Genomic DNA, 144179 nt, shown 5'->3' on the forward strand with positions numbered 1-144179 from the left:
CGACATATATGTTAAATGCCATTGCAAATAAAAAATAATCTATGAAAATAAATAAATAGTCTGGAATACGACAATATGACAGCAATCCCACGTCACAACTAAACAACAATATTTAGGACCACAACTTAAACGGTAGTTAGATCGTTCAAAATAATCAACGACCAAAAAAACAAAATGAGTTTCCCCCAAAATATTCTACTATTAATTCTTATTACAAGGACTTTTAACAGGCTATAAGGAAGTACACTGTAGCGGAATCGGTTTTTATATATCTAAAATTATATGTGAGATTGCTTATTTCAATTTACAATTCATTTTCATTGTTATTATTTTGCTTACAGGTTCGTATCTAGGGTAAACTAAAAAGTGTAGTTGATTTCCATTGGTTAATCACTAAGGGTTCTCGGTGTTTTACATAAGATAAATGATAAAAAGCTTTTCTTTCCTTCTCGGTAGTAATCAATAGTTGTTTGGATTAAAATATATTCGAGTGCACCTTTATATACAAGTTTGTATCGAAGTACGCGGTTGGTTAAAGTTGTTATTTCTTCACCTGTAATTAGTATATAAAGTAGATATTTTATTAATTCGGCCGCTTGATCGTATAAAGCCAAGGTCTGTATAAGACATAATCGACATTTGGTTTGAATAAAACCGCCGTTGTTTATCTTTATTATTAAGGGCTTACGGGTGTTTTATACCCCGATGTCTGAATAAGACACTGCAACTTGGTTTGAATAAAACCGATATGCTTTATTGCTTAGGGTGATTGTTCGTTGCTTTATTTGGTCCGCTTTTAATCCATAGCGTGTTCTAGTAAGAATTGAGTAAAGAAGCTTTTATATTTTGGGGGTTTGAATTTAAGATTTAATGAGATTACGATAGAGTTTAACAGTTTAGGATATTTACGGTAAAATGCCATTTGTTTAGAAGCCGAAACTTAATATTCATTTTACATTTTTGATAGAAGCTTTTACATTATTTTACAATGTAATATTTTATGTGACTTTGATACTTTGTATTGTTATTGCAATATTATTTACATCTGTTGATATTTTGAGAGACCTTATTAAATTATATAAACTTACTTATCTCGATCTCTTCAGCCAAGGAGACTCAGGGCCCAGTGGTTCGAACCTTTACATAAGGTTAACAGACGGTTTTATACAATTTATAGTCGGAAATAGCAAGTAGACTTGTGTTTCGGGAATTAATCATTTCCGAGCCATAAGATCAATTACGCTTGATTTAATATAATTGTCCGATTACAGGTGTTTCAATTTGTAGTTAACTTAGGTATATTGAGGTCAATGTCAAGTATTGATTTGTCTGTGTACTTATAGGTAAAGATGTGTTCGAAGAGTAGACACACGTATTTACAGTATTGTTGATTTGGACACACGATAAAAAGGAACTCGTCATTACAATGTAGAAATACCTGTAGCTTTAGAGGCTGAGTTAACATTATAGCTGACTTTAACAAATAAAACACACAGATACTAAAAGAAAGATATTTTATACATAGAAAAATACTGAGGTTAAACCGTCTCCTGTTACATTTTGGCGCCCAACGTGGGGCCCTGTTGTAAAACATCCAAGGCTGAGAGATAAGGATATTGTATTTTTTTTTTATTACGGAAACTGAAAGCTCGAACATAGAGTTTATTTAAGAATATTTATAATTTCAAAATGGCAGAAGGGGGCAAAAATATTAGTTCTGAAGATTACATACCCGTTGAAATGGCAAATAATAGAGTCATGAGTTTTATTAGCGATATTGAAAGGGATTTAGAGGATATGAGACTCAAGACATTTAAAGATTATGAGGATCATAGGGGTCTGTCTAATCCTGGTCATGGTGCAAGTCGATTTTTGATAGGTTCTAGTGAGAAGGTTGATTCTGTTGATAGGTCTGATTGTAATAAGTTAGGTTCATTTGAATTATATTCACGGGAGGGGGATAAGCATAAAAGTAGTACTCCGAATGAAAACTTGCGATCCGGCTTTAGCGTTAAAAGGGATAGCAGTCGCGATTCGAATGTTAAATTTAACTTAGAGCATGGTTACTCAACGGATTGTTCTGACTCGAATAATCCCCGTCCGCGAATAAGACAAGGGAGAAAATCCGAATAATTCTTCAAAATAGGCGTGAAGGGTTGCATGCTTACAACCTGCCAAGTCGCGAGGAGGCGTCCCGAGATTCGGTTGGAATGTACAACCGATTATATAATCCTCCAACAACTGCTATCTCTAATATTAGGAACCACTACACGTAGAACACGCTATGGACGTCTTGTTACATGTAATAGTCAATAAAAGTGTCAACCCTTTTAAATGTATATACATGTATGTTTTATTTTAAAGGTCTCTCATTATTTTATCGTTTTTATTATAGAAGTATTAATATGTAAAACAAACAACAAAACATACACAGAAATTCTCTATCACATTCCTAAGGCATATATCTCTCGCACATTATTGCTGCGAACTGATTTCAACAACACATCATATATATTTTGTTTGTTTGTTTGCGTTATTATTATTATATTTTAGTTTATACTTATATCAAAACTAGTAAAATTTCATACACTGATATATATATATACGGCATGGATCTTAGGAGCCAGTTTATAGAAATGACAGAATTTTCCATGAAACTGTATTTATGATATTTCGAAGCAGTGTATCGTGTGTCATGTCTATAAACGCGTGCATAATATTGATTGATACTCGCTCTGACACTGGGTCAAAGAACTCTGCTCGTCAAAGCTTTATGTTTCGATAAGGCCGAAGTGACTAAAAATCGTATTATTGCACTACACACTTTAGGTATATATTGCAAGTAGGATTGCCTTAACTAAGGTTTAAAACTATATAGATTTGATGGATTTAGGTTTAGAGAACCTCCCAAGTTTTTATAGACCTTAGGAGTTTATTAGAGGAAAGTTTTGCTTGTACACGCCTAGAATCCTGGTGTTTGGTTATAGTATTGTGGGTACAGGATTTAAATCACGCGCATGATGTAGTATAGTCGCGCCACGTCTGTTTTAATTATCATCTTTATGATTTAAATGAACTATATTTTCAAAATCTATATTCAGAATTATTTTACCGCGTATCTATATATGTAGATAAGTATACATCCATACAAATAAAAAAAAAAATAACAGCACACAGATAGTTTCATTTTTTTTTTTTTTTGGTTTATTTCATAATTGTGTTCTTTTCTTTTGTTTTTATTTTTACTGATAATTGTTGTTCGATTTTAGCAATGGATTACACGGTATCGTCAAGAGAAATGGCTAGCTTGGACATGGACACACGAGTATTAAGACCTGGTTGTCCAATTGGTGGAATGCCTTGTCCAGTGGCATCCTGCAGTACAGGAAAACTCAATTTCAGACAGCTTGTCCGCCACTGGAAGAAATACCATGAACTGGAAAGACATGCCCATAAGTGTCCGTTATGTGGAATTACAGACACCAGACGGAATGACCTAAAGCGGCATATCAGAGTAATGCATTGGGTCACGGGTGGTAATATGGAACATCTGATGAAGTCAGTTGTCGCCGTGACTGTCGTTAACCCTCAATACAAGGAACCTGGAACTGTGGTCCTGCCTAAGTATGTCCGTCCAAGTCAGGATAGTACGGAAGACTCATTAGTAGAAGACCGCATTACTGGTGTAATCCCCGCCGATGATGAAGAAGTAGTTGAAGTAGTTGAAGAAATAGTGGAAGTCGATGAGGTATATTATGAGGCCCTCACACCTAGGGAAATGGCACAGCGACAACGGGAGGAATATGTAAGACAACACGCCATTCATTTGAATGAATTAGAAACTCCAGATGATCTTGTCGCTCGTGATCAGGTGGCAACATTTGCTGATGTCGACGGGAAAACTCGTATGGTGGTTAAACCCAACTGGAACTTTAAAATGTGACTTTAATTTTTATATAAATATATGTTCAAATGTAAACATTTGCTTTTTAAGTTGGGGGGAATGTAGCGGAATCGGTTTTTATATATCTAAAATTATATGTGAGATTGCTTATTTCAATTTACAATTCATTTTCATTGTTATTATTTTGCTTACAGGTTCGTATCTAGGGTAAACTAAAAAGTGTAGTTGATTTCCATTGGTTAATCACTAAGGGTTCTCGGTGTTTTACATAAGATAAATGATAAAAAGCTTTTCTTTCCTTCTCGGTAGTAATCAATAGTTGTTTGGATTAAAATATATTCGAGTGCACCTTTATATACAAGTTTGTATCGAAGTACGCGGTTGGTTAAAGTTGTTATTTCTTCACCTGTAATTAGTATATAAAGTAGATATTTTATTAATTCGGCCGCTTGATCGTATAAAGCCAAGGTCTGTATAAGACATAATCGACATTTGGTTTGAATAAAACCGCCGTTGTTTATCTTTATTATTAAGGGCTTACGGGTGTTTTATACCCCGATGTCTGAATAAGACACTGCAACTTGGTTTGAATAAAACCGATATGCTTTATTGCTTAGGGTGATTGTTCGTTGCTTTATTTGGTCCGCTTTTAATCCATAGCGTGTTCTAGTAAGAATTGAGTAAAGAAGCTTTTATATTTTGGGGGTTTGAATTTAAGATTTAATGAGATTACGATAGAGTTTAACAGTTTAGGATATTTACGGTAAAATGCCATTTGTTTAGAAGCCGAAACTTAATATTCATTTTACATTTTTGATAGAAGCTTTTACATTATTTTACAATGTAATATTTTATGTGACTTTGATACTTTGTATTGTTATTGCAATATTATTTACATCTGTTGATATTTTGAGAGACCTTATTAAATTATATAAACTTACTTATCTCGATCTCTTCAGCCAAGGAGACTCAGGGCCCAGTGGTTCGAACCTTTACATAAGGTTAACAGACGGTTTTATACAATTTATAGTCGGAAATAGCAAGTAGACTTGTGTTTCGGGAATTAATCATTTCCGAGCCATAAGATCAATTACGCTTGATTTAATATAATTGTCCGATTACAGGTGTTTCAATTTGTAGTTAACTTAGGTATATTGAGGTCAATGTCAAGTATTGATTTGTCTGTGTACTTATAGGTAAAGATGTGTTCGAAGAGTAGACACACGTATTTACAGTATTGTTGATTTGGACACACGATAAAAAGGAACTCGTCATTACAATGTAGAAATACCTGTAGCTTTAGAGGCTGAGTTAACATTATAGCTGACTTTAACAAATAAAACACACAGATACTAAAAGAAAGATATTTTATACATAGAAAAATACTGAGGTTAAACCGTCTCCTGTTACAACACCACTAATTCATGGTACCATTGCTTTCTATGTTAAATTCCTCCGTTTCAAACAGGCACACCTCTTTTATTTTAAGTTCAAATAAAGTGGCAATCATTGCATATCAAAGCAACACTTTATGGTGTCTTGTACTGAAAAAATCAACATACCTTGCATGGCATATAAGAAAGAACTGGTACTTCAGATCTGACAAACAGACAAAATGTACCCTCTTTTTAAAATTTGGTGCAGTTTTTTTAATATTCAAAACTAAAAGTCCAAAAGTGTTCTACAATGATCACCAGTCCTTCAGCTTTCATTTGATACCAAAAATACCTAAATATTCTACATATTTTGAAAGTTACACTGGTGCGAAGGAACTATTTTGTGTTAAATATGTACTACACCATAAACTTTACTAGTTAACCTGATATATATAATGAGCCTGAAATAAACATCAACATTTAACGTTTAAAGTCTTAGAATTAAATGCATTATAGTCCAGTGTTTAAACAACGTTAAAATTACCATTATGCAAAAAAGCAATAAAAAGTAACACATTGCACCATGTCTATAGAGCACGTTTGGTAGGATATTCTAATTAATTAATATCGTTATCATTCTATAGGTTCCGAAGTATAAGTTGTATACGGAGTAGCTGATGGGACAATTCTATATTTAGGTTTGGGATATAATCTATTAACAATATCCTCCACATTCTTTGTCCGAGAAAGTCCACTCACTAACGGTAACTGTGCTCGTATTTTCACTTCGTCAATTTGCACGGGAGTTTTCGGACATTTTCGTTCATCGCCACATCTCCGTTTGTCGACAGAAGAATATGTTGGCGTGCGTACACGTCTCACGAGTTCATTTACATCGTCATGTTTTAGAATTCGACCATTATTCCCATATTCATAATCAAATGCATTGGGAGGCGAATTTTCTGTTTTGTTTTCATGTTCATAACAAAGATGACAGTCGTTTATTTTTTTGGCGCGAGAAGCGGTTGTTGGACGTTGCACCCTTCGAAGTATCTTCTCTTCGGCTTCACTCGGAGTTTTTGATCGACAAATTCGTCCCTCCTTTAATTCTTGTTCCTCCTCCTTCTTTGCAGTTATCTGAGCGTTATACATACTCTCAGTCGGTTTAAGTAGTCTTCGGAGCATTCGGATCATATCCCGTTCTGACAGGCGTTTCGAGTCGTATCGTTTAGTATTTGAAGGCGTCGGCGTACGTGTACACGATGAAGGAGGACGCCGTCTGTTTCCGTTTTCTATTAAATACTGGTAGTTCGACACTTGCTTGGATTCTTCAGACCATATTTTGCGTTCATAAGTGGATCTGATGAGTCTGTTAGTGATGTCATGTTCCTCTTGCCTTGAAGCAATTTTCCGGTATCCATATGTAACTGGAGGTGGTGGCATCACCTCACGTTTGTAATACATCCCACTCATTGTTAAACTGAAAAAAAATTGGCAGATTAATTACAATGAAACATATAATGGGATTTAATATCACCAAACGAAAGAAGTAAGTAGGCTTAATATATATCAGACAAAATTGCACATTTTCATTTGCACTACTTTCCTGTGGTCATCGGTTAGTTTACTTTAATACCAAGGTCAGGCAAGCTTTTGTGAAAGGTAATACTTGTATGTAAATGTTTCTGTACTCCTGTACAAACGGAAATATTTGGTCATTATAAATGTCAATAAATGTTACGAAGCGTGTTTATTTTGTTTTTCAAAGAGATGTTCCCTTATAAATAACGGTAATAAACGACTTCATGATGTCACTATGTTCTTATGTTCTTTAATTGAAAGCTAATATTATGAAATCAAATGTAAGATTATAATATATTATTGCTGTTAATGCTTAAGTCCAGTATTTAAAGTAATATATAAATATTGATCAAAAGATTGTCCGTAAGACGTCATGGTGTTAGTTTTATAATTAAACATTGAAACCTGGCGGCCCGTCGTCATTAAAGGGTAAAAATTTTAATTAAAGCCAAACAAGAGTTGATCTGTACCGGTACGGACAAAGATCAATAATCACACTGTCTAACACTGATATAATGTTGTCTGTGTTTTAGCGATATCTTTATTGTTTTAAGATCAATGAGTTTAATGTAGCAGTCAATTAAAGTGTATGTACTTGCATTTTAAACTTCTGTCCCTAGGTGTGACGTCATTTAGTTTTGTAGTTCAACTCGTAGTTAGTGAAAGAAAGAGATAGAAAATCAAATAGGTAGACTCTATATATATATATGGTATTGGATCTGCTGTATTTTCAGTTGTTATATATAAGTGTTTTGATACGTTTCCCTCAGTTTTAGTTTGTAACCCAGATTTGTTTTTTCTCTATCGATTTATGAAATTTGAACAGCGGTATACTACTGTTGCCTTTATTTCTGAACCTTAGGTGTCAGTTTTACTATGATTTCTTTTGTTTTTCGCTTGCTGTCTCATTTTATCACATATCGTCACTTATCCATTGCCTCTCGGTGTTAACGCACCTTTGAGGTTTGCTTTTCCCCGTATTCAAATTTATATCAATTTTATAATTTTAATTTAAAAACCGTTGAATAAATTGTCGATTGTTTGATTCTAAATTGGAATTTTTATGTGAAGAACTATCGCCATTATTTATTTTTTCCAATATAATTATTGATTTGAAATGATTCACCTTTAATTTCGTTATAGTTACCCATTTAAACAATTGAGTGTGTTACTTCATAAGACATTGATTGCCCTTATATTATCAGATATCAATACCACATTAGGTCAAAATAACTACATTGTTTGGATAGGTATCTATAACAAATAGAAAGTGAAGGACATTGTATAGATCTGTCTTACTATCAAGTAATTAAAAGCTTTTAATTAGTCTACATGTACATACAAGTAGACTGTACGAGCCAAGGCTCCGTGTTGAAGGTTGTACCTTGACATATAAGGGTTTACTTTTATAAATTGTTACTTGGATGGAGAGTTGTCACATTGGCACTCTTTGCACATCTTCCTTTATGTATTTTGACAGTAAACTTCACTGTTCTTCAAATACACCATGTAGTAATTAATTTTTGGAAGAGCCATCTTATTAACGATTACACATATTTTACATATAGAACAAAACATGGATTAACCTTTTAAATCTTTTAAATCGTGTTCCTGACGGTTCTGTCTGTGGATTTAGAGCCTAACATTAACAATTTGTCCATCAAAAATAACCTAGACGACTAGACAAATGGCATTCGTTTGCTGATGGGCTCCTGTCTGCATTGACGATCACCTTTTTTCATGCCTAAACGTTATAAATTGTCGCTTGAAAGTCTTATTTATTTCGCTTCTAAACTTTTCAAAGACGTGTGGAATAGATTCTAGTTGGTTTTTTTCTCGATTTTAATGTCGTTGGGTTGCTGACCTGGCCCATTGACATTACAATCGTGTACGGTAATTTGTGTTGTAACTTTTTACAATGAAATTATAATAGATGTAGACATTTTATGTTCCTTCGTAACCATAAGAACAGTGGATGTTTATTTTGTCATTCAGTGTTTATGGTGATTTTATTACTAGTTTTATTCTCGAGATCAATATAGAAATGGGAAATTGCAAATAAAAACGCACCCAAGAAATCAACAGTCCCTGTTTAATAGATACAATTTACTTTAGAATGTGTATCCAGTTCATGTTCGAATGAATTTAGAAATGTTGACAGCATTGCAATATTAAAATAAAAATATGTGGTATGACAACTCTCTACACGACAAAAAACATTGCCATGTAATTTCAATACCTATAAGAAGCCATACGGCCTTCAACAATGAGGAAAACCTGAAAAAAAAAAACGGAAAAAATATAAAACAATTCAAACGAGAAAATTAATATCCTGCATGCTGTATGTCCTAAATAACGGCTATAGGCAAACGAAAGGACAAAAATAACGATAAAGAACCTTAAGAACAACATTAATGTTCGAGGGTGGTCACATACTTTTAAATTTTAAATAAATCGGTAGATCATTAATTTAGGAATGACATACATGACACGTAACAGACTTACTACAAAGAGAGTAGAGACCTTGTTGAGATCGATCTTACAGAGGATCTTATAGCTTACTACAAAGAGAGTACAGACCTTGTTGAGATCGATCTTACAGAGGATCTTATAGAGGGTGAGAACACGACCGCATTTAAAATATGTTAAATCTTTTTGTCGCTGTTGTAAAGATTAATGTTTAAATCTTATATTAAGAAAAATTACACACCTGGGGGTAGACTAAAGGTAATGAAATGAAATAGTGCATTTAAAATGTCATTTTCCTACAATTTACGTGTACATGTATGTATTTAACACTGTAATAAATCCGTTTTATATGCAATATTTTGCAGATGCGTTAACGTTGGTATGTATTTAATATTCATTTAATTGTAAAGTAAACATTTGTTAGATCTAATGTTATACAATTATAACAAGTAGGAAACATTTCTGGAAACATTAAGAATACGAATAATGTAAAATGAATAGTTCCTTCATTTTTTGTCATTTGATTTCATTGCTTATGCAAATATGAAGAGATGTAGTATGATTGCCAAAGAGACAACTGTCCACCAAAGTTCAAATAATGTTGACGTAAGCAATTATAGGCAACCGTACTTTAACAATGAGACAAACCAATAACGTAGTTGACTTCATAAGACACCATTACCGATTTTTACGTTATTTCTGGTTCGTCTTTTTTTCAATTAATAGGCTCGTAAAGTATTGTGTTTTTTAATTATTGCATGCTGATATTAATATTGTATTGTAATTTATTGTTATTCTGGATGGACTTCATAATATACATAAAAAAAAAAAAAAAGGAAAAAAAAAAAAAGAAAAGAAGAAGATGTGGTATGATTGCCACTGAGACAACTGTCCACAAGAGACCAAATTGACACAGACATTAACAACTATAGGTCACCTTACGGCGTTCAACAATGAACAAAGCCCATACCGCACAGTCAGCTATTAAAGGCCTCGATAAGACAATGTAAAACAATTCAAACGAGAAAACTAACGGCATTGTTTATATAAGTATGTCTTACTTGTGTCAAATCCATTTTACTTTGAGTAAATAAAATATGTTTAAACTAAATAAGACACCGACGTGGAAAATATGCAATAATCAAAACGAGACGCTCACGACTTAGTTTGTTACACAAAAAAAATCAGTATCATATATTACTCTATATTCTGATGTTTAGAATTGTCTGACTGCACACTGATAATCATGAATCATATATTACTCTATATTCTGATGTTACGATGTATCTTTCGGCATACTGAGGGGGAAGGAGGTTGTATTCTGATGTTTAGAATTGTCTGACGGCACACTGAGGGGGGGAGGAGGTTGTATTCTGATGTTTAGAATTGTCTGACGACACACTGAGGGGGGAAGGAGGTTGTATTCTGATGTTTAGAATTGTCTGACGGCACACTGAGGGGGGAAGGAGGTTGTTATGTATGCTCAACAAATCCATGGCATTTGTTGATTGTGATCATTTGTATCTGGCAGAAAAATCAGAAGCACTGGACACGATTTTTGAAGATACAGCTTATAATCGTAGACTCCTTATCCTGTCACCTTAAAATCTTAAATTAATAAATGCAATCCATTCTTCAATGCATCATGTAAATGTAGCGGAATTTGATGAGACTGTTATTAAAGTGAGAGGGTTAGCGCTTTAGAACCAGGTTTAAGCCACCATTTTCTATATTTCAAAATGCCTGTACCAAGTCAGGAATATGACAGTTCTTGTCCATTCGTTTTTGATGCGTTTAGTTTTTTGATTTTGCCATGTGATTATGGACTTTCCAAATTGATTTTCCTCGGAGTTCAGTATTTTTGTGATTTTACTTTTTTTTTATCCGTAAATGTAAGATGAAGCAATTGAAATTACTTAATTTAGTAGAAGATTTTTTCTGAAAGTTTGAAGAAAGTTGCCACTGAGCTACTTCAGTTGATATCTGAGAATTATGACCTATAAATATCACGGTATCAACCCGTTCAAACTGTAAATGTGCTATAAAAAGTTAGGTCTACGCACAGAAAAGAGGACAAATACTTAGCGATTAGTGAGTTCTTAGATGGAAGTTTAAGATTAAAAAGAACATTATTATTAAACAAATCACCACAATAAACGCTTTCCATTGCAGATCAAATTATTTTTAGTGTATATATTAAACCTGTTCCGAGGAAGAGTTGACTTGAAAGTGTACGTTAGGAGGGGGACTTAACTTGTTTAGATAGACAATGACTAAAACACATATCTTTAAATTAGTTTAATACTTAAATATATATAGATAGTTAGATAGTTTCCTTCTTCGGTTTCATTTTTGTATTACGAATACTTTAGTATTTCAATAATTTTTCAAGAGAGGTGGGGAGGTAAAACATAATTTGATTTTATCACTTTTAAACTACCCCGGCCTCCCCTTCCCCTTCCCTAAAGTCTCCGTTATAAAGAAAGGTTTCCCCAAAATTCGTAAAATGATATTATTTTTAAGACTTACCTGTTTTCCACCTATTTCACCTGTTCTGATTTATCCTTTAATGACACTTTATCAGAACATCAATCGAATCAATAAGATTGTGTCACGATTTTAGGTTTGACAATAATTTCCCATCTCAAAATTCCTCTGACGTTAAAATGATCTTAAGATTTAAAATCTAGCAGCCGAAATCACGTGATCTAATCCGTTGAAAGCTGTACTAATACCGTTCAATTTCATATTAAATACTAACTTTTTAAATCAGTTAAAATTTGTTTTGCTAAGCATGTTGCTACTAGCGATCTCATTACGTGTGTCAGAAGGGAAGACTTATAAAGTGTATATTTAAATCTAATTTTTACTTTCCGTGTATTCAATATTTAAAGTCCTAAATCCATTGAAGCAGTGAATTGTTTGTTCATGGGAGATTGATTTTAAAGTGCCCGTATTGATTGGGTTAATTGAATGACCAAAAAGAGTTTCAAGATCGTCTCAGTGTTAATGTAATTAAAGTATTTGTAATATATAGTTAAAGTTTTGTCATTTTTTATAATTAAGAAAGTTGATCTTATTTTGGTACAAAGAGACTTTTAAAAATAAATGGAAAATTAAGGACATTATAAATTGTCATGATTGAAGATTCAAAATGTTATTTTTTTTAAGAATTATGGTTCGGGATTTTAAATTAGAGTTACGTATACAATTAATTGGCAAATGGTTCATTTCACCTTCAATAAAACTGATATGGGACCTAAACTAAATGGAATAGCACGTCCTAACAGAGGCGGATTTTTGGGGGGCTCAGGAGGCCCTGGTCCACCTTTTTGGAAAAAAAATTGGTTGCCTATATAGGGAATCACTGAAGCGAGACTGGAGCAGGCCCCCTCTTAGACAGTCAATGGACCCCCACTTAGGAAAATTTCTGGATCCGCCACTGCCTAATGCTACGTTCTTCCACTTCACGAATTCAAAAAATAAAAAGGACATATAAATCTATAGAATAGAAAGTTTTTTCAGTTTTTTCTTTTATATATCCCATATAATATGTCTTCAAACTGTATGTTTATGTTGTGTCGGTCAGTTCTAATTTTGATTAAGAGGGAAAGCCGCAATGACCGACAAGAACTAGCGACATTCCTATCAATCGTAAATTAAGATTGCGGGGATCGAACTCACCAAAAGACATGAAACAATAGATTAGGGTAATGAACAATATAATGGCAATTTGCCTTACAGATGAAAAATACTTTTATTATCCTAAAATAATGAAAATGTACAAATCCAATTTACAATTATTGTATCTAACGGAACAAATCAATTGAGAATTTCCAATACTTTCATTCTTCTAATGTATGCATACAGTTTATAATGTGTTCAATAAATATACCTTTTCCGCAACTCATCACCAAATATAATACTGAAAGGAAACGTTTACCACAATTAAAGAAATATATTGATGTGCTCCATACAGTTAATATTTACTTATAACGTGGTATTTACATAAAGTTTTATAAATACAATAAATCATCATATTACACTGAATTGGCGTGTTTTCACAAATACAAAATACTATTCTATAAATCACATTGAAGTGCAGTGTAAAGTCTATGTTAAATTACAATCCTTTTAAAAGTCCTGTGATAATAGTGGGTTACATATTGTTTAAAAAGTGCAAAATGTAAACGTTATTTATGTATGTGCCTGTCCCAAGTCAGGAGCCTGTTATTCAGTGGTTGTCGTTTGTTTAATATGTGTTACATATTTGTTTTTCGTTCATTTTTTTTTTATTTTAATGAGTCCGTTATTTTTTTCTTTTGAATTGTTTTACATTGTCTTATCGGGTCCTTTTACAGCCGACTATGTGGTATGAGCTTTGCTCATTGTTGAAAGCCGTACGGTGACCTATAGTTGTTTTAAAATGTCTGTGTCATTTTGGTCTTTTGTGGACAGTTGTCTCATTGACAATCATACCACATCTTCTTTTTTTTTATATTGAATACTAGTAAAGGAAAATGTGGGGTATACATGATGGTTTGAATGAGGTTTATTCATTTGAGTATTTCTTTAATTTGGATAGTTGTTTTTCTCTTTTCTTCAATGACCTAGGAATGATGAGTCGACTGCTGCACCCCTATTTTGACAGTTTTACCTATTATGTCCTTTTTGTTCGTTTATCGTTGTAAATATAAAGGAGTTCGATGCGACAGTTATACAAGTGAGAGGTTTAACGCTACAAAACAAGGCTCAACTTAATATTTTCTACATATGAAAATGCCTGTACCAAGTCAGGAATATGACAGTTGTCCATTTGTTTGATGTGATTTCCTTTTTGAATTTTCATCGGGGTTCAGTATTTTTGTGATTTTCTTTTATATATCTTTTGTCATTATTCTCAATTCTTTATATTTTAGAACCCAATTATTCTCTTATCATTTCTATTTTGAATTATTTATGTCTACTCTATATATCCCTTTTTTATTCTGCAAATGAGAAAACTATCGGTCTATTTTTTCTCAAGCAATGTCATCCATTTTTTTTTAAAAGAAAGAGGTTTCTTGGTCATATTATAACTGCCAATTTATTTATAAGTTAACTTTTTGTGGATTTCAAATGCGATGTTTCCGTGATTTTTTTTTCTCCGGATAATTCGTCTGGATATATTTATTATGACTTCTTTTGCCCTCAAATGAGTATGACAATCACAAGCATTGTAAAAACATTCATTTCTACAACGAAGAAATAAAATTCTAAGTGGAAGAATTCGTATTTTGTCTCAAGTGCTTTTTTGTTAAGATAAATTTTAGACAAGCGTGTCATCTTAAAGATTACACTGTGCACTTGATTATCACTTTACAGATATCAGAATACACGTTTATATGAGGGCCTTGGTGAGAGATCTTCATTTCTGTTTCTCTAATTTAAGGTTATATTTCTTTATTCTTGGTATTTTTTTCTATTTTCTTTCTCTATTTAAAAGGAGGCTCGCGGGTATAAGATTTTCCGAAAAAAAAAATAAAAAAAATTTCATAGCAAATTTTATTTACTACCTTAAGTAGTTGTTTCTTTATCATATGATCCAAAAATCATTCCAAAAAATCAATTCGTGTTGGCCCCAGGTGACTTTTAAAATGTTGATATCACTGAACAAGCTCCAAATTATCTCCCTTTGGTGCAAAAATGCCATTTTTCGGCTTTAATTGAAATATCTTTTTTAACTCATTGGTGACCTATATTTTTTATTGTTGTTTTCGAATAGCTGTACATAAACTTAATAATTGTAAAATTTAAGCGATTTCTGTAATTTAGTTCTTTTTTTTATTTCGATATTACCGATATTTCTCCTATTAATTCAACAGAAAAAAAGGACATTAACTAAAATGTATGCTTCTTTCGAAGGCAGATTGTGAGCGTAAATGAACGGTGACCCCATTTTTTTTATTTCATTTTTCTATTGAAAATAAGATACAGTTCGTTAATAGAAAAATATAGAGAAATCCTATATTTAATTTTAAAAAATGATTTAGACCCGCGAGCCCCCTTAAGCACCACATTATTCTGTCATTTATTATTTTTGTATGTTGGCGTTTATTTTTGTAGTAGTTCAGTGTTTCTGTTGTTCCTGTTTTTTCTCCCTCTTTTCTGTTGTTTCCCTCTGTTTTGGTTTTTGACTTGGATTAAATCGATTAGTGACTATTAAACAGCGGAATACTACTATGATCCTACTATTACCTATCTTTCTTTTTCATATTTTTGTTTATTGTTTATTTTTAATTCCACCATTCTCTATATGATCCTATATGTAAATCCCTATCAGGGCGGTATACTACTATTACATTTCTTTGTCTTACCTATTTTTGTTTATTCTTTATTTCTAATCCCATCATACAAGTTAATCTCTATCGAATCCACAAACATTTTGTAATACAAATTATGTAAATCTCTATCAGATCCTCAATATTGTGTAATACACATTATGTTTACACTTATTTTAGTAACAGAAGTATAACAACAACTAAATAAGCTGAGAAAACATTAAGTTATCTCAACCTTGATAATTTGTTTAATATCAATGTCATTATCTTAATTTGTTCAATTTTCGGAATGACCTAACAAGGACTCATGCATATATTGTCATTGACAGACTTCTTAAGATGAAATATTTGTTTAGACGTGAATGCGTACATGTTCATCCCACCCAGCCTAACAGACACCCACACTTTTTCAGAAGTGTTAGTGTCGGTCGAAAGAAGACATTGAGTAACCATATTTCTATTGCCAACTCACCAATGGTTTTGGATAACAGCTTCATGGTTAGACTACCATTATAACACTTTTCACCTGGTATTTGTCGTGCGACTAAATGGAAGGACGCTAAATATAAGAAAAAGAAGATGTGGCATGATTGCCCATTAGACAACTCTCTACAAGAGACCAAATGACACAGAAATTAACAACTAAAGGTCACTGTATGGCCTTCAATAATGAGCAAACCCATACCACATAGTCAGCTATAAAAGACCCCAATATGACAATATAAAACAAGAAAAATAACGTCATAATTTATGTATAAAAAATGAACTAAAAGTATTTATAACACATCACTAATGTCTACCTTTCAAATTGGCCATACGACTAAATGAACTGATACACAAGTCTAGATAACATGATGCTCTCATTATCGTTGAAAAAGTTTTGATAATTTTACATATTATGTCTGTTTGTTTTGTTTACGCATCGTTGTCCATTTAATGGGATTTGATGCGACTGTCATACAGAGGTTAAGCGCTATATAACCAGGTTCATGCCACCATTTTCTACATAACAAAATGTCTGTACCAAGTCAGGAATATGACAGTTGTTATCCATTCGTTTAATGTGTTTGAGCTATTGATTTTGCCATTTGATTAGGGACTTTCCATTTTGCATTTTCCTCGGAGTTGGGTATTTTTGTGATTTTACTTTTTACCGATGTTCAGATCTCGGAAATCTATAATGATTTCTTGACCCAATGGTTTCTTTAATACTTTTGGTAAGCCGAGGCCTCTCAATCTATGTTTATACATCAACAGACCATGAATGAAATCACCAAAGTGAAAATGAAAGGTAGCCCGTGACCTCATCAATGCTGGCTTTACAAACAACGGAGATTTTTTTTAACAAAACATAGATACTATATATCTGTGAGTTATTTGGATTTGGATGTTCATGTGTCCAAATTGAGACGATACCAATGATTTGTTTGGAGCGTTACTGATGAATCGCACTTTTGGCATCCACATTACAGGCCTAGTATTACCAATGTTATTTCAACTGATCGGGCGGAGCTAGGTTTTAATTTGCATAAGGACAGTCTATTTGAAGATGTGTGTGATAAGGATGATTGCCGTTATAATTATTACTGATTTCTAATCACCTATCAGTGTCATCAAAGGAATTTACAAAAGAATTACTGAACACTTCATTGATGAGTTTATCCTAATACACCTATCTATAGATGGACTGGTTTATTATGAGCGAACCGGTTAAACTCCTCCCAGTCAAGTGAAATAAATTGAGTAATATCTATGATGAGTTTTCAAGTAGATATAACGGGCGTCTATGTAACAATAATTAGTATGCTGGCATATCTATTACTTTTCAAGAAGATACAACTGGCGCCTATGAACCAATAATTAGTATGCTGGAGAAATTTATCCTGTTGAACTTACTTTAAACAAAGCTAATACTAACAATGACCACTGCCCTTTACTCGATCTTGATATCTATATCACTAACGGAAAGCCTAACACTAAAATTAATGATAAAAGAGATGATTTTTCGTTTCCTATCGTTAATTATCCATTTTTAGATGGTGACGTTCCATTGTCGCCATCTTACGGTGTTTATATATCTCAACTTGTACGATTCGCTCGTGTATGTAACAATATTTATTATTTTAACGAGAGAAATTTAATTTATCGTATTACTGAAAAAATATTAAACCAGGCTTTTCGATATCACAAACTAGTCAAAACATTTACTAAATTTTATCATCGGTATAAGGACATCATTCGTAAATATAGCTCAACATGCAGACTTCTTATACGTTCAGGTATTTCACATCCAATTTTTTATGGAAATATTCTTTGTATAGCGCAAAAATGTCAGTATTCACCTCAAAAACTAACAAAACTTTTAAATAGACTGATCAAGAAGGTAGATATGATACTGTTGTCAGGTCATTAAAGATTGCTTATTCTGGCATTAATATTGATTCACTTAAAGGGTCTTTGCATCGGAACTAAACACATTTATTAAAAAAAACAGTTGTTGGCATGACACGGGTCATGTTCTTCTCCTATATGTTATGATGGTATGATACAAAATCCCTAACGGGAAGGATTGTGCCTGATATTCATATGATGAAATCATAATCTTTCATTCAGTTCAATCGAAGTCTGGAGCTGGAATGTCATTTAACTGCTAGTAGTCTGTTGTTATTTAGGTATTATTGTCATTTTGTTTATTTTCTTTGGTAACAACTTCTGACATCAGACTCGGACTTCTCTTGAATTGAATTTTAAATGTGCGTATTGTTATGCATTTACTTTTCTACATTGGCTAGAGGTATAGCGGGAGGGTTGAGATCTCATAAACATGTTTAACCTTCTGCAGTTGTTTTTTCTATGGTCGGGTTGTTGTCTTTTTGACACATTCCCATTTCCATTCTCAATTTTAGAGAATATATATTAGTTTTCAAGAAGATACAACTGGCGTCTATGTACCAATAATTAGTATGCTGGAATATTTATTAGTTTTCCCAACATCCGTTAGGACGATTATTTAGGATCATTTATGTATGTATAGTATTTATTACTGAAATGACAAAAACTTTTAAAATAAGTAAACCATCAGCTAGATCGATTATTTAGGATCATTTGTGTATGTATAGTATTTATTACTAAAATGATAAAAACTTTTAAAATAAGTAAAGATAGATAATGTATAATTGGCCTAAATATCAAGGAAGTTTTAAAAAAACCGTCCATAGATCACATGATTATTCCAATTCAAATAACATCATGATTGGTCTGATCTCACCAACTGTTTGAACGACTTTTTGTATCCGTTGCGTATTCAAGGTCAGTGTTCGTACAATCAATGTCAAAATCAACAGATTTCTTCCAGTAGGGTTTTGTTCGAGTGTATGAGTGGAGATGTACATCACCCCGGTTATCTTTTCTAGTATTGTCCCCATACACATGTGAATCCTTCTGCCAGTTGTCCTTCAGTGTCGTGTACGGATTTAAATAGTCCACATCCACTATTTCCCGCGCTGGCTTCCCATGTGACGAACAGCTGGTTCTACTAGCACAGTGATTGTTTTGCAAGTTAATGACTATGTTAACATCATACCTGCAGTCCCTGCTGCTGTTATTCAGTAGCCCTTTGTTTATATTTGAATCAATATTTACATGTAATTTTTCATTTATGGGAAGCATAACACTTTCGTCGATTGTATGATAAACCCCAAATTCAGTTCCTTCTTTGGTCTTTTCTAGGTTAACAACTGTTGATATTTCCCTAGTCGCAGAGTTGCACATTCGTACTACATTTATTAATAGAATGAAAACAGCAATTACTACAATTAAGCATGGTACAGTGAACAGGAATCCATAAATAGTAGCTGTGTTTGATCCTAGAAATAGGAAGTGAAAAATAACTTTTAAATTTCATTAAGAATCTAGTCTATAGTGTATTATACCTTTTCGAGAAACGACAGTGCATGTTATTCAAATACAAGACAAGCATAACATAAAAAAAAAAAACTCTAGACAAAAATCACAAAAAAAACCCCAAAAAAACTCGAAGACAGCAAATAACAGAAAGAACAAACAACAACAAGCACGAATACCAAAACCAAAAACAATCACTATCACATAATATCGTTGAGTAGAATTGATGACTGCCCCTTATTTAAATAAAATATAAACGAAAACCAAAGAATGCTTAATTATCTTGACGCAATGTAAGATATTGTCCATTCATAACTCGAGTTAGACATGATTATTTTAAACTGGTGCTATTCTAGATGATCCTACATGTTATTAGTACAGTCCAAGTCCAGAGTTACAATAAATGTAACCAATGTCATCTTGTCAGTCACAACGCAACAAGTTTTAGAATAAAAGAAATATAAATCACCTTTGCCCGTATTATCACAATCAATTGGTGACGAAAAGTTTTTGATATATTTTTCCAGCTCATCTTCACCTGCAATTATAAAGCTTTCATACACGAACGTAAAAAGTATTGCCTTAGTAAGAAGACAATCATATTCCAAGGTATACTTTATAAATTAAACCTGCTGATACAACAAATCCACCAGTATTCTGAGTTTTTTTATAATCTTAAATGTTTTTTTAATTTTAGCTCATTTATATGTTTTAGAGTTTGTTGTGACATCCATTGTCTCTGAACTAGTACATAACTTGTTAAGGGGCCAGCTGAATCCCGCCTCCGTGTTCAGGATTTTCACCGCTGTGATAAACCCATTGGTAGCCTTTGACCGATTTTTGCTCTCTGATCGGATTTTTGTCTTTTGACGCATTCCCCATTTCCATTCTCACTGTTATTACAAATTTTTTTTTTATTTGATTTCCTGAAAGGTTACGAAATGTATTCTGACAGACAATATTGCTATTTGAATCGCGTGCGAGTTCCTGTTTGATTCCGAAATTATCTTGTAATTAGATATTCTTGAATTGGCATCGAAACCAATAGATAATATGAAATCGTTGAAGATTTACATTTGCGGTTAATCAATTTTCACAAAAATCCATGAAAATTGATACCACGCAAATAACAATTTATTCAATGTATGTCATATAGAAACACATTTCGTGGAGCAACTTTCCAGTACCTACTAGCCTTCAAAAATATATATGGAGTTTATATAGATCTACAAGTAACGACGTTTTTATAGTGTTGTACCGTAGATAATAATGAGACTGTTGTGCAGTATACAGTTTATATCAGATTTAGGAGAGAAAAGTATGCTGTCCGGCCGGAAAAGAGATTACAGCTGATCATAACAGTCTAGGGGGAGGATTGGAATTCCGCTAACAAGTTTAACCCGGCCACATTATTTATGTATGTGCCTGTCCCAAGTCAGGAGCCTGTAATTCAGTAATTGTCGTTTGTTCATGTGTTACATATTTGTTTTTCGTTAATTTTTTATACATAAATAAGGCCGTTTGTTTTCTCGTTTGAATTGTTTTACATTGTCTTATCAGGACCTTTTATAGCTGACTATGCGGTATGGGCTTTGCTCATTGATGAAGGCCGTACGGTGACCTATAGTTGTTAATGTTTGTGTCATTTCGGTATTTTGTGGATAGGTGTCTCATTCGCAATCATACCACATCTTCTTTTATATATATTAAAATATTTCTGTTGTAATGTTGATTTCGAGTGTGATGGCTTTCTATATGTTATAAATGGAGAAGTAACACACATATCTAGCCTGATTCGGGCTAGCTCCACCACATGGGGTGGGTGGGGGGGGAGGGTAACATTTTGTTTTGGTTATTTACCATACCAATGATCAAATATTATTATGTTCATAAGTTTACACAACCTACATATTGTCTTAGATCTGATATCGTTGTCCCTTGGAACACATCCTCTTACATGATGACATCTGAAACCCAATACATAAATGTTTATCAATAAAAGGCAATTAAAAAATCACAAAAATACTGAACTTAGAGGAAAAACAATTCGGAAAGTCCATAACCACATGGCAAAATCTAATAACAAAACGCATCAAAAACGAATGGACAAGAACTGTCATATTCCTGACGTGGTACAGGCATTTTCAAATGTTAAAAATGGTGGATTAAACCTGGTTCTATAGCGCTAACCCTCTCACTTTAATGACAGTTTCATCAAATTCAGTTATATTTACATTGATGCGTTAAATATACAGACACAATAAATAAAATAGTCAAAATATGGGTACATCAGTCATCATCGTATAACAATTTTAAAAGGAACAATTTAACAGAACACATAAACATCTACTATCTACGAACACATTGATTGATTTGAGTGTCTGACGTCAGAATTTTTTTATACGTCACATAAATGTTTATCAATAAAAGGCAATTATATAATAACATATTTAAAAGCAGACGTTGTTTTCTTATTTCGGAGTACCAATCACCATGTTTGCAATTTCTTCCGATTTGTAGCTGTGGTTGTTTTTTAATTTGCTCATTCCCCTTTTACCCCGAAAGTGATTGTTTTTTGGTTGAATTTGTTTTACATCGCACCAAACTTGCCATTTGAGCGTCACTGATGAGTCTTATGTAGACGAAACGCGCGTCTGGCGTACTAAATTACAATCCTGGTACCTTTGATAACTATTTGACACTGGGTCAGGTTATATATACACTAGAGTCTGAGGAGAAAGTTGATTTATCAGGGGTATGTCAAAGATTGTATAGTCGGTTTTTTTTTCTGAACAAAAAAGGTTCAGTGGAAGGTACGTAGACCTTGTTTGATGATATTCCGTATCAACTTTACAAATAATGCACGATAGTCTTGAAAAACAGAGAAATACAGAACAATAGCTTTGTTTGACCTTTTAACACTAATTCCTCGGAGCTATTTAAATTGGTACGTTGTTCGACCTTTTAATACTAATTCCTCGGAGCTATTTAAATTAGTACGTTATTTGACCTTTAGGCTTAATCGGCTGTCAGAAATACTAGTCATAGAAAAATGTCAGCTACAATTATCTACATTCTGATCCTATCTTGGATCTACCGTTTTAAACAATTTCGAAATGTTCAAGAATCTAATCGAGAAATAATTAATGACAATACAACCATACAAACCTCTCAATATTTGAACATACACACCTTCCTGTGCATTTTTCTCCGTACAAGCCATATGTGCATATTTTACAATTTTCATCATTGTCATCATCAAGTCTAAAACTTCCAGTTGGGCATTCTAAAGCAAAAGTAGTTGACTATCGAAACAAAAATTTCACTATGGTATGTATTATTGTACTGAGTAGGGTGTTTTCCTTAATTTTTTAAAAACTTCAAAGTTTTGTAAACAGGAAATTTATAAAAATGACCAAAATTATTTTATTAACCTGTGTATAATATGACAGTTTGTTTCAAAAGTGATTTTCTAAAAACTGTTTAACATTTCTCAGTGGTATCATACTTTAACTTTATTTTATAAACCTGTATATTTACCATTGACCTTAGTTATGTATCCCTTATATTTTTTTTATTAACTATGTACTTGCAGTCAGTGCTTATTTGTTCATTGTGTGTTAATTAGCGTTTTTTGATTGAGTAAAGCCTTCATATTGATATTTTAAAGTGTGTCTTTCTATGTTGCAATGTTATACTATTGTTTCAGAAAAAGGGGGAAGGTTTGGTACCATTGAAACGTTTAATCCCGCTGCAAATATTTGAACATGTCCTATGTCAGGAATCTGATGTACAGTATCTGTCGTTTGTTTATGTAATTTATACGTGTTTCTCGTTTCTCGTTTTTTTATATAGGTTAGACCATTGGTTTTCCCGTTTTAATGATTTTACACTAGTATTTTTTGGGCCCTTTATAGCTTGTTGTTCGGTTTGAGCAAAGGCTCCGTGTTGAAGACCGTACTTTGACCTATAATGGTTTACTTTTATAAATAATTTTTTGGATAGAGAGTTGTCTCATTGGCACACATACCACATCTTCCAATATCTAAGCATGATTATTAAGAATTATTAAGGTTTCACCTCTACATTTCCCATCTTCTTTGTATGAATATGCACAGCATTTCTCGCTACAAAATAAAATAATCATGCAATATAACTCAAAAGGGGTACATGGTCAGCTATTACCTTTCTAGAAAAACTACACACAAAGCTCCTTCAAACAAATATAAAAAAGATGCGACTATTTGTAACACATAATAAAAAGGGGAGACATCTGTGAAAAAAATATTCCTTAGTGATTAAACAAATCGCTATGGCGTTCGTACAAAAATAAAAGCAAGAAAAAGTGTCGACGTACAAACAAAAAATGTAATTTTGTTAAACCCGAGAACAATTGAAACTGCAGATTTTTTTTTACTTCTGATCTGTGAAACTATTAAAAAAACAGTAAAGCAATAAATGTTGATTACATGTATACTGTTATGTATGTCATTCAAAAGCACAGGATATTTATACATAATATCTAATAATAAGAATACTTTACCCACAAAATCGACCATCAGCCGAAAGGACAGACAATGATACGAAACATAAAACAATATTCATTTCCAAAGCATTTAATTAGGAACCAAATAACATAATATCACTATTGCATTTTCCATGGCGTACCAGATAAAGCGTAAAATAACAGAAAAACCAAAATTTCGAGGAAAATTCAAAACGGAAAGACCGTACGAACAAATACGAGAATAGTTTATATAAATTGGACTCAAAACTTTGATTTTTATAGTTTATCATTGTTTATTGACAAATTCTTCCTTTTCGGTTTATATATGTTGTTTGGTTTAAAAATCTAAAAATAGAATGTCATCACTACGTCAATATAAGGATGCATTCACAAATATTCAAGAGGCCTAGAGGGAATAATGAGAAATCAAAAAAATGTTTAACCGCACCACATGTTTTCACCTCTCTGAAGTCACGAACCTCTGTCTTTTATTGGTATTGACTTCTAGATTTCTACTTACTGCTGTCTGTTACATTTATCCCTTTCATAACGTGCTAGATCACTTGTTTAGAATATGGACACATTATTATGACTCTTATCTGAATATTCATTGCTCGTACTCATTTATTCCAATTTTGTTTGACTTGACCAGGCCGCAGTATGAACCTACTACCTGTCGCACTCGAGGCATACACTGAGACGGTTCGTTCTTTCGAATTTAACATCCAAAATGCAAAATACTTGTCTCTATTTAAAGGGAAAATTGGCAAAAAAATTAAAATTTGATATTATGTTCATCCTAAATAAATAAGCATATTCCCAAAATATTAAAGGTTTATTCGTATAGATACGTGAGTTATTAGATTTTTAAAATCGACTCTCAATTCTCGGCAAGACGCCATCTTGAAAACCAATGACCACGGATATCTAATTACCACAAAGTCCTAGTACCCATCATGACATGTCCGGTAATCAGTGTTAAAATGACTTCTCAAGCTGATAGATTATATTCATATATAGTACTTCCATGTTGTAACCGACCAAGTAATGGAAGAAGCCTACATAGTTTCAAAGATCATCAAATCAAGTAATGCTTCACTAAGATTGATAAGAATATTTCAAAAAATACTTTACAAGACATTTTAATTTTTTTAGAGGGTTAAATATTCAGCGTACAATGCTGAGGTTAGGTTAAAAAGCTGTAAATGACATAAGATCGTACATTGGTTTTAGCTCGTCATTAAATTTACAATTTTGGCACCGAGATACAGTATCAAGTTTTATATTGGAATTATGCTATAATAATGTTAAAGAAGTTTAATAAAGTGGAAAAAAAAGTCCGGAGATATTTATTGTGGAGGAATTTTAAACTGAGATTTATCTCTTTTGAAAAAGTTTTTTAAATGCTTTTTTCTAACGTATATTTTTAGCTTATTTTGGGTTTTAACCTAACTTGACCAACGTTCAAAAACTTGTCTTCTTGTAATCAGCATGGCTTAATACCGGTAATTACCGGGGTATTGTAAAAGTGACATATTCGGGTATTCTAACAGTCGAATTCCTGGCAGGCTTTTTTTTAAATAAATACACAATGAACAAGGTCAATGAATCACGTGCGTGATCGCGAGTGAACCAGGTGTGCACAGGTAAAATTTATAAAATATACCATACCAATATAAAACTGTCCGTGATATACAGCCTGTGTACAAAATTAAACAAAATTTAAGAGTGGTTATAATAATGGGTATAGACCAAATCCCCATGTTATCATATTTAATTTCAGCACCTATTCCTCCGTTTTATATATATTTTTTGGTCCTGTCATTTCTTATCAGTTCGTCCCGTTTATACCCTGACATATATGACTTCATTTTTACTCTAGAAAACAGTGGTATATTTCAAAATGAATGCCGTTTTTTTTTATATAATTGTTCATTCATTTTACATGTGAAATAAGAATATCAATTATTAAACTTCGGACTATACAAATGCAGAAAATACTGTGCAGGTTTGCTTTCTTCTAACTTGATAAGAGAACTGAAAAGAAACTGTCATATAAAAACATGCACGCTCAAATCAAAAGAGAAAACAATATGTCAGTAAAAGTTAACTGGATCAGCAAAATTAACAACCTTTGATCTCGAGTGTATTGATAATAAATTTATGTGTTTTTATAGTATGGCTCTTCCCATTATCAATATGATATCAGATAATCTATATTGTTTCATAAGATTAACCCTTCCGACCTCACTAAAATCTGAGACTATATGTTATACTAGTCTCAGCTAAAATCTAATGCCAAACGGTAGAGTAAAAATGTAATACAGGTACACCTTTCATTTGGTTATGGCTTTCAAATGTCTAAATTTAAGTGTTCCCGTACATTTTTTGCCTATTTAGAATAATTAAAATGCTTTTGTAAAACTAATTCTATTTTCATGATTTTCCCTTTTTAAAAACATAAATAAATGATAAGAAGTAAAAACACAAAAATACTGAACTCCGAGGAAAATTCAAAAAGGAAAATCAAAAATCAAAAGGCAAAATCAAAAGTCCAAACACATCAAATGAATGGATAACAACTGTCATATTCCTGACTTGGTACAGGCATTTTCTAATGTAAAATAGTTATCATCTTAATATCACTATAAAACAACAAATGTAACGAAGAATCACAAAAAGGCATACATCAAATTTTACATACTCATTTTGCTTTTCTTGTACCACTTAATTTATGTATATAAAGTCAACCCGTAAAGGAAAGAAGGTTTTCATTGCTGGTGTAAAAAATGCGCGTTTGAAATTCGTACAGGTAGACATAAAAGTAATTTTGTCGTTCAAAGTATGAAGGCATACATATATGCATCACTATAAAAACAACAAATGTAACGAAGAAGCACAAAAAGGCATACATCAAATTTAACATACTCATTTTGCTTTTCTTAAACATCTTAATTTATCTATAAAAAGTCAACCTGAAAAGGAAAGAAGGTTTTCATTGCTGGTGAAAAATTGCGCGTTTGAAATTCGCACAGGTAGACATAAAAATAATTTTGTCGTTCAAAGTATGAAGGCATACATACATGCAGTCACGTAAAGTTGATATAACAAACAACAGACTCAACAGTAAATGTAATAATAATAAATAAAATAATGTGTGGTTCAAAGTATGACGGGATACATACGTACAGTTTCACGTCAAATGTATAACATAAAAAACAGACTTAACAGAAAAAGTATTGTTATTGAATAAAATAATTTAGTCATTCATATTTTGTCAAGATCTATAAGTAAGTAATTTAAGTAAATGAAATAATTTTTTCGTTCAAAGTATGATGTTTTTATATATAACCACAGAGTCAATTCAAAAGAATATCTCAAGAATTGACTTAACAGTACAAGTAATATTAATAAAGACTAATAAAAGAAAACTATAACACGTTATTAAGATGATAACCAACGTCAGCACGCAAAATCTATACATCAAGACCATGTTGTATTATTTGTAAAGTTGATACGGAATATTTATCAACGAGTTCTGGGTATCTTCCGATGAACTTTTTTTAGAAAAAGGACGAGACGTTCTTTGACATACCCCTGGTTCATCAACTTTCTGCTCAGACACTGGTGACGTTTTACAAAGTCTGAATAGGAGCTGCAAGCTCTTGAATACCTAATAAGTTGGGAAATGTATATTCCATATGCAGGTGAAGTTGGTATATTACTACTAAGGTGGGGGAAATTGATAATTTCAAAATTAAAGAGTGTATATCATTTCATTCCGACAACTGAATTTAATTTCCAGACTTTAACCGGTTCATTTCTTATAGTTTAGTAACTTATTTGAATTCAAATAAAATAATAGCACCAAATCTATTTAAATAATTCCACGGCGATTCACTTGTATTTGTCAACACCTTGAAAATGTATTTTAAATTTGTGGATTAAACGCGACCTCCTGTCTTATAATCCACTGATCCGAATAGACAGTCACACCTGGCACGGTGTGCCCTAGAGGCCAAGCTAATTACCGATTTGCAAATAACATTTTTCTTTTTTACAGGCCTTTCACGATAGTCATAGCGTAGATAGTAAAAGGTCAATAAGCGTAAACCTATATATTGTCTTAACAATTTAAGTTATATACTTTAATTTATTCATTTTATCAGTCTGAAAAAGCATATATTAAAGCAAAAAAGTAATGATAATAATTTCTTGTGCTGTCTACAAAAATAAATCGAAATATTTACGGTAAATATAGAAAATTTATCTCATGAATGTGTACAACTTCACGTCTGTGCGTTTTATTTTCTTATTATCGGATGGTTATTAGATATAGCATTAGTTATCGGCGCGCTTACGATAATGTTAAAATACGATTAAAAACCAAGACTTTAAATGATTGGATTTTAAATCCCGGCATGCAATACCAGGAGAAAACGTCACGACCTACAGGAAGTAGTTAATATATTTTTCTTTAATTATTGAATTTCTCCTTCATTACTGCACATAAAGCGATAAAACTTTGTGAATATAAATTTTATGTCATAATGAACATATTTAAACCATAAGTAAAAAATCGCGAATTTTCCCTTTAAACCTCATTTTGTAAGATTTTACGATAAATGAAAAAGTTTAACACAAGTTGATTGCAAAACTGAAAAGAAAAGCGTCAACAAGACTTCATCTTCTAAATAGAATATACAATCAGACCTGTTATTACATAATGACGCTTTGTATTTGTAAGTTTAGATTTTATCTATATGACCTAACCTATAATTTAAACAGATAACAATCACAGACTGTATAAACATGGCTTATAAGGCAAGTTTTTAATTTTTATGTTTCACACTATGTCTTTTTTAAACCAGACAGGCGTTTTCAACTAAGTAACGTTAGCATTTTCCTATGATGTAAGTGTTATTGAACTAGTAAATATTTTTGTTTAAGGGCAAGCTGGATGACTTCTGCTGTCTTCAGCTCTTTGGTGTGGTAGTTGTGTGGTTGACACATTACTCATTTACATTCTAAATTTTATACGTACAGTCAAACCTGCTTAAGGGGGTAGACCTTGGTTCAGGGAGATAACTCTTTAAATCAGTTAAGCGTTTGTAAAAGTCAAGTTCATCCATGTATTTTAAGCATTTACCTGAAACAGATTGATAATAATCTATGTAACCTAGAAGCTTAGAATACATTTTTGAAAATGGTTGACACAAACGTACTGATAATTTTAAGAGTTATTTCCTTTAACCTAGGTCTACCTCCTTAAGAGACCACATGTACTAAGTAAAAACCAAGACCATCATTTTTAGATCCATCTGAAGTTCATTTCATATAAATTGAAACTGTATAAAAAGATCATCTATCGTAAGAGACCACTTTGTTGTTCTCCCTTAAGCGGTCGGTCTCGTCAATCTGGTTTGACTGTATATGAAAAATTTAAAACAAGCAATTTTCAAAGTATTATTCATAAAACGACATTTGAATTGGAAGGTACCCAATTGACACAAGAATAACATATGAAGAGTAACTCAAATACAACCATCTCAGCTAACACTCTTATCCTTTATATACATCACATTGCAAACAGAGGAGACAACATCTCTAATAAATCAGTTATTCTGTGTTGAGATATCGTAAATACACAAGGAAGAGACTACCAAGCAAACAACAAAACTGAAGGATCGGAGCAAAACTGGATGCGGCAAAAAGGTAAAAAGTGAAATAACAAAAACAACAAACTCCGAGGCAAATTCTAAACGGAAAGTCATTTAGTAAATTGCAAAATCAAAACCTTAAACACATCGAATGGATAACAACTGGTAAGGATCATTTGTCTTTCATGCATCGCCCGCCGTTATGTACAGGAATGTATGCATATTTGTCGGATAATCCTGTTGTAAAACCTAACTACATGTAGTCAACGAATCAACAGACACACGATGGTATGCAATCCTGTGAGAATAGCATGATATTTATGGATTGACATTTATGTGATAAGTTGTGATGTTTGTTTGCATGTTGTTTTGTTTCTTTTGTATTTTATGTACTGGAATTACATTATAATATTCAGAATTTCACCCTTTTTTTAAATTGTGTAATTCTCATTATATTTGAACGGTAAGCTATATTCATTCCAGATGTTCGGTATGACATATATGATGTTGGTCACTTTTCTTGGTTGGACCGTTGGTCATTCATCAAATATATGTGTGTGTCCAGTGAACAACGAGGCTGACGTGTACGATAAACTGGGGTCAAACCGTACAATAGTTATAACACTGATCAATGACTGTGCACAACTTGTTGGAAGACCACATTCGTACAATAATCATATACAGGTCAACATTTCCGGATTGGTAAATATTTTTACTATTATTTGCATACAGTTTCAGGGGTTTTAATTTTATAGCACATGTCATATATATCGTAATTACGGTCAAAATTCAGGAACATTTCAAATCTCAAATAACAGTACCGTCCGCACACTAAGTATCATTCGGAGTTAATCAATTAAAACTCTTAACTACGTAGCATTTGCATGTTTCTAAAGTAATGTTTCATAGAATATCTTTGATATTGAATATTTTCACTTATTTTAACTATAATTATATCAGTATAAGAAAGAATGAGGGCACCAGAGGTACATTAAAATACACTAGTTGAAAATAAACTTAAAATGCCATGGAATAAAAATGACATACAGACAAACAACAGCACCAACAAAACATAGACAATTTAAGACTGAGCAACAAATACGTTAAACTAGAAGGTCAAATTTGGAGGGGGAGGGGGGGGGGACGGAATTGAAGTTTCGACAATTGGAACATATCCGTCGTGATCTGAGAAACAGATATTCTGTAACGGCCAAACTTACCACTTAAAACTCTTCTGAACTGAATTTAGTATGTCCCTCTGGTATTTTAGATATTTAATTCACACAAGAATTTACACGGTCACGGTCAACAGAAAGAACGTGCATAACCTAATTATATAGATTAAGGTCAACTTCTACAAGTGCAAATAGAACCAAAAGTCTGCTATGTTGAGATTTAGACAAAATTGAACCCTCTGTCGTCGTACGTTTAGAACAGGTATATAATATAGGTGGAACCAGACAAATCTTTAAAATGTAGGTAAGGTATTTCCAACTGATTCATGATAAAGGATATTACTTGAGATAATGACATTGAGACCTTTTTGATGACTATTATTCCTTGTTTATAGATTGGCTATGTTGACCCCAAAGCTGTCACAATGAGCACTTGTGGATCTATTGTAATGACACTGAATTCAACAGCTAAAAGTAAGTTAAGTCATTCTAATTGATATTTTATAGAGTGCCTTCCTATGATAACTATACCCATAATTCGCTATCTTAATCTTATTGTGTATACCTTAAATTGTCAGTAAAAGCATCTAATAAGAACATTTAAAAATATTGCAGAAAGTAGTTCAGGTTGTGGTCGAATTCTTAGACACCGAACAAAAGCAAATATAAAGACTACTATTTTCTTTCAGCTGATTGAAATATTATACAGGAGTAGCATACTCAAACAGATACCCTTCCTCGGTTCTAAATTTTGTATTCTTCTCCAGTTTGACTGTTTCAATTTTACAAATTGGGTTTTGAATACCATCCCGATATCTTCTACTTCTTTACAATAATTGTTTTAATTAATTTTAGCCAGTCGATGTGTGTGCCGAAAAGACCTAGTGCTAGACGGTCCTGAACATTGGGAAATTCACTTAAAATCAACCGAAATAGCTTGCTTAAAGGTGGCTTATATAGATGTGTGTACAGACAGCGAATGTAGACTATGGGTTTACTTTGATGACAAGGTTTGTACAGATAGTGAATGTAGACTATGGGTTTACTTTGATGACAAGGTTTGTACAGATAGTGAATGTAGACTATGGGTTTACTTTGATGACAAGGTTTGTACAGATAGTGAATGTAGACTATGGGTTTACTTTGATGACAAGGTTTGTACAGATAGTGAATGTAGACTATGGGTTTACTTTGATGACAAGGTTTGTACAGATAGTGAATGTAGACTATGGATTTACTTTGATGACAAGGTGTGTACAGACCGCGAATATATAAATTAAGCGAAAGATGCAAGCGAGACATTCAAACTCATAAGTGGGAAATAAGCTGACGTTGAAATAAGCGTATTAGGTTGGAATCAATATTGGATTCCGTGTTGATTATTGAAATATATATTGAATATGCAACGACATTATCATAGTAGTTAATAAAACACCCGAAAGATAAAGTACACGATATAGCTTCCAACTCTTGAAAAAAGAATTGCCAACGGAGGACGAGAATGGTAGTTTTTGTAATAAAAATATTTGTTTGTTTTCGTCCTAATTAAGACTGTAACACAGTGATGACTGCGGTACCTAATATTTTGACATTTTACTAATTATGTCTGTTTCGTTCACGCATCGTTGTAAATATATTGTAATTTGATGCAACTGGCATACAAGTGAGAGGTTTAGTGCTATAAAACCAGGTTCAATCCACCATTTTCTACAATTTGAAAATAAATGTACCAAGTTAGGAATATGACAGTTGTTTGTTGTGTTTTATCATTTTATTTTGCCATTTATTAGAGACTTTCCTCGGAGTTCATTATTTTTGTGAATTTACTTTTTATTGATATTGTATCATACTATGTAGGAAGCCTATAATAAAACTGCAGCCTTTTCTTATTTAAACAACTGATAATTCTAAACGTGATGGTTATATTTTCAATACACAGATATATTCGACAACAACATACAAGCCCGTACAGATGTGTTCAGCAAAGAATCTGTCAGGATTTTCATATTCATACTTTTACCAACGACAGCTTTCGATTACTAAACCAACGACGTCTGTATCACAAACTACATCAGCCATATATCGCATGACTACAACATCTAAACCACAACTCACTATTTTCTTGACAACAATATCTGAAACATCCGCTGTCAACACGGAGAATTATATCAATCAAGTGCCAACATCGACGTTTAAAATATCATCAAACTCAAACAACATTTACACAACTCTTGCAGCTGATGGCCATTTAAAAAATTCAGCCAGGCATGACTTTTTTACAACTAGGCCCAATGTTATACAAAATACCACTTGATACACTCAAAATTGGAACACATGACAGGTATGTGCATATTTGGCTACAATCAGGAAATCAAAATACATGAAACAGAATTGAGGATGGAAAGTTCTAATGTTTATTTCAAACTTGATTTCATAATGGTCATATTTAACAAATATTTTATACTGCTTGATACAGGTAAAAACTTTAAAAGATCAGGAAACATCATACTATCTTCTTAGCGATGTGAACGTTGGTACGGTATTTGATAACACATATGCGATACGGTAATTTTGGCTGATGGGGGGGGGGGGGGGTTAATTAATTTTTTCCTGATTTTTTATGCATTTTTCTTATACACCCTTAGACCCTTCTTCATTGAACATGTAAACCAATGATAGAAAAATATCAGATTTCTTCTGGTATCACTTGTATGTGTTACATTTGATAAAAACATCATGATCGAAACTACATGCATTCTTTTTCGACTAAATATACTTTCTTTGAAACAAACATAAGCAATAAGTGTTTATTATTTCCTGTATGATCAGGTGTGTGAATTTTTCATTATAGCTTGAAAAATAGTGATAAAATGTTAAGATTGCATCAACCGTTCATACTTATCATTATAATTTATTCAAATTGTATTCATAAAACTTTGTTTTTTTTCCCTTTAATTTAAGATCTTTTTTTTAATATAAAGATAGATCACATCAAAGATAATTGGTAATCTTATGAAATAAACATTCATTTATCATTAAGACAAAGCTTTTCCAAATCAGGTAGGTTTTATATTTTTATTAAGAATTTATCAAACTAATCAAAATATGTATTTGTTTAGTGGCGTATAATAGATATGGATTGTCGATCAATAAAATACAGGATTCCGTGCATGTTGGCGATACACCTTCATACAGCTGTAGCGTCCAAGAAAACGCCAATTTTCTGATAGATAATCCATTGAAATGGGAAAAGGTTGATCGTTATGGGTCAACTTTGATTATATCCGCACTCGCCAATGTTGAAGCAGGACTAGCGAGCGAATATAATTTGCAATTAGAAATCACTGACAGTTCCATGAAGTTTACATTGCAGTTTCTTCAAGGTATGTATTGATTCATTATTAAACGGTTTTATACTTAATATTATGTAACTTGCGGAGCATAGAAAAAGGGCAGTCACGACATAATTAATCGATTACTATTTTGATTAAGATCTATTTATCTACACAACTTGCAAATACTGACACCGAAATTTACGATTTTTCAATAGAATGGCATAGACATGTAATATCTCGGTTTTTTTCCTTTAAACAGACAACTAGTATGTGATAACAGTTTTCAGTAAACTACAAGATATCTTTTCTATCCCAAATTCATATATTTGGTTTTCATGTTATATTTGTTCTTCTCATCGGATTTTGTCTAATGCTTAGTCTGTTTCTGTGTGAGTTACATTTTTATGTTGTGTCGTTGTTCTCTTCTTATATTTTGAGTGTTTCCCTCAGTTGTAGTTAGTTTCCCCGATGTTTGTTTTTTGTCCATGAATTTACGAAATTTTAAAAATCATTGACCATTGCTTGATAATTAAATAGTTTTCCGTGTAGTGTTGTATGTTTTTTGTCCTTTTTTCTTTTGTTTTGTCAGACTTTCGATTCATATCTTTGATTAGTGATCGGTAAAGTGTTATCTTTTTAATGCTTTCAACTACCGGATAACTTGGCTTAATCCTTCAGTTATGTTGCTCTATAAAGTTGAGTCTGTATTCGTTGTTTTTCTACATGTGTTATCGATTTGATAACTTATGACCTCGTCCCTTGTAAATATTTCAATCGTACCATGTTTACAGGGATAAAGACAGAATATGATGGATTTTTTGTCTGTGCTGTATATAACAAAACTGGTGTAGTACTTGCCAAAGCGCAAGTGGAAGTAAATGTAATCGGTAAGATAAAATAAGTAGCATGCAGTAGCAAGTGGACAGGAAAAAAGTAAAAACAAAAAAAATACTGAACTCCGAGGAAAATTCAAAACGGAAGGTCCCTTATTAAGTGGCAAACACAAAAAATAAAAAACATCAAACGAATGGACAACACCTGTCGTATTCCTGACTTGGTACAGGCTTTCCTAAATGTAAAAAATGGTGGATTGAACCTAATGTATAACGCCAATCCTCTCACTTGTATGACAGTTGCATTAAATTTCATTATATTTACAACGATGCGCGAACCCAATAGAGAAGAGGGGACTTGATTTTGATTCAAGACATTGACAATCAATTTAAATGAATTTAAAGCGCATAGATAATCTAGATTTGCATGTCTCAATTTACAGTTTCTTAACATAATCGCAGCCAAAATATTAAAATGTAAAGACGATTGGCATACTGAAGACAACTAAAAATCGGTTTTCAAAAAAATAAACATAACTATTTAACAGAATTGAAAAAATCATTATTTTATTGGCTTGGAAAATAATTTTTACTTTGCACGTTTTATTAAGCAAACAGGCATGGAACGAAAAATTGATTAGAAATTGAAGTCAAAATTCAATTCTCTTTATTTTGTTTAGGAAAACACATTCATAAATGTGTTTTCTTCAAAGTCTGCTAAGTAAAAAAAAATCAATGCCGTATGTTGTAATGGGCATTACATAACGCAAGGTAGATATGACGTCATATATCAACAGTTGTGATACTTTTGATATATGCCAAAAATATCAATACAACACGCTTGCTACATGCACCTATTAAATGCGTACCACCAATGGTTTTTGCATAACGCGTTCAAAGAAGGTTTTGAAGCAATATCTACAAACACTGTAAGGTAAAAAAACAAACCTTTATAGAACAACAAAAGTTTTGTGAAGAGAATTTTTTTAGAGACCTGTAGTTTTTTTATGTATTCATAGCGTCAATGAGGAAAAGTAGGAATAAATGTTAGAAGTGTTTTCTAATAGGTGTTCTTTTCAACAGAGTTTTAAAGAATTATGTAGTCCCGATTTCTAGAAACCTGAAAATATTTTTTAGCAAAAACAACCACGGCAGTACCTACAACTGTATCTAGTAATATAAACAACACTTGCCGTGATGGACATGTTATATGTTCTCAATTACTTCCGAGTGAATGTGAAGCAGCCATACATCTGATGATTCTTTGTCCAAGAAGTTGTGGTATTTGTAGTAAGTGCATTTTAATGATAAATATATCATGTATATGATTAAAAGAGAAAACAGTAGAATTGGTACCGTTCATGTTCGTTCTTATTTATAGCTTCATGATTGTAAGATTCTGAAAGTTCAATAACATTAACGGTACCAATTTTCCTGCACCAGATGCGCATTTCGACAATACATGTCTCTTCAGTGATGCTCGTAGCCAAACTATTTGAAATCCAAAGCTAATATAAAAGATGAAGAGCTACAATCCAAAAGATCCGAAAAGTATAGCCAAATCCGTGAAAGGAATCAGAGCTTTGCATGAGGGAGATACAATAGTTGTAGTTAAATATGAATATGTACTTAATGTTTCTAAAATATAAGAATAAGGCAATATCCACATCTCATACCAACATTATAACTACCAAAAGTATAAAATAACTAGAATACCAAACTCGAAGGAAAAATCAAAACGCAAAGTCCTTAATCAATAAGCAAAACCAAAAGCTCAAACATGTCAAACGCAACAAACGAATGGATAACAACTGTCATATTCCTTAACTTGTACAGGCATTTTCTTATATAGACAAATGGTGACTTAAATCTAGTTTTATAGGCTACTTACTGAATTTGAACGAATAAAACAATTCCAGTTTAATAAACAATACAACGATGTATATAAATGTCATGGACGAAATAGTTTTGATTTTTTGTTATTTTTCTTGTTTCAATATTTAATAGTATAACTGATTTCCTGTTATTTAAGATAATACAGCAAGGTACTGCGACGACCGTTTAAAGGATTGTTCAAAGGTGTCAAATCAATGCAATGACTCAACAGTTAAACAAATCTGTCCTTCATCATGTAATATATGTGGTCAGTATAATTGTTAGTAGCCACCTTTTATAGATTATCTGTGAATGAAGCGATTTTCTAGATTTATCTCTATCAGGAGAGCTGAAACCAAAACATTTAATGTGTTTATAAATTGTGATAAAGGCGAAAATATCTCTATAGCGTCGACACTTGCTATGAGCCGAAAAGTTATATTTGTTTATGCTTATATGAAATACTTTCTTTTGTTCGTTATTGATATCGTCGCATTACTAAACATTTTAATCGAAACGTTTCCATTATTCTTAATATTTAGTTTTCATAAAAATCACATATGTTGTCACTATCAATTACTAGCATTTATCAATTTCTTTGTTTTTGATAAATATAGATACAACGTAAATTAATAAAAATGCCGAGCTCCGAGGAAAATTTAAAACGGAAAGTTCGTTATCAAATGCAAAATCTAAAGCCCAAACACATCAAACTAATGGACAAGAACTCGATCATTCCCGACTGGGCACATGCATTTTCCTATGTAGACAATAATGTGATTCGTGTAGCATTGCTATTGATTCATCGATTTTTACCTTGAACTAATACCTGTACTGTTCCTTCTTTGTAAAATTAATTTAGATGCACATCACTGCAACAGTACCATGACTTCTTCTGCACTGTCAAACCATTCTGTGTTATCTCACCCAGCAGGGGATTATTGCTCTGATGGCACACAGACAAATGCAGATTCAGTTGTCCTTAATCTATGCAATGCGAGAATTGATAAAATGTGGCAAAAAGGGCTTCAGGTAGGACCGTTTATATGTTGGGGTATGGACATTTGGGTTAGAATTATTTTTGGGTTTTACAAAAACAGTTAGATGTTAGCTAGTATAGACAAACGTCGTCCTTTTGTGAAGTAAAAGGTAAAGAATTACTAATTTGGGCCTGGTGAGAAATAATGTAGAAAGGTAGTTTAAACAAAATAATGCCTTCACGTAGCTGTATCTTTGTCAAAAGGAGAGAAATTGAGTAGTTTTTGGTTTCAACTGAAAGCTTGGGTACTAAGGGAAAATGTAGATCTCCTTGTTGAAGGTTCCTTTTGAATAATCAAAAGAAAATACAATTACAATAGGATTCACACTTTTCACATCATAAGTTCCTGTTTTGTACAATCCAAATTCCGGGAACCCGTAGCTCTGATATGCAATAAAAGAAATCTTTTTTTTCATGACTTGAAATTACTGCTCCTTTATTTTAACTTAAGACACAGTAGCCGTTAATGCTGGAAACTGCAGAATCTAACATAGAAAGCAATGGGACTATGCGTTAGTGTTTTTTTTCCAAAACACTTAACTAAAAGACAGAAAACTAATAGTTCTAATAGCAGAAATGTGAAGAAAGTTGAATATTAAAGTTAACATTTGTTATACGTGTTAATATGGGCCCATCTATCAGTTAAGAGAATAGTATTTCATATATGACACTATTTGATGATTGGTAAAAGGTCTGAAGAGATCATGTGTTTGTTGTTATATCATTAACGGTACCAATTTTTCTGCACCATATGCGCATTTCGACAATACATGTCTCTTCAGTGATGCTCGTGGCCAAAATATATGAAATCCAAAGTTTATATAAAAGTTGAGGTCTATAATCCAAAAGGTCCAAAAAGTATAGCCAAATCCTAAAAGTGTTATATGTGGACCGAATCAAAGTGAAACTTTGTTATTGGTATTCTAACCTAAAATCAGTGCAATTGCTATTTTTATCATCATGACAAAGTCATTTCTCTTATACCGTTTTACAGTGATCATTGAATACTGCATATTTTTTTTTCGGACTATGCTTATTTTGTTGTGTTTATTTTTTGTGCCGTTATTGTCGGCACTTCATAAACCTATGATAAGCAAATTTACTGTACTATCAATAATCAAATAATATAGTTTTATCGTATTATTTTTTGTAAATGTAACCACACTCAACAGGTCAGATGGTTAGTAAAGATACGTATAAATTTGTGAAAAGAAATTGAAACACTCCGAAATAATTCACATATTCAAAATATGAAATACAGCTGTAGAACACTTAATGCTCTAAGAAATATGTGAACCCTACATATGAAAAACGTGAAAGCGCACTTGATGTAGCATTAGACAAAATATATTTCGTTCCAATGGTTAATATCATAGGTTTTTCACCTCGTTGATTTGAAACTCTGATATTTCAAATGACCTTTAGTAATATATACGGTCATTGTTTATATTTTGTTATAACGATAACGTATTTCCATTACAGGTTGTGTCAAACTGTCAAACAATTTCCCTGTATGCTCCTGTTTCATCGTTTGGTTCTTTCTCGCATCAAATTGGAATATTTCTTGGCTGCACTGATACAGGTTTTAAGGTGTAATTTATTTAAGTCTTGCGCCATAGGACATGTGAAAGCTTATGCATATTTGCTGTAATACTTTGCCCACTCAATTGTCTACTTGCTCCTAGCTAAATTATGTTACAATAGAAATAAACATTTACTTGAATTACAATTATCCAGTATATGTCTAGTAAACAGTTTGGTTAGAATAGGAGAAAGAATGAGTCACAAAAACACTTTTTATGGTGACATAAGCATGTAGACTAAAAAGAAAATATCTATGAACGTTCGCATGACAAAAGCATGCGACTTTTTGTATTGAACTCCAATCTGTTACTATATAAAAATATGGACGAGGAATCAATACAAACGCCTAAATATATAAAATAGATATTTTAGAAAGAAAAATATGATCACAGAAACAAACATATTGTCTACAATATAGTGCTTAACAAATAAAGGATTGAACAACACACATGACGTTGCTATAAAAGAGGGACGAAAGATACCAAAGGGACAGTTAAACTCATAAATCTAAACCAAACTGACAACGCCATGGCTAAAAATGAAAAAGACAAACAGACAAACGATAGTACGCATATAAAACTAAAGAATAAACAACACAAACCCCACCAAACACTAGGGGTGATCTCAGGTGCTCCGGAAGGGTAAGCAGATCCTGCTCCGCATGTGGCACCCGTCGTGTTGCTTTTGTGATAACAAAATCCGGTAAATAGTCTAATTCGGAAGGTCACATTCATGAAAGAGAAGGGGATTGTAGTTACGACGTAAGGAACATATCCGATATCATTTGTGAAACGGTTATTCCATAACGGTCAACCAACACGTGATGGCATCCGTAAAATTTACGAAGGCATGATTTCAACTTCACCATTTGGAACTTTTGGTTAAATAGCTTCCTTGTGAGCAACAACCCTCTATCAAGACAATCATGATAGGAAATGCAAGCAAGGGAATATCGTATCAATTGGGAGAAATATACCCCGTATGCAGGTGCTGCTGAAATGTTGCTACTTAGAAATGGAAAGTTCACAATTGGAAAGCTGAAATCATCTCTTTTGTCGTAAATTTGGTTTTCAACCGACCCTCATTGTCAATTTCTAGATGTAAGTCAAGATATATATGAGGCCGACTTAACTGTACCTGTAGTATCCTTATATGCGCATCTGGTGCAACAAAATTGGTACCGTTGATTTTATTACTACCACTGGGTCGATGCCTCTGCTGGTGGACTATTAGTCCCCGAGGGTATCACCAGCCCAGTAGCCAGTACTTCGGTACTGGCATGAAAATACGGATTTTTTGTGTTTTATTAAAATTTGCTGTCACAAAATATTAAAAATTATTATAAATTAAGGAATGTATCTCCCTCGTGCAAAGCTCTGATTCCTTTCACGAATTTGGCTATACTTTTTGGACCTTTTGGATTATAGCTCTTCATCTTTTATATAAGCTTTGGATTTCAAATATTTTGGCCACGAGCATCACTGAAGAGACATGTATTGTCGAAATGCGCATCTGGTGCAACAAAATTGGTACCGTTGATTTTATAATCTCTAGTTCGATGGGATATAACATCTTCCATCTGTAATAATTCAAAGTTGATTTTATGATTAACTCAATGACACACTTATCTTACGACACTGATGACTAAAAGAAATTTATGGAGCATTAGCTATACGATGATTTACAATATGTATAACAATACAATACCAAATACAGTATATGTTACTCTATAATGTATTCCTTTGTAGATTGGAATACAGAGATGTCATGAACACTTTAAGGAGCAACCCTTGGTATCTGGAAACACAACAACAACTTTTTCTGATGCAGATGTATACTATGTACTCATTGTCAAATAAATTTATTTAAGATTATAACACAATGTTGAATGTTATACCCCTACTTTTGACATTTTTAACTATTATGTATGTTTGTTTATATGCATGTTAGTTAGTTTAAAACCAGGTTTAATGCATCGTTTCTTCATTAGTTATGTGTTGTCCGGTGAATCATTGAGTTTTTTTTTTATTTGAAATCTTCGATTAGTTATTCTATAAATAATTTTGAAAGTAAATACTTGATAACAAATTGACACTACATCTTAGAACTTTTAAAATCAACTATTTGAATGAAATCTTTTCATGTTCGAAAAGTGTTATTCGTTTGACACAATGATTGATTTTAATGAGGACTCTAACCTTATAATGTACTGAGCAGTATGATTCAATTTCGGAGAATGTCAAAGATAATTACCTTAACCTATCTCGATTCGTTAATTGTTTAAAGGACATTTAACCAATTAATTCAAAATAAACTGACAACGCAATGGCTAAAAATTACAAAGACATGCAGCCAAATAATAGTTCACAAACAGAACATCGAAAACTAAAGACTGGACAACCCGAACCCAAATAAAAAAAAATAGGGATGATCTCAAGTGCAATTTTGAATCCTCATCATCATCAAGTATGTATAATTTACCCAACTAATCAAAGGGATAGAGATCTTTTTCCCATAGTCAGAGCAAAAGAGTGTCATTGTGTTAATACTCTTTTGTCAAAGTTTTAGGATTTATTTATCAAGGATCACAAAGATCTTTGAGTAAATGATATAACAAAGGTGACTAAGACATGACAATACAGTTACCTTGTTGTGCAATTATATTGTCCTGGCTTTGTGCAATTCGTATGTACGTAGAAAATGTGATTAAATCAATGCTTGTAGCACAAGTTTGAAGGGCACAACTAGGTGTAATAAACGTATTCATACAACTATTATAAACCGCGAAAATGCAGGGTTATGTTTTTTTTCTCAATCGATTTATGGATTTCGAACAGCGGTATACTAAAGATACTGTTGCCTTTATAGAAATCATATCCCATCAAGCAGGGTTTCCCCTTGGTCAGTTGTTTTTTTCGCCACCTCTTTCGCCAAAACAATATATTTTTCGCCACTTTAATATTTTTTTCGCCAAGTAACATAGATACATATATTTTGTTTAAAATTTTCTTTTTTTCCCCACCTTCCCCCTAAATATGATGATTTTGCCCAATTATTGTCTATGGTTATTCTCTTAAATTTATCTTAGAGTCTACTTTGTAATGAGTAAACACTAAACATTTACTTTTAAAAAGAAGAACTTTATTTTTAACTTAAAAGGGGGAAAATTTATTATATTTGTACAAATTTATAAAGAATGAGGCCACTTACTTTAAAACAAAAATAAAGAAGATATAAGTCCCGGAATAAAACAAAACTTTGGACATGTTTCAACCATATAATACCAGAAAGATGTACAGTTCTTTGGAAAAGTTTCTTCAAAAATAAAAATATGTGCCCTTTTGTACTAAGAAGTGGTGTTTACAACATAACAAAAGTTTTGATCACTAGAAATTGATCCTTCATTTAAGGCGTAGTCTTTACATTGAAGGGTTAATCTTATTCGAGGGGTTGTTCCCAGATCTTCCCAAACTTTTGAATACATTTCTTCATAGCGACAGTTTTCCTTTTCAAGACCATTGTAAATGAAAAAAAATGAGAAGTAAAACGCTTGAAACACGTGTGTCACTGAAACGAATTTAAAGCACCCACTCAAATCAATTATCTATATCAAAGTCAAAGAATAAAGTTTTAAATCAGAGATTATTCTTGCTTATGAACATTTTTCGTCATATTAACAGTTTTCTTTTCTGGACTATCATTAAAAGAAGGCGAGGAGACGTCAAAAGTTTGCTTCGTACTTTATTTGGCCTTTTTAACTTTTTTGGATTCGAGCGTCACTGATGAGTCTTTTGTAGACGAAACGCGCGTCTGGCGTATATACAAAATTTAGTCCTGGTATCTATGATGAGTTTATTTACAACAACTGGGTCGATGCCACTGCATATTGGAGATTTATTTCCCCGCGGGTATCACAAGCCCCGTAGTCAGCACTTTATGTGCTGACATGAATTATCATTGATAAGGTTATATTTATAAATTAACTGTTTACAAAATGTTGAATTTTTTTAAATACTAAGGTTTTTCTACCTCAGGCATTGATTACCTTAGCTGTATTTAGCAAAACGTTTAGGAATTTTGGTCCTCAATGCTCTTCAACTTCGTACTTTTTTTTGGCCTTTTTAACTTTTTTGGATTCGAGCGTCACTGATGAGTCTTTTGTAGACGAAACGCGCGTCTGGCGTATATCCAAAATTTAGTCCTGGTATCTATGATAAGCTTATATACAAAAGAAGCATTCAAAAATGAGAAATCGAGATATATTGACAACAACATATGCAAAATCCGAACGACGGTGAAATAATAAACAAATGCTCAAAACATACAATAGAATACCCTACAAAAGATTGGACTAATCTCTGGTATCTCAGTCCCGTAAGCCATTCCTGCTCCACTTAAGATAATGGATACATTTAAATAAGATTTATTTTATTTTGGTACATTGTTTCTGGGTCTATATGGATTAAAATCTCTTATGTCTTATCGGAAGTGATGTTCGACGCAAACATATGTGACAATCAAATACCTTATACAATCATACAAGTTTTAAGTTAAACCAAACAGAACCCAATCATTGGCGTAGACTTAGAGCATGAGATATGAACTACATTCAGATATCGGAGATCAAATTTATTCGTTCATTGTGTAATTATACGTTTTTTGATTGAGTTAAGTCTGCCAATTGATATTTTATCGTATGTTTTTCTATGTTGTGATGTTATGCTATTGTTTCAGAAAAAGAGAGAAGGTTTGGATCCATTAAAACGTTTAATCCCGCTGCAAATGTTTGCACCTGTCCTAAGTCAGGAATCTGATGTACAGTAGTTGTCGTTTGTTTATGTAATATATCCGTGTTTCTCGTTTCTCCTTTTTTGTTTAATATATAGATTAGACTGTTGATTTCCCGTTTGAATGGTTTTACACTAGTAATTTTGGGGCCCTTTATAGCTTGTTGTTCGGTGTGAGCCAAGGCTCCGTGTTGAAGGCCGTACTTTAACCTATAATGGTTTACTTTTTAAATTGTTATTTGGATGGAGAGTTGTCTCATTGGCACTCACACCACATCTTCCTATATTTATATAGTATTCTTAAATATAGGATGATTTCTGAAATTGTATAGCTGCGAATTTCAAACAAGTATTAGCCGTATCATCAAGGTATGGTTAGAATTTGAAAGTGTTATCACTTTCACGAAATTTATGTAAATTTTCACCAATCCGGAAGTCCAATTTCATGTCAGACATGTCATGGTCATGAAAGCATTTAAACATTTAATTCATAAATAATGTGAACCTTTCACTCTTAGCTTTGTAACTACCATTTTGAAAATGTAAATTGTCACAAATAGAAAATTATTTGAAATTATTTAATTAACTATAATTTATAAAAGTGATCAAGACTTCCTCACATCTAATATTTCTGGAAACTCTCAACGACAATGCAGATCGAATATACCTGTTCGTTGTTTCTGGCTTTGGTGAATGTACTGGTAAGATATTAGCAGTAAATGTAAAGGAAGTTATCATGTAGTATTTAGGGGTGGGAGAGGGGTTACAAATATAGACAAAACAAAATCCAATTTACTTTTTTTACGCACGAAATAGGTCATTTTTCTTGCGTTTTCGTGGGCATAAGAAGAATCTATCTTTATTAAAAGGTGAAACAATATATTAAAATTTATTATTACGTTTCATAATCTAACACAGTGTTATTTAAATTTTAAAAATACAATAGACCGGTAAAACAAATGATATATATGCTTTATAATTTATGAGGCTTATTAACAAGTAGTCGTTTCTGGTATGGGTTCCAATTTCATTAAATGACGAATATTCTTCTTAAACTAATTTTATTTTTATTGACTATACCTACATTATTTACAGCTGCCTGTATTTGGACAAAAGCACTTTGACTTGACTAACCGAGCAGCTTATGCATGTAAGTCTCTTTATCTTACCTCCTATACATTTCTAGTAATATGATTGGCTAAAAGCGAACTCGTGGAGACCGTGTATATTCAATATTAGGTTAGTGGGGAGGCGGGGCTTATTTCAATACACGGTTAGTTATGGAGTTACGACTTGGGCACTGTTTGATTATTTAAAAGTATTACAGTTTTGTTTAAAATTGTTGATATCAAGGTTGTTGATAATAAATATGTATAGGTTACATTTGTTGTTTAGTGCAGACCAATTAAAGAAGGTTCTTAAAATTGAATACTTTAATACAGAAAATTCAAGAAATAAAGATAGTCGGTAAGACAAATTCGTTACATAGTGTGCTAGTGACTTAATATGATATATAGAATTTACTGACCCTGTATATATCATATTAGGTCACTTACACACTATATAACTAATAATATTTCATTTGCGATCTTCGTTTCTTATCTCTCAGTTTTTGTTTGTAACAAAGATTTGGTTTTTTTTCTCAATCGATTAAGAATTTCGAACAGTGGTATACTGCTGTTGCTTTTATTTAAATTTGTATTATTTAAGTAGTTATCAAATAAATATTTCTAGAACAGGGACACATATTTAGTTTAATTTAGATACTCTGGTTTATAACTTATAGTATGGATGAGGAGATTGAACGCGGTAATTATTTAACGATTAATCAAAGTAAAAATAAAATAAGTTGTCCTCCTTGAATAGAGTATTAAAAACAAACAAAATTGATTATTGAAATATTCAGCAGGATTTTTTTTTTTATTAAAATACGTTCTACTTCTAGTAAAGGGTTGTATCCAGGAAATATCATTTTAACGGTAACCTATGGAATTAAACTCATCATAGATACCAGGATTGAAATTTTGCTCCACTGCGCGTTTTGGAAAAAAAAAACTCGTCATTCGTCACTCGTCAATGACTTTCGAATCTCAAAAAGTTAAAATGGCAAAATCAGTTAAGATGACGAACATTGTGGACAAAAGACTCCCAAATTCTGCCAAATAGAGATAAGATAAACCTTTTCTGAGTTAGAAAAACATTAGAATATCACAAATTCTATGATTTGTAAACAGTTGATTTGATTCTGAATTGCATCGCCATGTTAAGACGGTAATGTTTGTCGGTAAGTTTCTAGTTCGTGGGATAAATTATTTTGCTGAGACGTTTAAAGCCCTCTCAAACAACGTGCACATAGATTGGTAGTGTATTATGTATATAAGTGATGTTTTTGTTTCTTATTTTTCTCATTATTTGTATGTTTACTTTGCAATGTGTTTATCTCATACGTACTTGCCTTATAAAGTTTATTTTTGAAAAAAAACATTTTTTGCGCATGACAATCATACATTCATTTCTCTCTTATGAATTGTCCATATGATTAGTAAATATGTCATACTAAAATTATTTGAAAAGATGAAACTTTTAGAAATGTTTGGTCATCAAAGCTCATGAACTTTGACGCAAATACAAAATACAACTATTTGTTTGGGTTTTTTTTCTATCAAAGAAGAATCAATACATGTTAAATGATGTTGACTTGTCAGTGTCAGCGATTACATTATATTAACCCGGCCTAAAATGAATGAACAAAAGAAAAATAAACAAAAAAAATCATTAATTCATATTTATATGTGATCAAATTGATAGTTACAAATTATTATTATTATTGATGCAGCATAGTCATAAAACAATATATAGTCATATATGTTGTTGTTATTTTTCTACTTATGTATAAGAACATATATAATTTCCTTAATAAGTTTATGTTTCAATCAGACTGGAAGTCATATAAAAACAATATGTTTACTCCTTTTATCATACCGTTCACTGAGTAGGTACAGGCGTTTTCTTATTAGAAAATAGGAGATTTGTATATATATATATTGTGGATTAAACCTTGGTTTTAAAGCTAGCTGATCCTCTCACTTGTATGATGCATTGTTATTTCCAGTATATCAATAAAGACCAGGATTACGTTCATGTCGGTGATAAGCCTGAATACAGCTGCTCTTTGAAGAAAGATGCCAGTTTTCTGATAACACATCCATTGAAATGGGAATGGTACGGTCATGATGGTTCCCGATTGATAATATCAACATTCGGAAACGTTAAGGTGAACCTTGAATCAGAGTATTATGTCGACCTTGACATCACTGATACTGCTACAACCTTGACATTGAAATTTCCTCAAGGTATGTGTTATACTTACCGACAGTCAGAGCCTAATATTCGAGAGATAGTTGACAATGAAAGAGGGACAAAAGATACCAGAGGGTCAGTCAAACTCATAAATCGAAAATAAACTGATACATACGGCCGTTAGTTTTCTTGTTTGAATTGTTTTACAATGTCATTTCGGGCCTTTTATAGATGACTATTTGGTATAGGCTTTGCTAATTGTTGAAGACCGTACGGTTACCTATGATTGTTAATTTCTGTGTCATTTTAGTCTCTTGTGGAGAGTTGTCTCATTGGCAATAAAACCCCATCTTCTATTTTTATATTGACAACGTCTTGGTTAAAATGCAAAAGACAAACAGACAAACAATAGTACACATATATGCATGACACAACATAGAAAACTAAAAAATAAGCAACACGAACCCCACCAATATGTGATGGTCGTTATTACAATATTGGTTTCATCTCTGCGAAAGTAACAAAAGTCACTTAACAACGTGATTGTATTTAAACAACTTTTCTGGTGGCAACTGTGTAGCAGAATCTGCTTACTTTCCCCCAAACACTTGGGAATAATTCTAGTTGTACGAGTGGTTTTTTTTCCGTCTTCATGACTATTTTTGTCTAACCAATATAGACTGTTGTTGGTCTAACCAATATAGACTGTTGTTGGTCTAACCAATATAGACTGTTGTTGGTCTAACCAATATAGACTGTTGTTGGTCTAACCAATATAGACTGTTGTTGGTCTAACCAATATAGACTGTTGTTGGTCTAACCAATATAGACTGTTGTTGGTCTAACCAATATAGACTATTGTTGGTCTAACCAATATAGACTGTTGTTTGTCTAACCAATATAGACTGTTGTTTGTCTAACCAATATAGACTGTTGTTTGTCTAACCAATATAGACTGTTGTTTGTCTAACCAATATAGACTGTTGTTTGTCTAACCAATATAGACTGTTGTTTGTCTAACCAATACAGACTATTGTTTGTCTAACCAATATAGACTGTTGTTTGTCTAACCAATATAGACTGTTGTTTGTCTAACCAATATATACTGTTGTTTGTCTAACCAATGTATACTGCTGTCTGTCTAATGGTTGGTTTAATTTCCTTTTCTCATGGTTTTGTAAGTTTGTCTTTCGGACTTTTTTTCTTTCTTTTCTTTCTTCATTCTAATTACAGGAGTAAAAAAAGAATATGATGGGAACTTTAAATGTGTACTATATGACACAAAGAACATGGTACTTGCAGAAAAGAAGGTCGCTGTTCATGTAAGTAAGTCAAATAAATAACTAGTGATTACAATGTCAAGAAGAAATGTTTCGATACGCATGCCTTAATGAATATTCATCAAATAGGGTAAAATGCCACTGAAAACTGTATAGGATACCAACAAATAAAGGCAATCAAGTAATAAATTATACGCACAGTATCTATATTTGAAATAATGTTTACACAATTTTGGCTACTGAATTCGAATTTGTGTCATATTAATCTTTCTGTTAGGGTTGTTCGCCCTATTTTATCAATACACTGGAACTGGAAAAAAATGTATACAAGTGGGAGGTTTACCTAGCAATAACACAAGGTTTAACTCATCACTTTCCTGTATAAGGTCAGGAATATATGACAGCTGTCTTCCATTTGTTCGGTTAAAATTGATAACGTTTAATTTTGTCAGTTTTAATCAAATCATCCTTTTGTTTTGATTTGATAGACTTTGTTTGTGCTTTTTACAACAATTAGTATATGATTCTTACAAGTTCTACATAGTTTCATTTCGGGCATCAATCACTATTGTGTCATGGTCCTCAATGCTCTTTAACTTCGTACTTTATTTGGCCTTTTAACTTTTTTGAATTCGAGCGTCACTGATGAGTCTTTTGTAGACGAGACGGGCGTCTGACGTATATACTAAATAGTCCTGGTTCTATGATGAGTTTATTGACTGTATGCCTATGTATAATCGACTTATTTCATTTATATCGTTGTTTTGCCCTCTAATTGCCATATCAACTTTGTTTTAATCAATTTCCACGTCTATGTGCAAACTATCAAAGAGGATTCATTATATCTACGTAGACTATGGACTGTGAAGGGAGGTTAATTTTGAGTATCAAATTCCAACCGTTTCTGTTCCCTTTTTCTGTCATTTGAATCTGAGATCGTTTAACTACCATGTTCTTTTACAGGTTGAAATACAGAAATGCTATGACAACTTTGAAGAACAAGCCTTAAATTGGACAACGCTAAACAGTCTCCTATACTATTGCTGGTGTTTAGTCTGTCCTCTGAGTCAAATAAAAAATATCTTGCAAAAATCATGTTATCAATTATTACCTAAAAGTTCGGTTTTTCTGACATATTTACAATTCTGAATGATAAATGGAAGTGCAGCAAAAATTCGAAACCAAACAAACAATGACAAGTTACAAATTAGGGAAAACGACGGAGAAACATATAACTTTATTATTGAAACCTAGAGCAGCACGAAAGCTTAAAAAAAATCGGGTTGATCTAAGACAGGATAAGTAGATCCTGCTCCATGCGTACGTATGGCCCTAAACATGCTTCTCATTAATAATGCGTACTTAAAATATTCAAAATAAGGTGTGGTATGATAACGAAATAGGAAACCCTGCCGCTAGAATCAGGGCGACGTTGATCCAAGCAGTTATAGGCAATTTGTACCAGCAAAAAGTAATATCACAAAAATACTGAACTCAAAGAAGGAAAGTCCCTCATCAAATGGCAAAATTAAAAGCCAAACAGAGAATGTGGTTGGTAAAACCTTGTGCTTCTATGTGATGTATCCATGATTCAATCTTTCAAATAGATATAATGTTTCATCAGCATGTAGTGTAATAACAATTTCGTTACCGGTAAAACATTTAACTGCACAAGATGTTTTTCAGTGCTTCTTGATGCCAAAATATTTTAAAATTCCAAACCTAATTATACAAACGGTATTTTTATATAAATTTTCTTCTATAGATATAAGAAGATATGGTATGAGTGTCAACGAGACAACTTTCTATTCAAATCATAATGTGTTAAAGTAAACGATTATAGTTCAAAGTATGGTCTTCAACAAGGAGTATTGGCTCACACCGACCATGACCATTTTGGGGGTTGATTAATTATAATTAGACCCGTTACTTTTGATAAAATGATATGTTTAACCACTGTATATTTATTATAAATCAGATGTTGGTTGGCAAGATTGGTTTAACATTTAAATAAGAATCCAAGACATATAATCGACAAAAAATAGTCTATCTTGCGCATTTTGGTGCAAAAGGTTGTCTATCCTGTCGTTGATAATATAAACAAACAACACAAAATAATAATATTCCAACTTATATTATACAGCATCAATGTGTAATGTGTCAGACGATACAACAATGTGTATTTTGAACTTTATTTTTTCTATGTGTTTCGCTCGGTTTTGGTTTGTTACCCCGATTTTGTTTTTTGTCCATGGATTTATGAGTTTTGAACAGCGGTATACTACTGTTGCCTTTATTCCCTACCAGCAGCATTGAAGCGACATTTGTTGTCAAAATTCCAGATTTTATATTTCATCGTTATCTTTTTTTAACAAATTTTTAACTTATCCCAAACTGTGATTATACATTCGAACCCAAGTACATCCACATTCTTTGGGTGTACCAGTATATGAACTAGCAGTGCTAGATAATACAAACTGGAGAAAATGCCAACATGTAGCAGTAAAATCACTACCATCAATGTTATGACACAACCTTATCATGTAGTAATTCATAGTCTCACCAGTTATGGTGCCATTATATTTGATTTACCGCTATGTAATATTAGTGTAATTGTAATGGTCCTATTCAACCCATCCAGATGCTATGAAGGGACTACAATACACCCTTTCTGACAGCTCAACTTGTCATTAGCTGTCTTTGAGCACATATACATTTGTAAACAAAGTGAATATACTTGTTTTACTTGTTTATAATCTACTTACATCTGGACCCTTTGATATTACATCATACATTTATTAACTATGGCCTTATATGAAGAGGCCAGCAGTCATTAAACATGTAACTCACAAGGTTACATTAAATTATTTGTTTCCACATTAAATCCAACTTACAATATTCTATGAAATTGCTTACATGTACAAATCAAAATGAAGGAGTTTTGCCCTTAAAAAATTGCCATTAGCAAGATTAAAGTGCAATGGCAAACAAATATATATTATATGAAGCCTGCTTTTTAATAAAACTTCATGTTGAGGTTTTTCATGTTCATAACCACAAGGCTACATTCAACAGGAAGAACGTCACCTTTTTATTCTGTGTACAGATAACTGTTTCCTGTTGCTCCTTATTGGAGTATGCTGAGAAGGAGCAGCATATGCCAATTTTTAATAAGTGTTATGGTACTTTGCCAGATATCACACATATGAAATTATTGCCATCAACAATGTTCTCCCAAGATATTTTATGTAGCATCATGGTAAACAGGAAAATTTGAAATACCATCTTGTTTCTAAAATTTATAACATCCCATCCAATATATAATCGATAGGAAAACCAATTCAGATAGCATCACTTTACCATGGTGCTAAAAGGCCCTAATGAGAATCCTTCAATCATGCTACAAAGAGACCACTGATGAATAAGTCGTAGAATTATCATATTTAATCTCATAAAATGTATTGTGTATTTATCAGACAACAACCCCAGAATACAGAAAAAGAAAAAAATAATTTTACAAAATCTTATCATAAATAGATAATTTTAAACTCTAATACCAAATAAATAAATAAAATAACATAAATAATGCAGAATGAGCCTCATTTTTTTTCTTTATTTTGTTCAGAAACAATTTATCCTTTAAAAGGAAACATCTAAAAAAGTGGCAACAATTAACCTCTGACATGCTTCACAAAAGTTAATATGTTAACATGAGACAAGAACTTTCTAAAGTGTAATTGTCATTTTAAGTCTAAGTATAAATAAGCAAATATGTACAATAAACAAAATTCTACATACATTTAGTGTAAACCTTACACTCCGAAAATTACAGTAGCCCAAGTAACAAGTTCAAACAGATATTTTAATAACATTCCTAACAGAAAATTATAATTTTCTCATATTATTGCTACAAAGGTTGAAGAGGGAAATGTGTCGACTTCTAAATAAATTACTATGTTTCCATTAAACCCAATCTTCATTCTAAGTGTTTCTTAATGAAATACTTTATGAATTCCCTTCTGATCCAAGGGGAATGACAGGGGTTATAGCTAAGATTGCTACATATGGTGATCAACACTAACCACCAATCAATGACCCAGCAGTCTAAGGAAAATACGTACAATTGCATGCATATAAACCCATATGTAGTTAAATTGATGTTTTTATTACATGTCATAATGTCAAACACACCTTCATATACATACTAACCAAACACACCAATTTACAATCACTCAAGTCTTTTCTAGAGATCAAATATAGCATTTCACATATTTTCAAGTTGTTTTTTTTATGAAAGAAGTACATTTTTATGTAAAATAATGTCTGTCGCATCTGCAGAATAATTTAGTAATATTTAAAACACAGTTTTGGTTTTTATTTCCTTATGTCTTTTGTAAGATGTGAAACACATCTGCCATAAGCTCACATAATATGTGAACATACACAATATTTCACATAATAGTAAACAATGGTTACAAATTTCTAATATCTTGCTTCTCAGTTATAACAAAATAAATCCATAATTTTAGTGAAATGACCGTTCAAAATGAAATATATTATGCAAAAAATATCAATTTTTTTTCTTCTGTGGTCCCAAATTTAGCCGAAATCCTGAAAAAAATCAGTTTTCTTTCTTTCTTCTTTCCTTCCTATTGTATATGGATATAAATTTGAAGCACGATGCACATATAAATATAAATTGACACAAATTAGCACTATGATGTAGCTGCTGCTTCAGCCACAGGTACATTTTGTCCAGTAGCTGCCACCGTGGACTGTGACACATCACTTCCTAACGTATTGCCACCAGCAGATCCTGCATCGTTGGGTAACGTAGAGTAACCTTGAGATGTTGTTGGTAGAGTAAAGTTTGTAGGCATGTTAGGTAACGGTGCTGGGGCTGGCATGGGGAAACCCGCCGGTAATGTAACACCACTGGCTGTTCCTCCTACAAATGAATCAAAGTGCAAAAGTACTGTAAAGGCAGTTAAGTCAAGTGTTCACTCTTATATATACAAAACCAAGTAATCATAACTTAAGTATGAGGAAAAATACACAAAAGTCTACTTTAAAGTAAGAAAAATGTATTCCTTTCTATAACGATAAATCAATAACATATGCACAATGAATTTTATCTATAGATCAGAAATAAGAAAAGCCTTAAAACAAAATTTATCAAGCATTACTAATTACTATTCATATTTTATTTTTATTTTTAATGGATAGCAGTTCCTAGATATTTTTTTATTTTCACATGATTGTAGACATTTTGACATAGCATTGATATCTGTTTAATTTTTAAGTTTTAATTTAGCTCCAGTTATACATGACCAAAAGATATTCATTAATCTAAACTCAGTTTATATGGTTACAAGAATAGAATACCTGGTAATGTACTTGAAAACGATGAAAGGGGAGGTAACTGCCCTGGCGGCATCCCCGCTATAGAGATAGGTGTTGTTAATGGTGGCATCGACATATTCCCTAAATTAGGCATGGTTGGTAGTGGAAAATCTGAAATATCAAAATAACTTCATTTACAAAAGAGTACAATGCAAATAAGTACCATAAATATTTTAACAGTAAAATTCCTTTAATTAAGGAAATTGTTCTTTTATAGACATCCTAGGTAGGAGTGTAAAACTTTTTTCAATACCACCAATGTAAAGTTTAATTAAATAAATATTAGCCAATTTTAGTATATTTGTATTTGCAGACAACAAACATCAAGCAAAGATATAGGTGACAAGAGTATAAGAACATTATATTGACTCAAAATTAATAAACTGGTGACCCAGATAAATGTCTCACCTGAATTAGATTTTGAAAGTGAAATGCAAATGGTGAAATTAAAATAACAATACTTTAACATGTAAAATATTCATGACATTCAAAGTAAATGAGCCATGACTAAACTTACAAATCAGATATTTACCTCAAACATGCAAAACCTAAAAATATGAGGTAAAGATGAGATTATGCCTATTTCATGAAATAGATGCACAACTAACTGTTCAGTTTATTAAAGGATGTAATTAAACTCTACCCACTTGATTTTGAGGTCAAGGTCAGATTGAACTTACTTGATGGAATGGCTGCACCACTTGCTGTAAAGTTGGGGAAAGGTTGTAATGGAACACCGTCCACTTGATTTGAGGTCAAGGTCAGATCATACTTACTTGATGGAATGGCTGCACCACTTGCTGTAAAGTTGGGGAAGGGTTGTAACAGAACCCCGCCCACTTGATTTGAGGTCAAGGTCAGATCATACTTACTTGATGGAATGGCTGCACCACTTGCTGTAAAGTTGGGGAAGGGTTGTAACAGAACCCCGCCCACTTGATTTGAGGTCAAGGTCAGATCATACTTACTTGATGGAATGGCTGCACCACTTGCTGTAAAGTTGGGGAAAGGTTGTAACAGAACCCCGCTCACTTGATTTGAGGTCAAGGTCAGATTATACTTACTTGATGGAATGGCTGCACCACTTACTGTAAAGTTTGGGAAAGGTTGTAATGGAACCCCGCCCACTTGATTTGAGGTCAAGGTCAGATTATACTTACTTGATGGAATGGCTGCAGCACTTACTGTAAAGTTTGGGAAAGGTTGTAATGGAACCCCACCCACTTGATTTGAGGTCAAGGTCAGATCATACTTACTTGATGGAATGGCTGCACCACTTGCTGTAAAGTTGGGGAAGGGTTGTAATGGAACACCGCCCACTTGATTTTGAGGTCAAGGTCAGATTATATGCACTTGATGGAATGGCTGCACCACTTGCTGTAAAGTTGGGGAAAGGTTGTAACAGAACCCCTCCCACTTGATTATGAGGTCAAGGTCAGATCATACTTACTTGATGGAATGGGGCTGCACCACTCGCTGTAAAGTTCGGGAAAGGTTGTAACAGAATCCCGCCCACTTGATTTTGAGGTCAAGGTCAGATTAAACTTACTTGATGGAATGGCTGCACCACTTGCTGTAAAGTTTGGGAAAGGTTGTAATGGAACCCCGTCCACTTGATTTTCAGGTCAAGGTCATATTATACTTACTTGATGGAATGGCTGCACCACTTGCTGTAAAGTTGGGGAAAAGTTGAAACGGAACCTCGCCCACTTGATTTGAGGTCAAGGTCAGATTATACTTACTTGATGGAATGGCTGCACCACTTGCTGTAAAGTTGGGGAAAGGTTGTAAGGGAACCCCGCCCACTTGATTTTGACCGGCTGTTCCTACAGATGTTGGTAACACAGGTATTGTTGGTGTTCCTAGAAATAAACAAACATAATTGTCCAAACATTTATTTTTAAGAAATTATATTTGAAATAAATAAAATCTATTGTTTACATGCTATTCACCATCAATATTTCTCAATATTTTTTTTAAATTAAGTTTGTTTGAATTTGTTGAAGATAGAGATGATTTTCAATTGGAGATTTCAATTTGCTGTAATGGACATTTACCAGACTTCATTTTAGATATAAGAGAACCTGTCAACTGCTATAGTACTAAAACAATTCAATTGTAAATAAAAGTATGTAACTAAATAAAATGCTATGCCAGGTGCAGCCTAATATGACGGCAGGGGTTGAACCTTGAACAGTTGGTACAATTTGGACACAATATTCTACCTTGATACTGTCTGAATTTGGATTGTGATCAAATTTTTTACAATTTAAAGGTTACTGACACAAAAAAGATCTTAAAAAATTGAAATTGGTTTGGCAGTCGTATCACAACCAAACAATTCAATAGTTATAAGTAAAGTATGAAGCACTTTCAAAACAATTCTTTTATCATTATAAACATGTTGCTTAAACCAGCTTGATTATAAAAAAAACCTTTGTCGAAAAGAACAATATTTACCTGTATTTAATGATATATTTTTGATCCCAGATATTTACCTGTATTTAATGATATATTTGTTATCCCAGCTGTTAGATCTGTACCTTGCAAAGGTGAACTTGATAAATTTACCTGAAATGGACCAAATAAATGAATAACTTCAAATCAATATGGTTCAATATCAACCTTTTCTCCCATTATGATGAAATGCTGGAATATGGACCAGAATATACATCAACCTTTAAAACAAAATGCAAAGAATATGTAATTTTTATATAGCATGTATGGTATAAATGTCTAAGTCCATAAAAATTTACAAAAAGGATATAGGAGTTTTCTAGGAGTATAATATCCCTCAATGCACATTGTGAGTCTAAAATAATACCAGTCAAGGCAGTAAGAGTTGTGCTTAGGAGAGAATATTACAAAACTTTTGCAACATTAAAATCAGAAAATGTAATTATCTCCCCTTTAACATGTTTCATTGTTTACATCCTCGTAATCGTATAGTATTCTACAATTGTGTAAATTTTCATTAATACTCATTTAATCTTTGAGTTGTGCTTTGGATAGCTAGATGATAATTATTTAAGAAAGTAAATTGGATTATCTCCCTTTTAATATGTTGAATTAATTATATCCCTCTCTGAACATTCTGGTGTAGCCATGGAACTTCTAAAATTGCTGAAAAACTCAATTAGAAGTGGCACAAACATAACTTGTACAGATAAACTGTAAAAGGGAATGAATGGTCTGCTTTTAATCAAATTGTTGTATACTTTTAAAAGTTTACCTCAGCAAAACCATCCGGTGTTTTCTGTGGATTAGGTACTATTACTGCTTCATTTAAAGATTTTAGAGGATTTGAACTTGGAAACTGTCGTTTAGGTATTCTGTGTAAATATCCATATCCGATCCCACAACCAAGGCTGAAAAATATGTCAAATAATTAATTTATTAAACAAATAATACAATGTTATTTTCAGTTTTTAATTTCATTCATAAACATGATAAAGTTTTCTTGCAGCATTTTAAATGTTCTACACAAGCATGACAAGATTCAAATTAAAATAAATACATCTTTATTTGGAGATAACTGTATTATATGTTAAGCTCTGACAACAACAATTTCTGATTTGATGGTTGCAAATTAAGTTTTCTGGCGACACAAATATTGTAATCTCTTTTCTAATGGAACTTAAAGAAAACAACATATCATAAGGAACATGTGTACTAAGTTTTAAGTTGACTGGACTTCAACATCATCAAAAACTACCTCGACCACAAATTTAAACCTCAAGCGGGACAGACAGATGGACGAAAAGACCAACAACCGTACAGACCAGAAAACATTATGCCCATAAATGGGGCATAAAAACATCTCGACTATTTGATAGGTCTTTTAGAAAGCCATAGTTACATGTCAAGGTGATGTGACGTTACATAAAGCGTGGTATATAATAACTGTCAAGCATGTCAAGTGTGCAGTATTTACAACATCCTTGTCACGGCACCATAATATCATGAAGTGGATGATAGGAATAAAAGATGTCTTGACTATTTGATAGATATTTAAGAAAGCCATAGTAACACATCAAGGTGACATGACGTTACATAAAGTGTCGCACATAGTAAACATCAAGTGTGCGGTACTTACAACAATCACTGTAAGCATTGTACACATATAACTTTTATACTCGACCTACCTTCCCTCGCCTCCCCAAGCTCCATTAGGTGTAATTGTAACTTCCCTACATGCATCACTGTCTGTGTTGTACACATATAATCTCAATGGCTTCCCTTCATGGTTTTCTATCAGGGTGAATAAATCCTCTGTCTGTAAAAAAAGTATAAACATAGATGAAAATTAAATAAGATGACTATTGCTTAGGTCTAAATTAATGTAAAATAATGTCAATAGCATTTCTTGACACCTTCACTTTGAAATGATGAACTGTTGTTGAAGATTTGCAGCCATCAATTGGGGAATTGATAGTCTAAAATTATCACTGCCAACAATTTTTGTGACCATAAAATAACTCTTGAACTACAGTACTTTTATTCCTATTCTCAATGTTACAAAAATAGGATAATACATTCATATAATGGTTTCATTTAACATGTTGAAAGTATCAAGATTGCAGTTTCTGTCTGATTCTCAAACTTGTCTGATACAATGTAGCTATTTTCTAAAAATATCATTTTTATATAATCATCATAATCAAAGTGTAGCAGAAAAGTCAATAAGGCAATCCTACCACATATTCTTATTTATATATATTTCAGTACCTCCACTCTGCAGACATAAGGTATACTGTCTGTGAGTTGGCACACCATAGCATCAGATTTTAATAATTTGGGTGGTACAAAAGATGGGTTTAGAGTATGTGAGCTGGATATGTTTCCAGTGAATGTATTCTACAAACAGATTGATAAGGTGTATCATTGTTTGTTTTCATTATGTTTGTATAAACGAAGCTTGAGAAACAAACAAAAAACTAACTCATTGAGGAACGTATCAATTATTGTCATCCAACTTATTTATAGCCAGTCATTTTTTTTCACAACTTTAGCATGTAGAAAAATAATGTGATTATATTAAAATCGTCTTGTATGTCAATGTATACATGGTATATTTGTTGAACTTGGATTTTTCCTTTTTGACTATATCTAGCATGTCTAGTAAATTAGAAAATTGTGAAAATTAATTGCTGTGAAATAGAGGAGAAAAGGTAAAAGTAGAATTAATCATCTTCAAAATTAAATTGTTTCACTGTACATTAAATATACTAAAATAATTTAAAATATATAAATATTACTATTAAGGTGGTACCTAACACTACAGGGAGATAACTCTGTAAAATCAGCAGAACGTTTTAATGACGTTGTGTTGTTAAGGAATATTAAGCTTCTCAATGATCAAAATATGTTTTTGTCGAACTGCTATATAACCAGTGTAATTTTTCTGATTAAACGGTTGGTTAAAATTTTTTGAAATTTTTATAGTTTTGTCATAGGGTCAAAGTAAATACTTAGTCAAAATTTTAAGAAAATTAAACAAGCAAAATTAATTTTAGTTCAGGTGTTGGGTACCACCTTAAAGCTATGTCAATATAAAATCAAAGAGCAGAATGCTCTGAGGGATACGATTGCCATAGTTTTCATTGACACATGTATAGCAGTTCTGCCAAATTTTCATTAAACAAATGCATGAGATTTGGCCAAAATTCAAAAGATCAAAGAGGAAAGAAATAGATCCAAGAATACTGTTGCAAAAAAAGCATGAACATGCGCGAGTCTCAAGCATTTTTGGCCGGTAACCCTGGTACAGCTGGATAGTATTATTCTCTAAACTAATTCAACTGCACATGCAAAATGTAACAATCTGAATAGTCACTCAACTTAAAGAATAGCCAATCCCCGTTACAAGTGTATGAGCCATGTACTTATTGTGTTTTATCGAATTATAGTTATCCTGTACCATTGTAAACTCGTACCATTAAAAAAAAAACTTGTACCAATGCAAACTCGTACCAACTTATTTAAATGCATTCACATGGTGTTAAATGATGAATATACATGATATACGTTACTTTCACCCAATACCTCTTAAGTCTGTAAAATGTATATAATTTGAAAGTACAATGACCTATTTGTAGCTTATGTTCCTTGTATATTGGATAGAAAATACTGTGGCAGATGTAGATAATTAAGGTATATACAGTTTCACCCGAAGAAAATTTTTCATGAATAATTAAATCTTAGCAGTTAGTCAAAATGATTGCCAAAATTATTTTTACTGTCTATAAAAAAATGTAACAATGAAATTTAACTGATTCCTGTTAAGGGGGTACACATTTTCCCCACAAAAAAGCACATGGCTTTCAACAATTGTAAACATAGCATTCAATTTGTGATCATGGATTACAGCTTTAATTAACTTAAATTGGATATATACATATTCAACATGTTCAATTTTAATAAGGTACAGTTAAAGCAATGTTTTAACTTTCCTCTGGATTAAGTTCTACAGTGGCGGATTCCGAACTTTTCCTAAGGGGGAGCTCGCTGACTGACCTAAGAGGGGGCCCGCTCCAGTCATGCTTCAATGATTCCCTTTATTATCAACCAAATTTTTTCCACAAAAAAGGGGGGCTGGATCCGCCTATGTTCTAGTTTGAAAGATCAGTTAAAACATTAATGCTTTAAAACATTCTTTATTTTTGTCTAAGTTTTCATTTAACTCCTGTGTAAAATTCAAGTAATTCAACTTTATTTCTATTAAGTTTACAAACAGAAACCCATAAAACATCATATTTTTTATATATTTTTCTGAATGTTACGACTTCCCAGTAGTACAAGTTAACTTTTTTGGTTCCAAGGCCGTGGTACGAGTTAACTTGCTTCCGTATCTTATCACCGTAATTCTAGGAGGAACCCTAAACTGGACCCCTATTGTGTTCACTTATCGCTACACTGACCTTTGGTGCGAAGCTATATATAGAACGGCTGACCAGTTTATAGGAGGAACCCCATTTCTTACTCTTTAATTATTGGAGTTCCTTTGGATCAGAGGGCATGACTCCTTTCCGTACACACTCCTCTGTTTACATTGAGATCGTTCTTAATATTATATGACGTTTACCGGCATTAACGAGTTAATTCTTCTTGACGACTACTTCGAAAAGGGAGACAATTCGAAACGATAACATGGAAGATTCCATTTCTGCTGAAGGGGTGTTATATGTAATTTTTACGATGAAACATTTATTTTAATTTAAATTATGCATGTGATTTAAAATAATGTAACAACAATAGCCCTCCATATGCAGACAGACATAGAAAGAATCCCATGAGTTTCAAATTAATCAATGAAGCGGTGAAACACTCAATCTGCTACCCCTTGAAATCAGGAAAACTACACGCATGTGGGGTCTTACTAATTAGCGACAAAAAGTGTCAAGAAGCGACAAGAAGAAAAATAATAAGTGACAAAAAGCAACAAGAAGCTATTTAGCGACAAAAATACATTTTGTTATCACATACATTAAAATATTTTTTAGATTATATTGAAAGATGAAGAAATAAAAAAAATTTGATGAAGAGATTGTGTACTTTTTATTATCATATTGATAGATGTAGAAATTAAACATGTGTAAGAGCAAAGGAAATGTAAACGCTATAAAATGAAAATAAAAACAAAGATTTGTCACCTTCCTTTTGAAGGATTTAACAAAACAAAAACATGAAATATTATTTCCTTCCTAACTGTACAATTAATTTTTCCTGATAGGACCACCATTAGCTGTGGCTTCACTCTAAGGTAATACACAATTAAGAGCAACAAATGAGATTAACTAGGTGCGTGTCCTTTGTTTTATTGCAACAATAACATCCATTAACACCTTCATCAATTACACGCACCAGAATATAAAATTATTGTACCGAATAGTGAACACCTGTGGAAAACTCAAGATTGTCATCAGTTTCCTTTAATCTTCAATCTATATGCATAAACATGATAAATATCGTTAAATGAGACAATACACTAAATAAAATGATGAAAAATATTCACATTTTAATTGTTTTCCTCTTGTTTGATTTCAGTTCTTAATTTGTATTTCACAATTTGTGTATGTATTTTCTGGACAATTATGCACAAATAATGCATTTTGCAAGTTAATTATATATTATACAAAAATGGTTTTAAAAACAAATAAAAAGACAAAATATACTTCCTGTGATACCTTATAAAATATCATGTAAATAAATGTAGCAATTGAATTAGATTTACAAGTTTCATTTTTCCCCCTATCAAAATTAACATTCCTGTCGTTGAAATTGTTTTCTTTTGCATATTTCTTTAATATTTATTTCGAATAAGTAATATAAATAAAAAAAATGTTTTCTTGTCTAAATAGTTTCTTGTTGCTAATATTATTCTTCTTGTCGCTTCTTGACGCTTTTTGTCTCTACAATTCTTTTTGTCTCTAATTAGTGAGACCACGCATGGACATTAATACATAAACAAACCGCGACTTGCGATTTGGAACAAGAACGTTTATTAAATGATATGATGAATGGTTCTCCATTTCTTTATGAGAGTACAGTATCAAATATCAGTTTCATAACGGTAAAATATAGAAATACTCCACTTCAGTTCTTGTGACAGAAATAGAATTATCGATCGGCTTTCAAGGCAGAGAACTCTCGCAAGTTATCAAAATTTGGGAATTCCCTCTGACGTGTTTCTAAATTTATAAAAACACTAAATATAAATACTGTTTAATTCTGATTTTCCGTATTGTTAAAAACACGCATATAAGTCAAGGAAAATATCACACATGAAGATTATGAGTAAAACATTACAGGAAAGTTGTTTATGTTCAATTGTTTTGCTTGTTTTTACCTTTTAAAGCAAGACAATCATAAGAATCTGAGATGTTGCCGAATGTTTAGAATAAAACGAATGACGTGAGGGAGTGTGTCATAGGGTCAATGGTAAAAGTCTACAGATTGCTTGACAGCAATCGTATCCCAAAAAAATATGAGCTTTATACAATGATAAATGAAAGGATATGTGTAACTAGCTATAGTCATTAAAGTGTGGAGTGACACTGAAACCAAAACAGGAATTTTATGGACACATTTCGTGACAAATATTATTCCAAAAAGAAGATCTTCTGAGTTGTTGTCATTTATCTTTTTCTACACTTTGGTAGTTTTTCATTTTATATAAAGTGCAAGTGAAATTCTAATATAAAAATATAAAAAAAATAATTTATCATAATTTGGTTTGTTAAAAATTAAACACATTTTAACAATAACTATATGTTAAAACAGAAAATCCTATTGATATTGTTTCTTCTGAGAGAATCATATACATGATAAAACCAAATCTAAAAATAGGCATTTCACATCTAGTGTATAATTTCAGCTCAAACTGCTATGTAAAGATATTCAAAGATATATCTAAGCAAATCCTAGTCCACCCGAGTGTCTATATCATATAATAAAGTCAATTTCTACTGATCAGGATTCATTATAACATCAAATATTGATAAAAATATGCAGTAAAGGAAAGTTCCATTAAATTCATACATTGTTATTTCCCCTTATTTTGATTTGTATAGAACATCTATCCATATATCTATATCTTTACAACAAATACAAAAAGATTACATGCATATCTTCATACATGAATTAATTCAATAAAGTGCTGGATGAAAATTTCACTCAGCTTACATTTATCATGGATTGTGTTTTGTTCATATATTAACAGCATAATAAATATATTTATTGCTATTTTGTGCATTTTTCCTTTGAACTTTTTTTTGTGATAATTTTCATATTATGCTACTTGCTTGAGATGGAAAACTATCGTTAGAAACTAAGCATGCACGTGTCATTGCGAACGAAATTGACAACGTCGGCATAGGTAAAACAGCGATAAAAAGATTATCAGTGTTCATCTCAACTCGATTGCCTTTCTCGTTGAGATGATCACCGAAAATCTATAAATATATATGTTTTAATTTGAGCATAGATTAGATAAATATTATCTCTACTGCATGACTTCTACATCTAAAATTCAATATGCAAAACTTTTTTCCAATTCATTTGGCCGATCAAGAAAATTTTACTCCTCAGAATACAGTTTCACTGGCCTTAGGTTGAAAGGGCTCACTGTTAATCATGCAGGCTATTTTTATTCAAATAATCAGAATGATAAAACGTTATTTTTGGCGGTACTTGTGATTATATATAAGTTTTTAAAGGCCAAAAGTCAAAATTAAGTTGTTATATATATGATTTAGATACTCATTGGACAGGTTGTGTTATAAATAGTACACTATGTATTTTTTTGTTATGGTTGCATTTTACCTTTCTGTCATTATCATTAAATAGTACCGCGGGAAACTACAATCATAAAAATAAGGGAAATTAACTAGGAAATACAAATCTCAGTTAAAAAAAGGTGGAGAAGTTACCTCTTATTCATTTTATGCATCAAATTTAGGCTGCAGCTAGATATCAAAATATTATTAGAAGTAAGTTTTAGTAATGAAATGTGTTAAACTTTTTCCAATTTTGTGAGATTTGTACATACATCAAAAGTCTGAGTTAGAGATACAATACACCTTATCGCTAATCCCGGCTGACTCAGCCGCTTCAACAACGTCAACAACAATCACTTTTCCATTGTGGCGTCACATATTTTGTTATATGATGTCAAAATTTTACAGGAACCTGTGTGGTATTCAGTAATGGCGAACAAATAGCGATAAGGTGTATAAGACCTATATAGAATTAATTACCTCATGTAATACTGAATCTGCTCCGATGATATAATCTGTATGTGATTTGAGTCCTGCCAAATCAGCTGGTGAATTGGGATTAACTTCCTACAAATAACAATCAGAATGATGTTCTCTTATCAAATACAGATAATCACAGAAAATAAACCATACTTATATAATTCTTTTTTTGGATGATACGCGTCTTCTTATTGGCTGACGTTATTTTGTTATGAGCCCATAAACATAATTTAGCCATGTGATCGTGACGTCATCAACGTTTTTTCATGGTTTTCTACAGTTTCAAAGGAATTTAGAATTAAATTGTAAGAAACGACTTTATTATTTTTTCTGTCTATTCAAAATAACATAAAAAATTTGGTGCACACTGTTAAATAACCCGCTACGTGCGTTATTCAGTGTGCACCAATTTTTTTATGTTATTTCTTCATAGACTGAAAAAATGTTACAGCCATTCCTTAAATAATTCTTTCAAACCATCAATTTTGCCAGAAATGTTAATAAAATATGACTTTTTTACTTTTTGTTAGTTGATTTTTGTGTTGCATGTCATTCTAATTAGTTTTGCTCATTGATAAACTGCAGTTGCTAACATCCATGTAATTTGGTCTCTGTTGAATTAATTGGCAATCATACCACATCTCCAATTTCTTATAAAATTGAGAAAGGAAATGGGGAATGTGTCAAAGTGACAACAACCCGACCATAGAGCAGACAACAGCCAAAGGCCACCAATGAGTCTTCATATTTATTTGATAATTGTAATTATAATGACCTACAGATGCTTACATCCATGTAATTTGGTCTATGTTTAATAATTGTTTAATTGGCAATCATACCACATCTGGTATTTTTTAGATCTATTTGATGTATCAATAATTTCTACCTACCAACACATGCCAAACATTCTCATTGGCTCCTTCAAAGGAACAGAATCTGAAATAGAATAAAATAATCTATTTGTCTTCTAAATCCGAATGTGCTATTATCATAACTATGTCATTTAGGAACTCACAGGGAATATATGTGAGAAAATTTCCAAGAAAATAAGTTCATTATAACTGAACTAGTATAAATATTTGTTTAGGTGCCAGCTGAAGGACTCTGGTTGCGGGAATTTCTGGCTGCATTGAAGACCTGTTTTATATTGATTGAATATGATTCTATTGACAAGTAGTACTAGTATAATTTATACATGTCTGGTTTAACATGCCAGTGGTCAATTTGAAAACTATAATTCTGCACTGAAACCACTGTATTTTCATACAAAATACAACTCTTACCTGATACTAACACCAAGAAGTCCTTCCCCACCCCAGTTATGACTAGGTATAATTGTGGCTTCTCTAACAGACTGTGTTTTACTGCTGTATACAACCATTTTAACTTCTTTCTCAATATTTGCTCTCAATAAACTTTTCAATGTATCGTCATCTTGATTCTGAAATGTAAATTGTTTAAAATGTAGCACTCCTCTAACAGCTCCAGAAATAAATGGGGAATGTGTCTATGGGATACATATGATAGACACCTGACTTACATATAATGTTATAAAGGGACATAACTTAACAGTAAAAGTGAGGCTACCAAACTTTATACTTGATCTGAGTTTTGTGGTAGTGAGCATATTGTATAAAATTGAGAATGGAAATGGGTTAACAACCCACCCATAGAACAGACAACAGCAGAGGGTCACCAACAGGTCTTCAATGCAGCGAGAAATTCCCGCACCTGGAGGCGTCCTTCAGCTGGCCCCAAATGTATTTCTTAATATTTGGTTAAGGCAAACTCTAGTTAGGGAAAGAAAACAAAAAGTTTAGCAAAATTTCATTAGTAAAGGGGCATAACTCTAGAATGGTAAAAGTGACATTACCCAAAATCAAACTTGATCTGTTGTGTTTTTTTGTGGTAATAAGCATCGTGTATAAGTTTCATTACATTTGGTTATTGAAAACTAAATCTACAGTACAGAAACCAACCTGGAAAGAAGTAAACACATTAGAGTGCTAACAATGCAATTTTCCATATATTTAATGTTTCCAAAGAGCATAACTAATTTTAAAATTATTGAGCCTCACTAATTTTCCCACTTGTCCAAGACACAGCTGATATAAATTTTATAAAAATATGGCAAGAATTGTACATGTGAGGGTGAGCACCAACAAGACTGAACGTATGGACGCCTTGCAATTCTATGTCCCATTTAACCATTGCAGTGGGGACAAAAATCTACATGATTTCCATTTATAATTTTTTTTCTCTGTCCTTTTTGTATTTAAGCTATTTAACAAAGCAATCAAATTGACTTGACAAGCTGCTAGTAATGAATAATTTGTGAATAGGAAAGATATACATAGAAAATATAAGTGAAGCCAGATCAAATTATATAAATCGTCATTTTTTTCTATCAAAGCACTTTGCTAATACTACATGTACATGATGTAATCACTCTATACCCACCAGTCTTGTATTTCCAATAGCAACAATGAAGTCAAAGAAAGCCTCTAACCCTGCTTTATGTCCAGGGGATCCTGGTTGTACCTTCAAAATAAAATAGCAAAAATTAAGTCAAAGAAAGTCTCTAACCCTGCCTTACAATGATGTCCAGGGGATCCTGGTTGTACCTACAAAATAAGATTACTAAAATGAAAATTGGCAGATTATAAAGTACTATAAGACTTTCCCTTCTTGATGTTAGTGATTCAGTAATGTATCCTGTGTACAGTGGATCTGCACCTGGATCATGTGTTTCTTATGAAAACCATGAACATTAAAACTGAATGCATGTTCTTTTTGTATTATATCATCTAATCAAAGGAATCAATCTTGTACCAGTTGATGTGTAAAATCTACATCATGTAATCCTAGGGTCACACATGTAATATACATGTACACTGTAACAAGCATGTACATGAATGCATAGTTAACTGATTGTAACATGTGATGATGTGTTTGAAATAGTTTAACTGAAATTTATCTGATGCTGATCATGATTTTTACAAATCTAATAGGGTTGCTTAATTGCATTTTAAATTTATGAGAAAACATGAAAAGATTGATTGATTGCTGATTGCTTAACATGATACAGTGGCAAATATTTCATGCATATTCAGGCAATCATATGATTAGATATTCTTAAAATAAGCAACCATATTTACATTTATAGATAGAACATTTAGACACAATGCAATAAATTCAATAATTGATAAGTGACCAGAGTTGTCTTTCAAACTTTTCATAAGTGGTATGTCATGTATGTGTAGTTTTTTAAACAGGTCTGAGTAGTCTTTTATTAAGACAGGTTCAACTTCAAGTTATCTTAAACATGTTTAAAAGTGGCTTGAGTTGTCTTTAATTCTAAGTTTCATGTATTCATGGGCATATTTTCAATACTATTGTGAACCTAAACTAAACATATGTCCAACCATTGAAATTACCAAACAAATTCAACTTTAGGGAGAGGACAACGCTTATTTTGTGCAAAAAAAAATTGTATTTTGGAAGAATGTCTTCAAATTGGAAACCTTTCATTATATACTCATAGCTGAGCTACACATGACACTTGTTGATTTCATTGTACAAAATGAAACAACTGTCATGATGTATGTCTTAACTATTTAGACAAACCTCAGAAAAACAACAACTTCCCCAAAACAGGTCATCAGTAACAAGCAGAAGAGGGTTTAGAAATTTTGATAGATTATAGTTTACTTTTTAAACATGTTAAAACACAAATTAAAATCATATAATTTCTTTGTTTGAACATGTTGAAGTGTTAACAATGGATTAATCATGTTTCTTTGAAAAATTTAATGGAATTGAATTATTGACGCCATACAACAATCAACTTAACATGGTGGCAAGAGATATTTGTATTATGAAGTTAAAATATTAGGTGAATCCTTGTGATAAAATTAAATGGGGAATGTGTCAAAGAGACAACAATCCGACCATAGAACAGACAACAGCAGAAGGTCACCAATAGGTCTTCAATGCAGCGAGAAACTCACCCGCACTTGGAGATGTTTAATAATGGCTTAAAAAGACCAGATCCCGAAATCCTGAGGTCATGAAAATCGAAAAAAGAAATTCCTAGATCCCGAAAGGGTCAATCTGAAATCCCGACCTTAAAAACACCCGATCCAGTAGTCCAAATAATTAGGACGTCTTTAAAGGCTATTATATTTTTTTTCGACGCCTTACTTCCACATCATAATGTCAATCTAATATTTTCAGTTGGACTTTGAGAAGGCATGGAAGGAATTTACTGCTTTTGTAAACATTTAAAAACATTTAGCTTATTCAACCTCAAGATGCTTCATTTTAGGAGTATAAAATATATTTTTTAACCAAACTCGGTACATTTTGACGGACCTGAATTTCCAGATAATGTAAAACAAAGGTTCCGGAAATTCGGGTCTGTCAAATTTTACCAAGTTTGGTGTAAAACTTATTTTATAATCTCCTAAAAGTAAATCAGATAAACGTTTTAAAAAATGCAGTCGACATGTTTCAGCTTTGGATGGAATTATTATTATTTTTGTAGGCATTATTGGAAATATTTTGCACAAACAAACACATAAAAGTAAGAATTTTTATATATGGAATTTTGTCCAAATTGGGTCTTTAAGTTGAGGGTAAAACATGCTCTCAAATTCCAACAGAAAATGGTGGCTTCAGCATTATGACGTCGAAGCAAGCATTAAGGCGTCAAAGAAAAAAAAAATTATAGTATTTCAAGACGTCATAATTTTTTGGGTCGAAGTAAGAGGGGGGATAGGAGGGTCCTGATCCCGAAATCCCAGGCTTAAAAACATGAAATCCTGAAGTCCAGAATTAAAATAAAGTAAATCCCGACATCCCAAAATCCAAACCAAAGAATTCCCGAATCCTGAAAGGGTCAGTCCCAAAATCCCAAGCTTAAAAACACCTGACCCCGGAGTCCCGATAAAGGCCCTATAAGGCGTCAAAGAAAAAAATATAATAGCCTTTCAAGATGTCATAATTATTTGGACAACTGATCCCGGGGTCCCAATAAAGGTCCTATCCCCCCTCACTACATGTATCATGGTATAGGAAGACATCCAAGCAAGCAATCAGAATTAGCTCTCGAAGTCACATAATCATTTTGAATAAACGAGATCAAGTCACCTAAAAGCTTCTTCAGGTGAAGTGTTTGTGTGCAATCAATAGTTAATTTCTTGGTGTAAACACAGCCATATTTTTCAATACTGTGATATCTGTCCGATCACGAAAATGGCAGATAATTTCAACTTTCGGAAGCCGCAGTGCCAGTGGTGTTTTTGTGCAAAAGTTACGTCGCGTAGAGGAATAAAATTATTAAATTGGCAACACGTCGTAGCTACGCACTACTCCTGTTATTGTTAACAACAAGTTTAATGTCCTGTAAGATACCTGTAAGATCGTTGTGGGGCTCATATGGAAGGATCCTATCCTTTTTAGCCCACCATATTTTGGTACACTTTCAAAAACTGATACAATCATCAATCCTGCATGATTTGGTGCATTATTTCACACAATTAAAAGTTATATATAAAACTATTTGTGTCCTCATCAATTTCCTAACTGATACATGACTGACTCCCAATGACGGTCTATACTAATTTTAAAGGCTTCCACAGTTTTAGATGAAATAACTTCAACTGGTAGGTTATTCCAATCATTAATAATACGTTGTGAGAAATGTCTTAATCGAAAAGAAGTGTTACATCTAGGTTTTGCTAATTTCCAATTATGCCCACGGGTATTAGTACTGATGACAGTAAAAAATCTTTCATAAGATATATCTTCGATTCCTTTTAATATTTTGAACGCTTGTATCATATCACCTCTTCGCCTTCTGTGAGTTAGGGAGGGTAGTTTAAGTACTTTTAATCTGTCTTCATAGCTTAAATGTCGTATATCAGGAATTAATTTCGTTGCTCTCATCTGCACTTTTTCTACAGCATTAATATCTTTCTTTAAATGCGGATACCATATTGTATTTCCATATTCCACATGTGGTCGTACCAACGCAACGTATAGTCTTAAAAATGTATATTGATCTTTAAAGTTAAAAGTTCTGTTAATCAGCCCAAGTATACTATTGGCTTTATTTATTTTACTTGATATATGTTGCGAAAATTTAAGATCATTTTGAAAAATAATTCCAAGATCCTTTTCTTGTTCATCTTTAGTAATATCAATATTGTTCATTGTATAAACATTTTCAGGATTATTTCTTCCATAGTGGATTTGTTTACATTTGTTCACATTAAATTTCATGTCCCATAACTTGGACCAATTGTAGAGTGCATCTAGATCATTCTGTAAGACATCAGATTTAGAAGTAGGTGCATAAATTTTTGTATCGTCTGCGAAAATTTTTACTATAGACTTCACAACATCTGGTAAATCATTTATGAATATAATAAAAAGAACAGGTCCTAGTACACTGCCTTGGGGCACTCCACTTATTACATTTTGCCATTCAGATTTTTCCCCTTTCACCGCAACTTGTTGTCGACGTTCAGTTAAAAAGTCAGTTATCCATTCTAATATAGATCCACGAATACCGTATGAATACAGTTTCTTTAATAATCTTTTATGTGGCACTTTATCAAAAGCTTTGGCAAAATCAAGATATAATGTGTCCCAGGATATATTATTATCCATATATAATGACCAGTCTTCCATGACATCAAGTAATTGTAATATACATGATCTTCCAGAGCGAAAGCCAAACTGTGAGTCTGATAACAAATTATTTGTTATTAAATGATTAATTATTTCTTTCCGTATAACCTTTTCCAAAGTTTTGCAAACAATTGAAGTTAGACTGACCGGTCTGTAATTTCCTGCATCCAGTTTACTACCTTTATTCTTAAAAAGTGGGGTAACTCTAGCATCTTTCCATTCTTTTGGAATTTTTCCAGTGTCAATGGACTTTTGAAATATCAAAGTCAAAGGTTTTGAAAATATATTTGCCATGCTCTTTACTATTAACGGATGAATATTATCTGGACCCATAGACTTGCTTCCATTTAATAAAAGTAGATATTTTTCAACTGTGTCTTGATTGATCACAAAGTGTTCTAATGATGATTCAAAATTTCTCTCTTCAATATTAGGTATATTATTTGGATTTTCAGCAGTAAATACACTGGTAAAAAAGTCATTTAATACAGTCGCTTTTTCCTTGTCGGAAGTAGTTAAGTTCCCATTTGGTTTCATAAGGTTTGATACTGCTGATTTTGATTTCACTTTACTTTTGACATATGTCCAAAAATGTTTCGGCTCAGTTTTAGCCTTTGATGCCACTAACTTCTCATATTCCTTTTTTGCTTTTCGAACGTTCTCGTTAGCCCTGTTTCTAGCAACTTTGTAAAAATCAAAATCTACTGTTCGTCTAGTAGCCAAGTATCTTGACCAGGCCTTTTGTTTGCGTTTTATATTGCTCAGACAATCAAATGTTATCCATAATGGTTTAGGTTGACAACCCGGTTTAGGATAAGTTTTTGGTACATACTTTTCTACACATTTTTTATATTTTTCAGAAAATATTTTCCACATCTCGCTTATGTCTTTATCTTCAAAAGAACTATCCCAATCAAAATTGCTAAAGTCTTCAGAAAATTTTTCAAAGTCACATTTAGAATATTTATATTTCGATTTACCAGTTTCATATTCATTGAAAGAGTACAAAAAGTCAAATGTTATGGTAGCATGATCACTTAGTCCAAGTGGAGCATCAATATTTATATTGTCAATATTGCTTTCATCTTTTGTAATAATTAAATCTAGAGTTCTACACATCTGATTTTCCCTAAATCTTGTAGGTTTATCTATATGTTGATATAGAAAATTGTCTCGTAAAGCTTCAATAAAAGTATGTTCATAATGGTCCTCAGAGTGAGGTGTAGTCCAAAAGTTCCAATCAATATCACGCATATTAAAGTCTCCCGTTATTAAAATATTGTTAAATAATCGAGCTGCTTCATTCAAAAGTCCAATAATATTTAAACATGAGTTTTGATTTGATGGGCTTCTGTATACTGAGCCTATCAACACAGTCTTATTGTCTTTTACCCAATTGCACCATGAAGCATCATCATAAAGCGAATTCATATGTTCATTTGGTGAGACACAGAAATGACTTTTTGCATAAATAATAACTCCCCTTCCTGTATTTTTACTCGGATAAGCTGTATAGCCTTCAATGTTAAATAATGGAGAAATGCAATCTATATCAATATTTGCTTTTGGCAAAATTTCTGTTATAAAAATAAAATCTGGTTTCACAACCTGTATTTGCGCTTCAAGTTCATCAATTTTATTACGTAATTGATCAGCATTTGTGTACATACACTTAACTTTGTTTACGATTAAAGGGTTAATATTTCGATCTAAATCATCAATATTATTTTGCCTGTTATCGTCCATACTTTCGGAAGTACTATCACTTATCACACTACCATCATTACTTATAATATCACTAGATTCACTTGCTGAATCAACATTAGAGGTACTTGCATTGTCATTTTCTGCATTATCAAAAAAATTAACTGTAACATTTGAACTGTAACAAAAACCAACTGGAATTAACGTATTTACATGTTGTTTGATCTTTTCTGTAGAAAATCTAGTATGGTCGAAAATTGGCAGTCTGACCTGAACCGCCACTTTCAACACTACCATGACTACTAGCTGTATTTGTCATACTAGCAGACTGACCAGAAATGTCTTTTCTTTCAACGATTTTCCCCCGGAAAATTACCAAGTTTGCATTGTTTGATGCTTTTTTCTGCCTCTCAAGCTCCTTTCTCAGCTCAGTGTTAATGTCCCTCTCCTCTTTTGTCAAGTCAGGGGTAATATAAATATTGTTCCATTTATGTACAGTATACCCATCACTGTTTTTCCTTCTTAACAATTTAGAGTTACCTAGAACTTTATGCTTATCTACAACTGAACCAACAGTTACTTTCATCAGTCTTGGTTTACTCTCATTTGGTTTACCCAATCTTATAAATGATTTAATTTCAACTTCATCACTCTGAACAGTGTGCAATATATCTTTCAATGAAATTTCATCATCTCTTTTCTTATTATCAGTACTATTATCTGGTTCTGGGACATTATGAATTATTAAATTGCATTTTCTTTCTTCTCTGTCCCTAAACGACTCAAAGGCTCTTTCTACTCTTTTGTCAATTTTCATATCCATGCTGGATTCAACAACTTTCAATTTTGTATCAAGTTCTTCAAAAAGTACCCTTTGTCTCTCAATGTGTAACCCTAACTCATTTAGTTTTGGTAATACGCGGACACATCCATCACAGTTAAATGGCAAATTAGGGGTGGACTCAGTTTTCAGTAACTCATATAATTTTGCTGAAACATGGCTACACTCTATGCAGAACCAATATCGGCATATATTACAGTTCATACATTTTTGGTTTTTCTTAAATGTTTCTTCACATTGGGCACAAGATTTGTTGTTAATTGAGGTCGGCATGGTGCCTGTCTTTGGAGTTGCTGTTTTACTCATTATGTTTTTTCTGAATGAAATGTTAGTTAAAAAGATATGTCAATGTTGTGTTTAAGCTTTCATGGCGAAAATGTTAATTTGGTCACCAAATTTATGCAGGATTGATGCAGATTTTTCAAAAAAAATTAGGGGCACAAAAAAGAACCCTTCTGTTGTCTTCGCCGGAACCGGAAGTGTCATGCATGTTTTGTGGATGGTTTTATTAGGGATTTTAATCAGTTCTAAAAATTGACATCACTTTCAAAGTTATACCCTTAGAACATGGTAGCCCTCTGTCCCTCCACCTGGAATCTCTGTACTAAAGGCTGCACCCATTGACTCGGTTTCTCAAATAAATTTAGAAGCCGGTTGACGTTATAAACAAGATGGCCTCGACGTGGCATTCATTGCATTCTGGGTAAACTTACTTCCGGTATCTAAATCTTGGACCGACTCCGGTACGGAATAAATATTTTCCGACAAAGAAAAGTAACACACAAATCAATCAAATCAAGTCAAATTTAAGTAAGGAAGTATTATAAAGTAAGTCAAATTTATTTCAAGTCGTTAAAAGCTTCTTCTTCTTCTTCTTCTATATGTATATCCTTCCTCCTCCTCAACGACTGGAGTTAATTAAAACTTATATTGTATGCACCGTAAAAGTTTTCCACAAATAACATAAAACATTTAGATTCACCGCTGTACACGGATAAAATCTAAGCTATTTAAGGACTGATAAAATAATTTACGCAATTAAAAGGTAAAAGTATCTAGGCCTTATCTCGGCAATATTTATTTTTAAGATTTACTGTATACAACTAAAATCTAAAAATATAGGGTGCTTTATACAATGGAAAGCGCAGAAATCCAAAGTTTACGGATATGAATATAAATGTAAATAAAAATCAAATAAAAACTGGACAGGATCACTTAAGCTTTATACAGTAAAAATAAAGGGGACACCCCTGCCTCTTCCTTATCACATATGTACAAACAGCTCATCTTGATCACAAATGTTCAATATTTATGGTTTTAACTTTATGATACACGGTTCATCGGACGGATTCACAATTTCTGCAGAATACAAGTTCTCTAGGTATGCAACCTATAGCACATATCGGTAGACATTTTCTGAATTTTGTCTAAATCGGTACGACTGTTAATATCAGGCAATATAAACGTACTGTTGTAGTCGAGTGGTTTTCATTGGATTTAATAAAACACAAATAAAGACTCCTCAGGTTTTGGATTCTTTATTATGATACGAAAATTACCTTAATACATCCTGTTGGAAAGATGCGTGGTTCCGTCTTCAGGTGAATCCTCCTTCCTCGGCTGTTTCGGCGCTGTCCACTACAACCTCCAGAGGTGCGCCGACTGGGGTGATCAAGTCCCAGCCCGAAACCACGTCTTGGCTATCCATCCCTGCCTCTACACTTTACTGCTTCCACTGTTCTGACCTTTTCCTCCATAACCACATCGATGCTGTCTCTGCCTCTTTACACAAGTTCCCTATCAGTTTACTTCTTTCCCCTCCAACAATACCAAGTGCTCTCAATGCTCGCCACATAGACTGTCCAACAAACCCTCTGCTTCCCACTTCCACTGGAAATAACCAAACCCGCCATCCATTGTCTCTACATTCTGCAAGTAGATCTTGGTACTTCAGTCTCTTTCTCTCGTAGGCATCTTCTATTCTTTCTTCCCATGGTACAGTTAGTTCCAGCAGGATTGCCTGTTTTGTTGCGGCGGACCAAATGACGATGTCAGGTCTCTGGTTTGTTACTGCAATCTGTGGAGGGAATTGTAACTTCTGTTTAAGATCTACCAACATTTGCCAATCAGTTGCTGTTACCAATAAACCACTTCCTTCCACCTTCTTCTTCTGACCTTTCTCTCCTTCCTTAACAAAATTGACAAAAGTAAGTCCCTCCTTGTTTTTCCTTGGCTTCCTGATGTTTCTCTCTAGGGTGTCTGCTAGTGTCCCTAATACCTTGTCGTGTCGCCATGTATACCTCCCGTCTTTCAAAGCACTCGAGCATGATGATAAGATGTGCTCCAAGTTTGCTGGCTTACCACAAAGAACACACTTTGGGTCATCTATCAATCCCCATGTTGCTAGATTTGTTGGGCTTGGCAATACATCATATACTGACTTTAGCTTAAATTGCAACCTATGTGGCTCCATCTTCCAGATCTCATTCCATCCTAACTTCTGCTGTCTTGCTCCATCCCAGTTTAACCAGCTTCCCTGCTTCTTCATACTCACTGCCTTTACCATTCTACTTTCTTCTTCCATTGATCGTACCTCTTTCTGTACCAGATGTCTTTTTTCTTCCACTGTTGCTGTTCTCCATTTTGCTGTAGGTGTAACATCCAGCCCCTGTCTTCCAACTGCAACTCTGCCCACTATCTCACTGTGTTTTAATCGTGACTCAGCATCTTCTATCGTCTTCTTTGTTGACCACTTCCTTCCAGTTCTTATTTCTACTTTTGCTGATCGTACTTTCTCATCCCTGCTGTTTTTTAACGTCAGATGTTGTCTAACCTTGGTCACCTTGAATTCCTCAGTGATTGACTTGAGTGGTAGCTGTAACTTGGTTCCTAAACTGTATAGGCCCACACTGCTGAAACTGCGTGGTACTCCAAGCCATCTACGTAAATAACTGTTTGATATTCTTTCCATTCCCTCTACCGTTGTCATTGGTACATCATACACAAGAAGTGGCCACAGCAGCCGAGGCAATATCCCATGCTGGTAGATCCATGCCTTGTACTTTCCTGGTAGTCCACTCTTATCTACTGCCTTTAACCAGTCGTCCAACTGCTTATATGTATCTTCCACATTCAACTTATCTGACAAGGTGTTGTTGAACCATTTTCCGAGACACTTAACTGGCTTCTCTGAGACTGTTGGTATTATTTCGTCTCCTATTTTAAACCTTTCCTCCTTGACTTTACCATTCTTCACTACCAAACTTCTGGATTTGCTAGGCTTCACTTTCATTCTTGCCCAGGTGATCATCTTATCAAGCTCTTGTAGTGTCCACCTGGCTTCGATAACTGTCTTTGTGCTTATTGTCATATCATCCATGAATGCTCTTCCTGGTGGTTGCCGTACTCCTGACTCCTGAAGGTTGTAGTCAAAAGACCCTGTAATTAAATATAAAATTATAATCAATAGTTCAAGAATAATAACATGAGTACAATATGAACTCAATGAATTTCCAATTAAAATAAATAATACAAGTTCTTAATCTTTCTCTTATTTTGTTATTCTAACAAAATAGTAATGTACTCTAATTCAATTAAGTAGCTTATTGCATTTACAAGCTATTCAATTATTATAATGTTTTTAAAATATAATTACATGCAAAACTAGATTCTACACGAAACAAACTAAATAGCTAATGTTAAGCAAAAGCAAAGCAATTAAAAATAAGCATAAGCAAACAAAATAATAAGCATTGATAACAAAACATATAAAACCCAACTCAATGCTTACCTCACACTTAGATGCAAGGGTCAAAAACAATATCCCCTCATGGGATGGAAATCAGCAGTACATAGTAACTCCTGAATATAAAATGAAGAATATAACTATTGTGCCACAAAAATGCACAATTACACTAATACACATTTTGTACATGAACCTTTACTTTTAGTTTATATTTACTAGTTTAGTGAAAAAATACTACTCAGATAGTTTATATTAATATCTTATGGTTTTAAATATTAACTCATAAACGTTTTTAATACTTTGTATAGTTTTTAACCATTTAATCAATTTAACTGTATTATCCGTCAGTCGATATCTACTTTATTTTTAAATCTTTCAGTCCATCCTGACGTGCCAATAAAAGAGATCACTTAGGCCTTTAGGTTATAGAATAATGCTTATCTCTGCTGATGTAATGCAGGACAGAGAAGTAAAAAGTATTTTATGTCCTCATTTGATGTTCCACACAATCTGCATAAGGAAGACTCTTTTCCACCACTAAATTTATGTTAATTTGACTCAAAGAGTTATGTTCCAATTAAAAGCCGAATTTTTACTGCTCTTTTCTTAACATCTGAGATTGTTGATGATAAGCTGGTCCAAACAAGGGTGTACTGATCCAATTTTTAAGAGAGTTCTATCCAGGTGTACCAAAGTAGTTTAAGATTCTATTTCTTCCAGAAAAAAAATGTTGTCCAATATTTTTGAATAGCCATTTTTACCGACGATTTCCATTTAAATTTGGATGGAGGCTGTTGCTTTCATGAATCAATGCTTGGCAAATCATACATAGCTAACGTACCTGCTTTGTTGATTATCCATATTCATAATTAGTTTTCTGTCTACCAGACCCAGTATTGTTGAGTTGTCGCATGAGACAATGTTATAAAGGAAAGAAATTTGCCTTTTATGGATTTCAGACTCAATTGTAAGAGCGCCTAAGATGAGATATACAGCTCCAGTATCCAGTATCTGTTCTTGCGGGCATTGACTGGAAATTTCTTAAGTTTTTCTTATGCAAGCGTGACGAGATGTCCATTTGCTTCTGGTTAAGTGGTAGAATCTCCATACCATACAAGTGGGTCTCATTGGGGTCTAAGCGTGACCTCGGGGGGGGGGGGGGGGGGGGCACTTCAAACATTTTTTGGTAGGGGTGAGCAGCTGAGACATCAAGTACCCCACCCTTTTCATATATTTTGTTAATCAAAAATATAGACCTTGTCATATATTAATTAACAAAAAACAGACCTATAGATATATTTATTGCATTTTCCCCCCTTATCATCTTGTTAAGAAGCAAAATAGTCGCAATAATATCACCTTCTTTTCCAATAAATTCGTCACATCTTAAACACTTTTTTCTTATTGCCCATTTTACATCTTTCATTATGAAGATATTTCAATTCCAAAATTCACAATACATATAAAAGATGTTTGGTCAGATCATAGATGGTATTACATCTGTGGTCAGATAATTGTAATATCAATAATAATAATATAATAATAAATTATTTTATTAAAGTGTCACGTATTGATTAACAGCTGAACAATATACAGTAAAACATATACAATATTTAAAATAATCAACACCCAGCCAAACAAATTGACTTATGAGACACTGAATATCACCCCAGAGTGTAACACCTTCACTGATTTAACATGTTTAAATATTAATTAAAAACTGATAAAAAGTTTCATTGAGGGCTGTCACAATGGAATTTCTTTAAATAATTGTTATCAGGTTTTATGTATACAAACCCTTGAATGTTAATTAGGTGCAAATGTCAAAATAGTTGGATTTATTCCATCTATCACTGGCATCAGTGGAAATACCACATCAGAATAAATAGAGTTTAATTGGTTTGACAAATAACTGATGCATTTACGACTGGTTTAACTGCATCAAGAATAAATACGGACATCTGATTAGTTTCAGATACTTATGATATAATCAAGAAAGTGATAATATCAACCTATTGATATATTTAATCTGAATTTCTCACCCTTTTCATATATCATAGAGCATGAAAAAAGGACCTATTCCAGCGGCTCATCCCTACCACTAATTATATAGCAAGAGAGCGTGACGCGGGATTGCCGATTTTTCTGTTAGCTTGACACGTGAAAGTCACCAATTATTGTGTCGTGAAAAAGGGAAATGAGGTCTAGCGGGACCCGGGAAATGACAGAAAAATGAGAATTGCTTACGTACATAGTGTAAGCGGGATACGGGAATCGGACAAAACAGTAAGCGGGATACGGGATCGGAACCCCCCAATGAGACCCCCATACAACAGCCGTGGAATGACGTAGCTCTGATAAATTTATAAGATGTTTGTGGATTGAGACCATTTGTGCCAGTGTTCATCAGGGAATACAACGTTCTTCTTGCAATGCTGATACGTGCTTCGATGTTTACATCATTTTCCTTTATTCCTGCTCGTATTAGACCAAGATGTGTAGTATCTTCTGATGGATATATATAGTTTTTGCCTAAGGTCCATTGTAGATCAGATCTGTTACAAGCATTGAAAGATCAAAAGGCGGAGCGTTTTTACGGGTCTGTTAAAGTGGATCATAGGTATATATTTCCTGAGATAGAAATTTCTTATGATTTGACAAAATGGAGCACTGGAAATGATTTTTTTTCTAAATTAAAATAAAAAGTGTGGATGACAGTGCTATTTTTGAAGCTACAACCTCGATCTTGCAAAATTCATGAAAAAACACACTTTTGTGAATAAAGCGAAATCTTTGAAGCAGAATTTTAAAATTAAATATGAGAAGATAGGTTTTATTATATTTTATAATATAAACAGAAAAAGGCGTCACCGAACTTTGGTTCTTGTTATTAGTCAAATCTTAAGATTTCACTATCATTCCAGTATAAAAAAAAAATACTAAAAGAGTTATCTCCCCTTAAATAGCATCGTTGAAAAATTGGTTATAAAAACACAAATATTTGGGTTTTTTTTAAAACATTTTGAATAATACAATGAATTACTTTTTGTTTTACTTTATAAAAATGAAAATTTTTAAATTTTAATTGTAAACTTGTCTTAAAATTTGCAGATTTTTTCAAAGAACTAGACCAAACGTGTACTGCCATTGTCAACCCAAGTTTGCGGTATATTCTACTTATTTATTTTATTTTAGTTTTATATATATTCTTTTATTTCTATTCATTATCCCTCAACTCATCATTTAGTTCATTATTAAAAAAAATTACTCTATTTTACTTCGTATTAACATGTTTTCTCATTATAAATTATATCAATTACCACATGGTAAAAATATAATTATTTAAATGCAAAAAGGCGCAAGCCAGGGTCGACAGTGCAAGTGCTGTACGTATAGCCAGTCAAGCACGGTTGTTAAAAACTTCCATATATATCTACTTTAAGTTTAAAATCTGAAACGATCGTGCAAGGGCTGTATAGTCAGGGTCGTTTAAAACTTCCATCAGTCACCATCATTAACATTACCGACCGTGCGAGGACTGAAAAACCAGTCAAGGTTGTTAAACACTTCCATTATCGTTAAAATGACGGAATACACACCCGAAAAGGGCATATACGCAAGCTTTATTTAGACTCGTCATAGTATACAAACAAGGACATACAAGAGGGACGAAAGATACCTGCAGAGGGACAGCCGGGTAAGCTCATAAATCGAAAATAAACTGACAACGCCTGGCTAAAAATGAAAAAAGACAAACAGACAAATAGTACACATGATACAATATAGAAAAAGTAAGCAACACGAACCCCACCAAAAGCTAGGAGTGGTCTCAGGTTCTCCGGAAGGGTAGCATAACAACAGCCATCATGAGCTTTCAATCGATATACAAGACATTGCATACAAGACTTAAACGGCATGGTTGCAAAAAGATCGAAGACTGAACAGAAGCACGATAAGCTACGTATTCAAGCTAGACTCACTTTAGATATTAAAGATAAAGGCATAAAAAATGTAAAATAAGCACTATCAGAAAGCTGGTAAAATGCATATATCATAAAATATTTAATGACCTCAATGGAAAACTGGTTAAAGACATAGGTATTCTGATATCATCGAATCTGCACATCCTTTCATTCTTTCTAAATACATATATACAGCAAATCTAATTTTAAACAGCATAGTATACATATAAATATGTTAATTCAATTTTATTCAAATGTATACAGCTTAATTTACCGGTAAATATGGTATTGTAAAATTCAGGAAAAACAATAAAAGTGAGAGGATTCAAAGTGTTAATTGTTGTGGTGACATCACAGGCAATTGTCCAAGAATTTTGTTTAATATATAATATCAAAGTATACTGGTTAAATATGAAAAAAAATCTGATATAGGTGCATGTTGGTGACATACGTGCTTCTCGTTTCTCGTTTTCATATAGATTAGACCGTTAGTTTTCCCGTTTGAAATATTTTACACTTATTTAGTCTTAGTATTTTTGGGGCTCTTTATAGTTTGCTGTTCGGTATGGAGGCTACGTGTTGAAGGCCGTACCTTGACCTATAATGGTTTACTTTTATTAATTGTGACTTAGATTGAGAGTTGCCTTATTGGCACTCATACCACATCTTCCTCTATCTATGAATGATATTCACAACAATCTCAAATATATATGAATACTTTAATAATTTTCTTTATTATATTCTGAATCTCATAAGGAGATATTCATCGTGACTTGTGTATATATTAACATTACTACCATTATTAGTTTTCTATTATTATCCCATCGTCATGTATAACATTCCCCCTTGTGTTGCAAAGTATTTATAGATAAAACCTAATAAATGAGCAATCATAATAAAACAATACTTTGGATTAGGATCTGGCATTTTAATAATTCCTTTGTACAGAAGGGTGTTGACGGGGTTTACAGATCTAGAATATAAAAGGTGCTGAATTAATGGCAAACAAAAAACTTTGAGAATATAAAGAATATAGACCCCAAAACAATAGAGCATAGAGAGTAATAGAGTGCTATAAATATGTGACCCACCATGACATTTGCAGGCTTATGGAGGTAGAACGTCATTGTTAACAAAATTATAAACATGATAAATATCGAGATTCAATGAAATAAGTATTTGTGAAGAAGAGATAAACACTTTCCTTGTCTTCTTTTTTGCTGACGCCGAGCAATACATATATAAGTTTTGAAGAAGTTTTACTTTATCGTTTGAAGTGAAAAATATTTGAATCTACATTTTAAATTGATTAAAAACAATTCTGCTCTATAGATTTCCTTTCATAAATGAAATCTGAAATATATCCCTAACAAATGCACCGTAAAAATTGCACATAAGAGACCACCTACTTATAAACTGTTACGCGTCGCATACTAAGTATAGCTATATATAGAGACATGCATAAGAAATCTAAAATAAAAAAAAATGAAATCTTAAAGCTTACTTTCACAAATTTTAAACTAACTTCATTTCAACAAGTTTAAAATACATGTTCTAAAATAGAGCTACAAAAAAAAATGCTCTGCTTTATACATTTTCTTTCATAAATGAAGTCTGAAATATATCCATAATAAATGCACCGTATCAAATGCATATATGAGAACACCTGCTTAGAAACTGTTAAGCGTCGCATACTATGTTTAGAGACATGCATGATAAATCTAAATTAAAAGACGAATTTAAAAAAAGGGAATTCTTAAAGCTTACTTTGACAAATTTTAAACTAACTTCATTTCAACAAGTTTAAATTACACAACAAGTTTAAATTACATGTTCTAAAATAGAGCTAAGAATTGTTTGTATTGTAGTAAATTTAAGTCTTTGAAATTTTATTCAAATACGCTATTGAACATTACTAAGAGCCAATAAATACAATAATTTTGTATTTTATAAATTAGTACCTTCAATAGATAAAAGCCGTCATAGAAGTCTCATTTTCATACAGATATTCGAAATGACTCGTTTCATTGCTATTACAACAAATATGTCATAATAACATGACAGAGAGTTTTGTTTCGGAATATTCTAGATAAATATACAAAAAGCAAATTTTAGACAATGTACCCTCCTAAGCCTGGAAGTGGCTAGTCACATATAGTTAACAGCGTTTTTCTCACAATGACGTTCTACCTCCATAAGCCTAGATATGTCGTAGCTTGTCACAATTATACAGAATAGAAAATAACGGAGGGCTAACATATATAAAGAATTGAGAATAATGTCAAAATAGAAAAAGAATACAAAAAAAAAGGTTTTAAAAAATGAAGAATAAAGAAATGAAGGAACCCCTTCTAGACCCTCAGACAAAGGTATCAAATGTTTGAACCTAAAGTTCTCTATCAATACTATAACAAAGATATATGTGTAGGTTCTCTATACAAAGTCATGGTCATGCAACATGGTTTATCTATTTTGTCGTGAAACCAATACTCTTCTGGGTCGCTGTGTTTTAACAGATTGTTTTAAAAAAAATCCACAATAGTTATAAATAAATATACACATACATAAATGGTTTTATGAACTTCTTAGTAAAACCGCGCCTTTATTTCTTAAAATCAGTAATTTATATATTAATTACAGTAGAATTTGGAATCCCGCAATGTTATTCAAACTGTCGCATGTGAACTCAAAGTCGGTAAGTCTTAAAATATCATAGGGAAGTATTTGAAAACATTATTATTTATTATTGTTGACAATCAGTGCTTGCTATTTGAAAACATGTTAAACGCCACATTTTTGCGCTTGTCCCAAGTCAGGATCATCTTTCCTTTTGTTATACTTTGGTTAATGTTTATATTTCATTATTGTTAAGGGACCAGCTGAACACCGCCTCTGAATGCGGAATTTTCTCACTGTGTTGAAGATACTTGTTGTGAGTTTTTTTTTTATCGGTGACCGTCCTGTATTTTTTTCCCCAGAAAAAAATGATTTCAAACATTAATACTCCGTTTAGGGTTAAGAAAATTTAAATTAAGTTCTGAATTCATATAAGTCAACTGATATGGCTCAAAACATTTTGACAGTATTGAAATGGTATAATAGATTGTGAAGTAGAAACTGCGCTCCCTTCCTTGGCACCTGGACGCGAACAGTTCCTATGGTTTCTTCTAGTGAATCTTTAGATTTCTGCGTGTGAAGAGTATAATCTTTACCAAATTTCCATTTAGTCGTTTTTTACAATTTACCATTATGTTGTCTTGGTTCCTTTAAGTTGTGTTTCCAATACGTAATGGTATTTGGTGAGATGGTGTGTTACATGATGTATTGCGTTTGACGATGTATTGCGTTTGACGATGTACATATAACCGTATTCTATTGTAATACATTTGGTTATTTTTTTTTAGCGTATTTTTCCTTTTTATTTATACTTTATTTTCATGATCATAATCTATGGACGTCAAGTTGGTTACCTATTCCCTATTCCCTATTCGTTACCTATTCCCTATTCCCTATTCGTTACCTATTCCCTATTCCCTATTCGTTATCTATTCGTTACCTATTCCCTATTCCCTATTCGTTACCTATTCCCTATTCCCTATTCGTTACCTATTCGTGACTTATTGTTTTTGCTCAGTTCTTATTATTTTTATTCTTCTTCTTCTTCTTCTTCTTCCTCTTCTTCCTCTTCTTCTTCCACCACTTTAAAAATGAACTTGTCCGCAGCATTTCTCCAAAACTACTTGTCAGATTTACTTAGGGTTTCATAAAATGTTAGACTAATATGTCTAGGTGAGCCATCAATCGTTCATTTGTGCATTGGGGTCTATTAAGGGGTATTTTGGGGGGCAGAAAGAAGGGAGGGGTTTACTATAGAACCCTATGGGATTTTATTTTCTAAAATTTTCAAATGAATATAACTTGAAAACTGTAAGTGATAGATACATGCAGTCTCCAGAAATGATTAAAGGACAATAAAACAAATCACATGAAATATAGGGGAGTCCCTGGTGGGTCATCCCTACCCCCTTCAATTCGAGAATATGCTTTTAACTTGTAAACGGTCCAGATCCCCACCCCTAAACCATATATATTCTTGTATGGGACAATAAAACTAATCAAATGAAATTAAATAAAAGTTCCTGGGGGTCACCCCCACCCCGTTCAATTTGAGAATGTACTATTATCTTGAAAACGGTCCAGATCCCCACCCCTAAACCATATATATTCTTGAATAGGACGATAAAAAAAATCAAACGAAATTAGATGGAAGTCCCCGGGGGTCATCCCCACCCCCGTTCAATTTTAGAATGTGCTATTATCTTGTAAACGGTCCAGATCCCCACCCCTAAACCATATATATTCTTGTAGGGGACAATAAAACTAATCAAATGAAATTAAATGGAAGTTCCTGGGGGTCACCCCCACCCCGTTCAATTTGAGAATGTACTATTATCTAGTAAATGGTCCAGATCCCCACCCCTAAACCATATATTTTCTTGTAGGGGACAATAAAACAAATGAAATGAAATAAAAGGAAAGTCCCAAGGGGGTCAGCCCACCCCCTCTTGTTTGAAAACTTGTAAACGGTCAACATCCCCACCCCATAACTATATATATTCTTGTAAGGGACAATAAAACTAATCAAATGAAATTAAATGGAAGTTCCTTGGGGTCACCCCCACCCCGTTCAATTTGAGAATGTACTATTATCTTGTAAATGGTCCAGATCCCCACCCCTAAACCATATATGTTCTTGTAGGGGTAAATAAAACAAATAAAATGAGATAAAAGGGAAGTCCTGAGGGGGTCATCCCACCTCCTCTTGTTTTAAAACTTGTAAACGGTCAACATCCCCACCCCTAAACCATATATATTCTTGTAGGGGACAATAAAACAAATAAAATGAAATGTAGGAAAAGTCCCTGGGGATCACCACCACCCCTCCTGTTTGAATACTTGTAAATGGTGGAGATCCCCACCAGTGAGCCATATATATTCTTGTATGGGACAAAAAATCAAATCAAATGAACATGGGACCATATGAATTGCGAGTTATGGGAGCTTTGTTTGGGAGACTTCGTAACAGCATCCTGTTACAATTACTTCTTGTTGTTTATACTCTTATATCTGGTAATAGTTCTAAATTTGTTGAGGTAAAATGATCTTTTTATGACCTATTTATATGTGTTTGTGCTCAACCGATCCTTTTACTTTATGTTCGATACTCATTTGTTCCTTATTTGATTTTTATACGTTCTATCTTTTAACTGCTTTATGTCCGTATGTTTGAAGATGGATCTTGGTTCGAAGGGATGAAATCACCGTGTTAGCGCTTGCATAAAAAAAAAAGATGTGGTATGATTGCCCATGAGACAACAACCCACAATAGACCAAAATGACACAGAAACTATCAACTATAGGTCAATGTACGGCCTTCAACAATGAGCATAGCCCAAACCGTGTAGTCACCTATAAAAGGCCCAGATATGACAATTTCAAACAACAAAACTAACGGCCGTATTTCATATACAAAAAAATAAACGGAAAACAAATATGTAACACAAAAACAAACGATAACTACTTAATTTCAGGCTCTTGTCTAGGGACAGGCACATACTAACATAATGTGGTGGGGTTAAACATGTTAGCAGGGTGTACATCGTTTCGGAGCATGCTATTACCTTGTTTAATTCGTTCCATCACTCGCTTATAATTCGCTTATAATACGTGTATCATACGTTGCACCTTTTAAAACATGATTTTCAATTGTTTTGTTGTCTCTGGTGGTAGATTTGGGTTCTTAGAGGTGATATAACTCTATAAGCGCATATGTACCCGTTCCAGCGCTCGGATAATACCCTGTTAAATATTCGTTACTTATTCGCTTTTAATACGTTTGTTGTACGTTGCACCTTTTAGAAAAGGATTTTCAATTGTGTTTATATCTCTGGTGGTAATAATGTGTTCTTATAGATGAACTATCCCTATTAGCGCGTATGTACCCGTTCCAGCGCTCGGATAATACCCTGTTACTTATTCGTTCCTTATTCGCTTTTAATGCGCGGGGTAAGTATACGTTGCACCTTGAAATAAATCGTTTTTTAATTGTGTTCATGTCTCTGGTGGTAACAATGTGTTCTTAGAGACGAAATGACCCTATTAGAGCGCATGTACCCGTTCCAGCGCTCGGTTAATACCCTGTTACCTTTTCGTTACCTATTCGTTACTTATTCGCTTTTAATACGTTTGTTGTACGTTGCACCTTTTAGAAAAGGATTTTCACTTGTGTTCATGTCTCTGGTGGTAACAATGTGTAATTAGAGATGAAATGACCCTATTAGCGTGCATGTACCCGTTCCAGCGCTCGGTTAATACCCTGTTACCTATTCGTTACTTATTCGCTTTTAATACGTTTGTTGTACGTTGCACCTTTAAGAAACGGATTTTCAATTGTGTTCATATCTCTTGTGGTAATAATGTGTTCTTATAGATGAAATACCCCTATCAGCGCATATTACCCGTTCCAGCGCTCGGATAATACCCGGTTACTTATTCGTTCCTTATTCGCTTTTAATGCGCAGGGTATACGTTGCACCTTGAAATAAATCGTTTTTTAATTGTGTTCGTGTCTCTGGTGGTAACAATGTGTAATTAGAGATGAAATGACCCTATTAGCGTGCATGTACCCGTTCCAGCGCTCGGTTAATACCCTGTTACCTATTCGTTACCTATTCGTTACCTATTCGTTACCTATTCACTCATAATACGTTTGTTGTACGTTGCACCTTTTAGAAAAGGATTTTCACTTGTGTTCATGTCTCTGGTGATAACAATGTGTAATTAGAGATGAAATGACCCTATTAGCGTGCATGTACCCGTTCCAGCGCTCGGTTAATACCCTGTTACCTATTCGTTACCTATTCGTTACATATTCACTTATAATACGTTTGTTGTACGTTGCACCTTTTAGAAAAGGATTTTCACTTGTGTTCATGTCTCTGGTGGTAACAATGTGTAATTAGAGATGAAATGACCCTATTAGCGTGCATGTATCCGTTCCAGCGCTTGGTTAATACCCTGTTACCTATTCGTTACCTATTCGTTACTTATTCGCTTTTAATACGTTTGTTGTACGTTGCACCTTTAAGAAACGGATTTTCAATTGTGTTCATATCTCTTGTGGTAATAATGTGTTCTTATAGATGAAATACCCCTATCAGCGCATATTACCCGTTCCAGCGCTCGGATAATACCCGGTTACTTATTCGTTCCTTATTCGCTTTTAATGAGCAGGGTTTACGTTGCACCTTGAAATAAATCGTTTTTTAATTGTGTTCGTGTCTCTGGTGGTAACAATGTGTTCTTAGAGATGAAATGACCCTATTAGCGCGCGTGTACCCGTTCCAGCGCTCGGTTAATACCCTGTTACCTATTCGTTACCTATTCGTTACCTATTCACTTATAATACGTTTGTTGTACGTTGCACCTTTTAGAAAAGGATTTTCACTTGTGTTCATGTCTCTGGTGATAACAATGTGTAATTAGAGATGAAATGACCCAATTAGCGTGCATGTACCCGTTCCAGCGCTCGGTTAGTACCCTGTTACCTATTCGTTACATATTCGTTACTTATTCGCTTTAAATACGTTTGTTGTACGTTGCACCTTTTAGAAAAGGATTTTCAATTGTGTCCATGTCTCTGGTGGTAACAATGTGTTCTTAGAGATAAAATGACCCTATTAGCGCGCATGGAACCCGTTCCAGCGCTCGGTTTATACCCTGTTACCTATTCGTTACCTATTCGTTACCTATTCACTTATAATACGTCTGTTGTACGTTGCACCTTTTAGAAAAGGATTTTCAATTGTGTTCATGTCGCTTGTGGTTACAATGTGTTCTTAGAGATAAAATTACCCTATTAGCGCGCATGTACCCGTTCCAGTGCTCGGTTAATACCCTGTTCCCTATTCGTTACCTATTTGTTACCTATTCGCTTATAATACGTTTGTTGTTCGTTGCACCTTTTAGAAAAAGATTTTCAATTGTGGTCATGTCTCTAGTGGTAACAATGTGTAATTAGAGATGAAATGACCCTATTAGCGTGCATGTACCCGTTCCAGTGCTCGGTTAATACCCTGTTACCTATTCGTTGCCTATTCGTTACCTATTCACTTATAATATGTTTGTTGTACGTTGCACCTTTTAGAAAGTGGTCATGTCTCTGGTGGTAACAATGTGTTCTTAGAGATGAAATGACCCTATTAGCGCATATATACCCGTTCCAGCGCTCGGTTAATACCCTGTTACCTATTCGTTACCTATTCACTTATAATACGTTTGTTGTACGTTGTACCTTTTAGAAAAGGATTTTCAATTGTGTCCATGTCTCTGGTGGTCACAATGTGTTCTTAAAGATGAAATGACCCTATTAGCGCGCGTGTATCCGTTCCAGCGCTCGGTTGATACCCTGTTACCTATTTGTTACCTATTCGTTACCTATTCGTTACCTATTCACTTATAATACGTTTGTTGTACGTTGCACCTTTTAGAAAACGATTTTCACTTGTGTTCATGTCTCTGGTGGTTACAATGTGTTCTTAGAGATGAAATGACCCTATTAGCGCGCATGTACCCGTTACAGCGCTCGGTTAATACCCTGTTACCTATTCGTTACGTATTTGTTACCTATTCGCTTATAATACATTTGTTGTACGTTGCTTCCTTTAGAAAAAGATTTTCACTTGTGTTCATGTCTCTGGTGGTCACAATGTGTTCTTAGAGATGAAATGACCCTATTAGCGCATATGTACCCGTTCCAGCGCTCGGTTAATACCCTGTTACCTATTCGTTACCTATTCGTTACTTATTCGCTTTAAATACGTTTGTTGTACGTTGCACCTTTTAGAAAAGGATTTTCAATTGTGTTCATGTCTCTGGTGGTCACAATGTGTTCTTAGAGATGAAATGACCCTATTAGCGCATATGTACCCGTTCCAGCGCTCGGTTTATACCCTGTTACCTATTTGTTACCTATTCGTTACTTATTCGCTTTAAATACGTTTGTTGTACGTTGCACCTTTAAGAAAAGGATTTTCAATTGTGTCCATGTCTCTGGTGGTAACAATGTGTTCTTAGAGATTAAATGACCCTATTAGCGCGCATGTACCCGTTCCACGCTCGGTTAATACCCTGTTATCTATTCATTACCTATTCGCTTATAATACATTTGTTGTACGTTGCACCTTTAAGAAAAGGATTTTCACTTGTGTTCATGTCTCTGATGGTAATAACTTTCATGAACACAAATGAAAATCTTTTTCTAAAAAGTGCAACGTACAACAAACGTAGTTTAAGCGAATAACTAACGAATAGGTAACGAATAGTTAACAGGGTATTAACCGAGCGCTGGAACGGGTACATGCGCGCTAATAGGGTCATTTCATCTTTAAGAACACATTGTTACCACCAGAGACATGAACACAATTGAAAATCCTTTTCTAAAAGGTGCAACGTACAACAAACGTATTATAAGTGAATAGGTAACGAATAGGTAACGAATAGGTAACAGGGTATTAACCGTGCAGTGGAACGGGTGCATGCGCGCTAATAGGGTCATTTCATCTCTAAGAACACATTGTGATCACCAGAGACATGGACACAATTGAAAATCCTTTTCTAAAAGGTGCAACGTACAACAAACGTATTATAAGTGAATAGGTAACGAATAGGTAACGAATAGGAAACGAATAGGTAACGAATAGGTAACAGGGTATTAACCGAGCGCTTGAACAGGTACATGCACGCTAATAGGGTCATTTCATCTCTAATTACACATTGTTACCACCAGAGACATGAACACAAGTGAAAATCTTTTTCTAAAAGTTGCAAAGTACAACAAACGTATTTAAAGCGAATAAGTAACGAATATGTAACGAATAGGTAACAGGGTATTAACCGAGCGCTGGAACGGGTACATATGCGCTAATAGGGTCATTTCATCTCTAAGAACACATTGTTACCATCAGAGACATGAACACAAATGAACATACTTTTCTAAAAGGTGCAACGTACAAAAAACGTATTATAAGTGAATAGGTAACGAATAGGTAACAGGGTATTAACCGAGCGATGGAACGGGTACAAGCGCGCTAATAGGGTCATTTCATCTCTAAGAACACATTGTTACCACCAGAGACATGAACACAATTGAAAATCCTTTTCTAAAAGGTGCAAAGTACAACAAATTTATTATAAGTAAATAGGTAACGAATAGGTAACAGGGTATCAACCGAGCGCTGGAACGGGTACATGCGCTCTAATATGGTCATTTCGTCTCTAAGAACATATTGTTACCACCAGAGACACGAACACAATTGAAAAACGATTTATTTCAAGGTGCAACGTATACTTACCCCGCGCATTGAAAGCGAATAAGGAACGAATAAATAACAGGGTATTATCTGCACGCTGGAACGGGTACATGCACGCTTATTGAGTCATTTTATCTCTGAGAAGACATTGTTACCACCAGAGACATGGACACAATTGAAAATCCTTTTCTAAAAGGTGCAACGTACAACAAACGTATTATAAGTGAATAGGTAACGAATAGGTAACAGGGTATTAACCGAGCGCTGGAACGGGTATTTGCGCTAATAGAGTCATTTCAACTCTAAGAACACATTGTTACCACCAGAGACATGAACACAATTGAAAATCCTTTTCTAAAGGGTACAACGTACAACAAATTTATTATAAGTGAATAGGTAACGAATATGTAACAGGGTATTAACCGAGCGCTGGAACGGGTACATGCGCGGTAATAGGGTCATTTCGTCTCTAAGAACATATTGTTACCACAAGAGACATGAACACAATTAAAAGGATTTATTTCAAGGTGCAACGTATACTTACCCCGCGCATTAAAAGCGAATAAGGAACGAATAAGTAACAGGGTATTATCCGCGCGCTGGAACGGGTACATGCACGCTAATAGAGTCATTTTATCTCTGAGAAGACATTGTTACCACCAGAGACATGGACACAATTGAAAATCCTTTTCTAAAAGGTGCAACGTACAACAAACGTATTATAAGTGAATAGGTAACGAATAGGTAACGAATAGGTAACGAATAGGTAACGAATAGGTAACGAATAGGTAACAGGGTATTAACCGAGCGCTGGAACGGGTACATGCGCGCTAATAGGGTCATTTCATCTCTAAGAACACATTGTAACCACCAGAGAAATGAACACAATTAAAACACGATTTATTTCAAGGTGCAACGTATACTTACCCCGCGCATTAAAAGCGAATAAGGAACGAATAAGTAACAGGGTATTATCCGCGCGCTGGAACGGGTACATGCACGCTCATAGAGTCATTTTATCTCTGAGAAGACATTGTTACCACCAGAGACATGGACACAATTAAAAATCCTTTTCTAAAAGGTGCAACGTACAACAAACGTATTATAAGTGAATAGGTAACGAATAGGTAACGAATAGGTAACAGGTTATTAACCGAGCACTGGAGCGGGTACATGCACGCTAATCGGGTCATTTCATCTCTAATTACACATTGTTACCACCAGAGATATGAACACAAGTGAAAATCCTTTTCTAAAAGGTGCAACGTACAACAAACGTATTATAAGTGAATAGGTAACGAATACGTAACGAATAGGTAACAGGGTATTGACCGAGCGCTGGAACGGGTACACGCGCGCTAATAGGGTCATTTCATTTCTAAGAACACATTGTTACCACCAGAGACACGAACACAATTAAAAAACGATTTATTTCAAGGTGCAACGTATACCCTGCGCATTAAAAGCGAATAAGTAACCGGGTATTAACCGAGCGCTGGAACGGGTAATATGCGCTAATAGGGGTATTTCATCTATAAGAACACATTATTACCACAAGAGATATGAACACAATTGAAAATCCGTTTCTTAAAGGTGCAACGTACAACAAACGTATTAAAAGCGAATAAGTAACGAATAGGTAACGAATAGGTAACAGGGTATTAACCGAGCGCTGGAACGGGTACATGTATGCTAATAGGGTAATTTCATCTCTAATTACACATTGTTATCACCAGAGACATGAACACAAGTGAAAATCCTTTTCTAAAAGGTGCAACGTACAACAAACGTATTATAAGTGAATAGGTAACGAATAGGTAACAGGGTATTAACCGAGCGCTGGAACGGGTACATGTATGCTAATAGGGTCATTTCATCTCTAATTACACATTGTTATCACCAGAGACATGAACACAAGTGAAAATCTTTTTCTAAAAGGTGCAACGTACAACAAACGTATTATAAGTGAATAGGTAACGAATACGTAACGAATAGGTAACAGGGTATTGACCGAGCGCTGGAACGGGTACACGCGCGCTAATAGGGTCATTTCATTTCTAAGAACACATTGTTACCACCAGAGACACGAACACAATTAAAAAACGATTTATTTCAAGGTGCAACGTATACCCTGCGCATTAAAAGCGAATAAGTAACCGGGTATTAACCGAGCGCTGGAACGGGTAATATGCGCTAATAGGGGTATTTCATCTATAAGAACACATTATTACCACAAGAGATATGAACACAATTGAAAATCCGTTTCTTAAAGGTGCAACGTACAACAAACGTATTAAAAGCGAATAAGTAACGAATAGGTAACGAATAGGTAACAGGGTATTAACCGAGCGCTGGAACGGGTACATGTATGCTAATAGGGTAATTTCATCTCTAATTACACATTGTTATCACCAGAGACATGAACACAAGTGAAAATCCTTTTCTAAAAGGTGCAACGTACAACAAACGTATTATAAGTGAATAGGTAACGAATAGGTAACAGGGTATTAACCGAGCGCTGGAACGGGTACATGTATGCTAATAGGGTCATTTCATCTCTAATTACACATTGTTATCACCAGAGACATGAACACAAGTGAAAATCTTTTTCTAAAAGGTGCAACGTACAACAAACGTATTATAAGTGAATAGGTAACGAATAGGTAACGAATAGGTAACAGGGTATTAACCGAGTGCTGGAACGGGTACACGCGCGCTAATAGGGTCATTTCATCTCTAAGAACACATTGTTACCATCAGAGACACGAACACAATTAAAAAACGATTTATTTCAAGGTGCAACGTATACTTACCCCGCGCATTAAAAGCGAATAAGGAACGAATAAGTAACAGGGTATTATCCGAGCGCTGGAACGGGTACATACGCGCTAATAGGGATAGTTCATCTATAAGAACACATTATTACCACCAGAGATATAAACACAATTGAAAATCCTTTTCTAAAAGGTGCAACGTACAACAAACGTATTAAAAGCGAATAAGTAACGAATATTTAACAGGGTATTATCCGAGCGCTGGAACGGGTACATATGCGCTTATAGAGTTATATCACCTCTAAGAACCCAAATCTACCACCAGAGACAACAAAACAATTGAAAATCATGTTTTAAAAGGTGCAACGTATGATACACGTATTATAAGCGAATTATAAGCGAGTGATGGAACGAATTAAACAAGGTAATAACATGCTCCGAAACGATGTACACCCTGCTAACATGTTTAACCCCACCACGTTTATTTTTTTGTATATGAAATACGGCCGTTAGTTTTGTTGTTTGAAATTGTCATATCTGGGCCTTTTATAGGTGACTACACGGTTTGGGCTATGCTCATTGTTGAAGGCCGTACATTGACCTATAGTTGATAGTTTCTGTGTCATTTTGGTCTATTGTGGGTTGTTGTCTCATTGGCAATCATACCACATCTTTTTTTTATGCAAGCGCTAACACGGTGATTTCATCCCTTCGAACCAAGATCTATCTTCAAACATACGGTCATAAAGCAGTTAAAAGGAAGAACGTATAAAAATCAAATAAGGAACAAATGAGTATCGAACATAAAGTAAAAGGATCGGTTGAGCACAAACACATATAAATAGGTCATAAAAAGATCATTTTACCTCAACAAATTTAGAACTATTACCAGATATAAGAACATAAACAACAAGAAGTAATTGTAACAGGATGCTGTTACGAAGTCTCTCAAACAAAGCTCCCATAACTCGCAATTCATATGGTCCCATGTTCATTTGATTTGATTTTTTGTCCCATACAAGAATATATATGGCTTACTGGTGGGGATCTCCACCATTTACAAGTATTCAAACAGGAGGGGGTAGTGGTGACCCCCAGGGACTTTTCCTACATTTCATTTTATTTGTTTTATTGTCCCTTACAAGAATATATATGGTTTAGGGGTGGGGATGTTGACCGTTTACAAGTTTTAAAACAAGACGGGATGGGATGACCCCCTCAGGACTTCCCTGTTATCTCATTTTATTTGTTTTATTGTCCCCTACAAGAACATATATGGTTTAGGGGTGGGGATCTGGACCATTTACAAGATAATAGTACATTCTCAAATTGAACGGGGTGGGGTGACCCCAAGGAACTTCCATTTAATTTCATTTGATTAGTTTTATTGTCCCTTACAAGAATATATATAGTTTAGGGGTGGGGATGTTGACCGTTTACAAGTTTTCAAACAAGAGGGGGTGGGCTGACCCCCTAGGGACTTTCCTTTTATTTCATTTCATTTGTTTTATTGTCCCCTACAAGAATATATATGGTTTAGGGGTGGGAATCTGGACCATTTACAAGATAATAGTACATTCTCAAATTGAATGGGGTGGGGTGACCCCCAGGAACTTCCATTTAATTTCATTTGATTAGTTTTATTGTCCCTTACAAGAATATATATAGTTTAGGGGTGGGGATGTTGACCGTTTATAAGTTTTCAAACAAGAGGGGGTGGGGTGGCCCCCTAGGGACTTTCCTTTTATTTCATTTCATTTGTTTTATTGTCCCCTACAAGAAAATATATGGTTTAGGGGTGGGGATCTGGACCATTTACAAGATAATACTCTCAAATTGAACGGGGTGGGGATGACCCCCAGGAACTTCCATTCAATTTCATTTGATTAGTTTTATTGTCCCCTACAAGAATATATATGGTTTAGGGGTGGGGATCTGGACCGTTTACAAGATAATAGCACATTCTAAAATTGAATGGGGGTGGGGATGACCCCCGGGGACTTCCATCTAATTTCGTTTGATTTGTTTTATCGTCCTAATCAAGAATATATATGGTTTAGGGGTGGGGATCTGGACCGTTTTCAAGATAATAGTACATTCTCAAATTGAACGGGGTGGGGGTGACCCCCAGGAACTTTTATTTAATTTCATTTGATTAGTTTTATTGTCCCATACAAGAATATATATGGTTTAGGGGTGGGGATCTGGACTGTTTACAAGTTAAAAGCATATTCTCGAATTGAAGGGGGTAGGGATGAACTATATTTCATGTGATTTGTTTTATTGTCCTTTAATCATTTCTGGAGACTGCATGTATCTATCACTTACAGTTTTCAAGTTATATTCATTTGAAAATTTTAGAAAATAAAATCCCATAGGGTTCTATAGTAAACCCCTCCCTTCTTTCTGCCCCCCAAAATACCCCTTAATAGACCCAAATGCACAAATGAACGAATGATGGCTCACCTAGACATATGAGTCTAACATTTTATGAAACCCTAAGTAAATCTGACAAGCAGTTTTGGAGAAATGCTGCGGACAAGTTCATTTTTAAAGTGGCGGAAGAAGAAGAGGAAGAAGAGGAAGAAGAAGAAGAATAAAAATAATAAGAACTGAGCAAAAACAATAAGTCACGAATAGGTAACGAATAGGGAATAGGGAATAGGTAACGAATAGGTAACGAATAGGGAATAGGGAATAGGTAACGAATAGGGAATAGGGAATAGGTAACGAATAGGGAATAGGGAATAGGTAACGAATAGGGAATAGGGAATAGGTAACCAACTTGACGTCCATTCATAATCTGGTAAAGTAAAATCTCACAAAATAGCACCAGCAACAGTTAACAGAGACACAATCGATTCTCATTATGGACAAAAATAAGTTTACATCAAAAAATAATCAAAAATATATTACCTTGGTCTAAAGTAGGATTTGGATCGTTTTTACAGAAAAGACAACAATAAGTAAATAGTGCAGAAAAAGGAGAAAAAAATAAACAATGGAGAAAAGAGGGCAAAGAAGGACAGATAGTACTGGGTTGCTAGAATATAAAAAATAGTTAAAAAAGACCAAAATATATGAAGAAAAGAGATTTTTTTCTCAAAAAATGAAAGAATACAGAAAAGAAGGGACCCAATCGAGACCCTAATAAAGTGGTTCAGTGAAATATCCCAGTGAAGGTTTTATTTATATATTTTTAAAATGTGTAGCTTGATAAGAGGGCAAGTATATATGGCAACGCCATACCTGAAAAAGGGGGGGGGGGTGGAGGAACTTTTTCGGGACGTCCGAATTGGGTGTTTTAAAGCCCGAGATTTCGGGGTTGATGTTTTCGGTATCCGCGATTACTTTTTTTCGAATTTCGGGATGTCGGGATCTAAATTTTTTTATTCAGGACCTCGGAATATCGGGATCAAGACCCTTCCGACTCCCCACCCCCCCTTTCTCAAAAATTTGACAACGAAAAGGTTAAATAGAGACAAATACAATTTATGTTATTAAAAGACAATAATTATTATTACAACTGAAGTAAAAAAAAATGTAAATGTACATAAGTCTAGCTATAAAGAGACTAAGAAAATTCAAGTGGCGGTTTTAATTCTAAATCTTTGGTTTAGATATTTCTATAACAGAGTAGCTTGATAAGATGGCAGCACATGAAAACAAAGGGTTCAGCCAGGACGATGAGGACAACATAGCATCAAGTAATCATGAAACAGAAGAATCAAGGCAAGACCACGAAACCATGTGAGTAAAAGGGTTTCAGCTGGGCTTCAGCTGGCCTTTAAATAAACTAGTAAAAAATAGGCGTAATAAACTAACAGAATAATATGGCCATTATATATAGTTAACAACCCTACCAAACAGTATCGGAGTATTGATGTGTTTTGGAAGAACGGAAGAATTCCATTATTTTATCTCCAGCAGTGAGCGGCGAAATTCAACTATAAATCGGATTTAAATTCCAATCTATCGTTACTCGTTTTACGAGTATCAATATTTTAATTCGATTGTTACATGTGGAGCAGGATCTGCTTACCCTTCCGGAGCACCTGAGATCACCCCTAGTTTTTGGTGGGGTTCGTGTTGTTTATTCTTTAGTTTTCTATGTTGTGTCGTGTGTACTATTGTTTTTCTGTTTGTCTTTTTTATTTTTAGCCATGGCGTTGTCAGTTTGTTTTAGATTTATGAGTTTGACTGTCCCTTTGGTATATTTCGTCCCTCTTCTTTTACAACTTGATGGACTATAAAACGGTATACTGTAGTCAAATAGATAGCAACACTTGAATAAATCCAGATTTAACAAATTTGGTAATGTCAACTAAAAAGTCCAGAGAAAAATAAAGTTTGTCCCTATTGGACAAAAGAAAGCAATTTCGTATAAAAAAAAACCCGGTAAGGTCTAACATATGTGAAGAATGCTTTAAACAAACTAAAACGAGTAATGAGCGTTAATACTATAATAAATAAAACATATACTGGTATTAATTTTTTCGTTTTATGTTTTAATGATTAGGGTATATTTTCTGTTTTAGTGATTGGGATATTTTCCAAGAAAACAGGAGCGCAGCTAAATATGTGAAGTCTGAAGAATTCTGGAAAACCTCTGAAAAGATCTTGACAGTGATTTTTGTTGGATTTCTTTTCCTTGTCGTTTTTAGTACAGCTATACTATCGCGTATAACAATACATATCCTTGTGTGGCACATTAAGCCACCCGAACTGCCACAAAACAATGATACAAATGCCACGTTCCAAACTAAACAGTCTCTCTTTCATGTTGTGGATGAGACTTGGATATGGGCATTGTTTATTACAATAGTGGCCCCGTATGTCCTTACTATATGTTCATCTCTAAAAACAATGTGTTTAAAAAACACTCGCATGATCCACTTTAAAAGTTTGTTTGTTGTAAGTATAAAATCACATTTTAAAACAATACGAGGGATTGAAATTTACCTAACCTCGGTAGATCTTACAAACTTATGATGTAGGGTATTGGAAAAGAGGGGCGAGAGATATACCAGAGAGGACAGTCAAACTAATAAATCGAAAATAAACTGACAACGCCATGGCTAAAAATGAAAAGGACAAACAGACAAACAACAGTACACATGACACAACATAGAAAACTAAAGATTGGGGAAGCTTCAGTTAAGCGGTAGAGGAAAATCGCAAATCATTCACAAAACAAGATAAAAAAACAATATTTTAATAAATGTTTATTAAATTCAAGATTATTTTGCTTTCTAGAAATTCAATAAAATGAGAGAAAGAGAGATACCATTAGGAAAACAATAATATATTACCCTAGCCAAATAGAAAATAGAAAGAAAATGGAGAAAAGACAACTTTATACAATTACAAAATACTATGCCAAGCAAATGTTATCATTGAGCAACGCTTTAACTTTACAAATTAGAACCATTCTTGTCAGCAGTACTAGTTAAATAAAAGTAAATACCACTCAAATCAATGAAATATTGATAGGATACCCCAGGAATACTGTATCAGCTCCGAAAGATATACTCTATATACATATGATGATGAAATGTACCTACATAGAAAAGGAAGTTGAAACTGAGGAAATAGTAATCATATTTTTTTCTTCAGTTCTCAACCGACCATCATTGTCAAAATTAATTATAGATGCAATTCAAGCTCCAATGCAAGCTTTATTATATATGTGGTATCCTTTCTTCATCCCTTCGTAAATTTTACGGACGCCATCACGAGTTGGTTGACCGTTATGGAATAACCGTTTCACAAATGATATCGGATATGTTCCTTACGTCGTAACTACAATCCCCTTCCCTTTCATGAATGTGACCTACCGAATTAGACTATTTACCGGATTTGTAATCACATAAGCAACACGACGGGTGCCACATGTGGAGCAGGATCTGCTTACTCTTCCGGAGCACCTGAGATCACCCCTAGTTTTTGGTGGGGTTCGTGTTGTTTATTCTTTAGTTTTCTATGTTGTGTCATGTGTACTATAGTTTTTCTGTTTGTCTTTTTTCATTTTTAGCCATGTCGTTGTCAGTTTGTTTTAGATTTATGAGTTTGACTATCCCTTTGGTATCTTTCGTCCCACTTTTAAACTTATTTGATATTAGTAGTGTGTCAACTGTAATTTTCTCTAGGGCAGTATGGCGATAATAAGAATGACAAATTAAGAAGCAGCGTGTTCATTTGTATTCCACACGAATAATTATACAAATAATATATGGGGTTTACATAAATCATATCAGACTGATACCAAAGGGAAGTAACTCAAAGAACGTAAATCAAAGTACGGAAAGTACTATATAACAATAATGTTACACAACCTACTTTTATCTCCTAATCAATAGTACACAAATTAAAAAGACTAGTAAATATAAGAAATGTACCATAAAAATCACAAAAATACTGAATTCCGAGGAAAATACAAAACGGAAAGTCACTAACCAAATGGCAAAACCAAAAGTTTAATATAATTGGGAAAGGAAATGGGGAATGTGTTAAAGCGACAACAACCCGACCATAGAGTAGACAACAGCTGAAGGCCACCAAAGGGTCTTCAATGTAGCGAGAAACTCCCGCACCCGGAGGCCCCTTCAGATGGCCCCTTAAAAAATATGCTTTAACACACCCAACGAATTGATAACAAATGTCATATTCCTGACTTGGTCATTTTCTTATGTAGAAAATGGTGGATTTATTGTGATTTTTAATAACCAAAACTTTCTATTATTAACACTTATGTAAAATTAAGATTTTTGCTGTTTTGTAGATATTGATTTTAGAGAGTTTTCACAGTATCGGTTTGATGTGCATGGTGTTTATAGTTTTACCGACCTTCAATGCCCCAGCCGCATCTGTGGTGTATTTGGCAGTATTAGTTATATTACCATTAATCGAATTAGTAAGTAGGTGTACAATAAGTGGATCAGTCAATAGTGATAGAAAAGGCGATACATGCAGGTATTTTGTAACAGTATTTGGAGTGCTACTACAGATTGGTGGCATTGCTTTACTATGTGTTTACATGTTTAGGAAGAAACTTAATGAAGACAACACTATATTGGTTATCATTTTCGCAGTATCAGCATTATTCATTTCGTTGAAGTACTGGGAAAATTTTGTAAAATCGTCTGCCGACAAAAGCAACTGGCTGTCACATTTGAAATGGATCTACCAAACAAGACGTACAAAAATGATGTGTATTGTTAGCTTCTGGAAAACCATAATATCTTTTATAACAATCATTGTTTTATACGCAATACAAGCTGAAAGCGCTTTAGATGGTGTCAAAGCTATTTTCAATTTGGGCGATACTAAATTAAAACATGATTTCGGCGGCCATTTTCTTGGTACGACTGACATATGTAAGACATATGTTCCATACGTCGTTGCTGTTGTTAACATATGCAGTGGTTACATATGCACAAAGGCTGCAAAGACAGCATGTGTGACCGGAAGTGAAATATTGTGTTTCTCAATACCACTTATACTGGCGCCTTTCTTAACACCATTTGCTCTACAAGGACTAGTATCATATCCAGATATTTTAGATTTCAAAGACTGCGATATGTTTCTCTCCCGCTGGAACCTTGAATCTATGGAGAATATTTCTGATAGTTGGCCTCTTGTTGTTGGTGGGTTACTGTTGTATATATCTTTACTATTTGTTACAAGCTTCATATGGACGACCAATGGCTTTATATTAGGAAAAACTCAAAGGTAAGACTACAAGAACTTCAACTGGGCCTTAAACTTTATTATTTTCAAAACGGTGGATACTCGATGATCTTCAACTTCGTACTTTTGTCTTTTTATTCGAACGTCACTGAGGAGTTGTTTTTTTACCAAACTCGCGTCTGGCGTACACTATTTTAGTCTTGGTATCTGTGATATGATTTCGTTTATAAATGAATCTTGCAAAACATTTCGCCTAAGTAAAATTTTTATCGAAAAACTAGTATTTGATGTATTAAAACGGAAAGTATGCTACCTCTTGATTAAGGAATTCCCGTTTTGAATTTGACTCGGAGTTCTGTATTTTTGTGATTTTACTTTTTGCTTAAAATAAATAATTGATCTGTATCTTCCGTGCAAAATCCTTTGGTACTAATGATAAAAAACCCGATATATATTCTTTTACTTCCTCAATCGTATTTTTCTACGTGTCGACGTCTCCACTCCGTAACACGCATAGCAACCATCCGCATGTAGCGTTTTATACGGTGAAATAATATAGGTGTATTTTAACTATTTAAAATTTTTAATCAACCGCGTACGCTTAATTATAACATTTTATTTGGTATTGGGAATTGATATGTTGTGACAAAATCAAACAGCACACCTGCATTTTTTCTAAAAGCCCGTTATATTTTCACAGAATGTTTATAACACCTATGTACTGTGGTATACATACAGACATGTCGTTACTACTGAACAGAAGTCAAAATGACAAAGAGTTCGACTTTATCAGAGACATGGTATGTAATATAAACAATTAAATTGTTTTATGCAATTTCAACCCATTGTACACACAAAATTTATATGTTATATATTCAAGTAAATGATTATTTTGAGCGCTTTGAAGTAATAGTAAAGGGACCAATTTAGAATTATATTGAAAAAGTTAAATAATTTGTTTTGCATTGAAAAATGTATGATGCATATAAATAAAGGCAACAGTAGTATACCGCTGTTCAAAACTCGTACCCATTTTGTTTAGTCTTGGATATAATAGCAAAGATTTAATCGCGTCATTTAAGTTTAAGAAATGTACGCTAATTTTTTTTTTATATTTTATAAAAACTTTAAGATCGTACTCACTAACTCAATATGAAGCGCGAAACATACCTTTATTGGGATGTAAAAGCGATGATTTATTCGGGCTTCATACTAAAAATGTGCTCAAGATGAACGCTTAATCACCCAATTAAAACCTAAAAAAAAGAGGTTTTCAATACAAGGATTTGTATTTGTCATAACCATCAGAATACGACTTAAATCTAGCTTTTAGTTGTGTCTATATGTTTTGTTGGCATGATGAGCTCGAGTAGTCTTTAATAATGTATTCTATTTAAGAAATGACAGTAATATGTTTTTCTGTTTAATCATGATGATGAAATGATCTAAGAAATGGGGAACACACCGAACAACCTGAGTAGCGTGTTACTTAAAAGCGTGTACCACATTTGTTAGGTTATTTCGAATAGATAGAAAGAAAAAAATACAGTCATTCTTTATAATTTAATTCTTAATTCCATTTTATAAATATATCATGCCACGCGAATGATATCTAGGATCTATCAATTGAAACATTTATGTAAAGAATTAGACTGTTTTAGGAGAGAAACAAAAGAATTGAAAAAGAGAAAAAAAGAACCAACCAAGAACATGACAAATGCAATAAAGTAGACGAACGTTCAAAGATTTATGCTTGTGCCACAATGTGGCATGAAACTGAAATGGAAATGACGCAACTATTGAAATCAATATTCAGGTTAGTATTGTTCTGGACAATAAAAACAGTATGAACCACTTTCCGGTTTTTTTCTCACCTCGAATTTAACATAACCGAAGTTGGACTTAATGACTTACACGACATATGATATAGATGCTAAATGTGAAGCAGGACCTGTTTATCCTTCCGGAGTACCTGACTGGATCATCAACGGTTTAAGTATCGGTCGTTTCGCTCAATCTAGTTTTGTATGTTGTGTTTTGTAGACTGTGTTTTGTTCTTTTTTCGTTTTTTTCCCATGACATTGTAAGTTTGTCTTCGACTTATGAGTTTGAATATTTCTTTGGTATCTTCCTGTCTTTTTAACGCATCAAAGAAGGATAAGAAATAGAATCTTATCTATTTGTATCCCCTTCCCTTTGAGACGAATAAACTGTATTTGCAAATCCAGGGTTATAACAATGGGGAAATAGGGCGGGGGAATGTTAGGAGTGGGACGTAATGTCAAGTTCTATTGTGGGAGGCCGCACCCTTAATTCAGCTTTTGAACTGCACTTGAAATTATAGGAATAGTTATTTTAAAATAGGTTTAAATTCAAACATAGTGTGACAAGAAATAATATTTCGAAGGTGCATATTGCGAATCCAATCAAATAGGGCAAATTTGTTGTTATTTGTATGTCAGGTAAATTTTGCATTTTATTTTCAAATATGCTCATGAAATGTCCTTTAAGATCAAATTTGTATTGTAGAATGGATAAACACCATCACATGATAAAAACTGCTAGACAATCCAATGTAGAAAAAAGCAACTTACTTGACTACGATTTTGAAGGTTAGTAAATAAAACATAGATGAAAACCCTACCCATTAAAACTGCGTACACGAAGGCCAAAACACCAACTATGGGCCAATGAATAATAACCATGAAGACATTTGTACATCAAAGCAAACTCGGCAATACAAAAAAAACAACAACAAAGACTTCGACTTGGAGGAAAATTAGGAAATAATCCGCAATACTAGTATATATGACAATAAGACACGATCAAGACGACGTGTATGTTGAAAAAAAAAAAAATTACATAACTAGTATGTTTTTTTCTAAATTTCGGATAAGCACCTACTTGTTATTTTCTACATCATTTTGTCTCTGGCGGAGTTGAGAGATTATTTTCCTCGTTGGCAATCATACAACATATTTTTACTCTTCTCAATAAAACAAGGAATAATAGTTTTGTGCTTTGTTAAAACATCCATTTAACTTCAGTGAACTCTGGGGGATAGATGTTACACTAGCTGGCTTACTTATTGTAATATGCATGTGTACTTTTTACTATTGTATTTGTAGCTCATATCTTTTTTGACGACGCATTTGAGAGCCCGAGGACAGATGAAGATTTCCCGGATGTAAATGAGTATGTGAAAATTCTGATCAAGGTAATGGATACAGCTGCAAGGTAAGTTATCAAAGATTAAAGTAATGCAGTTTGCGTCATTAATGTATTGGTTATTAATTTAGCATAAAGTATAATCACAAAAATACTGAACTCCGAGGAAAATTCTCACCGGAAAGTCCCTAATCAAATGACAAAATCAAATGATAAAACACTCCAAACGAATGAACAAAGGTAAAAGTAATGAATGTTGTGTCATTAATGTATTGGATATTAGTACAAGAGGATCTGGATACGGTATACAGAATAGAGAATAATTGACAAGAAGTTCTGAATACGGAAAAAAAGAAAGAAAGAATATTGAAAATGGACCTAAAATGAAAAACAGTGAATTGATGGATGCTATAATATTAAAAGGTAGAATAATGGGGAAAAATATAAAGAATGGACAAAAACGACCAATTTTTTTTTAAAAATATAGAAATGAAGGACCCCCCATCCACACCCTCGTATACGATTAGTGATCGATTATACATCAACCCATGGTATCATGTGGAAGGTACTTTATATAAACAGTGATATAATTTAATTGTTTATAAAATTTAAAGATCGTTTTTGTTTTATACATATTTAACTTGTATCCTCAATTTTGTTTGACCCTCAAAAGCGTCCCTTATTTGCATTAAGTTACGGAATTTGATGAGACTGTCATCAAAAGGGTTAGCGCTTTAAAACAAGGTTTAATACACCATTTTCTACATTTGAAAATGCCTGTACCAAGTCAGGAATATAGTTCTTGTCCATTCTTTTTTATGTGTTTTGTTATTTGATTTTGCCATGTGATTATGGACTTTCCGAATCGATTTTCCTCTAAGTTCAGTATTTTTGTGATTTTACTTTTTACAAGCTAATGATAAAAAAAACGATGATCATAATGCACTATAGGATACATTGTTCATTTTTGTTAAGATGTAAGCTTAAAGTAATTGCATGGATAAGTCTGTATCTTCTTTTCTTATATTACATTTTTCTATATACATGGAGACCTTGACAAATCATATTTTAAAATTATAAAATTTTGTTTCATTTCCTTCAGTGCCGTGCATCGAACCGTTATACAGCTTGAAGACTATGAAATGGTTAGGACGCCGTACGGAGGAAGACTTACATGGAAATTGTTGGGAGGAAATTCTCTTGTTTGTCATCTGAAAGACAAAACGAAAATACGACACAAAAAACGATGGAGTCAGGTACATTGTGAAACATTTGGTCACATTGCTGCAAAGAATATTTTGTAGAAGAGCTTAAGGAGCTACCATTTGTTTTTTATATGGGCTAGGATGAAATTTGAAAAAATGAGTTTTGAGTAAAAAAAAAAGGCAGGATGAGAAACTTGTTAAAAAAAAAGGCAGGATGACAATTTGTGTAAAAAAAAAGTCAGGATAAACTAGTAAAAAAAAAGGCAGGACCGAATAGAGTAAAGAATAAATAGGCAGGACAGAGATTACAACTAAAAAAAAAGCAGGACAACATTTTTCATCCTAGACCCCCCCCCCCCATAAAATCAAATGGTAGCTCCATTACCATTATGATAACCCAACAACATATACCATAGTACGACGAAGTTAAGACCACATGATATTATAATGTTATGGACGACCTTTTCCATGTTTTCATTGAATATAAATTTAAATTGACAGGAGCAATAGTTCATAATTATAGAGAGACCTATTTAATACCAATTGTTAAAATGTCCGCATGATGTATAACCCTTACAACAAAGCATATATCAGGGATAACATTATATAAAGATATGGTAAAAATCGCAACTATAATGGCAATAAGAGATAACAAAAATAAGTGGCATTGAATATGCGACGAGCGCATTTTGTGATATCGATCGTAAATGTCCAAGAGAAAAAAAAACAAAAAAAACACACGCACACATTTTAAAGCAGTTTTTATTCTCTGATGTTCAGAAAACAGAATTTCTGTTCATGAAAAATCACAAATAATAATATACATAGTATAATTATGATACTTTTAAAGTTTCGAATGGCTTGCAATAAGATGTACCCCTTTGCACTTCATAGTTCAATTATGTCACTTTAGCATAGTGATTTTTGTAGTATTCCCATATTTAGTCTTTGCTCTTGCAATTTTGTCTTAGCTATGTTTTTCTGAGCTTTACTTGTAATTTACTATTTTAAAGGTGATGTATATGTACTACTTCCTCAGTCATCGGCTTCCCAATAAAATCGACAGAATTGTTGATAATTCTTACAACACGTTCTTACTGGCACTAGATGGCGATGTAGATTTTCAACCGGAAGCGGTTATGCATCTTGTCCGTCGAATGAAAAAGAATCCAATGGTTGGCGCTGCATGTGGAAGAATTCATCCTATTGGCCACGGTTAGATTTATAATGTATATACTGTAGATTAATGTACGTTTTTGTGGATACCAATTTTTTTGGATCAAGGAAAACGTTTGTGGATATTTGATTCGTGTTTATACCAAGTCTTTATACACTCGTTTAAGAAATGTGTATTTCAATGAATATTTAAATTCATGGTTTACGTATAACCACAAATTTCACCATGTAAATTCATAGGTACATGTATCTACGAATAATAAAGAATCCACAGTATTCAAATTTCGTCAATGTATATGCAAATTACATTTTGAATACTTTATCCTAACATAAGTTCCCCGTGTATATTACATTACACAGTTCTGTCAATTCATTTCTTTTTATTTACAATACTTTTTAGATAAGAACTTGTTATCCCTACTTATACCTCATTTGCATGTATACTGTTAGAATATTTATCATCATATTTTATTTTTCTCCAACGTAGGTCCACTTGTGTGGTATCAAAAGTTTGAGTATGCAGTTAGCCACTGGCTTCAAAAGGCCACAGAACATGTTATTGGATGTGTACTATGTAGTCCTGGATGCTTCAGTTTGTTCCGAGGCTCTGCAGTAATGGACGTCTTGAGAACGTATACAACTGAACCATCTGAAGCTAGGCATTTTATACAGTACGATCAAGGTACGGTTACATTAACTCTATAAGAAAGATAAAATGAAGAAAGAAGATATTAATAAATGCTTAGCAGTTTAAGGACTTTCTGTTTTGAATCTTCCTTGGAGTTCATGATTTTTGTGATTTTACGTTTTTCCAAATATAAGGTATAAAACAAACGCAACAACACCTCACAAAATGGAGGACTTTGTTCTGTCCTCCTTCTTTAAATTCTGGTATAAAGTGTACTATATGTATTTCTAAACATAAAGTAATTTTTTTTCAAGAAATGAATTTCAATTTAAAAATCAAAACGTGTTGAAAAATCATTTTCAGGTGAAGACCGATGGCTGTGCACATTACTATTAAAACAAGGACACCGTGTTGAATACTGTGCTGAAAGTGATGCACTGACCTATGCTCCAGAAGGATTCAATGAGTTTTATAACCAACGTCGGCGCTGGACTCCGTCAACAATGGCCAACATCTTAGATTTGTTAACAGATTGTCGCGCTACTGTGACACAGAATCAAAGTATCTCAACCCTTTATATGGCCTACCAGCTGTTTCTATTTATATCATCATTGCTTACCCCCGGAACTATATTTTTGATGATCGTGGGCGCCATTATAGTAGGGTTTCCGTCTGTTCCACCATGGTTGTCATTGACTTTGAACCTTATTCCTGTTGGATTGTTTATGTTGTCTTGTATATTCACAAAATCAGAAACACAAGTAAGTTTATGCATAAATCTAAAAGACTTTTTGTTTTTGTCGTGTATTTTCAAGACCAAACATGTTAATTATAACTTATGATTATATAATCAAATTTTTGTTTAAGATGTCCTTTTGATCTTCCTACTGCAGACGTGAATTTCGTATATAATTACGAAAAAGAAGGATGATTTGCAAAGAAGAGCCAGTCATTATGGAACGCTCGATTATTGATTAACACATATAGGCACTTTCACTTTATTATATTTCTTTAAAACAACATTATTTTAGTTGTTATGTTAGGTATGGTTTGCATTCGATTTTGGTACAGTTTAGTTCACCTTGAGCATTCAAACACATTTGTGTTTACTGTAAGTGGACTTTTTGCTTGGTAAAGGATGAACAAAATACAGAAGTTAAGTTAAGGTTTTTGTTTCATTTCTTACCACTAATAAATCGTTTTTGAACCGGAACAGTAATTTTGATCTGAACATGTGACAAAAGACAGAACAGAATGATAAATAAGGAGCTATGTCCGATCTTTCAGTAACTTTTCGGACACACATTACTGTTAATCCATACTGCTTAAACACTTTGCTTGCAGTAAAAAAACAACATCAGTGCGTTCTTTCTTTAAATTATTTAGTAGATGTTTATCAGTGCAAAACAACGACATATGATAATGAACTGTCTACAATCTACTAACAGTACTGGATTATCTATTCTCACAATGTCTTAACAGTACAGAATAAACAATAGGAAAATATCTGAAGATTTAACGTGTTTATGGTCAGACTTTTGGATAAAAAATGCTGTTAAAGATTAAATCAGACTTGTTTTTACCCAATCTGTTCTAAATGAATCATTAGAGTTAATGTAGTTTAGAGTTCCTTAGCAATAAGAATCGGGTTCCTTATAGCCTTGTTTACATCCATTTTCCGTGTGAATCAATGGGACCTGTCTTAACTTTAAGGTTTCCATGTTTTGATGAGCTAACTGATCTGATTATTTTATTCTTTTATTATTGAATAGTTGAATCATGCTTCTATTTAGAGGATCCTCTAGAGAGACTCTACATATGTTTCTTACGGTTTATGTGGCAAGACCAATATAAAAATTCAGTGGAGATAAATAAAGGCAACAGTAGTATACCGCTGTTCAAACGTCAATTATTGATTTATAGAAAACTATAAGAGAGTACCAATGTTACAACAAAAACATTGAAGTTAAATGCAAAAACAAACACCAAAAAACATAGAAACGAATTATTTGATAAAATTGTCAAACATTTTTACACAAATTAAGCAAAATCCTATCCACACCGATCTGTGTCCACACTTATATTGAGATAAACATATCATTTTCAGTTACTGTTTGCTGGGATTTTGTCAGCGATCTACTCCATTGTTATGTTGCTGGTATTGGTAGGAATCGTCAAAGAAGCGGCAGAAGAAGAATTCTGTTCTGTCACTACAGTTTTCTTATGCTTCGTGGCAGGAGTATTTATCATCTCGGCAGTTTTACACCCAAAGGTATTATCATCTTAAACATTACATGATCTTTAGAACACATTGGTCAAAATAAAGATGCAACAATAGACAAAAACTATCTTAAAAACTTGTAACCTACTGACATTCAAACCAAACATTGAAGAAATGAAGAAAAATAATGTAGATCAATTTAAATCCTTTACGGGTAGACTTTACATAGATAAATTAAGTCGTATAAGAAAAGCAATAAGAGTATGTTAAATTTGATGTATGCCTTTTTGTGCTTCTTCGTTACATTTGTTGTTTTTATAGTGATATTAAGATGATAACACAATATTGACTGCTGTACCCCTATTTTTGACATTTTTACTCTTTGAGTATGTTTGTTTTGTTCATGCATCGTTGACAATGTAATGAAATTTGATGCAACTGTCATACAAGTGAGAGGTTTAGCAAGCTATAAAACCAGGTTCAATCCACCATTTTCTACATTAGAAAATGCCTGTACCAAGTCAGGAATATGACAGTTGTTATCCATTCGTTTGATGTGTTTGGACTTTTGATTTTGCCTTTTGATTTTTGATTTTCCTTTTTGAATTTTCCTCGGAGTTCAGTATTTTTGTGTTTTTACTTTTTAAAATAAAATGAACACCAATGAAAAATAGTTGATACAAGTATTTAAACTTCATAGTTAAAACATACATAGCTTTTTGATCATTCAGTTAGACCTATGCCATATTTATATTTATTACAATCCAGACTAGTAGAACATACAATTTACTATGTTCCTTCTTCATATATTACCCTTCGTTTGATTAGATATTTTGTTACATTTTGTTTTAGGAAGCTTTGTGTGGCATCTATAAAGCCTCATCTCAAGTAATGCTTTATAATTTCTAGTATTGGTTTTTTTTTCAGGAGTTCTCGTGCATCATGCATGGAATTTTATACTTTGTTTCCATTCCATCAATGTCTATGTTGTTAGTTCTATATTCCCTTGGCAACCTACACGTGGTTTCTTGGGGGACAAGAGAGGTCAAACAGCCAGTGACACAAGAAAATAAAGCGTCGAACCAAATAAAAGACACAGAATCAGGATACACACTGTCTCTTGGGAAAATATTTAGGTATGATAAGATCTGCATTATACGGAGTCATAGATATAGGCATTTGTCATGAAGACTGGTCAGTTTCACGACATTGTAAGATTTAAAACATGTTTAACACGTCAATGGCCATGGTACCTATTCGCGAAAACAAGGGATGTTGTATCCTATATAAGTGTTGTTCTAGTAACAACTGTTTCTACTTTTTCAGTATGACAATGTTTATATTGTTTAGCTACCATGGTCTATTTATCATTTATTTTTGAATATATGATTTATTTTAAACGCTATATCAACAATTGCATCATGATATTATTAAACAATCTCAATTTACAAAATTCCCTATTTGGTTTAGGATTTCAACGAAGAAGACAAATAGATATAATATACTATTCCAAATTCCCTGTTTTGACACTTGTCTTTCTTTCACCATTTTGTAAATGATGTATTGTCCTGTTTTACATTGAAAAACTCTGTTTGATTTACCTTAACATTATTAAATTCGAAACGATTGAACGATTGTATGTACACATTGGTGGCGTGCGGACTTTGACATCTGGAGGGCGTGCAAGTTGTTCTCAAGCGTCGATAGTTTAGGGCATTATGTCATTTTGGTCTGCGCGTCCGTTCGCTCGTTTGTCCGTCTGTCTGTTCTGCTCTATGTTAATATTTTAGGTCATGGTAGTTTTAAATGACGTTAAAGTCCAATCAACTTGAAAATTAGTACACATGTTCTTTATGATAAACTCATCATAGATACCAGGACTAAATTTATTATATTCGCCAGACGCTCGTTTCGTCTACGAAAGACTCATCAGTGACGCTCGAATCCAAAAAGTTAAAAAAGCCAAATAAAGTACAAAGTTGAAGAGCATTGAGATCCAAAATTCCTAAAAGTGTTGCCAAATACAGCTAAGGTAATCTATGCCTGAGGTAGAAAAGCCTTTTTATTTCAAAAAATTCAAAGTTTTGTAAACAGTTAATTTATAAATATAACAATATCAATGATAATTCATGTCAGCACAAAAAGTGCTGACTACTATGATATGATCTTTCTAATTTTAATGAAAATAAGGAGTTTGAATCCCAATCTCATGATCCAATGAACATTGAAAATGATAGTGCGAGTTGGTCATCCGTGTACTATGGACACAGTCTTGTTGTACAAATGTGTGTGTCGCATCAACATCCCCATGTATTCATTTTATTAAACCATAACGAAGAATGAAATGTATTTTTCAGGTGTATTTGTTGTCCTACTGGGGGATTACAAAAACAGGACAGTGTGTACCAGACAATACTAGACAGAATAAAGTCGCTTGAACATCAAATCAAAAATACTTCAGCTGATGAACATAAGCTGCAATCAAACATTGACAAAGACGGTATTTATTCTTAATTTATGAATTTAACGTTTTGATCGAAATGGAAAAAGAAGATTAAAGTAGGGGAAAACAAAACAAACAAATCAATAACAACAAATAACATCTTGACTTAAAACATATTATAAAAAAAAACTCACACCTGAGCGCTCCTAAAATTACCGATCAAATAAACGAAGGTCGACAAAGCACATCAAAGATAACAAAAAAATTAAGATTTTTTTCAAAACATTAGAGTGATTGATTGATTGATTGTTCGATGGTTTCTCAACGTCCAGTGGTTAATAACTAAGATGAAGTTGCACGTTACGAATAAGACTACTAGTTTACAGTCTGCCAAGTGAATTGCTTTCTCAATTTTAATGAGTAAATAAAAAACCGAAACTACTTGATATGCTCCCAAAAAATAAGGGGATAGATTATTGTGAAGTCCTTGCATTACTATTATATTTTCAAAACGAAAAAATGTGAATCAGGAAAAAATACACTGATGGGTTTTTGTTCTCAAATATCTACACGTAGTTTAATTCCTCAATCAACTTATGTAAAGGAGAAAATCTACACGCACATCTTTTGGTTGTGTTATAACGTTTATTTCGTTGTTTTCTTATTTATATAAGGGCTATACCCACAATATCTTAAAGCATAAATGAAGTTAGTAATAAAGAAAAAAGGACAAAGATCGATCAAAAGTAGTCTCGTAAATGTGGTCTGGTCCAAATATGAGGTTTATCAATTTAAAAAACATAAGTACACAAAACTATTGAATGTCAACTTACGTCATTTTTTTTTTAATATAAAACCTTCCCTTTACAGTAGAAAATGCCACAAACTTAGAGGAAACGAAAGTAGCTGTCACTGACGTCAGTATCACAATTCATAGTGACAAAATCCAAGAAGTTACGAAGACTGTAAATTTTAAGACGGCAAAGCAATTACCCAAAGTAGAAGAAACGTTTTGGGAACAGCTAATTGAAAAGTATTTGAAACCGTTAGAGAAAAATGATGCAAAGGAAAAGATGATTAAAGAAGAACTAATAGCACTCCGAAACAAATGTTGCTTGTTTTTCTTTCTAATAAATGCTTTTTTAGTAACTTTAATTTACGCTTTGACACAGACTTCCGCCTATAGCGGTACTCTCTCAATAAAGATCGAATGTATGTCAATTGAACCGATATCTGTGACTTTCACCATTGTCTTTGGAATTCTTCTGTGTATTCAATTCATTTGTATGCTGTTCCATCGGATGTCGACACTGATTCATATTACCGCGACTACATCCATCAAAGAAAAACCTGATGAGATAGCAAATCTCCTCCTAGCCATTCAAGTTTTGCAAAGATCAGGTTCAGTAGATAGCAGAATATCCGCCAGGACAGAAGACTATCAAAATGTATTCGAAGAAAAGAAAAAGAAAGAAATACAACGTATGATCACAAAGGAAAGGCACAAGAAAGGGAGATTACTCCATCTCGATCAAGTAGTCAGAGAACGTTTAGAGGCTATTCCAGTTTACGATGAGATTGATGGTCCGAACAATAAAATTGAACAACATGACGACAATCTTCGACAGTTTGGTCATCTAACAGGAAAAGAACGAGAAGCTATGAGGACATTTCTCAATGGGAAACAGAAAAATCTCTTGAAAAGGAAACTAGAAACGAATGTTACTTTGAATGAGAATACAACTCAGCTTTAATTTTCATGCATAATGAAAATATTTTCAAATGAGTTGTTATTGATTCTATTCATTAAAGTGCACTTTATTTCATATATTAAAATGATATGTTATCGTCTTTCACATGTAATATGTTTTCGTTAATACCATTATACCATTAACGGTATCAATTTCACTGCATCAGATCAGATTCTTCACTGATACTCGATACAAAACTAAAAGTCCTCAATCTCAACCGAAAAGTTATAAACAAAAGTAAAGCTAGGCCCGGAGGAGGAGTTAGCCATATGTAAGAGTAAGATGACTTTCTTAATTTAATTATTTATCAAAGGTACCAGGATTATAATTTAGTACGCCACACGCGCGTGTCGTCTACATAAGACTCATCACTGACACTCATATCAAAATACATGTAGTTATAAGACCAAACAAGTACAAATTGAAGAGCGTTGAAGATCCAAAATTCCAAGAAGTTGTGCCAAATAAAGGTAAGGTTAAAAATTCTAAAAAATTCGAAGCTTTATCACATGTACCAGGATTATAATTTAATACGCCAGACGCGCGTTTTGTCTACATAAGACTCATAAGTAACGCTCATATCAAAACAGTTCTAAAGCTTAACAAGTACAAAGTTGAAGAGCATTGAAGATCCCAAATTCCAAAAAGTTGTGCCAAAGAAGGCTAAGGTAAAACATTCTAAAGATTTCGACGCTTTATCACATCAAATTATCAAAAAATATTCCTGCGAACATATGTATGTTTAATAAGTGACATTGCCGGGCTTGGATTTCCTATCATGAATTCCTTGATCCTTTACGGACGCCATCACGAGTTGGTTGACCGTTACGGAATTACCGTTTCACAGATGATATCGGATATGTTACTTATGTCGTAACTACATTCTACTTCCCTTTTCATGAATGTGACCTACCGAATTAGACTATTTACCGGATTTGTAATAACATAAGCAACACGACGGGTGCCACATGTTGAGCAGGATCTGCTCACCCTTCTGGAGCACCTGAGATCACCTTCAGATTTTGGTGGGGTTCGTGTTGCTTAGTCTTTAGTTTTCTATGTTGTGTTTTCTGAACTATTATTTGTCTGTTTCTCTTTTAATTTTTAGCCATGGCGTTGTCAGTTTATTTTCGATCTATGAGTTTGACTGTCCCTCTGGTATCTTTCGTCCCTCTTTTATTGGTGAAATTAGATATGAGCATAGCTGATGGCAATAAGAAATTGAAAAGAAAAGCGTGTGAAAAAAGAAACTCTGAAGGCTGGATTTTTTTTAAATCGCATTGTGATGTCTTTCTGGCTTTTTGGCTTTTTAACTATTTTGATCTGAGCGTCACTGATGAGTCTTATGTAGACACCACTGAGTTGATACCACTGCTGGTGGACGTTTCGTCCCCGAGGGTATCACCAGCCCAGTAGTCAGCACTTCGATGTTGACATGAATATCAATTATATGGTCATTCTTATAAATTTTCTGTTTACAAAACTTTGAATTTTTCGAAAAACTAAGGATTTTTTTACCCCAGGAGTAGATTACCTTTGCCGTATTTGGCACAACTTTTTGGAATTTTTTATCCTAAATGCTGTTCAATTTTGTATTTATTTGGCTTTTTAACTATTTTGATCTGAGCGTCACTGATGAGTCTTATGTAGACAAAACGCGCGTCTGGCGTATAAAATTATAATCCTGGTACTTTTGATAACTATTTGGGTCCACGTACTGTTTCATTACTTTTAACGCATTCATTTGAAGAGACTATACCACATATTTTTTTATAAACAACTGTATACAAAACAAAACACAGAAAACTTTAAACTGTCTGTTTTAACTGAGCAACACGACACAAACCGAATTTAAGGGTTGAACTCAGAATATTAGGAAGGTTCCGCAGATCTTGCTCCTCTAGTGGAAGCGTTCGTCTGCTTACTTAGCAAACAAGATTTTTGATAGCACTTACTTATAATAAATGTTTAAACAAAAACATTAAAAATGCAACCAACTTATTCAATGAATTTCACTACTATTTTGGCATCTACGTTGACGGAACCAGAGGATGAACATGACTGCTTGTTGAACAGAGTAACAATCCTCGGAATGAACCGGTGGTTGGTTGCATGTTGAAAATAATCCACAATTTTCTACATAAAATAATGCCTGTACCAAGTTAGGACTAGTCTTGCACAATGAAAACGATTCAATGATGCCATTATCAAATTGGCTCTATCAAATTCTTGTTTAATGAAAGAATATTTTAAAATAACATATTATAAATGGTCCTATCAAATTCTTGCACGATGAAAGCAGATTCAATGATGATATTCTATCAAATTATTTTTCAATGAAAGCAGATTGTATTATGACATATCAAATTCTTACATACTGTAACCAGATTATGTGATGGAATATTCTAACTTATTCCACTTAAATCTTGTACATTGAATGACGTATTAAAATTATGAGCTAAATGTGCTTCTATATAATGATACAGGAGAGTCAAAAGATACTAAAGGGACAGTCAAACTCATCGAAATTGAACTGCCAACGCCATGCATGACTAAAAAAGAAAAAGAGCAACAGACAAATAATAGTACACAAGACACACCAACTAAATCTAAAGACATAGCAACACGAAACCCATCAAAAACTGGAGGTGCTCAGGAAAGGTAAGCAGATTCTACTTCACATGTGGCACCCGTCGTGATGCTAATGTAATTACAAATCTGGTCAATAGTCTAATTCGGTAGGTCAAATTCGTGAAAAAGGAAGATGAATGTAGTTACGGCATAAGGAACATATCCGATATCATCTGTGAATCTTCTATAACTGTCAACCAACTCGTTATGGCGTCCGAAAAAATAACGAAGCGATGAGTTCAACTTCACTTTTTTGGTTTAAAAGCTTCCTTCTGTGCAGCAACCTCCTACGAAGAAATACAAGCCCGGGAATATCGTATCAACTTTGATATATATACTCCATATTCAGGCGCTCCTTGAATGTTGCAACATAGAAATCGAACGTTCACAATTGGGGAAAATAAAATCATCTATTGTCGTAAAAAAAAATTTCAACCGACACTCATTGTCAATTTCTATATTTAAATCAAGTGATGAGACAGAGTTAACTCCTTTATCGCTAGGTCGATGGGATGGATGCTTTCAACATAGTCACATATTTTGAATAATTTATTGATAGAAACTCATCTTTATAGCGGAGAGTAAAAGTTATGGATATTGCTAACTCCTAATATTTTCATACATCTAGTATTCATAATGTGTCTCTGAAATGTCTGTATGACATACTCTCTATGACATATTCAAAATAATTAAAATCGTATAAAAATGATAAGTCGCTTCAGTATGAAATATTCAAAATAACTTTATTAAAGTACGTAGTAATAATGACTGTAAATTACAAATAATATAATCAAATAATTCTTTGGAACTCTTCTGAAATAATCTTAATAGTGTTTTGTACCATGAAAGAGGATTCCATTATAACATATTCAAAATGATTCTATTAAATTCTTGTGCAATGCATGACGATTCTATGATGGCATATTCACAGAACTCTTTGTAATTCTTATACATTGAATGCAAGTAATATAATGACATATTCAAAAGTATAATAACAAAAACCCCGATCTTCAAGGAAATTCAAAACGGAAAATTCCTAATCCAATTGCAAAATCAAATGCTAAAACACATCAGACGAATGATATTGCAATACTCCTGACTTTGTACAGACATTCTTTTGTATAGAATGATTCTGATAACGTCGTGGAATAACAACTGCAATATTCCCGACTTAGTACAGACATTCTCTTGTGTAGAATGATTCTGATAACGTCGTGGAATAACAACTGCAATATTCCCGACTTAGTACAGACATTCTCTTGTGTAGAATGATTCTGATAACGTCGTGGAATAACAACTGCAATATTCCCGACTTAGTACAGACATTCTCTTGTGTAGAATGATTCTGATAACGTCGTGGAATAACAACTGCAATATTCCCGACTTAGTACAGACATTCTCTTGTGTAGAATGATTCTGATAACGTCGTGGAATAACAACTGCAATATTCCCAACTTAGTACAGACATTCTCTTATTTAGAATGATTCAAATAACGTCGTGTACAATGCATAAAGATTCTTCAATCAATATAAATATACAGGATTATAATAACGTCGTGTGCAATGCATAAAGATTCTTCAATCAATATAAACATACAGACCATCAATACATGGGAATTCTTTTGTATTACATAGCATCAAGACACTCATTATGTTACCTGGTGTAAGGTATAATGCAAATTACTACATTGAATGCAAGTAATATAATGACACATTCAAAAGTATAGTAACAAAAACCCCGATCTTCAAGGAATTTCTAACCGGAAAATTCCTAATCCAATTGCAAAATCAAATGCTAAAACACATCAAATGAATGAATAACAACTGCATTATTCCGGACTTAGTACAGGCATTCTCAGACTCTTGTGTAGAATGATTCTAATAACGTCGTGTACAATGCATAAAGATTCTTCAATCAATATAAATATACAGACCATCAATACATGGGAATTCTTTTGTATTACATAGCATCAAGACAATCATTATGTTACCTGGTGTAAGGTATAATGCAAATTAATAGTTAAAAGTCAATGTTTCATCGATTTTGTCATTTCCAAACCTAGAATATGATTTGCGACGATATGTTTTAATGCTTCATTTATTTTAAAAGATATATGTATGGACTAGACTTTATATGTTATTTGTAATTAAAAGAATTCAAGAAAAAGAGTATAATGGATTAAATAATACTTCCAACACAAACGAAAGGTAAGAAAATCACTTTTGTCTCGAAAAGAAATCTTTTTTTTTATTTTCAATATCACTTTTATATGTAGAATTGTGCAAAGAAGGTGGTTTATGCACGTTAAACTGGTTGAAGCCTACCAATTCCAGTACCATGTCAAGTTATTTGACAATACGTTATGGTGTTATTTAGATTTGTTTTGAGCAGTCGCGTATTGCTGTTTGTTGGGGTACTGCCTTTTACTAATTATAACGTATAAACATATAAATAAAGGCAACACTAGTATACCGGTGCTTACAAGTCATAAAAGAGGGACGACAGATGCAAATTGACAGCCAAACTCATAAATCTAAAACAAACTAGCCTATAATGGTTTATCTTTTTTAATTGATATTTGGATGGGGAGTTGTCTCATCGGCACTCACACCACATCTTCCTATATCTATTGACAACGCCATGGCTAAAAACGAAAAAGACAAACAGACAAACAATAGTACACATGACACAACATAGAAAACTAAAGAATAAACACATGAACCTCACCAAAAGCTAGGGATGATCTCAGGTGCTCATGAAGGGTAAGCAGATCCTGCACCACATGTGGCACCCGTCGTGTTGCTGTTGAAAGAAAACAAATCCTTGATTCAAACTTAAACCGTTGGAAACACATCAGCTATAAGAGGGAAACAAAGGAACAATAGGAATACAGAACTTAAATTCAACAAAAACAAACGCCAAAATACATAGAAACTATTTGATAACAACTATCATATTCTTGCCTTGGTACATAAGATTTTAAGGAAAAAAAACTGATGGGTTGATCCTGTTTTAATGGCTGGCCATAGCTGACATTATTTTTTCCATTCTACAAAACGACAAATGTTAATGTTTGGAACGTACACAAGAAAGATATCAAATAGTGTCTACTTATTTGGGCATGGTTGCAATTGGTTGAAGATATATTTAACACTTCTAGACAAAGATATTATGTAGATCATAAAACGCTTAACATATATCTATTGCTAATATATTAAAATTCCAGTAAAGCTGGGTAGGTGGTTCAATAATCCGAAAGCAGAGTGGGTATGTCATATGTGTTCGATTGATATTGCTAATGAATGTGATAACTGATTTATATGTAATTCTTTCTTACTTGATCACATTCCATAGTACTTTGTAATATGAGGCAGGCATAACCTGTAAATGGGGACGAAGTCTGTATGAATTATTTTTTTGTAACTAAAATATTTGTTAAAAAAACCCCGGAAATACCGTAACGTTTCAGATTTTGGTTCTGTTGTTAGGAATGTTAGTTGTGACGTTAAATAAGTTATTACGTCATATGCAATGTAAACAAAGAAACGCTATCATCAGGTAACGTTTTTTCATATCAAGGAATTATTAAAACTGAAATTGGTATTGCGTTCCTTCCTATTTTATACTAGACTGATAAATATATATCTTACTCAAAGTTTCATACAAACGAGACCGGAAATAGGAAGTACATTGTAGATTTCTGCGCAGATGCGGGATTTCAAAACATGACATAAAAAAAATTGAACGATTTTGGGTTCATTAGTACAATGAAAATTTCGGAAAAATTTTCCCGATATTAAAAAAAATAACATTTTATTGATTTTTCTACTGTTATTGTGTTTTAACATTTGATTTTGCCATTTGATTAGGGACTTTCTGTTTTAAATTCTCCTCAGAGTTCAGTAATTATGTGATTTTACTTTTTTTTTATATATTTCTATGATCATCTTAGATATGATATTTAATGTTGTATTGTGACAAACAACTTCGCAGTATGGATGTCACGCTATTGTGTAACGGTTTATGATGTGTCAATAAAAAAACAGCACATCAAGACAAAAAAACCTTAAGAAATCAAGATGGCAACTTAAATTTATACAATAAACAAGTGTCTTTACATTAAGACTACTCTACATAAGAAAATGCCTGTACCAAGTCAGGAATATGACAGTTCTTGTGCATTCGTTTTTTGTGTGTTTTGTCGTTAGGTTTTTCTTGTGATTATGGACTTTCCGATTAGATTATCCTCTGAGTTCAGTATTTTTGTGATTTTACTTTTTGATATTTTACTTGTTCTTAAATTGAGTGCATATTCAGATTGCTTAATTACATAGAGTTTTTGAAAAGATGTTTGTTGATCTTATGTCATATAACCTATAACAACTTCTTAATGTCACGCTATGGTGTAATGGTGTATAATGTAGTAGTGGTAGGTGAATGTTGTGTGCATATGTGACGAAAGCACACCAAGAACATAATTCAAAAGGCAACTTCTATTGTATTTGGCAACACTTTTAGGAATTTTGGATCTCAATGTTCTTAAACTTCGTACTTTATTTGGCTTTTTTTTTAAAACTTTTTTGGATTCGAGCGTCACTAATGAGTCTTTTGTAGACGAAAAACGCGTCAGGCGTAAATATAAAATTTAGTCCTGGTATATCTATGATGAGTTTATTTGTAAGACTTAACAGATGACAATTCTCAGAAATAGTGTATATATAGATGGCTTAGGCACATTGAGATCTTCGATAGGATGTTTGTTGAGCTATTGTCATATAAACTATGATAATTTCGAATTACTGAAGTCACTATACTGCTTTATTCCTTTGTAATAAATCGACGTGCAATTTGATTCCTATATCATTATTCTAAATCGTGATAGATCTCTATAGTGATATTGTATACAGAATAAAGACACAACATTGATTTTTTCACAATTAACATTTCCTTTTTAGAAATTATTGTCAGGCTTTGCTAAAAGAATAAAACAATATCTGCTTTAGAATCCTTTTGTTACCGTACAGTGATACTACCAGACAATTTATTGCAGTTTCTATGTGAGATGTCTGTGTGCCTTATTGAATCTAAGACGTCTTTTCATAGATTTTGAGTTTGCATTTGTACATGCACCTGTCTTTCTGTGTGTAGTTTTTGTGAGGTATTAGAGTGATGGCCCTTACATGAGGATTTTGTTTACCCTATTTTGTGTTTTAAACCCAAAAAAAAGGACGATACAGAGAAACTCAACATTCTACGTGATGAGCAAGCGTCAAAACATAGATTTATGTCATGAATTCTATTCCCGTGTACAATGTTTAAATGTCCTTTGTTTTTTCCCCGCTCGTTTAAAAATTATATTGTATATAAACAAGAATGTGACGATATCATCTGACAAAGATTCAAATGATTTACAACTAGATCTGGACAAACTTAGAATATGGGAATCAAAATGGAAAATGTCGAGCCATCCTGACAAATGCAAGTTACTAACCATCAGCAGGAAAACAACACAATTGCAACTTCATACAGTCTACATTGTCAAATTCTTGAGTCAGTCAGCAGTGCAAAATATCTAGGCTGCACATTTACATACGAACTTAAGTGCCAGTCTTTGTAAGAATCAGGCAATTTAGGTAAAAATTAAAACACGATCAGAAAAACCCCACTGAGCTAATCATGTTATTTAATACTAACCATCATCCTGAGTTAAAAAGTATTAGTCTTTCGTTTGTGTGTGTCAGATAATATTAAATAACTTGGTTAGAAAATTGGTTAGAATGATAGCAAATTACAGAGTTACCTCCCCTTATTTGTTAATTTCTAGTGCATTTCCACCAAATTGTATCTTCTATTACCAGAACAGAAAATGGAAATGAGTGTTATTTTTGTGCATCACTACATATTATGAACTGAAATCAATGTCAATTTGGGTGGGTTTTTTTGGTCATGTTTTCACCACTGCCTGATTCTTAGGCAGACTGGCACTTAAATGGAATGACAACGTAAATAACATATGCAATAAGGCAAATTGAACACTTGGTTTTCTAAAAAGAAATTTAAATATAGGGTCAACTACAGAGAATGAGAATACCTTTAAAACATTGGTACGTCCAATTGTAGAATATGCCAGTCCAGTATGAAATCCATACCTTAAGACAGAGACTGATAGATTTGAGATGGTACAAAGAAGAGGAGCTCGCTACGTATCTTACAAACATCATAACCACTTCAGCGTTAACTTGAAGCTATAACATCTGAAATGGTCATCACTAGAACAAAGAAGGATAAAAGCAAGACTCACAATGCTATACAAAATAGAAAACAACAAAGTGGCCATGACAAAGGAAGATCGCCTAACACCACCGAAAGCTATGACACGAAACATGCATGATAAATCCTGCCACGTACCATCAGCATCCTGTGATTACCGAAATACTAATTATTCCAAAGAACCATCCGGGATTGGAACGCTCATCCTCCTGGGATCGTATCAGCACCGTCAGTCGAGGCCTTTAAAGCCTCGATGACAAAGCTGAATTAAGTTTCAAAAGTTTGGAGGGAGGGGTGGTTGAATATGCGCACCAAACCATGGCAGTATAATCAGTCCGTTGATTGTGGCCATTACCTGGCAGAATTGTCCATAGTACATTTTAGTACACGAATGCCCAAATCGCACTTTAATGTTCTATGTTCGGTGTACTGTAAAATTGGGATAAAAACTTTAAATTTGGCATTAAAATCAGAAAGATCATATCAAAGGGAACATGTGGACTAAGTTTCAAGTTGAGTGAACTTTGACTTCATCACAATCTACATTGACAAAAAACTTTAACCTGAAGCGTGTCAAACGGACGGAAGAACTAACGGACTCACAAACCGATAAACTAATACATATCAATCGGGCATTACAATCTATTTTGGCTGCTTGTTATAAAACGACTGTCACTCTCAAACATATTTAAACACAACAATTTAAAAGGACAGTCATAATAAAGATATATATATGAATAGATCATTTATTTTCAAAGATACCCTTTATTAGCTAGTATCGTGTAACCCATAATTATATTAGGTGTCTCACAAAGTCGAAATCAAAAGTAATGAACATTTTTTGAAATAATGGTTGTGTTTCTGGATATATTGTTTTGTAAATTGTATCATTATCAAAAATCAATAATATAATAATATCATTGTAATTTCAGCTGAAGGATATAACAGGATGTGTGTCGACCTATAACTGCAGTAAATATGAAATGCATGGAACAACACAATGTATCATTTAATCAAATGCTAATGCACGCCCATACATTTGTTGATTAGATTTACCATTGTGAGGACGATACAATAATTCAACTGTAATTAAAGGAAGTGATAGAAAATGATTAAAACAATTATCCAAAACAGATGAAGTTTTTATGAAAGTATTTCGTGAGAGCAACAGCGAGTTCCACAGCGGGTATTATCTTCTCGTTGGTATGAATAATACAGAATGTGAACATTTGAGTTCTAAACCAAATTACACAATTGCAGTATTTGCCATAGTATTGGCCATTTTAACAATAGTTTGCAATTTAATGCTTGTGGTCGTTATAAAAACCACAAAACGTCTTCACACATGTACAAATGCGTTTGTGACATCACTTGCTATTAGTGACTTTATCCATGGATGTTTGAAAATGCCATTTATTGCTGTAGTAAATTTGTTTGCGAACTGGGTACCTGATTCATCATTGTGTCACGTGTTAGCATATCTAATGACGTCAGGAAGAATATCGGCGACATTATCTCTGACGATGCTGTCTATTGATAGATGTATTGCTATTTATAAACCTGTTAAATACTCCAGCATTATAACGCCTTTCTCTACCGGAATTGTAATTCTTAACTTATGGATAATTAGTTGTCTGATTGCGTGTATTCCGTTTATGGGACATATAAGCTATCATTTTGACGCTCAAGAATCCTTATGCATGTTTTCCGGGTTGTCATGGACAATTCACGTGCTGACTCTGACGATCATGTCAACGTTTATTCCTACTCTTGTGATTATTCTTGCCCTATGCATCATAGTGAGAGAAGCTAGATTTCGGCATCGTATTTTCGCATTAGCAACCGTACCAATAGTTCTATCTAATGTCCAGCCTAAAAATCCAATTAAAACTTTGCGCGCTATGAGATCTCTATTTTTCATTGCCTTTGCGTATCTGATTTTCTGCATACCGGAAGCAGTTTGGTTACTGGTCAAAGTACACGTTAAAGACTGTTTGTCGACCAAATTAGTAAATGTTAAGACGATTTGGTCAATGATATGTTGTTTTATGACGCCAGTAATAATAGCAATATTTAACAAGAGTTATCATAAAAGATTACGACATCTAATTTGCCGGAAATGCTGTAGAAGCAGTAGGAAGATAGTTTCAGACTTTTCAGTTTCAACGGGTTTACATTCTATTTTAGAGGCATCTTATACAATCAGCCATTTCCGTCCAATTCCGAAAAATATAATTCTGTTAGCTAGCGAATCCTCGCGAGTACATTTGAGAAACTCTGTTCAAGCGAACCCAACTGCTCAATCACGGACTCTTTTTGAAAAGCCTATGCTTCGAAAAGCGATGTCATCACCAGAGTTTAGATGATAAAGAAATTATGTGTCCTTTAATGAAAGATCATGTGTTTTTATATCAGTGACAATATATTTTTCACTTTAAGCTGGTAAAATTATAATAATAAAATATTACATAGTCATTCCAGTTGTCATACAAATAATAAAGTGGTTAAGTATACAACAATTATGACTGTCAACATTTTGTCTGATGGATTCCGTAACTTTTCAATGCAATTATCTTAATGTTGTGAAAAGTAAAAGATACAGAGGGCCTCACGTTCGACGCGAATCTTAATTGACTAAGATTATCAGTTTGACTATCAAAGATCGGTGGCTCTTTCCAGACACTATGGCTCCTATAACCAATCAAAAACTCAAAGCCATGATATAGCTAGTATTGCTTAAAGATAACTTAAAACCCAATCAATCAAACAAATAATGAAAACGTTCCACGAGAAGAAAATCAACCACGTTCTGCAATGTGAGCATTTCAGTTCTAAAATATCGTTTGCATCGAAGAATCAAACAAAAGCGAGACGAAAATTATAACAGTTTAAAAACAAACTTTTTAATAAAATGTTCTATAAATTCACATCTTCTCTTATGTTTAAATACTTATATTGATTTCATGTACTTTTAGTTACGAAATGACAATAGCAGTGTAGTAACGGATAAAAGATACACACAAAAATTGTTAGCATCCACGTATATTCATAGTTTTGAATAATTTGATGTCGTTGGATTAATCAGTGGTCTAAGGTGTGTATAATAAGTACTGTGAATCTGAAATTAGAAAAAAAATGAAAAATTATACTTCAAGTAAAATCTTTTCAAAGTAAGCAGGCTTTGAATTATGTATACAAGACGTCAATCTCCTATTCAAAATATCAATAAACCAATACCTATGTATTATAATTTCTTGCTGGATTTTGTTCATCTTCAATAACGTAGAATAAGGAATAATCAAGCTTTCTGAGAGTACTGCGTGGCAATACATAGTAAACTAGAGGGTAACAATTTATTACTAGTACCTGTATACTGGAACAAATTGCTAACTTGTTCTATAACTTGTCATAAATATTTTTGTGATTTTACTTTTCACAGTGCGATATCAGTCTAGGCTTGTTTTAACCTTCTTACTAATATAGTACTATAGTATCGGCAACACATACATTATATGATATAGTACTGAAGTATCCCTCATACTTATATGATTTAAGCATATATGTTTAAATAAAGGCAACAGTGGTATACCGCTGTTCAAAATTCAAAAATAGATAGAGAAAAAACTAATCCGGGTTACAAACTAAAACTGAGGGAAACGTATCAAATATAAGAGAACTACGACACAGCAGAAACACAACAATAAAGCTCTTCAACTTCATACTTTTTTGGCCTTTTAAACTTTTTTGGATTTGAGTGTCACTGATGAGATTTTTGTAGACGAAACGCGCGTCTGGCGTATATACAAATTTAAGTCCTGGTATCTATGATGAGTTTATATGTAACACATCCAGAAACGGTCTATACTATATAACAATGGCTATTTTCCTGACTTGGTACCGGGCATTTTAAAAAAATAAAATGGTGGGTTGAACCTGGTTTTGTGGCATGCCAAACCCCTTGCTTTAATGGCAATGTTAATTATAACATTAAAATGACAACATTATATGACAGGACTACAATACAAATAAATGGGAGAAAATATAGGACAGAGAAATATATGAATAATTGCCAACAAATAGTACTAGGTTCAAAATTTAATACGCCAGACGTGCGTTTCGTCCAAACAAAACTAGCCAGCGAAGCTCAGATAAAAAAGTTTAAAAGCCAAAACAAGTACAAAGTTAAAGATTACCGAGGACCAAAATTCCAAAAGGTTGTGACCAATACGGCCAGGGTAGTCCGCCTGGAACAAGAACATCCTTATTATTTAGAATTTTTCATTGAAATTATCATTCCAAATCTGCTGTATAGATTATCCACGATTTTGAAATTTCATCATCATATACAATTTAAACATCAGATCTATGCGTACCTCTGTTTGGTTCATTGGGGCCAACTTGGCATAGTCATATAAAGCTTGGTAAACCTGGCCATCATATCGTCCTAGACAACTCTGTAGTACTTGGTCTGGGATGTCAAAGGCATCTACAAGAGCCACTGCATTTGGTCTTATTACTTCAAACAGTTTGAACATTGCCTTTTGTAAATAATCTACTTGTTGTCCAGACAAAAATCCATCCTATTGAAAGGCAAACAATGAAACTCATATCAGTTCTTAATAAATACTTATTTTCTTTAAAACAAATAGACTTTTCAATCATTTACTATTTCATAAACATTGCAAGTTATTCTACATACGTGCACCTCTCTTTTCCTTATTTCCTAACAATGTATGATTGACAAACTTGTACAGAGTTAACGTATTCAGTACACCAATAAGTAGTATATTCCTTGGTTAATGTAAAGTATCAAAATGTTTAAACTTGCAAAAGTACGAATTGTTATCATTACACGAGTGCAAACGCTAAAATGTCTCGCCTTCTTTACTAATCATTGATATTATGCTGATAGTCCTTAATATAAAGCTTTATTTCAACTATCACACAAACTTAACATTCACCAATAAAACGAAACATTGACCAATGAACCATGAAAATGGTCAAGGTCATATGATCCATGTCAGGCAGACATGTACAGCTAACAATGCTTCCATACAACAAATATAGTTTACATATTCGTTAAAGTTTAAGAAAAAAAAAGAAAAACACAAAAACTTAACACTGAACAATGAACCGTGAAATTGAGGTCAAGTTCAAATAAAACCTGCTCGACTGACATATAGATCATAACATATATCCATACATCAAATATACTGACATATTGCATATAGTATTAGAAAACCACTGAACCATGAATATGAGGTCAAGGTCAGATGACACCTGCCAGTTTGACATGTACACCTTACAGTCCTTCCATACACCAAATTTACCAGACCTATTGCTTCTAATATCTGGATATGGACTTCACCATCATTTCTTAATCTTGTTTACTGATCCATGAAATCAGGTCCTGGTCAAGTAATAACTGTCTGAAGGGCATGCAGACCTTGCAAGTTACGCACATACCAAATATGGTTATCCTATTACTTATAATAAGAGAGAATTTAACATTACAAAAATCTTAACTTTTTTTTCAAGTAGTCTCTGAACCATGAAAATGAGGACAAGGACATTTGACATATGATTGACAGAAACTTCGTAACAAAGTAAGAAGCATCCAAGTCTTCCACCTTCTAAAATGTAAAGTTTTTTTTAAAAAAGAAGGTTGCTGACGCCACCGCCGCCGCCGATCACTATCCCTATGTCGAGCTTTTTGCGACGAAAGTCGCAGGCTAGAAAAACATGACTATTTCATCAAAATGTCTGATCTGATAAAGTTGACATTATTTACATTGAAATTAAATGATTTACATATTTATCAATTAAAATCAATTATGTATATTCTGTAGCGTATTTTAATTAAATTTTTAGTTAATACTATTAAAGTAAAACTTACTTGTATAAATTCTCCCAAATTCTCTAAAATTCCATGAACGCCATATAACTGACAAACTGCTTTTAAAACCTCGTTTGTTTTGCTATCGCCGCTACTTCTTTCAATATTTTCCACAAAATTTTGGACGCAAAACAAGTGACAATGAGCCTAAAATAATTATCAAATAATAAAAGCAGAATACCCCATAAACATCATTAACAAACCCGCTCTCGCCCTGCTGTGGAAATCATGATATTTGCATAATTTACGTTTTTACCTCAATTTATCTAAATGTATTAAGGAGATATGCACATTAGTTTACAACTATCATCAATAATCTATACGTCTAGAGTACATAAGTTTAGCCCATTTTTGATTGGCCAGTCGGTGATTTTTCTTAGTTTTATGTGTTTGGTCCTTCATTCATTAACATTTGTCTGTTTGTCATTTGGGACAATTGGAACATATCTGTTATCATCCGTGAAACAGATGTTTCATAACAGTCAACAAACTCGTAATAGTGTTTGTTATCTTTACGAGAGTCACTTGGAACTCTTGGTTACAGTTTAAAATCTTCCCTGACAGTATCAACCCCATATAATCGAAATCATAATAGGAAATACACGATATGAGGCAGATTTAAATGTATCGGTTGTGATTTTTTTCTCCCTGACAAATGACCTATCCGGTTACCAGAGAACACACACCATTTCTGGTGAAATTCGCGTTGCTAAATTGTATCATAAAAAAAGAAGATGTGGTATGATTGCCAATGAGACATATTTGTTAATAGTTTCCTTTTTTGTGAGTTACTAATTGCCTGATTTTATTTGACAGTACGTTTTGTCGATTTTTCGTCGATGATGGGTTTTAGATTGCCCTTATCTGTCAACCATTTTGTAAATTTTTCCAAACGGTAAACCTACATTAGCAGCCCATAACAACTGAACTGAACTCTTATTCCATGCTTCATGTGCAGGGCTTCCAGACTGTATCAAAGATTGCATATGTTTGGCTGCTGCTTCTATTAACCTGAGAAAACATAGGAGAAATTGGACATGTTACAATTAATTCAAAACCAATCGATTTGTAATGGCTTTTATTTATCCACATTAGTTCTGAGAGTACACTCCTATTAAACTACAGAAGCATGCATAGTCTCAAAATTTGTTGTTGGTCATAAAGCTCTTCAAATGCGTCTGTATTTTGACATAATCGGCTCTCAAATAATCGGCATTGAGCGTTCTTAATGAAGGTTAATCCAGAAAAGCGCTTTGGACACGTGTTGTTTTCATTTTTAATTGCTAAGTGTCTTTCTTTTTGTTTTCTTTTTTTTTTTGAGTGCACAATAAGGTAGCAGTTATGACATGTCCATTGAAAATAAATCTAATCATCAATCTATTAATCCTTTCTAGGTTATATAAACAAAGTACTGTATCAACGATAAGTTTTTAATAAGTAATGGTGTGTGGAACATCTTTATAGTCCAGTCATCAACAACGGACGTGTGGAAGTGACACAGTCAATATGAGCTGTGAAGTGTCTTTTCGGATATGTTTCTTTTGTCGTAACTACAATCCCGTTCCCTTTTCACGAATGTGACCTACCGAATTAGACTATTTACCCCTATTTGTGATATATTTACCTATTATTGTTTTTGTTTTTTTGTTCACACATCGTTGTCAATATAATGAAATTATATGCGACTGTCATACAAGTGAGAGGTTTAGCTAGCTTTAAAACCAGGTTCAATCCACCATTTTCTACATTATAAAATGCCTGTACCAAGTCAGGAATATGTCAGTTGTTATCCATTCGTTTGATGTGTTTGGACTTTTGATTTTGCCTTTTGATTTTTCCTTTTTGAATTTTCCTCGGAGTTCAGTATTTTTGTGTTTTTACTTTTTTTGTAGTGGGTGTGAATCCTTACCTTGCCGCTCTGTGTTTATAAGCTTTGACTAAACAGTTGAATGATAAATGTTCATCCATCCAGGATCTCTTCTCTGGTATCTCTGCAATATAACTGACAAACCCAGGAAGTCTTGATCCCTGCTGTTTATCCTTGTAACACTTCATTAAATACCTGAAATGAAACAATATTTGCCAGAACAGAATCAATAATAAATATATCGATGAAGATAATTGGTCATTTTCTAATTCTACTCAGTATAGGTGTTTAGAAGATGTTTTGTCATGTCGTTATTAAACATAAAAGGCTCTGATGATTGTTTTATTACAAAAAAGGAAATCAAATTCCTCTATGAGATGTAAAAATAAGATTTTTAATTGGTAAGCCTTGATATATGCAATAATTAAATTGTACTATAATTAAATTAACAAAAATATCTATACACAAACAAGTCCAAAGTATTGCAAAACTATTTCCTTTTAAAATTAACAGGAGAATATCATTTTTTAAAACAGTAAATGTTCATTTCACAATTTGTTTGTTGTATAAAAATAAACTCATCACAGATACAAGGATTAAACTTTTGTACTTTCTCCAAACCAGCTTTTCGTCTACATAGATTCGTCAGTGATGCTCGATTTTTTTGCTAAAACTATTTAAAGGTGCTTTACGTGTAAAACTTATTTATCATTTTGTTAATTATTTTGTCTTGGATAAATAAATGATCGAACACCTGGTAACTCTGTATTAACTCTTAAGGTTCTCAGTCACTGAGTATGTTCAATGTTGACATGTTTTGTGTAGTGGATTAATATCAACATATTTCAGAGACTAACCGTGCAACTTGTAACATCATCACTGTGTTTTCTCCTTCGTATGTACATGCTGGTACTATGCTAACATATATTTTCGGAAGTCCACTAGCATGTGAGTATCCGTGACCACCACAACATATTCGGCATACCTCTACACCGGCCGATGCAGCATAGGAGGTGAATGCTTTTAATCCTGCTGACAAGGCATGAAGCTAAAATATAAGGTGTAATATAAAACTTATAGTAATGCATGATTCTGTAAAAGGAGAGGTGGGCCCACTAAGATAACATCAGGAGTGGGTCTTGCAAAAATATATCCAATAACATAAATGTATTTTCATAATGTCGGCTGGAACCGTCTTTACCAACCCAAAAGCAGCCTTTGTAATGATACTGGTACAACTAGTGGAGCAGGAGCGGCTTCCATTCTAAGGCAGTTTTAATGGTGAAGCTCAAACTTAAGTAAGTTGTTAAATGCTTTTTTTTGTTAAATGTTTCTTTTTTCTTTTTACTTTGTTTTTGGTCACGGTTTTCGTCTGTTTTTTTTTTTATTGAACGTCCTTTCGTATCGTCTACCTCGTTTTGTGTATTATCCTCAATGTTTTAAACGTGTTGGTCCTCATCATTATAATATATAACTAAATGTTACTTTATCCCCCCCCCCCCCGTATTGTTTAGAAACTATATAATTGATTTACTTGTGGCAATTCCTCCAGTTGTCCTTTTTCTATTTTCTGACTACCCTCTGAGTATGCAGTAGACATATAATTCCCAGCAAAGTACAAAGCATAAGCTGTGGCTAATAAAGGGAACAACCTATACTGCTGTGTCTGGTAGTCTAATATCTGAGGTTCAATACCACTGAAAGCGAAATAAAACCAAAATAAATATCATGGTAGTCTTATATCTGAGGTTCAATACCACTGAAAGCAAAATAAAACCAAAACAAATATCATGGTAGTCTAATATCTGAGGTTCAATACCACTAAAAGCGAAAAAAAAAAGTATATATCATTGTAGTTGATTCTTGTTTTATCTAACAAAGTACTCATTTACAGTGAAGTCGAAGTGGTGATTTGGAATCATCCGTGCGTAATTTTACGGACGCCATCACGAGTTGGTTGACCGGTTCACAAATGATATCGGATATGTTCGTTACGTCGTAATTACAATTCCCATCCCTTTAATGAATGTGACCTACCGAATTATACTATTTACCGGATTTGTTATCACATAAGCAACACGACGGGTGCAACATGTGGAGCAGGATCTACATACCCTTCCGTAGCACCTGAGATCACACCTAGTTTTTGGTAGAGTTCGTAATGTTTATTCTTTAGTTTTCTATGTTGTGTCATGTGTACTATTGTTTGTCTGTTCGTCTTTTTCATTTTTAGCAATGGCGTTGTCAGTTTATTTTTTATTGATGAGTTTGACTGTCACTTTGGTATCTTTCGTCCCTCTTATATAGCGAATTGTCATTTGCGATTTCTGTAGTATCATAATAATTCGTCGGATAATATGTTTGTGGATTTTGTTGGTACAGGTCAACTATGAATTTTTAAGGTTGAGGTAAGGTAATACCTCATACTGTACGAAATATATTCCTATTTCTAAGTCACGTCCAGTAATTTTCTAAAATACATAAGAGAATATTTGAATATGTTTAGAAAATAAACATTGTTTCTCAATTTTAAACATGTTTACCTACATGGTATAATCACAGCATAATACATAAACTACAAACAATACGTGTTTTGTATTGACGTTTCTGATTACGTCTATTGTTAAATAAAAGTAAGAATATGTGGTATGAGTGTCAATGAGACAACTCTTCATCCAAGTAAAAGTAAACCATTATAGTTGTCTGCTCTATGGTCGGGTTGTTGTCTCTTTGAAAGATAGATGTTTTTTGAGTTCTGTTAAACTATTTCTTTTAAAATTGTTACACGATGATGACTGCTGTGTCCATAATTTGACTATTTTATTTATTGTGTCTGCTTCTTTCACGCATTATTGTAAATATAACAGAACTAGATCAGACTGTCATCAAAGTGAGAGGTTAAGCGCTATAAACCAGGTTTAATCCACCATTTTTTACATTTGAAAATGCCTGTACCAAGTCAGGAATATGACAATTCTTGTCCATTCGTATTTGATGCGTGTTGTCATTTGAAATTGCCATGTGGATATGGACTATCCGATTAGATTTTCCTCTGAGTTCAGTATTTTTGTGATTTTACTTTTTGACACATTCCCCATTTCCATTCTCAATTTTATCATTATACATGTTATAGTTCAAAATACGGTCTTCAACACAGCAGCTATAACGGGCCTAAAAAAGCACAAATCTGGTAAAAAGTAAAGCCAATTGTAAAATACCCTGGAACTGTTTCAGACTGACGACGAACGGCACTGTATCGTATAGATATAACGCAGGCCTCTGCTAAAGCACTAAATGCTTGCTTCACTATTAAAGATCTGATATATACCATTACACCATATGATACTTTACTATTTCTAGGTTTTATGTAGGAACCATCTTCTAAAACCTGTCAACAGAAGAAAACAACTCTCTTGTCAAGTTTGTTATTATATCTTAATTAAGAAAAAGTCTTATTAATATTATTGGCTTGAATTAATTATGGTCTTGTCAGTTTATTTGGACTTGTGAGTTTGATAAATAAAGGCAACAGTAGTATACCACTGTTCAAATTTATATTAATCGAAGAATAGGGAAAAATAGTCCCAAGAAATTAAGAATAGAGTAAACATTTAAAAAAAAAAGAGTTATAAATTTCATGCGTTCGATGCGCGTATTTTATTTAACTTCATTACTTCAAAACACTAGACACCATCCAAACCATCCTAGTTTGTAGAATTTGAAGGTTTTTCGACTACATGTTATCGCTGCCAAAGGTTGTACAAGTACATTTTACCTTTGAATATCTCATTAGCATGTTATCTCTTGGGATCCTGACGTTCGTTATTTTAAGATATCCATTGTCATTTGTTCCAAATCCAAACTTGTTACCGATGACACCAACTTCTATTCCTGATAAAAAAAAATGAACTTAAGTGAAACAGTGTTGACATATCATTTTACATTGTGTAATTATTTAGATTTGCAAAAAATATATATCAATTTATATATATTCATGATTTAAGCAGCATCTTCACATTCAGTCAAAATATGCTAATTGAAAATATAATCATTCTAACTCTCATTATTTTAATGCACATCTGGTGCAGAAAATAGGATACCATGTATGTTATTTCTGATATCAATTTATGTTGTTTCTAATATCGATTGACCAATTTTGCAAGCTTATATTAAAGGACTGTTGCTACAACGAGAAGCAATTAAATAACACATTTCTAGAGGATTTGATGTCCTTAAAATCAAAAATAAAATTACAAGAAATGCAATATTAAACTAATTAGCAATGGATTTTCACCATGTAATATCGGTTCATACTCCTACCTGGGAGAACAGAATGGTCTTCTAAACTTCTAGTCTGTAGCATGAAAGTATGAATACCATGGCATGCTCCCCGAGTATACAACTGAGCCACTACAACACAATGGTTCGTAGTTTTTCCTACTAAAGTAAAATATTTATATAAATACTTCATCTAATGATAATATTGGTAAAATATCAGCAATTTTGAATAATATATTGTACATTGGGCTCAATCAATAGCAGCCTTTAACAATCTGGTATCCTAGACGTATTTGTCACAACTTTTCGGAATTTGCAGTTGATCAAATATCTTCCTCTTTGTATTTGATTTGGCTTTTCAAACTATGTATTCGAGTGCTACTGATCAGTCTTATGTAGACAAGAAGCACGGCTAACTGACATAAATAAACTCATCATAGATACCAGAATTAAATTTTGTATTTACGCCAGACGCGCATTTTGGATTCGAGCGTTACTGACGAGTCTACAAAAGACTCGTCAATGACGCTCGAATCCAAAATAGATAAAAAGGCCAAATAAAGTACAAAGTTGTAGAGCATTTAGAACCAAAATTCCTAAAAGTTTTGCCAAATACAACTAAGGTAATATAACCCCGAGGTAGCACTAGAACTACCACGCCTTGTATCTTTATTGAGTTTGTATACTTTACAATAAAAACTACTGTTGCCTTTATTATTCAATAATATTGTTTTTTCATTGTACTTACAAGCTGCTGGCCAATATTTTATAGATGTTAATGTTGGACTGTTCAGTATGAACTCTTTTGTCTTTGGGTCATATGTTGCTGTTGTTTCTAATCCTCGGAGAAATGTACCTGTGAATATAATTTATAAAATATGGAAACATGTTATGATGGTCAAATAGATTATCAACAACAGACCAGAAAACAAGGGTGTAAACAACTACATATAACCAAGACCAATACTTTATAGATAATTATACATATATATATATAAACGAGTCTAAATTGAAAACTACGTTCAAATCTTGAATTTAAAGAGTCAATATAGGATGAACGGATCATATAAACCGGAGGGAAAATATGATACAAGCCTAAAGGAAAAAATATAAACGAGTCTAAATTGAAAACTACGTTCAAACCTATGATTGCGTTGGATAAAAACCGCAATTTTTATACGTGTGCATGTAAAACAAATTTCGTTGTAGAAGGGTCTAAAACAGCACAAACAACATTTTCCAAAAGACCAAAAAAGGGAAAAAGTATATTTAAACAAAACGCATTTGACTAACAGGTCGAACAACTGATGTTCTTTAACCCTGCTGACTGCCATTGGCGATTGCCAAATAAAATTGATCACAAGATGTTACAAAATGGATCTTAATATAAATTTAATACTAAACAGAAAACAAATTTTAACTTGTGGCCACGATGTTATGCCACGGTGTCAATATTTTTTAGTACACCAGATCCGGATTTCGACAATAAATGTCTCTTCAGTGATGTTAGGGATCGAAACGGTATTTGGAAGGCCATATAAAAAGTACTCTCATTTTTAGAAAAAGTACCCTCATTTTTAGATCCTGACTTTTGAGTTTAAAGAGTCAATATAGGATGAACGGATCATATAAACCGGAGGGAAATTATGATACAAGCCCAAACGAAAAAATATAAACGAGTCTAAATTGAAAACTACGTTCAAACCTATGATTGCTTTGGATAAAAACCGCAATTTTTATACGTGTGCATGTAAAACAAATTTCGTTGTAGAAGGGTCTAAAACAGCACAAACAACATTTTCCAAAAGACCAAAAAAAGTGAAAATATATATATAAAGACAACAGTAGTATACCGCTGTTCAAAATTCATAAATCGAAAGAGAAAAAAACAAATACGGGTTACAAACTAAAACTGAGGGAAACGTATCAAATATAAGAGAACTACGATATAAAAGAGACACAACACTGAAACGTAACGCACACAGAAACGAACTATAATGTAACAATGGCCATTTTCCTGCCATAGTACAGGGCATTTTATGAAAAAATAGTGGGTTGAACCTGGTTTTGTGGCATGCCAAACCTCCTGTTTTAATGGCAGTGTTGATTTTAACATTAAAATGATAATACATTACACAGACAGGGTTACAATGAATTAACAGATAAATGGGGGGAAATACAGGACAGAAAAACAAACGAATAATAGCCATCAAACGGTAACAGGTTAAAAATATTTTTTATACGCCAGACGCGCGCTACGTCCACACAAAACTATGTTCAAATGTTAAAAGTTTGAAAGCCATAACAAATACAAAGTTGAAGATCGCCGCAGACCAAAAGTTTCAAAAAGTTGTAAGGCCAGGGTTATCCGCTTGGTACAAAAACATCATTGTTATCAAGAATAATACATAGTTTTGCAAACAGTCAATTTTAAAAAATGACTATAAAATAGATATATATAAAAGATTAAACTGAAGTGGTGACTAGCTATAGAATAAAAACGAATTATTTACAATATCACATCCCTGTTGGCCAAAGTCAATACAACGCCCAAAGTGACGTCAAATTCAAATTTCTAAAACGTGTTCCAAAATTTAAAAAAGAATTTGGATGAAATTCAAGATTAGATTAATATGACTTATCTAACCTATATTGTGAAAAAGTGAAAATTATAATACTAATTAACATTTAATAGTAGTAGTAATTATATAATTAATTGTATTATCTAGCTTTGTGGGTATTTCTTCTGATCAAACTGCAAACCAAATATATAGTGTAAATTTCGTTGATCCAAAATTAAATCTATCAAATGAACTGGATGAGCAGTTATCCCCAACACAACACAATAATACAACAAACAAAAATACGATTTACAACTACAAACGTTAAGACATTTGACAAAATTCGATGATAACAACAAACACAACATCAAAACCCAACAAATTAATGTGGGGTGAGAAAGTGCCGTACCACGTCTAAAAGCAATACGAATTCACACTCAGCAAAAACAGTCACATATATATTGCAATCGTTCATCATCAATTAATGTGGCTGTCTATCTTTTTAATTTAAAGCATGATGGTCTTTATCAAAGGATGTAACGCCACTACTTTACATGTATTAAAATAAGCCCCGCCTACTAATCTAATATGAAATTTACATGGTCCCCATGCGGTTGCTTTTAACCAATTATAATACAAGACGTGTATAGGAGGTAAGATAAATCATGCTATCCTTTCACACAGAAAGCATGAGAGCACCAGTATCTTTAACCAAAACTACATCGGCTGAGAAATACAATTAACAACAATGGCTTGTTTTTTTCTATTTATTTTTCTAAGTTTAATATGGCGTTCCTGGTGAATAAATGTTGTTAAATTGAACGAAATGTACAATGAAAACAAATTGTAAATCCTGCTTTAGTAAACGTTTATAGTGGATCTTTTCACAAACTGTTGTTAGAACAAAGACGGAGATCAAATGGGTTGTAGAGTTGCACTCCCCCCCCCCATCAAAAATAAATGAAATCAAGAATATGTATTTATATGAAACCATGCCCCGATTACACCAGCAATTCCTCTGTTAGATGAACCGTGGAAATCAGAGATAAAATCATAATTTGGCGTATAAATTATATTTTTTTACATTAAAACGAATATGGGTAACAAGTTACAAGTTGATGTGGCCATATCTATAACTGTCAAAAAGTTCACACACACATTCTTGTCTCTAATCATTTTTTTCACGGTACATGATTATACACATCAGCTCTTGATTTTGTGTTGACACGTTTTGGGTTGCATTTTTTAATAATTAATTATAAATTTACCCACCATGCCCCATTTCTGTTTGAGCATATGTCCCTTTCATTTCTTCGGAGTATGCTGATGCCAACCATTTTTCCTTTTGTTCTGCCGTTCCTTGTTGTTCTATAGTTGGTATAAACATTCCATAATGTACGTCTAGTGGACCGGGTTCGTGTGGTGTCACGCACCTGTCATATAAAATGAATGTTTTATAAAGTCGTCAAAAAATATCAGGCTTATAAATTAGCACACAAGATATTTCGATTACATAAAATAGAGAAACGCAGAAGCCTGATTTGTAATTAAAAAAACAAAAATTCACGCAAACACGGCAGCAATCAACGAAAAACAATGTATCCGAGGCTCCTAGATTAGGGTACCACGATTTCCCGAGAACTACGAGAACAACATAATATCCCGAAAACAAGATTATATATCCCGAGATATTATGGTGTTATATGTGTTTTTTGCTTAAATAAGTGTAACAGCATACAATGATTAAGGTTTATGGCGTTCATAATTAATAAAAGTACACGCAATCTTCAGAAAATAGATTTGTATGAGGCAGAGACATATAATATAATGTATTATATGTCTCTGTATGAGGCAAATTCCTTTTTCCTTAAAACAATATGGCGGACGTTATATTTTGTCAGTTTTTATATGAATTTCTAACATTTTTTTTTAATAAAATCTATTCTTTCAGTACATTTGATACTTTTCTTTTCTGTCAGTTCTTCTAAGATCTTGTAATACTTTGATTTTCTTAAGTTGTCTACCTTAAGAATGTCCGCCATATTGTGTTCAACAAGGATTTTGCATACAAGACATAGAAATCGAATTTTTGACCTAAAATTGCATTTTTATTGAATAAAAACGAGTATTATCTCTTATTAGTATTCTTTATTATTGTAAAAAGTAGTAAAAACACAATAAAAACACCTATAACACAATTAAAAATCTTGTTCTCGGGATACATAAACTTGTTTTCGGGATATTATATTGTTCTCGTAATTCTCGGGAAATCGTGGTACCGCCTAGATTAGACACAGCGAAATGATGTGTACTAAAAAAATGTACACAATTTATTTTTTTTGCATGGCAGACAGCAATCAACGACAAGTTCTGTATGATAAGTAAACAGGCTCCTAGACTGAGATAGACAAACAATAATATTAATATGACAAGGTTAAATATGTGTGTGAGCGTTTGTCAAACCCTTCTCATAAACTCCGACAATTGCGCGCGAAAACAACATACGAACAAATTGCTCATCTCACCCATCGTTGACCTTAGATATATATAATTTACAGTAACTGGTTCAAAGCCCAATACGTGTACTACATCCGGAGTCGTAGATCATAGATATTTGGGATAAAACTAGTTTAACTTACAATTTATAATAATACAGATCTTCAAAGCCATTGAGCTCTAACTTGTATATACTCTCCTTTATGTGATTATGCTTGGCTAAACCGTTTTCATATTGTTCTTTATATGGTTTTAACGAATTAGTACTATAAACTTACGATTTATAATAATACAGATCTTCAAAGCCATTGAGCTCTAATTTGTCTATACTCTCCTTTATGTGATTATGTTTGGCTAAACCGTTTTCATATTGTTCTTCTACACTACAGTAGGACCAGGGCTTTAGTTTCTTGTAAAATGGATCTTCACTTGCAACTTTATCTGCAAAAATAGGTTAAAATATATTGTACAATTATATGTTATTTTCATAATGTTATTACCATATGAATGGTCAATATTAGATTTCTTCTTTATTTTTATTATAAATAAATGAGCAATCTGTCCATGGGGCACATATAAGGGTCCCGGCTTGCATATAAACGGACAGTACTCAAGAACTGTAAAAGTGTACTTGATTTAAGTTTGTGGTGATGCGCAGTGTGTATACGTTTCATATCATTTGGTTGAGTTAAACTTAAGTTAAGAGAACGGAAACGAAAAATCCAGCATTATTTCAATTTGTAAAGGGGCATAACTGTAAAACGGTTTTAAGGACTCCGCCTAAATTCAATCATGATCTGTGTTTTTGTGGTAATACGCATTGTGTATAAAGTTCATAACATTTGGTCAAGATAAACTTAAGTTAGAGAACAGAAACTTAAAATTAAGCATTCGTTTCCATTTGCAAAGGGCCAAAACTTCTAGAACAGTAAGAGTGACACCTACAAAATTCGAACTTGATATGTGTTTTGTGGTAATAAGTTTCATTACATTTGGTTAATGCAAACTTAAGTTAGAAAACGGAAACTAATTTTGTAACATATGGACGGACGTACGTACTTATATACAGACGGACAAGGACAACTAGGTAGAAACTAAATGACCCCTCCGTAACGGCAGGGGGTGGGTGAAAATAGAATATTACAGATACCTTCAAAGCAGATACCAGGGTTATTATTTTGTTTACGCAAGACACATACTTTGGTCTCTTCAGGAACATATATATTAACGTTAGATATACTGTTCCCAGGTCTACTAGACACATCAGTTACGTATAAAATACGAAGTTGTAGAGCATTGATGACCAAAATCCGAATACAAAAATACAATTTAACTAAGGTAATATATTCCTGCGTCTCAAACCCTTACTATTTAGACAATTCAAACTTTTATAAACCTTTATTATCTATCAAAAATACGATCAGATATGTTTACTGTACAGGTACTGAGTCAAGATCGATGTTGTACACACTATCTAGTAAACAGTTATATATATATATGATATAGAGGCCGATTCACAATATATGTATTATGTAAGCATTTGCCATGATCAATATGATTAAAAAGACGTGTGCATTTACTTTGCGTGTTTTAGAAATAAATAACGAGGTTAAAAAGGGGGAAGAAAAAAAAGGGGGGGTCTGATCTTAAGTTTTGATATACATGTTATAGCAATAGATATGTCACTTATAAAGTAATATGGATTTTTTTATATACCATTACGGCCTGTTGAACATGTTTAACGTATAAATTCCGTTTAACAGTTGATTACCTATGTGCATACATAATATATCTTTGATCGTCCTACATTTTGACCTGATAACTTAACATCAAGGTACTATTGATACTTACGGATTTTCCTTCTGCGTTCGACCTTTTCTGGTCCACCATAGATCAAATTTGTTAAGTTCTCCACATCAAATGTTGCATTCAATCTTTCTTTCGCTAAATCGGCATTTACACCTTGTTCCGCCATATTATATGTATTATATTTAGTATTATATCGATTATTTGTGTGTATTTATCCACATGTTTATACTACTGTCAAATGATCAAATTAGTAGCAAGTTCATGGGTTAAAGGTCAATAGTACACAGGTATATTATAATGAAAGTGGAGTTATATCATCCCAAACTTGGTGGTAACTAAAAAGTTTAATGATTACAGACATGTGATTATAGATCATTATACAAAAGACAATATGTTTATACTAATCTTTTTATAGATCTTTATAGGCACGTACAATCCGTACATTCCTAGCTGTCACGCATTGGTACAAAAAGGCTCTTTTTAGTACATTATTTTCCATTTTAAAATACAAATTACAAAATTACTTAAACATGTTAAACTTAAGAATCATTACTTCAAAAACAATGATGTTTATTAATGTTAGTAATGGTAAAATAAATAGAAAAACATTATTTCCAACTCTCAAGGATTTCGGAAATGCAATTTGAGCATATCTTTGATATTATTATACCAAGGAGTTTACAACCTCCTTGATAACACTATTTAGCAAAATATAACAATAATTTGACCAAATAGAGGGACACATATTTTAACAGAATGGTAAGAAATGAAAGATTTTGTGAAGAGTGAACACACAACAAAGCTGAAGATCAACATTGCCATCAAAAGGAAAGAGTGACAATTTTGTGATGGTGATGTGTTTGTATATATAGAGGGGGGTGCAATACTTTTTTGTGTTAATCTGTTCAA

At 33.2% G+C, this 144179-nt stretch overlaps 8 protein-coding genes across 8 annotated transcripts; 4 read left to right on the plus strand and 4 right to left on the minus strand.

Moving 5' to 3' along the window:
• Positions 1 to 5321: 5321 nt before the first annotated feature.
• On the minus strand, positions 5322 to 12224 carry LOC134700068 (uncharacterized). The gene is made up of 2 exons (XM_063561440.1): positions 11860 to 12224; positions 5322 to 6760 (listed from the first exon to the last, which is right to left on the minus strand). The coding sequence occupies exon 2, from the start codon at positions 6751 to 6753 to the stop codon at positions 5914 to 5916; it is 840 nt and encodes a 279-aa protein (XP_063417510.1). The 5' UTR covers positions 6754 to 6760; positions 11860 to 12224; the 3' UTR covers positions 5322 to 5913.
• A 25581-nt stretch (positions 12225 to 37805) lies between these two features.
• Positions 37806 to 41420, plus strand: LOC134700077 (uncharacterized). The gene is made up of 3 exons (XM_063561448.1): positions 37806 to 37970; positions 39460 to 39567; positions 41310 to 41420. Exons 1-3 carry the CDS (start codon positions 37824 to 37826, stop codon positions 41418 to 41420), a joined length of 366 nt encoding a protein of 121 aa, XP_063417518.1. The 5' UTR covers positions 37806 to 37823.
• A 5850-nt stretch (positions 41421 to 47270) lies between these two features.
• Positions 47271 to 50016, plus strand: LOC134700141 (uncharacterized). Its single transcript, XM_063561506.1, has 3 exons — positions 47271 to 47701; positions 48882 to 48974; positions 49892 to 50016. Exons 1-3 carry the CDS (start codon positions 47440 to 47442, stop codon positions 49894 to 49896), a joined length of 360 nt encoding a protein of 119 aa, XP_063417576.1. The 5' UTR covers positions 47271 to 47439; the 3' UTR covers positions 49897 to 50016.
• A 3058-nt stretch (positions 50017 to 53074) lies between these two features.
• On the minus strand, positions 53075 to 75066 carry LOC134700133 (Golgi reassembly-stacking protein 2-like). The gene is made up of 11 exons (XM_063561501.1): positions 74888 to 75066; positions 67549 to 67629; positions 66372 to 66529; positions 65979 to 66024; positions 65089 to 65175; positions 58477 to 58607; positions 57564 to 57699; positions 56830 to 56902; positions 56074 to 56193; positions 54314 to 54442; positions 53075 to 53876 (listed from the first exon to the last, which is right to left on the minus strand). The coding sequence occupies exons 1-11, from the start codon at positions 74948 to 74950 to the stop codon at positions 53644 to 53646; spliced, it is 1257 nt and encodes a 418-aa protein (XP_063417571.1). The 5' UTR covers positions 74951 to 75066; the 3' UTR covers positions 53075 to 53643.
• Positions 75067 to 76052: 986 nt separating this feature from the next.
• Positions 76053 to 96169, minus strand: LOC134700078 (uncharacterized). The gene is made up of 2 exons (XM_063561449.1): positions 96070 to 96169; positions 76053 to 77767 (listed from the first exon to the last, which is right to left on the minus strand). Exons 1-2 carry the CDS (start codon positions 96167 to 96169, stop codon positions 76053 to 76055), a joined length of 1815 nt encoding a protein of 604 aa, XP_063417519.1.
• LOC134700079 (uncharacterized) lies at positions 84615 to 102147 on the plus strand (the record flags this gene model as incomplete). The annotated part of the gene is made up of 4 exons (XM_063561450.1): positions 84615 to 84731; positions 98801 to 98930; positions 99719 to 100094; positions 101962 to 102147. Coding segments are annotated over exons 2-4 (663 nt in total), but the record flags the coding sequence as incomplete, so codon positions are not given.
• A 36-nt stretch (positions 102148 to 102183) lies between these two features.
• Positions 102184 to 115573, plus strand: LOC134700117 (chitin synthase chs-2-like). The gene is made up of 13 exons (XM_063561489.1): positions 102184 to 102911; positions 103570 to 103669; positions 104531 to 104685; positions 105399 to 105481; positions 105998 to 106106; positions 107140 to 107293; positions 108256 to 108457; positions 108906 to 109100; positions 109410 to 109807; positions 111154 to 111318; positions 112195 to 112403; positions 113625 to 113767; positions 114581 to 115573. The coding sequence occupies exons 1-13, from the start codon at positions 102217 to 102219 to the stop codon at positions 115462 to 115464; spliced, it is 3492 nt and encodes a 1163-aa protein (XP_063417559.1). The 5' UTR covers positions 102184 to 102216; the 3' UTR covers positions 115465 to 115573.
• A 9414-nt stretch (positions 115574 to 124987) lies between these two features.
• Positions 124988 to 143462, minus strand: LOC134700096 (peroxisomal acyl-coenzyme A oxidase 1-like). The gene is made up of 14 exons (XM_063561465.1): positions 143313 to 143462; positions 141740 to 141902; positions 140238 to 140398; positions 137153 to 137260; positions 136447 to 136566; positions 135902 to 136017; positions 135345 to 135514; positions 133661 to 133823; positions 132984 to 133174; positions 132169 to 132321; positions 131165 to 131270; positions 130260 to 130406; positions 128737 to 128943; positions 124988 to 127481 (listed from the first exon to the last, which is right to left on the minus strand). Exons 1-14 carry the CDS (start codon positions 143434 to 143436, stop codon positions 127410 to 127412), a joined length of 2001 nt encoding a protein of 666 aa, XP_063417535.1. The 5' UTR covers positions 143437 to 143462; the 3' UTR covers positions 124988 to 127409.
• Between the last annotated feature and the right edge of the window lie 717 nt (positions 143463 to 144179).

This window comes from Mytilus trossulus, unplaced genomic scaffold, assembly GCF_036588685.1.
Source record: "Mytilus trossulus isolate FHL-02 unplaced genomic scaffold, PNRI_Mtr1.1.1.hap1 h1tg000122l__unscaffolded, whole genome shotgun sequence".
Lineage (NCBI taxonomy): Eukaryota > Metazoa > Mollusca > Bivalvia > Mytilida > Mytilidae > Mytilus > Mytilus trossulus.

Excerpts from the sequence above, each read along its gene's own strand:
- LOC134700068 (XM_063561440.1), bottom strand. The coding sequence starts at position 6,753 with ATGAGTGGGATGTATTACAAACGTGAGGTGATGCCACCACCTCCAGTT.
- LOC134700141 (XM_063561506.1), top strand. The coding sequence starts at position 47,440 with ATGATGCATTGTTATTTCCAGTATATCAATAAAGACCAGGATTACGTT. Across the intron at positions 47,702-48,881 it reads GACATTGAAATTTCCTCAAG|GAGTAAAAAAAGAATATGAT; the intron begins GTATGTGTTATA and ends TTCTAATTACAG.
- LOC134700077 (XM_063561448.1), top strand. The coding sequence starts at position 37,824 with ATGACTTCTTCTGCACTGTCAAACCATTCTGTGTTATCTCACCCAGCA. Across the intron at positions 37,971-39,459 it reads TGTGGCAAAAAGGGCTTCAG|GTTGTGTCAAACTGTCAAAC; the intron begins GTAGGACCGTTT and ends TTTCCATTACAG. Across the intron at positions 39,568-41,309 it reads GCACTGATACAGGTTTTAAG|ATTGGAATACAGAGATGTCA; the intron begins GTGTAATTTATT and ends ATTCCTTTGTAG.
- LOC134700096 (XM_063561465.1), bottom strand. The coding sequence starts at position 143,436 with ATGGCGGAACAAGGTGTAAATGCCGATTTAGCGAAAGAAAGATTGAAT. Across the intron at positions 140,399-141,739 it reads GATCTGTATTATTATAAATC|GTGCGTGACACCACACGAAC; the intron begins GTAAGTTTATAG and ends TTTATATGACAG. Across the intron at positions 135,515-135,901 it reads TGCTAATGAGATATTCAAAG|GTTTTAGAAGATGGTTCCTA; the intron begins GTAAAATGTACT and ends TTCTGTTGACAG.
- LOC134700133 (XM_063561501.1), bottom strand. The coding sequence starts at position 74,950 with ATGGGTGCAGCCTTTAGTACAGAGATTCCAGGTGGAGGGACAGAGGGC. Across the intron at positions 67,630-74,887 it reads AGGGCTACCATGTTCTAAGG|GTACAACCAGGATCCCCTGG; the intron begins GTATAACTTTGA and ends TTTATTTTGAAG. Across the intron at positions 54,443-56,073 it reads TGGTGCAGCCATTCCATCAA|ATTTTCCACTACCAACCATG; the intron begins GTAAGTATAATC and ends TTGATATTTCAG.
- LOC134700117 (XM_063561489.1), top strand. The coding sequence starts at position 102,217 with ATGTTTAGGAAGAAACTTAATGAAGACAACACTATATTGGTTATCATT. Across the intron at positions 103,670-104,530 it reads TCGACTTTATCAGAGACATG|GAGAGAAACAAAAGAATTGA; the intron begins GTATGTAATATA and ends AGACTGTTTTAG. Across the intron at positions 108,458-108,905 it reads AATTCATCCTATTGGCCACG|GTCCACTTGTGTGGTATCAA; the intron begins GTTAGATTTATA and ends TCTCCAACGTAG.
- LOC134700078 (XM_063561449.1), bottom strand. The coding sequence starts at position 96,169 with ATGGGACCATATGAATTGCGAGTTATGGGAGCTTTGTTTGAGAGACTT. Across the intron at positions 77,768-96,069 it reads TGTTTATGTTCTTATATCTG|GGTCTTTTGACTACAACCTT; the intron begins GTAATAGTTCTA and ends ATTTAATTACAG.